This window comes from Pleurodeles waltl, chromosome 11 (genome assembly GCF_031143425.1).
Source record: "Pleurodeles waltl isolate 20211129_DDA chromosome 11, aPleWal1.hap1.20221129, whole genome shotgun sequence".
In the NCBI taxonomy this organism is placed as follows: domain Eukaryota; kingdom Metazoa; phylum Chordata; class Amphibia; order Caudata; family Salamandridae; genus Pleurodeles; species Pleurodeles waltl.
The window spans coordinates 321208999-321353177 of NC_090450.1; positions in this window are offsets into that span (position 1 = coordinate 321208999).

A 144179-nucleotide genomic window follows, 5' to 3' on the forward strand; every position below is an offset into this window, starting at 1 on the left:
AGTGCATACATTATAACATAATGCCAGTTTAATCTTTCAAACATTTATTAAACTTCAATTCCACCTGTGTCTCTAAGTCTAAACAAATGCACATTTAAAAATGGCTTCTCCATGCATCACTCTGCAGTCAAACTATTAGTACTTTAATCAACATAATGCATGGATTGTCATGTATAGATGATCACTGTGACATGAGGGACAGTACTAAAGTTTCTATTGCATCAACTGTTTTCTTACCATTCAAAGGTGGCCAGCACACTGGATCTAAACATATGAACATGTTGGAACTTCAAAACAATGAAACACAATTAACTGTACCATTTCAAGCTGGCCACCTGCTGCTACAGTTAATTTTATTTATTACTCTAAGTATATTCCTGCAATGTTTAGGCAGCAGCATATTTTCTTAATATATTTTTATTTTTTGTTTGAATTTTTCTTGTATATTTAGCCGAGTCTAAACGCTTATTGTGGTTGAGTCAGTAGATCAATGCAAGAATGAGTCAGTGAGTGAATGAATGAATGAATGGATGCATGCATGAATGACAGACTGGTTGTATGAGGACTTACTTAATGGCTCATACCATAATTGACAGAGGAGGCGCCTTGGCATTGGCAATGCTTGTTGAAGGAAGATAGCAGTGTTGGAGGTTCTGTTGGTTGCTCACCTAGTTAATAGAATCCGTCTCTAAAGCCAAAACTGATATATTCTTTTGTGGTGGAAAGGCACAAGTTGCACCAGTAATCCCTGGCACTAAAGAAACGACGTATTGCATGGATGTGCACATTGTCTGAGAGCAGAATGCTCCCACTTTGAACTAGGTACTCCATTGGCTGAAGTTGGCTCACTCTGTGCCCCAGAAAAGCACAGAAAAACTAAATCAAACCCCCACCTCCAAACAAGGTTCTATATAAAGAATCCAAAACACAATCATAAATCTTTAACAACAAAATTGATACAATTTTACTAAGCAAAATGATTTATCACAAAATATACCTATATAATGTCCTGATATATTAAAGCCTCGCTCCTAATATTAAAACAAGCTACATTCACACTTACTCATTCACTCCAATTACATCATACCATATCTTCATACCATTCTTACCTCATGTGACTAAATCAATCATCAGACTAAAAATATCTGTTCGATTTCATAGCCCTCTGTCCTAATCGAGCAAAAATTATACAAAAACGGCAACAAAATCCTCCCAATAACATGATGATATCGCAATTGTATGTCATGTGGTTGTCAATATTTATCACACATGATTTTTGTGAAAAGCTTTAAAATACAATGTATACAGCAATTTCCCAAATTCACTAATAAGAGTCCATTAAACTATGCACACAAACTGTTGAGAAATAATCAAGGGCCTCTCGGCCACTGGGCGGTGTCCAGAATGTGGACAGGGGCCTAAACTGGTAACTGCTGTTACAATGTCCAGAAACGTGTTGGTACAGTGTCGACACACGTTTTGGTGCCTAGTGGCTCTGCGGCCACGCACCTTCTTCAGGACACAGTTGCCAGAATCTTAAAATTCAACAAGAACTGGGGAGGCCACTCTTTTGTTCAGTACTCTACCAAAATAAAGAGATAACTATGAGGGGCAATAACCACCATAGAAATGCTATAAACTAGTGGCCGTACCTCATGCTGGCCCATTGTGCACATCAGACTCAGGATGGAATGTGAAGAGAACCAAAGGATACTAGATAAGCACAAAGAAACCTCCTAAAGAAGCCAATACGTAATTGTAACTACCGTGGGGGAGAATAGATCAAATTCTAACCTGCAACTTCTTCTCAGATGCTTTGTTTTCTCAATCTCTATGTCGTATTTCTCTGCAAGGTCTGCTAATCTCTGGTGTACCGATCCTGCTTTGTTGGTAATTATTTTGCACAAGAAGTGCAATTCATCTTCACTATAGGAGTCAATTCTGTTTAATTCAAGTGTTCCCTCAATTAATTCCTCTACTTCTAATTTAAGCCTGGTCAAATTTAAGGGACTTCCTCCATGTGAATCTCCTGGTGTGCTATTCAGCTTTTCCAGCCATTCGATTAGTTGCTGGGCAGTCAAACCTTGCAATGAGATATTATTATTACTTACAGTGGGCACTTGTTGTAACGTTAGACATGGAGTCTCCGGAGTCATCAAAAATGGGTTGGGACCTATGTCTGATCTCCCTGGATCACTCGGTGGAGTTCAGGAATAAATCAAATCAATTAATAGACCTGTCACATTAAACGTTTGCTACATTGAGGTCATGATTCCTGTATTTGCGTTGAATCTCTATATCTCTACACTTGAATTCACAATTTTCTGCTCATTGCTCTTATTATTTCCCTGAGCAAACAATGGTATAACAGGACCAAAAGTAACAGGTACTAACACAGTGTCTGGGCTAGGTTGGAGGTGTAGATCTCTAGAGTACATTGCTTCTGTATTCTGGCTTGTCAATGCAGATGTACTTGTCTGTGATATTGCAAAGGGGGTGTAACTCAGGATAGTCTGAGCTTGCATTTGGGATATTAATTTAGGAGTAGATTCCATTTGAATCAATGTCAGCTTCTGATAAACCTGTCTTATTTGGGAAACTTGTCCTGTTGGCACTACTATACTTGGGGTGGAATTTACAATAGGGACTTCTGGATAAATCCTATGTATTTCCACCTGTGGCATAGGTGTCTGAATTGTGGAGGTGGGACAGTATGGCTAATCTGTGCTTGTCTTTGCATAGCTTCAATGGGTACTGAAGCTGTCGGATCAGGACTAGTATTTGGACCTGTCTCATGTGCGGCATATGGGGGGGGACAACTTCTCAATGATTGCAAAATAAACTCATCATCATCTGAGTCTTCCTCATAGGGCAAAGACTTTCTAGATTCTGTTGATTTCTGCTCTCTTTCCTCAGAAGGATATGAACCCTTCTTCTTGGTATTCTGTTTGGCATCGCCCCCGTTCTCTCGTGTAATTGCAGCAAACATCTTAATTCCCTCTAAAGCAGTGGTCTTCAAACTATTTAATGCTGTGCCCCCCCGTGGAATGAAAAATTCCCCGGACCCCCCCTCAAAAATTTTCACAATTATTTTATTAAACTGGCAGTGTTTAAATAGGTCTAGACTTATTTAAACATTGCTGTTGAGTTCTGTTACCAATTTAAAGTTGCAATGAAATACATGATTGCCAAACACATTTTTCTGGTCAGGTAGGCTTTAGTAATGCGTAAAGGTATCCAAAGTGTGATTATTAGAAATGGGGGGGAGGGGGGCTGAGGGATTTGAAGAATATTTCAAATCCCTTCCATTATGACACCTTCTCCCAGACAGAATTTAAATGACAAAAGAGGTTATTGATGGCCCATTACAGAGCGTCTTGCTGCCGCTGTCTAACACAATACACTGCTATCAGTTTAATACTTCCTTTGGCAAGAGCCAGGTGCCCCCCTGAGATCACTTGAGGCCCGCCTAGGTGGGCCCAGCCCCAGTTTGAAGACCACTGCTGTAAAGTCTCAGTTCTCCAAAATTTCTCCTCATTATCCCATCTTGCCTCAGCTAAAGTTTTCTCAGATTTTCTCACTCTCCTCTCAAATTTCTGCTGCAGTTGTTGTCTGGCCACTAATTCCCAAACAGCTAATGCTTCAAATTGTGCAGGTCTTGGAGGAGGTTTTTAATCGTACAGTACTCTCCTCAAGTTCTCTAAGAACCTCAAATTAAAAGTTCCATGGACAGGAAAAGCTAAGCGCCCTTCCTTTTCTGTATCTTTGCACCATTATTTTAACCAAAGACATGGCGCAGCACCTTGTTCTTCAAATACGATATATGCAGGTGTAGTTCTTGGTGGTGCAACTTCTTCTACTCTAACTGGAATGAACGCATTCCTCTTAGGGCACTCTTTAATGCTGTGAAAAATTTCCTTTTCGTATTTATGCTACACTTCCATCAAATCAGGAAGTAAATGTCAATCCCCAAATCCTTTTCGCTTGCCTTTCTTGACCAATAACTCTTCACGGTTGTCCACCAATCAGTTTGCGGCTTTTCTCACTAACCAACCTATCCCAGCTTGGGACCCAGTGATGTCACACTCACATGTGCAGTGGCTGACAAAGCCCTCCGGCTTGTCTTCCTCGCATCAGATGCACACCAAACTCAATGCAAATATTGCGAGCACTAAAGAAAAATCAATACACCAACTTGTCTGTTTACTATGGGTAGGACACACAATCGCTTTGGAAACCTTACTGAATTTGCAACTGCAGTTTTTGGCTCTAACAAATACTCCTTCGATCTCGGTTTCCCTGACTCACAAGCAAAATTCGACCTGCAAATTTTAGTCTCAACTGATTTTCAGATCCTCCTGGTGCACTTAGGAATCACCAAATCTCCACTGAAACTAACACTGCCTTTCAACACACACTCTATGAGTTTGTCATCCATGCCCAATTGACCTATTAAACAGACAAATTACAAGATAAACCAATACCAACAATCAATACTCCAGAGTCTTAGACCACGTATACCAACAACCACGTGGACACTTTTGAGCACAAAGCGCCACACACATGTGAAGTTCGAAAACTAAATACACACTTTGGAGTGCGCGCACTCCCTAAACAACTTCATTTGGAGTACCCACACTCCCTATTACTCACAAACATCACAATTCACCTGCGATTTGCTTAAGCAGTGCAAGCGCAAAACCTATTTCATTCATAAATCACACTAGGAGAGCTGAGAACATCTTTAAACAAACATTGGGAAAACCCAAGGTTTCGGGAATGTCATGGTAGCCCTTTAAAGAGACATAACCTACCAAATTAAGATCAACTGAGAAACCATGGTTGCCTCTCAAAGAGACAAACCATTTGACTCTGCTACCATAAACTGTGACTGCGTCTGGCCTTATTTGTTCTTTATTAATTTTTATCTATAAGTGGACGCCTTAGAGGCTCAATGGAACTTTGGACTCAGTTAAGAGTGTTCTACCATGGATACAATATCTGCTCATGACCCAAATAACAATAGCACAATTAAATACAGTAAAACATTTCTTAAATGTTTTGAGTTGGTAACCTTTACACACCATGGCCCATGCGACCATGAATAACCATGCCTTTTAGTAAAAGTTAGAATGGTTATTGCCCTAGATCAACAATGCAAAGGTCACGTATAGCAATCTCAACACCAAATGATAAACATAGATAAACAACATGGGTTGCCAAAAATCATGGCAAAACCTCAACTTAACTAAAGCATCTAGCATTAAACATTCAAGAGATGCCTTACAAATTAATATCAACAATACCTGAACTATAGAAATGGCATACATTTAGACATTTACATGTGAATAAAATCAATCCTTTGTTAATAACATTTGTGGAATATGGACACACTAACTAACCCTCTAATTCTAATGGCATGATTGGCTTTCATATGAAAAGAGAAACAGAAAAAAGTATCTTTGAAAAACATTTAGCTCTAATAAAAATATAGCGTTTTGTACCTAGAAAAGAAAGGACAAAAATCTATGACACACATTTCATCTCATTATACCTCTCTTGAACAGATCAGCAAGCAGATACTTCTTCGTCAGCAGGACATCCATCTGCTCAGCATTCACAGTGGGGACCGTTAAGGGGATTGGCTCAGCCACGGCTGGGCTCTAAGTCAACTGAACCAACATAAAGGGCATCAAACTAAGGAGACAGCATTAATGGTATTTGGAACTACTAACTGTTTCTACTCCTCATACCTAACTCTCCTGGTCTGCATCTAACTCCTGTAAGTATCTAACTCTTCTGCTAAGTGTAGTCAGGATAGGTTTAATAAAGTAATTTCTCACGTTGTCATTGGTCAGAATATTGTATGTTCAGAACAGAACCAATAATCATTAAGTCCCAAATCTGTGATATAGTTAGACAGTCGTTCACACTTCTATGATTGGCTCCTCTTCTCTCATTCCTGCCACCGGTTTCCATCAGGTAACTTTAGTTGCAATTCATAACTCCCATCAGTGAAGCCATTGCCAGGTCCTAGGAACTTCAGTTTTTCACGTACCAAAGATACAGATGTATCGGCAGCTAGCACATTGCATTACAGCAGACAGTTCTCATGAGAAAGTTAAGACATCCACTAGTTTACCGTTGCAACATTACAAATCTATTTGGTCAACACTATGTGAACAAAGAACAAGTGTGGAAAACATTTATAAACATTTATTTCATGCCATGAAGCTTAACATGAGGCTTTGTCAACTAGGCCCTTAATTGTCATAACTACTCTATGCCTAGTAAATTAGGCAAATTAATTTCATGAATACGTTAGTATGATCCACTAATACATTTAGGTGGTCATTACAACCCTGGCGGTCGGTGATAAAGCGGCGGTAAGACCGCCAACAGGCCGTCGGTAAAAAAATTCGAATTACCACTGTGGGGGAAACCGCCAACAAAGACAGACACTTTAACACTCAGACCGCCACGGCGGTACAGACAAACAGCTTGGCGGTCACCGCCAACAGACAGGCGGAAGTCAATGTACCGACCACAGTATCACAACCTACCAACCCGCCACCTTTTCCGGGGCGGATTCACTGCAGACAAAACCACGGCGGAAACAGGACTTCGAAGGGAAAACGCTCACCTCTACACACCCCACGAGGAATCTGGACGCCATGGAACCAGAGCTGCACATTTTTCCAGTCCTCATCTTCTTGCTCCTCTACCAGGAGCACGAACGCCAGCGGCGAAGACCACGGTGAGTACTGCACCTACGAAACAGGGGAGGGAAAAAACAGGGACACACACACGCAACACCCCCACCCTCACCCACTACAACACACACACAAATACATATTTATACATTATAGTTACACCCCCCAACCCCCCCGGAAGAATGCAAAGACAAAAGGAAATTAGTGTAACCATTGTAATATATTAAAATCAAGTACGAAAAAATATATATACACACCATAAACAAAATATACACCAATCTTAGTATTCCAGGTAGTGCTCCAATGAAGTCCGTGGAACACTGGGCCCACACGGTATGGGCGAGGCCCACACAAAATCCCCGACCATGAAGGAGAGAACACTGCAGGGGCATCAGAGAGCAAGAAAACAGGCACCTCAGGGGAAGGGAAGGGGGGGCACCTCAGCCGGTTGAGTGCACAACGCCAAATCCACGAGGGGGCCACATGCTCACTTTTCAATCCTGGGGAGTGCAAAGCCACAGTCTCTCAAGTCTCTAGATTGGGTGGGTTGCCCACTGTTCCATCCTGGGGAGTGCAAAGACACAGTCTCTCAAGGCTCTAGAGTGGGTGGGTTGCCCACTGTTCCATCCTGGGGAGTGCAAAGCCACAGTCTCTACAGTGGGTGGGTTGCCCACTGTTCCATCCGTGGGAGTGCAAAGCCACAGTCTCTCAAGTCTCTACAGTGGGTGGGTTGCCCACTGTGCAATCCTGGGGAGTACAAAGCCACAGTCTCTCAAGTCTCTACAGTGGGTGGGTCACTCAAGTGGATAACAGTCTCCACTGGTTCTGGAGGGGGCCTGGTGCCCAGAGTGCTTCATCCTGATGAGGACAGAGGTAGTGGATGACAGTCTCCACTGGTTCTGGAGGGGGCCTGGTGCCCGGAGTGCTTCTTCCTGCTCGTGACTGACTCAGTAGCGTCAGTGCCCTTGGTGCTCATGGGCCAGCGGTGCATAAGGCGGCGGTGCCCTGTTCAGCGGTGCTTGGAGTGGCAGTGCCCTGTTCAGCGGTGCTTGAGGCAGCCGTGCCCTGTTCAGCGGTGCTTGGAGCGGTGGTACCCTGTTCAGCTGTGCATGAGGCGGCGGTGCCCTGTTCAGCGGTGCTTGGAGCAGTGGTGACCTGTTCTGCGGTGTATGAGGCGGCGGTGCCCTGTTCAGAGGTGCTTGAGGCGGCGGTGCCCTGTTCAGCAGTGCTTGGAGTGGCGGTGCCCTGTTCAGCGGTGCTTGGAGCGGCGGTGCCTTGTTCAGCAGTGCATGAGGTGGCGGTGCCCTGTTCAGTGGTGCTTGAGGCGGCGAGCTCCTTTGCAGCGACTCAGCTGCTGGCGGTCCTCTCTGCCCCAGCGGGCTTGTGCTGGCGGTCCTCTCTAGCCCAGCGGGGCTTGTGCTGGCGGTCCTCTCTGTGGCCCAGCGGGGCATGTGCTGGCGGGGCTCTCTAGCCCAGCGGGGATGATGGCGGTGGCCTCCTGGGCAGCGGGGATGATGGTGGTCTCCTCCGCCGTGCTGCTCTTCCCAGACTTGCCGGGTTTCTTGTGGCCCTTCCCCACCTTTGAAGGTGTCGCAGCTGACTCCACTCTCCCAGCGGGAACCCTGGGAGCGGGTTTGGTGGCTGGAATCTTCCCCCTCTCCCGTCTGGCACTGGCCAACTTCTGATGCTTGGTGGGGGACTGTCCGTGATGTGGCTCCGTGCCACACTGGCTGCCCTGGTGACCGGGGGCCCTCCAGATTCCGGTGACTAAAGGCACCACTGGTCCCGGAGATCTTGTGGCTGAGGTGCTAGGTTGGGACCTGGAGAGTCGAGACCTAGGAGACGGACGGGGTGGAGGAGGTGTGGGAAAGAGGTCAAGGTTGGACAGGAAAAGTTTTTGGGAGACACTGGGACGGGTAGCTGGAGGGGGTTTGGGAGTGGAGGAAGAGGTTGTGGTTGTAGGAGGTGTTCAGTTGGTGACTTTGGGTGAAGTTGCATGTGCTGGAGGCTGTCGTGAGGTGGATGGCTGTTGGATGGGTGTGTGCCTGCGTTTGTGTATCTTGGGAGGTGGCGTCACAGACACACTGGGAGAGGACACAGGGAACGTGTGGGTGGTAGTGGGGGTGGTGACTGCACGTGAGCGGGGTGTGGTTGTGTGTGTGCTGGTGATGGCAGTAGTGGCTGTAGATGTAGTGCATGCCGATGTGAGTGTAGATGAGACTGGGAGGGAGGAAGGAGACGAGGAGGAGGGGGACACAGTGGAGGCAGTGGATGTTGGTGTGTCTGCATGTGTCTGATGCTTGCGTGAGTGCCTGTGGGATGTGTGGTGCTTATGTTTGCCTGAGCGTCCCTTGTGTGTTGACGTGTGTGCATGCTGGTCTGAAGGTGTGCTTGGGATAGGCTGGGGTACAGGGGATTGGGTCTGGGTGGAGGAAGTTGGAGGGGGGAGGCTAAAGACGGGGACAATGGCTGCCATCAGTGCTGAGGCCAGGGTCTGAAAAGCTCGCTGAAGGGCCGCCTGACCAGAATGAATGCCCTCCAGGAATGCATTTGTTTGTTGCAACTGTCTTTCTACACCCTGGATGGCATTCAAAATGGTAGACTGCCGAACAGTGAGGGACCTGAGAAGGTCAATGGCCTCCTCACCGAGGGCAGCAGGGGTGACTGGGGCAGGGCCTGAGGAGCCTGGGGCGAAGGTGATGCCCACCCTCCAGGGTGAGCGGGCACAGGGCAAAGGATGAGGGGCTGCTGGGAGGGCGGTGCTGGTAGGGGGGGTGGCGGCTATACCTGTAGATGCTGGGGGCACAGATGTTGCCGCCACCACAAGGGAGCTCCCATCAGAGGACGAGTCCGTGTCGCTGGTGTCAGCTCCTGTCCCTGCCGTGGAGCTCCCCTCGCCCTCTGTCCCACTGGTGAACTCCGAGTCCATAGTTTCGCCTTCCATGGACATGTGGGATGCAGCTCCCTCGTGCTCCGGTGCCACTGCTCCTCCGCCTGATGATGCTAATGCACACAAGAACAGGGAGACCACAAAAAGGTGGGGGGGGACAGAAGAAAGACATGTTGAGTGTATGCATTACCGCTACCGCTGGCGGACACGACAGACACAGAAGCCCCCTGCACTATGCCGCGCTCTTGGGCTCCACTGTTCAATCCCTGGGACATGGCCTACTAGGCTATGGACGACACCTGCACACATGGATGACACAGGGGCATGACTAGGTGTATTTGGCACACTACAGAGGTGGGGTGGGGTGCCACATGGCCTGCCTTACGGAGGGACCTTGCCTACTAAACTTGCCCTGGCCTAGGGAAACCCACAGCCCACCTCCTCCACCCAGACACCTCCACTGCGCGCTAAATCAGCAGGATGAGAGTGTACTCACACCCTTGTGGCTGCTGTGATGCCCTCAAGTGCCCATCCAACTCCGGGTACGCCACCGCCACCGCCAGGATCCTGAACATCAGGGGGTCATGGTGCGACGGGAACCCCTTCCACGTTGGGAGGCCATCCCCAGCTGAGCCTCTGCCGTCTTCTTGCTCCAGCGGCGAATGTCCTCCCATCTTTTCCGGAACAGGGAGACCACAAAAAGGTGGGGGGGGACAGAAGAAAGACATGTTGAGTGCATGCATTACCGCTACCGTTGGCGGACACGACAGACACAGAAGCCCCCTGCACTACGCCGCGCTCTTGGGCTCCACTGTTCAATCCCTGGGACATGGCCTACTAGGCTATGGACGACATCTGCACACATGGATGACACAGGGGCATGACTAGGTGTACTTGGCACACTACAGAGGTGGGGTGGGGTGCCACATGGCCTGCCTTACGGAGGGACCTTGCCTACTAAACTTGCCCTGGCCTAGGGAAACCCACAGCCCACCTCCTCCACCCAGACACCTCCACTGCACGCTAAATCAGCAGGATGAGAGTGTACTCACACCCTTGTGGCTGCTGTGATGCCCTCAAGTGCCCATCCAACTCCGGGTACACCTCCGCCACCGCCAGGATCCTGAACATCAGGGGGTCATGGTGCGACGGGAACCCCTTCCACGTTGGGAGGCCATCCCCAGCTGAGCCTCTGCCGTCTTCTTGCTCCAGCGGCGAATGTCCTCCCATCTTTTCCGGCAGTTGGTGCTCCATCTGTGGTAGACCCCCAGGGTCCGGACGTCCTTGGCGATGGCACGCCAAATATCTTTTTTCTGGTGGGCGCTGACCTACATGATTTGTACAGGGGGAAGAGAAACTTATTACCAACTGCACCGTCACAGTCATTGGCCCCCATCCCAACCCTTGGCATGTGGCACATGCACTCACCATTATTTCATGCACGCCGCACTCTCACATCCACCCCTCTCCACACAGGCATAGCCCATACAGCATGCTCCCAGTGTACTTACCTGTTTGTCTGGAGGACCGTAGAGTAGCGTGTACTGGGGGAGGACCCCATCCACGAGTTTCTCCAACTCCTCCGATGTGAAGGCAGGGGCCCTTTCCCCAGACACTCGAGCCATTTTCTCTTCCAGACTGAGGTCACAGCAGCACTTGCAGTGTAGGTCCTCTCCTGTCGAAGATCAGCTATCGAGTGATGGAACAGATAGAAAATGGAGGTCACGTCCGCGGCGGTGCGTACCGTCACTGCCGGCGTACATCGTCATTGGCTCCTGGGACCCATAGGGTCCAATGTTAACCAATGCAGCATTGCACTGCGGTCTTCGACCGCCTACCGCAACAGTGTACAACGCCAGTGCAGTTACCTCACATCCCATTGTCCCACTTTAGAGGGCAGGTAGCCGCCATTTCAGGGGCCCACATGGCTTTATTTGTAACTGCATCACACATACCTAGGCCTAGACTCAACACACATACAGGCCACTTTTCGGATTATGATTTGTGTTCTGTGTAAGCTGTGGATACGTACCTCTGAGTTGGTTGACTCTGTGCTCGCTGTTGTCCTTCATAGGCACCGTCTGCTGGGACATGTGAGGAAATGGCGGTATCCTCCAGTGTACAGACCGCTGGTGGACCTATTGACAATGGAGGAAAGACATGTGATCATCACATACAGGCTTGACCGTGCCACAATCCATGAACTGTGTACCCAGCTGGAGCCAGACCTGATGTCAGCAATCCGTAATCCCACAGGAATCCCCCCTCAAGTGCAGGTGCTGTCAGTGCTCCATTTCCTTGCAAGTGGGTAATTTCAAACAACAGTGGCCATAGCATCAGGGATGTCCCAGCCTATGTTTTCCAACGTGTTGTCCAGAGTGTTGTCTGCCCTGCTGAAACACATGCGGAGCTACATCATTTTCCCTCAAGTGGAGGATTTGCCTACAGTGAAAGGTGATTTCTATGCCCTGAGACATATCCCCAACATCATAGGTGCCATTGATGGGACACATGTGGCTTTGGTCCCCCCGCAGGAGTGAGCAGGTGTACAGAAACCGGAAGAGTTATCATTCCGTGAATGTACAGATGGTATGTTTGGCCGACCAGTACATCTCCCATGTTAATGCCAAGTTCCCTGGCTCAGTGCATGACGCCTACATCCTGTGGAATAGCAGCATCCCTTATGTGATAGGTCAACTCCAGAGGCACCGTGTGTGGCTATTAGGTGAGCACCTGGAAGCAAGTCAGTGGGAATGGCTGTCTGGGTCTGGGGATATCCCTACAGGTTAGTGTGTGTCTAACAGTTGTCCCTCGCCATTTACAGGTGACTCTGGTTACCCCAACCTGTCATAGCTACTGACCCCAGTGAGGAATCCCAGAACAAGGGCAAAGGAACGCTACAATGAGGCCCATTGGCGAACACGGTGGATAATCGAGCAGACCTTCGGCCTCCTGAAGGCTAGGTTCAGGTGCCTCCATATGACAGGTGGATCCCTATTCTACTCACCAAAGAAGGTGTGCCAGATCATCATGGCCTGCTTTATGCTTCACAACTTAGCTTTGCGACCACAGCTGCCTTTTCTGCAGGAGTATTGTCCAGATGGCGGTGTTGTTACAGCTGTGGAGCCTGTGGACAGTGCAGACGAGGAAGCAGAAGAAGAGGACATCGACAACAGGGACTCAGTGATCCTGCAATATTTCCAGTGAGACACAGGTAAGAATACAAACCTGCCTACTACATGTACTTTAGCATTACTACCTCTCTACTGTCTGTCGTTTTCACCCAGTGTATGGTCACTGAGTTGTCACTTTCCCTTACGATTTCACGGATGTGGGTCCCACTGTGTGACATCTGCTTTGATTCCTCATGGACTAGAGCTGTGTGACATAGGTATGTAGACATTACAATTGTAAGAGCTTTTTGCCACAGTAATTGATAATACACTAATTCGAAATCAAAGACTGACTTCAGATTGTTTTGTGCTTCAAGGGTGTATATTTCAGTGCTCAATATTGGAGGGGGTTGCAAAATGGGGAGGGGTGATGGTGGAGGTATGTCCATGGCAGAGTCCAGTCTATTGGTCTCACAGGTGCATTGCCCAAATGGGCATAGGAAGTGGAACTGGGGCAGTTTGGGGATGGACAGGGTGACAAAGTGGGACAGAAAGATGACATTCAGGGTGGTCTCATTTCTTGGCGGGGTCTTGGCATTGTTCTCTGTCTTTGTCCTGGATCTCAGGGACCATTTGCGGGGTGGTTCTCCCTCTGCAGGGGGTGGGGTGCTGGTGTGGTAGTCCTGTGGCGGTGCCTCCTGTCCACTAGCGCTGGCGGAGGTGGTGGGCAGTTTATCGTCCAGGCTAGTGTCAGGGGCCCCTTGTTGTTCCACAGTGTCCCTCCTGGTGTTGAGTACTTCCTTCAGCACCTCTACGATGGTGCCCAGGGTGGAATTGATGGCTCAGATTTCCTCCCTGAAGCCCATATACTGTTCCTCCTGCAGCCGCTGGGTCTCCTGAAACTTGGCCAGTACCGTTGCCATCGTCTCCTGGGAGTGGTGGTAGGCTCCCATGATGTTGGAGAGGGCCTCGTGGAGAGTGGGTACCCTTGGCCTGTCCTCCCCCTGTTGCACAGCAGCCCTCCCAGTTCCCCTGTTAACCTGGGCTGTGTGCCCACTACCACTGCCCCCAGGTCCCTGTTGTTGTTGGGGTGGTGGGTTAGCCTGGGTTCCCTCTAGTGGTGGACACACTGCTGATTGATGTGTCCTGGTGACAGAGGTATGGGCCCGCTGGATGGGTGCTGTGCCGGTGTTTCCAGAGGGGGGAAGCTCTGTAGTGGCCTGTGACTGTGTGATGGGAACCGACTGTCCCGAGGTCCCCGATGGGCCAGGCTGGTCATCTAGATCCAGTTGGAACGAGCTGCTGTCATCACTGTGGGCCTCTTCTGTTGGTGCTGTGGACATGTCTGGACCCTCCTGTGCGGTGACGTTGGGTGAGGGTCCTGCAGGGGTGTAAAAGCATGATTATTGCATCTGTGTGTGCCATGGTGTGCAATGGGTGGTTGACCGTGTCCCCCAGTGCTTGCATTCATGAGTGGGACCTTGTGTGAGGATGGTTTAGGGGGGTGTATGGGTTTGTGCAGTGGGCATGCTTTGGTGTTGGTTGTCCATGCTTTGTTGTTGCATGCAGTCCTTGGTGTTGGGATGTGTGGTTTGTGATATTGGGACATTTGTGAGGAGTTGGAGTGATGGGGGTGAGGGTGAGGGTGGGGGCATGCAGTTTGGGTGGGGGATGAAATAGTGAGAGATTTGACTTACAGAGTCCATTCCGCCATCTACTCCTGCGAGGCCCTCAGGATGCAGAATCGCCAAGACCTGCTCCTCCCATGTTGTTAGTTGTGGGGGAGGAGGTGGGGGTCTGCCGCCAGTCCGCTGAACCGCAAGGTGGTGTCTTGAGACCACGGAATGCACCTTCCCCCGTATGTCGTTCCACCTCTTCCTGATGTCATCCCTATTTCTTGGGTGCTGTTCCACTGCATTGACCCTGTCCACTATTCTTCGCCATAGCTCCATCTTCCTAGCAATGGAGGTGTGCTGCACCTGTGATCCGAATAGTTGTGGCTCTACCCAGACGATTTCCTCCACCATGACCCTGAGCTCGTCCTCCGAGAACCTGGGGTGTCTTTGCCGTGTCATGCGGTGGTGTGTGTGGTGATAAGTGTGCTGATATGTAGTGGTGTGTAGTGTGATGTGCGTGGAAGTTATGTGGGTGATGGTGTTGTGTGCCTGTGGATGCTAATTTGTTGATGGTGGTGTCTCTCTCTGGCCTTCTCTCAGTGATTTTGGTCGTTGGGGTTTGTGGGTGATGTGGGTGTGTGTTTTATATAGTATTGGGTGTGTGGGAATGGTGTGTGTATGTGTCTCAGATGTGTGTATTTCGATTTGTCCAACGTGGCTGTGTTTTGTAAATGTGTGTGTATTTTGAGCGCGGTGGTGTGTACCGCCAATGGAATAGCGCGGTTGAAAGACCGCTGCGTGGATTCGTGGGTCGTGATAGTGTGGGCGTATTTCTGTTGGCGTGGCGGTAGAGGTTTTGTTTTTGCCAGTTTATCACTGACCTTTGGTGTGGCGGACTTGTGTGGGTGTCTGAATTTTGGCGGATTCCGTGCTGTGGGTCATAATAGCTGTGGCGGATTTTCGCGGCCGCGGCGGTGTGTTGGCGGTCTTCTGCACGGTGGTAAGCGGCTTTTACTGCCAATGTTGTAATGACTGCCTTAATTCTATATTGTGCATATTATTACAAACAGTTAATGTTGTTTCTTTAATAATGTCGTACACATGTGGCAGCCGCTCAGTTGGGCCCATTCTCCAGACACCCAATTTATCTGTATTAGCATAATTCATGTCATTTCTTAGTTATTAACTAATGCAAAATTATTATTAATTCATTCAGATCTCACAGTTTCTGTTCCCTGATCAAAGACCATCAAAGAGCTATATTGCCTATATTCATCCTTGGTGCAGTCTGAAGGCTTTCATCAGGTTGCTTTTTTTCAAATCAATAGACAACAACATAACTTTCCTGCCTGTGTTTATGCCAACTAATCATTTCAAGGACAGGTTACAAGACCAACAAAAATTGGAAGGCACAAAGTGGAAATGTCAACATTTGCTTTTAAGAGAGTAAAGGAAAGCACAGGATTGTGTGAATAGTATTCTTAAGAAAGCTGCACATCGTGTTGCTGCATGAAAGCTGCCGTGGGCGGCACATAGGTAAGAACCGAATTCTAGAATAAACACCCTTTAAAAAAACGCATTAATGGAGATGTTTAGTGGAGACAATTAAGATGTTTGCTACGTTAAATACTGGATCTGCGGGAGAGCAGAAAAGCAAGAGAAAAAGAGATTAACACAACAAGAATGCAGTTAGGAAGGCGATGTCCACTGAAAGTATTAGGATAACAAACACTGCCTTATTGCAGTAAACCCTCTAAGCTAAGGCCCCCAAGTGCTTAATTGAGCTTTGAGAAAGGGCGAATCGCATTTCGTTCACTCACTACTAGACAATGAACGGGTGGTGATGGATGAAGGCAGGCTATCACACCACATCTCTTCGAAGGATTCATTAGAGCTTTGCATCCGTTTCAGTTCATTTGGGTCTTACAGAGGAGCGGAGGGTAGTTCAATCACAGAAGGGTTACTTCATGGTTATGAACCTCACAAATAAGTACTTGACTTTCAAGAGAAGTGAGCTAGAAGGGGGAGTTTATATTTTTACAGACTATGCTCCTACCTCAGAAGGAGCAAGAGTTTACTTCCACACTACAACAGAATCTGAGTAAACAAAAAAGTCGTCAGTGATCAATATCAAAGGTGGTCAGAGCTACTCTGCGGATCAAACAGAGAGCAACGTCACAAACATACCTCGAAATGATGGCAACAACCCCCAGAAAATTAGCCTTGTTATTGAAAACAGAAGTAGCACGATTACTTGCTGTACCTACAGCACAGGCTCTACACTACCAATTTTTCAGGGTTTGGCAAGAACAGCAGAAATGCAAAATAAACTCTTAAATATGAACCAGAACTGGCACAACAATTGGGCAATGCACAAAAAGAGTAACGAATGGTTTCTAAAAAAAAGAATGACAGAAAGTCGCGGAGTAGTATAGCAGCAATCAGTTGAAGCTGACACGTCCACAACACGCTAACCACGCTAACAAATGAATCGCCAAGCATTTCAACAAAATATTAGCTCCTCATTACTTCCTCGTCTTCCTGTTTTAAGCACCAGTCTCCCTCATCGGATTGTTGGGAACTTTGTGGTAGTGGTTCTTGTGTTTGCACCTCCTTTTCTGTAGCTCCCCGATCCGCTTGGAACTGGCCATGCCTACTTGTGAATGGAACTGGAGTTCCTTTCACAGGCAATCCCGTGCTGAACTTGGTGCTAGTGTAATGTGGCCCTGGCTGTCTTGTGACCTCTGGGCCCCTGCCTGCCCTCTAGGCGTCTTGAGGTCAGTAAGGTGCTGATTCCCATGTATGACCTCTCTTTCAGTGACTGCCTTTTTGGCTTGTACCGATGTTAGGATTTCTGTCTGTGGCAGATCATTGGATACTACTTCCATCTGTACACCTCAGGCTTGCTCGCTATGGGTCTCTTCCCTTCACCCCAAAGTCTGTGCTAACAGAGGGCATATGCTAGATGCTGACTTTGTTTCTGGCAACACTTCTGCCCTCAGAATTGGGTCTGAACCTAAGACCACAGTCAGGCATGGACTGAAATCCTGGATCTTGACCCAGGCACCAATATGGTGACATTGGAGTGCAGAAACACTATCTAAGATACCATGCACCATGACAGTAGTTAGGAAACTAGCACCAACATTTTTTATGCTAGTTTGGAACTTTGCAGGATTAGCGGCAAACATTTTGATGCTAATCCTGCAAAGCCCATCGAGGCCCATTGTGAACAATGGTGTATCTCCTTGAAATGCCTGCTCTGAGCAGGCGTTAAAGGTGCTGAGAAAAATGACGCAAAGAAATCTCTTAGATTTCTTAGTGCCATTTTTTCAGTCCCTGTATGGGAGAAAACCCCCTTTGCATACATTATGCCTGTCACAGGCAAAATGTAGTGCAAAGGGTTACAAAGTGGCGTAATGCATGCATTGCGCATCATTTTGGGCCACATAACATTAAAAAAAAAGATTACGCTAATGTGGTGCAAGGAGACGTTCTTAAATCTGCCCCCTTATGTCTTCCAGGAGAGTGCATGTAAATTACCCTCTTGGGATCTTATAGTGAGGCTGACTCTGAATGTTTTCCCAACAACTAAACCACTACCATGGTCAATGAAATTGGACATCAATAGCAACGTCCACCTAAGAAACAGAAATGGATGCAGCCTATCCACATTTATCACTAAATTACCTCACTTATCAATGAGTCAGCCTGGATTTCCCTGGATAACTCCTTGTTTCCCTCATTCCCAACATCTTGGGTGTTAGATAAAGCGGATGAGGGCAACTGACGACTAAATGGTTAGGGGTGATTACTGCTTAACGAAGAGGCAGACCCCTTCAATTTACAGTATCCTGGTCTGCTTGTTGGCTAAGAAATTATGACACAAACATCCATTCTTTCTTTATTGTAACTTTTTTCTCTGAAACCCACCTGTAGTACAACATAACAGACAAACTTTACGTGCTTATTACCATAATTGCTCTTATGCATGGTAACTGTTAGTATGTAGAACACTTGGCATCCTTTTGAGTCGCATTCACACCATATAAAACCCGCAAATAAATAGATAAAGCAGAAGATCAGGACGTTCCGGGTTTTCAGGCTCGGTCTTCTGCTATTATAGATGGAAAATCTTAGACAGGTACTCGGTGTACTGCTATGAACTCTTTTTTGTGCCAGGTGCAGTATTAAATTGTGATCTGTCGTACACTGGAAGCCAGTGTAATCTCATCAGGACAAGTGTGGATGACCTTGCCGTTTTAAACCAAGTAATGATGTGGCGCACGATTCTTTTATATGTGTGATCTGGAAATATCCCTTTTAGCAGCGCCACTCACTTGCCGAAGCTGCATCTTTTAGGGAAGGCTCAGTTTTGTTTCTGGACAACCAAAGCCTGGAGTGTGCTTGTGATTCTGTGCATCTGACGTCCATCCATCACCTGGTACATGTGCTCTGCCATAGCTTCGGAGGGGGTGGGTGTGTCGGGGAGGGGGGAGCGATTAGGGTGGTGAGGCTCATTCAGAGTATCCTGTCCTGCCCACAAAACATCAAAAAGGAAATAACTAAATTCCAGTGAAGCCAAACATCTGGCCAATCTTTGTACTCCGAGAGCAGAATTTCCACAGTCAGACCCCTCTCCTTTTACAAGTAACTGTCAGAATCAGGTGAAGCATCTTCTGTTAGGCCTATGTTTAGCTGTGACTAAAGGTGAAACTCATTTCCTTGGAGCATGAACCATGCAAATGGTGGCCATCGCACTCACCCGTGTTCCAGCAGTAATGGTTAGTGACTCTAGTCAGTGTGATTTTTCACTCGCGAGGTGGGCATCACCATCACTACACACCATTGTATAATTGGGCTGCAGAAACGCCCTTCAGTAACTTTTGACTACCACCCAGTGATGTAAGTTAATACATTTGACTTTGGCATCACGAGCGTAACATGGTCAGTAAGATGCTGGCATTGTACGACAAGCAGGGCGCAGAACAGGGGCTTAAGGAGCAGCGTTCACTGGTAGGAGGACTAAGAGATAGAAAGCACATTATTTTGTGATATAACCAACATTTTTGTAATTCTTTCCAAACAGAGAGGGAGAGAGTGTGCGTTTTTTTTATCTGTGTGTGTAAAAAATCCTGGTGCAATCTGACCTCACATACCCGACTGAAAGTAGCTGTATCCATCAATTTATCACAAATGCATTTATTGGGGGGTATAACACCCAAAACTTCCCCCGGAAGCTACACCCCTGCTTGGCATTTAACTGACTCAATACTTCACTATGACTAAGCAGTACAGCCCTGAGTGATCCCCTTAAACTGGAAGCCAAGGGCCTGATTACAAGGCCCATGGTGCAGGGCAGCAAGTGCCTTGCTGCGCAGCCCTGCACCACCGGGAAAGAACAGAAAAATTACATTTAAAACAAAAACAATAAACACTTACCTTGCTCGCTGCCACACTGCTCCATGCGCTCCTCCATCCTTGAGTGCAGGTACAGGCTCCCAGCCTGCCCTGTGGCCAATTTGGCTGGGAGCACCCAGCCAGGGCGTTCCCAGGCAGACTGGGAGCCTGTGCAGGCTCTCTCCAGTTGCCGGGCTGCAGAGAGCCTACTGCGCATGTGTGTTTGGCCAGCCAAGGAAAGACGGCCAAACACACTTGCGCACTCAGGGGGGAGTGCTCTGTGCACTCCCCTCACTGCTCGTCACCCCCGTGGCCCCACCCCTTTACTAAGAAACAATCATAAACTTGGGGCCTGATTTATGAAAAGCCAGCACCACATTTGCATTATTTTTTGACTCAAAGGCAGTGCTAACTTTTCATAACTCAGGCCCTTGGTTTATTATTGTTTCCTTGTGAAGGTTTTGCAGCTGCCGCTGCTGGCCAACAAGCAACGCTCATTTGCCCTAATGGAGGAACCGCCCCTGGATTACATGGTGGTAGCTCTTGCACTTAGCTTTCTCAGTACTTTCACTCACTGATTAGATTACCTTTGGAAACTATTTCCAGAACAGTTTACAATGACAGGGGTAGATATGCGTATTTGGCCAACATAAGCTGCCACATTTTTCTTGGAAGGCCTTGGAATTTATGTGTTTATGAATTATGGAGTTAGCTTACCAGACATGAATGTTAGTGACTCAGTCTTTCAAAAATATACATCATTACATTGTTTATGAAGAAGTAAGTTGGCTGCACCTGCTGGAATAAACAAAAAAAAAACATATACACCAGCAGGCTCACCATGGTTGTATTTGAATGACATTTAGCGAGTTTTATTTCGCTTCACCATGACTTTCAATCTTCTGTTGACAGACATGTTTATTCGCCATGAGTTATTTCATGCTTCTTTGTATGAGGATTACTGTACATCTGAAGGCAGCTCTAGGGTGTTTGTTACTTGGTATTAGAGTCGAGGAACGTAATAGAAAGTGTTCAACAAAAGTTCAGTCTTTACAGTTTCTGATTCATAATGTGGCAGTGTAATAGCTGCAATGTGCGGCTATAATTGTATTATATCATAGCATTTATACAGCGCTTCATATGTCTGATGAGGTCTCAAAGTACTCTGATCATTAGTTTTCATTTCGCTCTTTTCAAAGTGTATAATTATAAATTCTGTGCTTGATTTAAGAAAAGTGGCGCTGAACCCAGTACAGCGCTACTTTTCTTGTGCCCAATTAGCACACCCCCTAACGTCAACATGTATGAGCAGTATCTAAGATACGGCGCACCATGGCGGTAGTTACGGGAACTAGCTTCAAAGGTTTTGATGCTAGTTCAGACCTTTGCAGGGTAAGCGTAAAAAATGTTGATGCTAATCCTTCAAAGCCCATTGAGGCCCATTGCAAACAATGGTGTGCCTCCTTTTAACGCATGCTCTGAGCAAGTGTTAAAAGTGCAGAAAAAAATGACGCAAAGAAATCTCTTAGATTTCTGTGTGTCATATTTTTGCCTTCCCCCCTAACAGGGGAGCACCCCCTTTGCATAGATTATGCCTGGTGCAGGCACAATGTAGCGCAAAGGGTTACAAAGTGTCGCAATGCCTGCATTGCGCCACTTTGTGAATTTGGTACTGCGATTTAGGCCTTGTTGGGCCACATTAGCGTAAAAAATAATTACACTAATATGGCGCAAGGAGGAGTTAGGGGCTCTTAACTCTGCCCCTATATTAGTTGTAGATTATATTATATAGAGCCATTGGGTGAGGTTTAAAGAAATGCTCTGAAGATGGTGCTGTGGCATCGATGTGCTTAATTAAACACGAAGAGTTGTTGGGGAGTGTGAGGATAGGTACAGTCACACAGGAAAATTCTTAACATTTTTTACTGTGGCTTGAGTCATAAAATAGAAGGCACCGTTAATGAAGATCATAAAGGGTGCAAATATGTGGCTACCTTGGAATGACAGAGGACCCACACTGGAGGAACGGTAAACAAGTAGAGAATGCTATAAGGAGTCCACACAATCACAATACAGGCCCGAACCTCTGGAAACATGGATGAGCGACCATAGAATACTATTCTGGCTACAGCATGAGCAACAACAGAGAAACCATTATACAGCCAGTAACATTAGTGCTCAGCGCAGTCTGTCAATGGACGGCAGGTGGAAATCAGAGGATGACAGTATGCACTCAATCATATTAAATAGGATGGAAGGTGCACCAAGGAACGATTCACAGGCTCTGAATTTGCTGAATTTTCTGACCACAAAATTTTCTCTCTGCTCTAGAAAGTCCGCTATATTGGCAGAATTGTCTTCAGTTGCAACAGTGGAAAGAATAGTGAACAAGCATTTGCAATGCAACGGGTCTCACGTTTGCTCGTGTTAGAGCTAATATCGTTGTAAACTCCTAACCGGACTTTTCTTGCGACATAAACCATGTACGTAACCGGAAAAAGTGCAATTAACTGTGTAACAGGGTCAACATTATGCAAAGCGCTCAACTTCTGCCAAGCGAGATCGTGTAGAGAAAATAGAGCAACAGTAGTCCACAAACCGAATGGAAAACAGCGAGCCTCGCGTGTTTTCTGTACTTGGTCGATGCTAACCACAGGAAACGGCATGACGTTTACATTCCTTCCACTAATGAAATCAAGCAGATTCTAACAGGCAAGCCCACGAACCAATGAAAGACACTGATGTCACGTGGACGGGGCTTCGAGCCCTTATTAATCCCTAAAGCATCTCGCTAGCGAAACGCATGCGCAAGCTGATGCAACGCAGGCTCGACCCTAAAAACCAGTTTACATTGAGATTGTTGAGAAAACTAAGGGACAGATTTAAGAGCCCTTGCAACCCTGGAGCATAATTTTCTGTGACGCTTCGGTTGTGCTAACCACCTCCATATTTACAAAGGAAGATTAACGTCTCTTTTAGTGGCGTTACAACTCCTTGCAAAAAAGGGCCCCTCCGATGCAGTTTTCTGTGTCAGAGGGGCGTGCAATGGGTGTTGCAGTCAGTGTTTCACAGCAACAACCATTGCTTTTGAAGCTGCCCCAGATTTACGAGAAATCATAAATCTGTGGCAGCGCCAAAAACTATTGCCACCCCAGGGGTGGTGTTAGAATGGCAAAACGAGGAGGAATGCTTTTATCCTCCTCATTTTTTGCTTTTTCAATTTGTGCTGCATTCTGCCGCACACATAGATAAAGCAAAATGCCATGGATGATTGTTTTTGTGTAGGAAGGTGTCCCTGCACATAAACAATCTATCCCCTAAACGCAGACACCTTGGCACTTTCGTGCAAGGATGCCCTCGTTGGCTCAGGCAGCTTAATTCAGCGCCGGCGCAGGGAGAAACACAGGGTTGCACCGTATGCCTGTAAATGTGCGCATCCCTGCATTTCAAAAATGGCACAGGGCGGCACTGCTACATTTTTGGCATAAATCAGGTCCTAAATGTGTGGGAATTCACAACATTTCCAACAGCATTTCCCACCCTTGTTGCACACATAATAATAATACTGTAGAAATGTGAGGTAAATGCACCAATAGGATGAGAAAGTGTGCTAAATGCTCTCATTTTTTAAGGGTGTCTTGAATAACGCTTTTGTCCACATTGAGGAGAAAAAATAACTAGCATTTGCAATACAGGAGGTCTTGCATTTGCTTGAGTTAGAGCTATTGGTGCTGTAAGTGCACAATTAGACTTTTCTTGCCACATAAATTCAAATCAAATCAAATCAAATCATAAATATTTATAAAGCGCACTACTCACCCGTGCGGGTCTCAAGGCGCTAGGGGGAAGGGGTTACTGCTGCTCGAAGAGCCAGGTCTTGAGTAGTCTCTGGAAAGCGGAGTGGTCCTGGGTGGTCCTGAGGATGGTGGAGAGGGAGTTCCATGTCTTGGCCGGCAGGTAGGAGAAGGACCTCCCACCCGCCTTGGTGCGGCGGATGCGAGGGACGGCGGTGAGAGCGAGGTTGGCGGAGCGAAGAGGACGGGTGGGTGTGTAGAAGCTGAGGCGGCGGTTGAGGTATTCGGGTCCCTTGTTGTGGAGGGCTTTGTGTGCGTAGGTGAGGAGTCGGAAGGTGATCCTTTTGTTGACGGGAAGCCAGTGCAGGTGTCTCAGGAGGGCGGAGATGTGGCTGTTGCGGGGTATGTTGAGGATGAGGCGGCGGAGGCGTTTTGAATTTGTTGCAGACGTTTCTGGAGTTTAGCGGTGGTTCCTGCGTATAGGGTGTTGCCGTAGTCCAGGCGGCTCGTGACGAGGGCGTGGGTCACGGTCTTTCTGGTGTCGGCGGGGATCCAACGGAAGATTTTTCGGAGCATGCGGAGGGTGAGGAAGTAGGAGGATGATACGGCGTTGACTTGTTTGGTCATGGTGAGAAGTGGGTCCAAGATGAAACCGAGGTTGCGTGCGTGGTCTGAGGGGGTCGGTGCGGTGCCAAGGGCCGTGGGCCACCAGGAGTCGTCCCAGGTGGTCGGGGTGTTTCCGAGGATGAGGACTTCCCTTTTGTCTGAGTTCAGTTTCAGACGGCTGAGTTTCATCCAATCTGCGACGTCTTTCATTCCATCTTGGAGGTTGGTCTTGGCGCTGGTGGGGTCCTTGGTGAGAGAAAGTATCAGTTGAGTGTCGTCGGCGTAGGAGGTGATGATGATGCTGTGTTTGCGTACGATGTCGGCGAGGGGGCTCATGTAGACATTGAAGAGAGTCGGGCTGAGCGAGGAGCCTTGTGGGACGCCGCAGATGATCTCGGTGGGGTCTGAGTGAAAAGGTGGGAGGTAGACTCTTTGGGAGCGGTTGGAGAGGAAGGAGGTGATCCAGTCCAGGGCCTGTCCTTGGATCCCGGTGGAGCGGAGGTGGGTTATTAGGGTGCGGTGACAGACGGTGTTGAAGGCAGCCGAGAGGTCGAGGAGGATGAGGGCGACTGTTTCTCCGTTATCCATCAGGGTTCTGATGTTGTCTGTGACTGAGATGAGGGCGGTTTCTGTGCTGTGATTGGCTCGGAATCCGGACTGAGAGGGGTCGAGTAGGCTGTTGTCTTCAAGGAAGTTGGTAAGTTGCTTGTTGACGGTCTTCTCTATGACTTTGGCAGGGAATGGGAGGAGCGAGATGGGGCGGAAGTTATTCAGGTCGCTTGGGTCCGCCGTAGGTTTTTTCAGTAGGGCGTTGACTTCAGCGTGTTTCCAGCTCTCGGGGAAGGTAGCAGACGAAAACGAGCTGTTGGTGATGGTCTGGAGGTGCGGGGCGATGATGTAGTCGGCTTTGTTGAAAATGAAGTGTGGGCTGGGGTCCGAGGGGGCACCGGAGTGGATGGAGTTCATGGTGGCTTTGGTCTCTTCCGTGTTGACGTGAGTCCAGGCGTTGAGGGTGATGGCTGGGGTTGTAGGTTCTGTGGTGGTTGGCTGGGTCTGGTGTCCGAAGCTGTCATGTAGGTCGGTGATCTTACGATGGAAGAAGGTGGCGAGGGAGTTGCAGAGGTCTTGTGAGGGCGTGATGGCGTTGGCGTTGGCGTTAGGGTTGGAGAGCTCTTTGACGATGTTGAAGAGTTCTCTGCTGTTGTGGCTGTTTTTGTCCAGTCTGTCTGTGAAGAAATGTCTTTTGGCGGCGCAGATCAGTTGGTGGTGTTCGCGTGTAGAGTGCTTGAGGGCAGTCATGTTATCTGCGGTGTGGTCCTTGCGCCAGGCTTTCTCGAGGGTGCAGCAGGTTTTCTTTGATTCCTTAAGGGTGTCGGTGAACCAGAGAGGTTTTTTGGTGTTGGTCTGTCTTGGGAGGCGTCTGAGGGGAGTGAGGTTGTCAGCGCAGTTGATGATCCAATTCGTGAGGCTGAGGGCTGCGTCGTTGGAGTCGGAGGAGAAAGTGGGTTGGTTGTCGTTGAGAGTGGAGAGAAGCTGTTCCTCTGGGATTTTGTTCCACTGTCGACCTGGGATGGGTTGTGTGCGGAGGTGGCGAGTCTCGCGTCGGAAGGTGAAGTGGACACATCTGTGGTCGGTCCAGTGTATAACGGAAGAGTGGCTGAAGGATACGTGGTTGCTGACGGAGAAGATGTGGTCTAGCGTGTGTCCGGCGATGTGGGTGGGGGTGCTCACCAGTTGCTTAGTCGACCCTGCCACATAATTTGATCCTTTCTGCCACATAATTCCAATGCACCTGCATATAACTAAAGTGTAGGAAAGTCCTCCTTTATGCCCTGGTTACCACCAAACATTTTGGTCATACTGGTGGTCACTGACTCTCGGCTGTGCCCTGGGTACTGCTTACCAGTCCCAGGGCCAGTGCTCTGTGTAAAGTGGATATGCAAATTAGGCTAATTATAATTGGCAGTATCAACCTACCTATAAGTCCCTAGTATATGGTAGGGCATGTAGGTTTAGGTAGCCCAGCATAGGTGGTGCACCCATAGGTGCATGCTGAGGTGCCTAGTGTTATTTTAAAGGCAGGCCTGCCTTGCTGGCTGGTTTTAAACTAAAGATATATGCAAATTCGACTTTGGACTTAAAAGTACTTCCAAAGTCTTAAAGTACCTTATTTGTACATATAAGTCACCCCTAAGGTGTGCCCTATGTGCCCCTAGGGTTGGGTGCCATGTAACTATAAGCAGGGACTTTATAAAAAATGTTTTTTAAGCCCTGGTGAGGTACAATAGACAAATGTGTTTTTCCCTCAATGCAGTGAATGGCTTCCATAGCTAAAATGGGGATACTTTATTTTAATTAACAAAGTCCCCACAAGAGACATATCTTGAGTTTGGTATCAAATTAATTGTTATAATAATAAATCCCACAATATACCGTTGTTGGACTTAATATAACTAGTTCAGGTAAAGAGTTTTAAATCTCTACCTGAAAGTTGCCAACTTCAGCTCTGTAGCGCCCTTTTCTGTTTGGCCAGCCTCTGGCAGCCTGGCCAGGCTACCTTGATGAGGTATGAAGTGGCCTGGGCTGAACACAAAGGATGTGTCTAGGGGAGGAGATCGGCCTCAGCAGATGGTGAAACAGGGTGAGGGGAGAGCAACCAAACTAGTTTTCAAAGGAAGGGAAGGACATTTGGAGCAGCTGAGGACCTCCCCCATTTCCTACAACCCCAGACAATTAGGTGCTGTAGGAAGTTGTCTCTGTATATGCTATTTCAAAGTTAGAAATAGTGTGCACAGAGTCAAAGGGTTCACCTTAGAGGTAAGATAGTGGCAAAATTCGATAATTCTAATGCTCTATTTTGTGGTAGTGTGGTCGAGCAGTAGGCTTATCAGAGGGTAATGTTAAGCATTTGTTGTACGCACACAGGCAATAAATGAGGAACACACACTCAAATACTTACTCCAGGCCAATAGGTTTTTCTATAGAAAATTATATTTTCTTAGTTTATTTTAAGAACCACAGGTTCAAGATTGGAAGTAAACACATAAAATGCAAAGTACTTCACACAGGTAAGTTAGGAACTTTGAATAAAAGAAATATCATATACAGTCTTTGGTAAAATGGCAATAAGCTATTTTAAAAGGGGACACAGTGCAAAAATCAACAGTTCCTGGAGGAGGTAAGTAAAGACTAGTTGTGAGGTAAGTAAGACACTTACAAGTCTCAGTTCCTGGGCATAGGAAGCCCACCGTTGGGTGTTCAAGGCAACCCCAAAGTTCCCACATCAGCAGCTCAGGGCCGGTCAGGAGCAGAGGTCAAAGAGGTGCCCAAAACACATAAGCGCCTATGGAGCACAGGGGTGCTCCGGTTCCATTCTGCCAGCAGGTAAGTACCCGCGTCCTCGGGGGACAGACCAGGGGGGTTTTGTAGAGCACTGGGGGGGACACAAGTAGGCACACAAAACACACCCTTAGCGGTACAGGGGCGGCCGGGTGCAGTGTGCAAAGCAGGCGTCAGGTTTCAGATAGGAATCAATGGAGGGACCCGGGGGTCACTCTAGCAGTGCAGGCAGGCACAGGGGTGGCTTCTCGGGACAGCCACCACCTGGGCTAGGCAGAGGGTGGCCTGGGGGTCACTCCTGCGCTGACGTTCTGTTCCTTCAGGTCCTGGGGGCTGCGGGTTCAGTGCTGGTTCCAGGAGTCGGGTCCCTTGTTACAGGCAGTCGCGGTCAGGGGGAGACTCTGGTTTCTATCTGCAGGCGTCTCTGTGGGGCTCAGTGGGGTGGTTTAAGGCAACTCATGGGCCCACAGTCGCAGGGGAGTCCTCCCTGTGGTGTTTGTTCTCTGGATCTCGAGCCAGGGGTGTCGGGTGCAGAGTGGGAATTCTCCCGCTTCGGGCGGGAAATGTGAAGTCTTTAAAAAAGTTGCTTCTTTGTTACAAAGAAGTTGCTGGTGTTGAGCAGAGCCGCTGCTCACAGGAGTTTATTGGTCTTTTAGTCCAGCGCAGTCCTCTGAGGCTTCAGAGGTCGCTGGTCCCTGTCGGCTGCGTTGTTGTTTGCAGGTTTTCGAATCAGGAGATAGGCCGGTAGGGCTGGGGCCAAAGCAGTTGTCGTCTTCCGTCTTCTCTGCAGGCTTGTAGGTCAGCAGTCCTTCTTGTTTCTTCAGGTTGCAGGAATCTGATTTCCTAGGTTCTGGGGTGCCACTAAATACTAGATTTAGGGGTGTGTTTAGGTCTGGGAGGGCAGTAGCCAATGGCTACTGTCCTTGAGGGTGGCTACACCCTCTTTGTGCCTCCTCCCTGTGGGGAGAGGGGCATATCCCTAATCCTATTGGGGGAATCCTCCAAACTCAAGATGGAGGATTTCTAAAGGCAGGGGTCACCTCAGCTCAGGACACCTTAGGGGCTGTCCTGACTGGTGGGTGACTCCTCCTTGTTTTTCTCATTATCTCCTCCAGCCTTGCCGCCAAAAGTGGGGGGAGTGGCCGGAGGGGTGGGCATCTCCACTCGCTGGGATGCCCTGGGACGCTGTAACAAAAGGGGTGAGCCTTTGAGGCTCACCGCCAGGTGTTACAGTTCCTGCAGGGGGAGGTGAGAAGCACCTCCACCCAGTTCAGGCTTTGTTCCTGGCCACAGAGTGACAAAGGCACTCTCCCCATGTGGCCAGCCACATGTCTGGTGTGTGGCAGGCTGGCAGAAACTAGTCAGCCTACACTAGAAGTCGGGTTGGTATTCAGGGTGCATCTCTAAGATGCCCTCTGGGTGTATGTTACAATAAATTGCACACTGACATCAGTGTGCATTTATTGTGCTGAGAAGTTTGATACCAAACTTCCCAGTTTTCAGTGTAGCCATTATGGAACTGTGGAGTTCGTATTTCACAAACTCCCAGACCATATACTCTTATGGCTACTCTGCACTTACAATGTCCAAGGTTTTGCTTAGACACTGTAGGGGCATAGTGCTCATGCATATATGCCCTCACCTGTGGTATATTGCACCCTGCCTTTGGTCTGTAAGACCTGCTAGAGGGGTGACTTACCTATGCCACAGGCAGTGTGAGGTTGGTATGGCACTCTGAGGGGAGTGCCATGTCGACTTAGTGTTTTTCTCCCCACCAGCACAAAGAAGCTGTGAGGAGGGGTGCATGTGCTGAGTGAGGGGTCCCCATGGTGGCATAAGACATGCTGCAGCCGTTACAGACCTTCCCTGGCATCAGGGCCCTTGGTACCAGGGGTACCAGTTACAAGGGACTTATCTGAGTCCCAGGGCTGTGCCAACTGTGGAAGCAAAGGTACAGTTTAGAGAAGGAACACTGGTGCTGGGGCCTGGTTAGCAGGGTCCCGGCACACTTTCAATCAAAACTTAGCATCAGCAAAGGCAAAAAGTTAGAGGGTAACCATGCCAAGGAGGCATTTCCTTACAGGTGCCCTCTTGATTAGATTAGGAGAGGGCAGGAGAGGGGTGTTTTTAGGATTTTAAGGCACACCAGTGGGTGGGCTCAGCCAGATTTAACCTCCAAAGATCAGTTATAGCCATGTTGGATTTCTGAAGAATGTTGCTCCCTGGGATTGAATTTTGCTACACTTACCAGGAAGTGGTCATCAAAGGGGGAAGGAGCCTGCCTAATTGGACAATCAGGTCCCCCTGCTTTCCACACAAGGAGCAAGGATAAATATGGCAGAGCTACGCCCACACCTCAGATCCCTACAGGGAATAACATCAGAAGAAGAAAGACTGCCCTGCTGGACCCCTGACCTGGACACTACACTATGAAGGACTGCACCAGCTGCCCACTTGGACTTCACCACAAAAAGGACATTGCCTGGCTTCAACTTGTTCAAGAAGGGACTCGGTGCTTGCTACAGGTGAAAAATTGTTAACCAGAAGCTCCTGCATCAGAGCCTAAAGAAATGGACCAGCTGACCACTGTCCAGTGGTCATTTTGGAGTTTGAGTAAGGTGCATTCTGGGAAATTGGAGTCCTTACCCTCAAGGAGCAACGCAGAGCTTCTGGAATACTGAGGTGAGCTGTGGACTTCTAAAGGACCATCAAAGACCTTCTGTAAGAAGATCCAGAAATTTGGAAAACTTTTGGAAAAAAGCTCCATAAAGGGACTGACCCACCGTCGAGAGTCAAGCCAGCTTACGTTGACTGCAACCCGGCCTGACTTGCAGGTCCGTCCTGCTAAATAGCTCTGGAGCCCCAGACTTCCAGGATTTCACCGGGGTCTCCTGGAAAGGGAATCCGATGATGTTGGCTCAAAATTAGCTTGCTGTGGAGGGTCGTCCGAACGTAGAACTCTTCATCGAGGTCTCCTGCGAGGCATATCTGAGGAGGGCTTCAGGGAGATCGGATCGAATTGGTGACTCGCTGAAGAAAATCTTCAAGAAAATGACTAAGTCCGAAGGTAAACTGTTGACCGAGGTCTCCCGTTTGCTGTAGCCTCGCAGGTCTCCATCGCGGTCGACCTAACACCGTGACTTTCCCCGGTCGAGGTGCTAGCAGATGACCAGATTGGCGCTTTTTGTTTCTATGCACTAGAAAACATTAATTCTTTAAAAATTCATATCTCTGGTTCCCCTTATTCGATTTTCTTAGTTTTGGTGTAAAATTAATGATAACAAATATTTCCTATTTCTATAAATTGGTTTTGGTGTTTTATTTTATTACTGTTTTGTGATACTTTAATGCTTTACACACTTTGGGACAGATTTATACTATACAGCGCAAACGCAATATTGCGTCAAAAAGTATAGCGCCGGAATGCGTCATTCCACAACGCCAATAGGCCACCATATTAAAGGAATTGTGCAAGCTGATGCTAAACTTGGGCTAGCATCTTTAAAAAAGTTGCTAGCTGGGTGGGGGTGGCAGTAGGGAAAGAGGGGTTTGGGTGTCAAAAAATGACGCTAGCCTGGTTAGAGGCAAAAAAAATCCTCTAACCGGACTAACTCCATTTCCTGGCACACAATCACCAAAAACATGACTCCTATCTTAGGAAAGACAGGAGTCATGCCCACCACCCCAATGACCAGCACAGGAGACAAGTGTCCCCTGGGCCATTGCACCCTGTGCCATGCAGAGTGCCCCACGTTTGCCCCCCAGTGGAAAAAATAAATAAATAAATACTTAACCTACTTACCTGGGATGGGGTCCCCCATCCTCTGGTGTCCTTCTGGTGGGGTAGGGGTGTTACTTGGGGTGGGCATCTGTGGTCCTGTTCCATGGCGTTTACCCATGTGTTAGAAATGGGGTCTTTGGTTGGCAGTCAGGTTACCCCCTGTCCAAGCAAGGACCCTCACTCTAGTCAGGGTAAAAGAGAATCACCCTCAGCTAACCCCTGCTTACCCCCTTGGTAGCTTGGCACGAGCAGCAGGCTTAACTTCAGAGTGCTAGGTGTAAAGTATGTGTACCAACACACATATTAACTTAATGAAAACACTACAAAATGACACAACACAGGTTTAGAAAAATAGAGAATATTTATCTAAACAAAAAAAGACCAAAATGACAAAAATCCACAACACACAAGTTAAGTTATCAATTAAAAAGCAAAAAGAGTCTTCATGTAGTTTTATACACACACTAAGACTGTTAGCGTGAAAATGTACCTTGGGTGTGTCAAAAATAACCCTGCACGGGTGAGTGTGCATCAAAAAGGGCTTACGATGCGTTGATTTCACTCACTAGCGAGACCTTGCATCGTTTCTTCTTTCGTCGGGTCGGGCACATTGTTCTTCTCTCCGCAGGAGAGCGATGCGTCGATCCGGTCAGCACTCTCGGGTTCGGGAAGGCCTTGCGTTGTTTTTACACGCCCAGCAGTGCTTGCGTCGGAAATCCAGCCACACGATGATCCGAAAACCACGCAGCGCGAGTTGCGATATCACCAGCCTCAGTAATCAATGCTGTGCGTCGTTTCTCCAGCTCCGTGCATCGATTCTTTGGTCGCGTTGCAGACGAGAGGCGATTTTCAGCTGCGAAGCCTGCGGTGCGTTGATTTTTCAGCCACAGATCGGAGTCGCGTCGATCTTTTCCCCACACTGCGTTCTGTGCGTGGATTTCTTCCTCTGAGGCTGCCAGCTTATCCTTTCAGGATCCCAGGAAATGGATAGGCACCACAGGGCAGAGTAGGAGTCTCTCCAGAGACTCCAGGTGCTGGCAGAGAGAAGTCTTTGCTGTCCCTGAGACTTTAAACAACAGGAGGCAAGCTCTAAATCACGCCCTTGGAGATCTTCACATGATGGAAGGCACACAAAGTCCAGTCTTCGCTCTCTTACTCTGGCAGAAGCAGCAACTGCAGAATAGCTCCCCAAAGCACAGTCACAGGCAGGGCAGCTCTTCTTCCTCAGCACTTCAGCTCTTCTCCAGGCAGAGGTTCCTCTTGGTTTCCAGAAGTGTTCTAAAGTCTGTGGTTTTGGGTGCCCTTCTTATACCCATTTTCTCCTTTGAAGTAGGCCTACTTCAAAGCAAAGTCTCTCTTGAATGTGAAATCCTGCCTTGCCCAGGCCAGGCCCCAGACACTCACCAGGGGGTTGGAGAATGCATTGTGTGAGGACAGGCACAGCCCTTTAAGGTTTGAGTGACCACTCCTCTCCTCCCTCCTAGCACAGACGGATCATCAGGAAATGCAGACTACACCCCAGCTCCCTTTGTGTCAATGTCTAGTGTGAGGTGCAACCAGCCCAACTGTCAATCTGACCCAGACAGGGAATCCACAAACAGGCAGAGTCACAGAAATGGTATAAGTAAGAAAATGCTCACTTTCTGTTAAAATCAACTTTACTAAAAGATGTATTTTTAAATTGTGAGCGCAGACACCCCAAACTCCACATGTCCATCCGCTCCCAAAGGGAATCCACACTTTAATCAGATTTAAAGGTAGCCCCATATTAACCTATGAGAGAGACAGGCCTTGCAACAGTGAAAAACGAATTTAGCAATATTTCACTGTCAGGACATATACAACACGTTACTATATGTCCTACCTTAACCACACACTGCACCCTACCCTTGGGGCTACCTAGGGCCTACCTTAGGGGTGTCTGACGTGTAAGAAAAGGGAAGGTTTAGGCCTGGCAAGTGGGTACACTTGCCAAGTTGAATTTACAGTTAAAACTGCACACACAGACACTGCAGTGGCAGTTCTGAGACATGATTACAGAGCTACTTATGTGGGTGGCACAACCAGTGTTGCCGGTCCACTAGTAGCATTTGGTTTACAGACCCTGGTCACCTCTAGTGCACTTTACTAGGTACTTACTAGTAAATCAAATCTGCTAATCATGGATAATCCAATTACATACACATTTTGTAAAGGAACACTTGCACTTTAGCACTGGGTAGCAGTGGTAAAGTGCCCAGAGTAACAAAAACAGCAAAATCTGAGTCCAGCACACATCACAACCTGGGAAACAGAGGCAAAAGGTTAAGGGAGACCACGCCAAGGATGAAAAGTCTAACACGTGTTCCCCCCAGCTGAAAGTGGGGAGCATCTAACTAACCTCATGGGAGTTCTCATCACTAAGGCGGACGAATCTGGACAGACCATCAGCATTGGCGTGTTCTGTACCAGGACGATTATCCACCGTAAAGTCTGTCCCCTGTAGAGAACTGCACTACCTCAACAGTTTTGGATTCTCACCCCTCATCTGCATTAACCATCCGAGGGGTCTGTGGTTGGACTCAACTCGGAAGTAAGTCCCAAACAAGTAGGGTCTTAGCTTCTCCAGTGTTCAGACCACAGCAAACGCTTCATGTTCTATGGCACTCCACCTACGTTCCCTGGGTAGTAACCTCCTGCTAATGAAGGCTATGGGTTGATCTAGGCCCTCTTCATTAACTGTGAGAGTACTGCTCCAATACCATGCTCTGAGGTGTCTGTTTGTACAACAAACTCCTTGGAGTATTGAGGTGCCTTCAGCACAGGAGCTGTGCACATGGCAGCCTTCAAGGCATCAAAAGCGTTCTGGCAAGCCTCTGTTCAGATAACTTTCCTGGGTTGGTTCTTCAAAGTCAACTCAGTTAAGGGGGTAACAATGGTACCATGTCCCTTTGTCAAACCTCCTGTAGTATCCTGTAGGACCTAAGAAAGCTCTCACTTCAGTCTGGGTCTTGGGAGGCTCCCAAGCCAGAATTGTGACAATCTTAGGCTGTAGGGGTGCCACCTGGCCACTCCCCACCTGATGTCCTAAGTACACCACAGAACCCTGCCCTATTTGGCACTTGCTCGCCTTAATAGTGAGACCTGCCTTCTGTAGGGCCTCTAACACTCTCCAGAGGTGTTGCAGGTGTTTCTCCCATGTGGAACTGAAAACAGCAATGTCATCCAGGTAGGCGGCACTGAACTCATCCATCCCAGCCAACACCTGGTTGACCAACCTCTGAAAGGTGGCAGGGGCATTCTTCATCCCAAATGGTATGACTTTAAATTGAAAGTGTCCATCTGGGGTAGAAAATGCTGACCTCTCCTTGGCCCCCTCAGTTAAGGCAATCTGCCAGTACCCAGATGTTAAATTAAATGTACTGAGGTACTTGGCTGCTCCCAAATGGTCAATAAGCTCATCAGCTCAGGGGATGGGGTGTGCGTCAGTCTTACTGACCGCATTGAGCCCCTGTAGTCCACACAGAACCTAAGTTCTGGAGTGCCACCAGATGCAGCAGGCTTTGGGACCAATACCACTGGGCTGGCCCAAGGACTGCTGGAGTGCTCAATAACCCCTTGGGTATGCATTTTGGATACTTCATCCTTAATGCATGCCCTGACCCTGTCAGTCATCCTGTAAACATTTTGTTTAATAGGTGTACTGTCCCCAGTGTCCACATCATGAGTGCACAAGTGTGTGATTCCTCAGATCAGGGAAAACAGTGAGGCAAACTGTCCCAACACATGGCAACAGTCACCTTCCTGCTCCTCAGTCAGGGAGGGGGAGAGGATCACTACCTCCACTGGCCCATCTTTTTCTCCTGCAGACAGGAGGTCAGGAAGAGGCTCACTCTCCTCCACCCCATCATCTGTCGCAAGGAGCATGGACAGTTCAGTCTGCTCAAAGTGAGGTTTGAGGCGGTTGACATTCAGGACCCTTAAAGGGTTCCTTGGAGACTGTAAGTCTACCAGGTAGGTGTCTTCACTCTTGTGCTCCACCACCTCAAATGGCCCAGTCCACTTATCTTGGAACGCCCTAGGCTTCATTGATGCCATCACCCACACTTTTTGTCCAGATTGAAACTCGACCAGAGTGGCATTCTGGTCATATCACCGTTTCATATCCTCCTGGCTTGCTTCTAGGTTCTCCTGAGCGAGACTCCTGAAGCGGGCAGTCTGGTTTCTCAAATCTAGCATGTAGCTAAATACATCCTGGAGGAGTTTGCTAGGAGCTTTCTCCAAAGCTTTCTTCACCAGACTCAAAGGTCCCCTCAAAGGGTGGCCATAAATCAGCTCAAAGGGACTAAACCCAAGTGCCTTTTGAGGCACCTCCCTGAAGGCGAACAGGAGGCATGGCAAGAGGACGTCCCACTTCCGCCTCAAGGGCTCTGACAGGCCCATGATCACGCCTTTCAAGGTGCGGTTGAATCTCTCAACCAGACCATTACTTTGGGGGTGGTAAGGTGTGGTGAACTTGTAGGTTACCCCACACACTTTCCACAGAGACTTCATATAAATGGATATGAAGTTGGTATCCCTATCAGATATCACTTCCTTTGGGAACCCCATGTGGGTAAAAACCCCCATCAGTGCACTACCCACCACAGGGGAAGTGACTGACCTCACAGGAATTGCTTCTGGGTACCGGGTGGCATGGTCCACCAAAACCAGGATGAACCTGTTGCCCAAGCCTGTCTTGGGATCCAGAGGCCCCACAATGTTAATACCTACCCTCTCACAGGGAGTACTAACCACAGGTAAAGTTTGGAGCCTTTCATTTCCCCCCACTCTTGCCGCTTGACTGGCAAGTTGGGCAAGACCTGCAGTGTGCAGCAGAATGCTTGCTCATCTGGGGCCAATAGAAGTGGGAGACAAGCCTCTTATAGGTCTTGTCCTTCCCCAGATGTCCTGCCAAATGTACATCATGAGCCATCCCCAGTAGGAAGGCTCTGAAGCACTTGGGTACCACCAGCAAACAAGGTGACCCAGGCTCAAGAACCTTAGGCTCACTATACAGGAGGCCATCCTCCCAATAGATCAGGTGAGTGCTGGGCTCCTTGCCAGCCACCTGGGCCGCAGCCTGCTGCTGCACTCCCTCAAGAGTAGGGCAATTCTTCTGTGCTTCACAGAATGCCTCCCTGGTGGGTCCCCCTTCCTGCTGCCACTGCGACAGCTCAGGGACCTCCCCCAGTTCAGCTACCTGTTCCCCTGTAGGCTCTGGGGCATCACCCTCAGGCTCCGCCTCCTCCCAGAACGTGGGAACTTCTGGGGCCGGTTTCCCGCGCCCCCTGCCTTTCCTCTTCTTGGCAGTCCCCTGGGTCACTGTTTCAGGCTCCAGGGACACTTGACCACCCTCATGGGCTGCCATTGACTGGGTGAATACGCATACCCACCCAGGCAAACCCAACAACTCCAAGTAAGACCTGGGTTCCACATCCTTCCAATGGGAATCCTCCAGGTTATTGCCTAGCAAACAATCAACAGGCATGGTTAGACTCACGGCTACCTTCCAGGAACCTGAGACCCCCCCATTCAAAGGGAACCTGCACCACTCTCCACAGGTGCTCTGAGTTGTCCACTGCAACTACTTGGTGAAGTACTCGGAGATCTATCTGCTCTTCAGATACCAGGTGACTCCTCACTGTAATTACACTGGCTCCTGTGTCTCTCAGAGCCTCCACCCTCTGTCCATTAATGGTCACCCACAGCCTGTACTTCTTAGTGTTCTCAGGCGCGAGGGTTCTCTGGACCATCTCACTGTCCTCTAGTGAGACAAGGGTCATTTCAGCTGGCTCCCACCCACATGGAACCAACTCCTCCCCAAGCGCTACACTGGCCAAACCCTGGGACGACGCACCAGTGGCTGCCGGTGTATTTTTGGGGCATTTGGGGTCCCCCCTCACATGACCCACCTGGTCACATGCATAGCATTTATGTGGGGGATCATCTGCCACTGGATTCCCTTTGGAGAACCATGGCTTCTTCTCACTGGGTGGTTGGGAATCCTTACCCTGGGAATCAATTTGGGATGAAATGTCTAACACCATGGAAATGGGTCCACAGGTCCCCTAATGCCTGGTCTGACCCAGGCGTTAAATAATGGTGCAAAGCAAGCTTTGCACCATTATTTAGCCTCTCATCCTACCCGTGTGTCATTTTAGCACGGGATGAATAGATATGAGGCTATGGGATATCACCATTTTTTAGATGGGAACGCCTATCTTGCATCTCATTGACGCAAGGTAGGTTCACACATCCAAAAAATTGTGCAAACCCCAATATTTTGATGCTAGACATGTCTAGCATCAAAATATAAATATGGAGTGAAGTTTGCACAGGATTTGCGTCAAGAAAGTTACGAAATTCGGCACAGAGTATAAATATGCCCCTCTGTCTCCTAAATTAAGTCTTGTTGCTTGATGCAAACTACCGAGAGTTGAGTTGTGGTTAATTTATTGAGACCTAACTGAACCTATCGGGGTTAGTGGCCTATTGCTAAGTGTGGGCACTTACTTGCCCTTACCAACAATCCACTTTCCAACATAAAGAACTTACATTTACCTTCTTCCTCTATTGGCAACAAAAAAGAAATGAGAGCATTGCTATTATGTATTTTATTTATTTATTTTATTGCTTTGAGCCCCCCCTCAACCCAGAGTAGGGACCCAGAGGTGACCTAGACAGAAAGAGCAGATTGTGCTGGTCATTTTGATAGTGGTCCCATTGTCCTAGGATCAACAGTGGCCCCATTGTCCTAGGACCACCACATGGTGAGTTATGGGCAAAAATGTTTTGTAAAAGGAATGCCCCACAAAGCATTATAGATCAAGTTTCCAAGTGCAGCAAATATTGCAGTATCTTGACTATAATGCTCAGAACAGCACCTAGGGAAAACTACAATAAAAATAACATTTGCTAGAAACATGGTCATGTAACCATATAGACAGCCCCTAGAGAACATAAGCACATGAAAAACAGAATAGCAGAACGTAATGCAGTGTAACCCTATATATAGCCCCAAGAGAGCATAGTATCATGCAAGTTTTCAACCTATTACAACGATATTACAAACAAGGCCCTTAGAAATACAAGTACCCTCAGCTCTAAACCAAATGTTCCAGCCATGAGAGCTTAAAAAGACACTGAATGATGGAAGATAATACTATTTTGGGGTCTCCACTAACCTAGTGTGGGGAACCAGAGATGCCAGAGACAGAAAAAGTGCATCATGCTGAACTTTTTGATGGTGATCTCATTGTCATAGGACCACCAAAGACTGAGTTATGGGCTGAAATATTTTGTAAAAGCAATGCCCAGCAAAGCATTATTGGTGAGTTTCCCGAGTGCAGTGAATATTGTAGTATTAGCTCTCTTGCTGTGTCGGAAGTGCAGCATTGAGGACTTCTGTATTTTTTCTGTTAAAATGTGCCAGTTTGTATATTTTTCAACTGCTAAACCTGTACGTAAAGAACTCCTCTGATCGAGTTTGCGCTATATAAAACGTCACCTACGTAATTGGTACTCTCCTCCGATCATGTTTGTGCTATCTGAAACTTCAAAAAAAAAAACAATAAATAATTGAAAAAGAAACCCTTTGGGTGCAGACACCACAAAGAAACAGCGGCATACCCAAAAACAAAGAAGAGGAAGAAACAACATACGGACACGGAGCGCTAAGGGCAGAGGCAACAGAAAAAAGAAAAAAATAGTGCGCCACACTAAGGTATATGGCAGATTGTGCAATAATCCATGTAATAGGGTCAGTCTCCAAGGTGGTAACAAAAAAGCCTCAAGGCGGGTCGATCTAAAAACTACCACTATTTGAAGTGGTGGCCAGTGTAAGTCTGGAATAGTTAGGTCAATTGCAGATTTTCAGGATATCCATATAACAAAAGTCTACAGACAGGGACTCTAACTAGATATGGTTTGTGTACTCAGAGGTTATCCTGCCTTGGTTCTGGTTCTCTTACTAAGGCCTTGGATCACAAATGCTGAGTTTAGAAATGTATATACGTCAACTCCTGCACAATAAACTTTGTGACGGTCCACTAGGTGGCAGTGCTTCATGGGCCTTTTCATGGGCCTTACTGGGATTGTGAACTAGGAGGCACTACTCCATGGTCCTTACTGTGATTACCTACCAGGTGACACTGTTTCATGAGCCTTACTGTGATTGCCTACTATGTGGAAGTGCTTTATAGGCCTTACTGTGATTGTCCACTAGGTAACCATGCTTCCTGGGACTTACTCTGATTGTCCACTAGGTGTCACTGCTCCACAGGCCTTACTGTGATTGCCCAGTAGGTGGTACTGCTTGATGTGCCTTTCTGTGATGGTCCATTAGGTGGCACTGCTTCATGAGCCTTACTGTGATTATCTGTTAAGGTGGCAGTGCTTCATGTCCCTTACTGTGATTGTCCAGTAGGTAGCACTGCTTTAATGGCCTTACTGTGATTGCCCTTGAGGTGTCACTTCTGCACATAGAACTCAGCTACTTGCCAGATTGTGTTACTGCTGTATATGTCATACGTAGTCTTACTACTGGGAGTCAGTGCTGCACGTGTTACATTCTGAGAGCATTGGGTGTCTCTTTTTCATGTGCCATTATGTGACTGATGTCAATGCACATGCCACAGATCTTCCACTAGCTGTTTCTTCCACACCTGCCATGTACATACCTGTCTCTCTTTATTCCACTGGTGATCATTCAGTGTTCAGACTCAGTAAACAAACACAAATAATGGACGGAATGCCAAACCAATCAAACATTCATCCCAGTCACAGATCTGGGTTTAATCCATCAATTCTTTTGCTCACCATGCCACCCCAGTTTGGACTCAGTGATATGCAAAGCAGTATTGACCCTGTTCCACCTGGGAACAGTCCAGCACAGGAGGCCAGGTTCTCCCTGGACTGGAAACAACCACCCTGGGATTGGTTTCAGGGTAATACCCTCCATCAGCCAGGCTAGCTTGAATCCAGTGGCATAGTGAGCCCGGGACCCACGTCTGGGCATGCCTGATGTCCTTAGGGCGACAAAAACAAACACAAATGATGGTCGGAATGCACAACCAATCCAATATTCACCCCCCAGTCACAGATCTGGGTTTAATCCATCAATTCTTTTGCTCACCATGCCACCCCAGTTTGGACCCAGCCATCTGCAAATCAGTCTTGACCCTGTACCCCCTGGGAACTGCCAGGCTAGGTCCTCTCTGGACTGGAAACCAGCATCCTGGGACCAATTTCAGGGTATCACATTCATCAGCCAGGCTAGCTTGAAGCCAGTGGCATAGCGAACCCAGGACCCATGTCTGGGCATACCTGGCTCACTTAGGCCCAGATTTATACTTTTTGCCACAAAACTGCGCAAATGCAGTTTTGCGGAACAAAGTATAGCGTCGGCTTGTGCCATTCCACAGCCCCAACCGGCCAAGGAATGGCGCAAGCTGGTGCTAAACCTGGGCTAGCGTCTTAAAAAAAGACGCTAGCCGGGTGGGGGTGGTGGTAGGGAAGGAGGGGCTTGTGCATCAAAAAATGACGCTAGCCTGGGTAGAGGCAAAAAAATGCCTCTAACCACAATAGCGCCATTTCCTAGAGCACAACCACAAAAAACATGACTCCTGTCTTAGGGAAGACAGGAGTCATGCCCACCACCCCAATGACCAGCACAGGGGACAAGTGTCCCCAAGGCTTGGCCATTTCACCCTGTGCCATGCAGGTGGCCCCAAGTTAGGGCCCCTGATGGCAAAAAAATACAATACTTACCTGGACTTACATGGGACGGGCTCCCCCATCCGCCAATGTCCCTCTGGTGGTGCTGGGGGTGTTCCTGGGGCTTCATTAGCCAGGCTAGCTTGAACCCAGTGGCATAGTGAGCCAGGGACCCATGTCTGGGCACATTCAGCACACTTAGGAAGACAAAAGCGAAAAAGCACAAATTATAGATGTAATGCTGAGCCAATCAAATATTCACCCCCATTCACAGATCTGGGTTTAATCCATCAATTCTTTTGCTCATCATGCCACCCCAGTTTGAAGGCAGCCCTATGCAAATCAGTCAGTCTTGACAATGTTCCCCATGGGAAATGTCCAGCCCAAACGGCCAGGCTATACCCTCCCTGGACCAGAAACAAACATCCTGAAACCACTTTCAGGATATCATCCAGGCTAGTTTGAATCCAAAGGCATAGTGAGCCCCGGACCCACTTCTGGGCATACCCGATGTACTTAGGGCAACAAAAGCAAACCAACACAAATGATGGATGGAATGTAGAACCAATCCAATATTCAACCCCAGTCACAGATCTGGGTTTAATCCATCAAATATTCTGTTCACCATGCCACCACAGTTTGGACCCAGCAATATGCAAGTCAGTCTTGACCCTGTTCCCCATTGAAACAGTACAGCTGGAACTGCCAGGCCAGGCCCTCCCCGGCCCGGAAACAAGCATCTTGGGACCGGTTTCACGGTATCACCCTTCATTAGTCAGGCCTGCTTGAATCCAGTGGCATAGTCAGCCCAGGCTCTACGTCTGGGCATACTTAGGCCCTGATTTATACTTTTTTGGTGCAAAACTGCACTAATGCAAATCTTCCTCAGCACTGATAGCTTTTACTTGAGCAGTTCTGTCAGGTGTGCTGTTAATGACAATCCTGAGGTTATTGGCATGGGGTTTGGGGTTGGGAGGGTGTTTGTGCTAGCTCTGTTGGTCACCATGTGGATTCCCAGGGTGAAGTGCTCTTCCCAAATGTGAGAAAACAGGGCTGATTGCAGAGGCCCCCTAACTTTTTGCCCCCATTTTCCACTTTTTGCTGGTGTTTTCCTGACTCTGATGGTGCCCTGGGTACTGCTAACCAGTCCCAGGGCCTGTGCTCTGTGTAAAATGGATATGCAAATTAGGCTAATTATAATTGGCTAAGTGAACCTACCTATAAGTCCCTAGTATATGGTAGGGCATGTAGGTTTAGGGACCACAGCATAGGTAGTGCACCCATAGGTGCACTGCTGAAGTGCCCAGTGTCATTTTAAAGGCAGGCCTGCCTTGCTTGCTGCTTTTAAATTAAAGTTATATGCAAATTCGACTTTGGAATTAAAAGTAGTTCTAAACTCTTAAACTACCGTATTTTTACATATAAGTCACCCCTAAGGTGTACCATATGTGCCCCTAGGGCTGGGTGCCATGTAACTATAAGCAGGGACCTTATAAAAATAGTTTTATAAGCCCTGGTGAGGTAAAAACTGCCACATTTTCCCCTCATAGTAGTAAATGGCCTTCATAGGCTAGAATGGGGAGACTTTATTTTAAATGTTAAAGTCTCTTTAAATGATGCATACCAAGAGTTTGGTATCAAATTAATTGTTGTAATAAATCCCACAACTTCCAGTTGTGGGATTTAATATAACTTGTTCAGGTAAAGAGTTTTAAACTTTACCTGAAAAGTTGCCAATTTCAGCCCTGCATTGTTTTTGCTGCTGTGCTCTGATTGGCCAGCCTCCAGCAGCCTGGCCAGGCTACCTTGATGAGGCATGAAGTGACCTGGCTTCACACAAAGGAATGTGCCTGTGGGAGGGAATCTCCCCTCAGCAGATGGTGAGGCAGGAAGGGGGAGGGCTGCCAAACTGGTCTTCAAGGGCAGAGAAGGACATTTGGAGCAAACAGCAACACCCCCACATCATGCAACCCCAGAACCCCAGACAACTAGGTGCCCCCTTGATTAGATTAGGAGAGGGCAGGAGAGGGGTGTGTTTATGATTTTTAGCCACACCAGTGGGTGGGCTCAGCCAGATGTAACCTCCAAGAATTAGATTCAGCCATGATGGATTTTTGGAGGATGTTGCCTCCTGGGATTGATTTTTGCCACTCTTTCCAGGAAGTGGTCATCACGGGGGAAGGACCCTGTACCTGACTGGAGAACCAGGACCCCCATGCTTTTCACCCAGGAGCAAGGATAAAACTGGCAGACCTGCACCCACACCTCAGTTCCCTACCGCATCCAACAAGGAAGAACTACAGAGGAAGAAGGACTGCCCTGCTGGACCCCTGGCCTGCATCTGGAACCTGCACTCAGAAGGACTGCACCAGCTGCACACTTGGGCTTCACCACAAGAAGGACTTTGCCTGGCTTCAACTGGTTCAAGGAGGGACTCCCTGTTTGCTACAGGTGAAAAATTGCTAACCAGAGTCCCCTGCACCAACTCCTGAAGAAAGTGACCAGCTGACCACTGTCCAGTGGCCAAAAAAGGAGTTTGCGCCAGGTGCATTCTGGGAGTTGGAGTCCGCACCCCCAAGGACCATCTCAGAACTTCTGGACCCTTGGGGTGAGCTGTGGACCTCAAAAGAACTTTAAAAGGACATCTGGGAGAAGCCCCAGAAGTTTGGAGAAGTTTGGAGAACTTTTGTAAAAAAGCTCCATAGAGGGACCGACCCGCCGCGGCAACTCTAGCCGGCTTGCCTCAACCGCGACCCGGCCTGATTTGCTGGTTCGTCCCGGTAAAGAAAATCTCCGAAAAAGAGACTAAGTCCGAAGGTAAAAAGTTGACCAGGACCTTCCAGCCAGCGTTTCCGAGGAGGGCTCCCGGGACCTTAGTGGAGGTTAGTGGCCTATTGCTAAGTGTAGGTACCTACCTGCCCTTACCATTAACCCATTTTCCAACACCAAAGATCATGATTCTGGTCAGCCTCGTTCTTCAAACCGACAGGAGACACACATGCGGGCTCACAGACTTACCAGGGTCCTACCTACCTTCGTTATTCCGGCACACTTATCTTTTAGCTTGGATGACACTACTACAGAGCCGTCGTCTTACAACTGACGGTTCTTCATTCGGATTCGGACTCCCTTTCTACACCTGTTCATGCGCAGGTGTCTCCTTTACATGCTTCGTTAAGGTATTCCTTCCCATTACTGACAAAATAACCTTGAGGAAGTCACATTTGTGACGAAACACGTGTTGGCTGTGCCTGTTTGACTGTACTTCGCAACTATTATTCTGAATTAAAAGACCTACTGGAACATCAAGAAGAACTTTGAATGATTTATTTACTTACCTGCTACATATCAGATTGTACCTATACGCTTACAATTTGTACACTGTTTGAGTGCTGTGGTCATTTTCTGTCCATTATATGATTCTGGTCATGTTGGTGTTCAGCTCTAGGTAGTTGGTCTTCAACCAGTGGGAAATGTCAGTCATGCAAGCAATGGTTACATCCTTTTAGTCCACCAGGGTGGCACGTTTGGTGGCCCAGACCATTTGCTGGTAGCATCTCAGGATGAATTTGAATGTGGTCCTCTTTGTATTGTCCTGGCTCATTCTCCTTTTGTGCTTCAGTTGTTTGCTATGGTGTTTCAGGAGTCTGAGTTCCATCATGCCTGGGATCTAGATCTGCTTATATTGCTGTGTTCGGGCAGGGGGAGTCGGTGCAGGAGGTGGGACAATTGTTGAAATTCTTGATGGCTTTGGGAAGGCTATTGCAGTGTTCAGATCAGTGAGTGCAGACAGCAGTGTTTTAATCCTTGCCAGTGAGACTTTTCCAGTTTTGGGCTGGCCTGGCAATGGTGCATGTGCATTGGACTGGGATAGAGATGCTGAACTTGACACAGGCATGGCCTATCCAGGAGTATTGCATGCTCCCAGCACTCTGATGCAGTTGAAGGTGGTGAAGGAGGTGTTCTGTGATGTCAGTAGGTCCCTTTACTCACTTTTGAGTTGTGAGTTAGTGTGATCTTCCTGATAGATGTTCAGGTCTCCAAGGAGCTAATTGCTAGTGTCAAGGGCAAGGGAAGCAATAAAGTCTGTGATGGTGTTGATGAAGCTAGTTCGCAGTCCTGGTGGTCTGCAGATGAGAGTGCCACTTAAGGTGAGCTGGAATGACTAATTCGAGCAAGTCATGACTAGTGTTAGAGGATGACGTGTCTATGAAGGTGGTGCAGCTGATGGTGTTCTTATGAATGATGGTGATTCTTCCTCCCAGCTTGAGAACTCAGTCGTGCCTGGCAATCTTGTAGCCTTAGGAGTAGTGACAGTAGTGATGTCAAGTGCTGAAGCAAGGTTCAGCCAGGTTAAAGTAGGTCTGAGGTGTTGTTGTTAAGCAGGTCCTAGATCTCTGTGATTTGTTTGGTGAGAGAACTGATGTTTAGGAGCATGCATGAAAGTGTGACATGTTGCATGGGTGGTTGCAGGACTGTTTCAGAGAATGAGTTGTTGGGTGCTGTTGGTACAGGTGTGGTGAGGGTTGTGTGTGGGTAAGTGCATGAAAACTGGTAGGAAGCACATGCAAACACTCTCTTGGTGTTGTATGGTGTGCGGTGGCAGCAGCGTGTGGAGTAGTGATTGGGGTTGAGGGCACAGAGGGTCGCAGCATGGTATGGGGGAGGACCATGGTGCAGGGCACTGAGCATGGTTCAGGCACAGGTGGTCGCAAACTGGCTTGCCTTCAGTGTGACTGGGGCACACTCACTGCACGTGTCTCCGGCACATCTGTGGGGCAACTGCCTTTAAGTAGGTCTTAGGAGGGGGGAGAAGTGAAGTCACTTCCTGTATAGAGCTATGGTTTCTGAGTATCACTAGTGCCACATCCCTGTACGGAAAAATGGAAAGGTGCAAAATCTTGTGAGGTGCTTAATGAATTTGCAACACATAAAGCACTTTGGAGGAGGGCATATGTCAGCACTCTGTCTGGATCTTTTGTTAGAAATAGTCAAGCAGACAAGTCCAGATATTTTAACCCTGTTGATGGCAGGGCATTTCACTGTTAAAAATGTAAGGATAATGAAGTAATCCTGGTTTTGCTTGTGTCTGAAAAGAAAATCGGTTTTAATGTGAATACGAAATATTGGCATCCCTAAGATGGATATGCTAACAATTAGGAGCAATCAATTACTTGGAATTGACCACGTTGGGAATTTTGTGTTGACAGATTTCGCATTGACAAATTAAATACACTGCTGACTTATGTCTTATGACATTTGGCCCCCACGAGATTTCTTACCAAGCTGGAACTTTGAATACTGGCCATGTATAAGCTGGTGTAAAGGTCAGCCAAACTTGAACTACATTTTATCCTGTTGTATGGACTGGCCAAAAGATAGCTGTAGCTCGGTCACCAACCTCATATTTACTCACACACACTGTCGCCAGTAGGTAGTTATAGTTAGGACCATGTTTCCATAGGAAAAGCACTTTTTTACTTGCCTATATCTTTGGCACCATTAGACGAATCTTTATGAAATGTTCCCCAAAAAGGGCTGCTGTAATTCTTGTTACACAGCAAAAGTTTTCGGATGATCTGTCAAGCGGGGGCAGAGAAAAAGGGGAGGGGCAAAAAGGTTCAATTTCCATGTTAATTCCCATATGATCTTTGAACATGATTACAGTCCTAACCACTAGATGGAATTACACCAAATTGAGCAGAAAGCTACCTTTGGGTACACAGATTGTGATTTTGTTTATTTGGTGTAAATCAGTTTAGTACGTTTTGAGAAATTAAAGGGAAAATACATTTTGATCTCTATGGTTGCGAATTTGTCGCAATGTTTTCATGACAATCACGACGTATTCGCGAATTCGTGCGTCAACAGGAATGCTGTGATTGACTGTCTGCAACCTGACTAGAAAGTTCCAGCCACCATTTTAGGGAACGGGCCACAGTCCCCTGGGATGATAACTAACATGAAAAGTGGCATAAGGGGTCAGGGTGGAGTTACCCTAACCCTAGGGCTGTAATATAGGAGTCTTAGTAGGTCAAATTATGACCTTGCCATTATTTGTTTCCACAGCTTATGATATCGGGGTGTAATGTCACAACATAGCAAATATTGGCAACAAGAAAATAAAAACATTGAGAGAGTTAGTTATACATTATTCATTCAGTCATAGTAGCACTGAGAAACGCATTCACCAAGTCACAGACCCACTCAGTCACTGATGAACTCACTCACAAAGCCCACTCACACCCTCATGCACTCATTCACAGATCCACTTCCTACTTTACGTTAGAAACCCATAGAAATTTACTGTAAAAACACCAAAGTTTATAGGGACGTCAGAGTTAAGCCCACATTTTAAACATACAAAACCTTAGAAATTTGCCTGTTGTTGTTAGAGTTATCTATATATACAGTATAGTTAAGAAACTGTGGGGGTGATTCTAACATCGGCGGGCGGCGGAGGCCGACCGCCGATGTTCCCCCACCAAAATACCGCTCCGCGGTCTAAAGACCGCTGAGGGTATTTTGGGATTTGCCCTGGGCTGGCGGGCGGCCGCCAAAAGGCCGCCCGCCAGCCCAGGGCAAATCAACCTTCCCACGAGGACGCCGGCTCAGAATTGAGCCGGCGTAGTGGGAAGGTGCGACGGGTGCAGTGGCACCCGTCGCGTATTTCAGTGTCTGCATAGCAGACACTGAAATACTTTGTGGGGCCCTCTTACGGGGGCCCCTGCAGTGCCCATGCCATGGGCATGGGCACTGCAGGGGCCCCCAGGGGCCCCGCGGCACCCCCTACCGCCATCCTGTTCCTGGCGGGAGACCCGCCAGGAACAGGATGGCGGGAGGGGGTGTCAGAATCCCCATGGCTGCGGAGCGTGCTCCGCAGCCATGGAGGATTCTGTAGGGCAGCGGAAAACCGGCGGGAGACCGCCGGTTTTCCTTGTCTGACCGCGGCCGAACCACCACGGTCAGAATGCCCTGCGGGGCACCGCCGGTCTGTCGGCGGTGCTCCCGCCGACCCTGGCCCCGGCGGTCTGAGACCGCCGGGGTCAGAATGACCCCCTATAACTCGTGGCCTAAAGTTACTTTCTGGCACAAGTTATAGTTTCTTCAGATAAGTGTAACTATAACTATAACTACTGAATTTCTACAGTTTTGTATGAGTAATGCATCAACCTAACTATATTGTCACGGTAACCTCTGTTTTTATCAGTGAATTTTTATGTTTTTTAAAGCACAAGTTAGTATTTGTGTCAGGTTGTGGCAAGTCAATGAGGGCCTTGCTTTTCTCCAGGATCAGAGGAGGCTCATCAAATCCACTGATTGGCCGAAAAAAGGGACATTTTTTGCCCATGAGGGCTCGCCAAGGGACACCTTCATGTGTCCTATGGGGTCAGGACACCTGTATCCTGACCCCCTTATATGTTTTTGCACTGCCACCCCCCAGCAATTTGAAAAACAAAATGGAGGCTACAACTTTTCTGTCAGGTTGTGGCTAGCCAATCAGGGCCTTCCTTTTCCTCCAAATCCACAAAGTATCCGAGGAGGATCCAAGGAGGATCCGCATCCCTATACATACAAACCCTATACATACAAATTTGGTTTTCATTTAATAACTAGAAACTACTGAACAGATTTACCAAATAACAAAAAAGCCTCTTTCTGGACCAAGAGCTACCTTTCTGCGAACTTTTGTGTAATTCTGTCCAGTGGTTTTAGCTATATCACTGTTCAAAATCCCTATGTAAAAATAAATGGGGAAAATGCATTTTGTGACCCCCCCTTTTTCTCAGCCCCCACTTAACAGATCACCCTGAAACTTTCCAGCTGCAGTGACTATCGTTGTTTTTTTGTTTTGCCAACAACTTTGGTGCCATTTGACAAATTTTCATAAAATGTATACAGCTGGTTCACCACTCACTTCAGCTGCTGTCTTGAAACTTGAAAGTTTGTGGTGATTGTGGGGCCCGAAACTCTTTTTTCCCCCCATGCAATTTCCAATACTGATTTTAAACTCGGCAACATCCCAAACTTCTGCACGGCATTACACTAAGGCCCTCATTACGACCCTGACGGTAGGCGGAGATGTGGCGGTAACATCGCCAACAGGCTGGCGGAAAAAACAATTGAACTAAACGCCATGGTCATCCGCCACTTCTCCGATCCGACCACCAGGGCGGAGACGACCGCTGGGCTGGAGACTGTCACAAGACCGCCGGCGGTATTACGACCCTGCTGACCGCCATGGATTTCATGGGGTTGGGAACCGCCATGAAATCCATGGTGGTAAGCACTATCAGTGCCAGGGAATTCCTTCCCTGGCACTGATAGGGGTCTCCCCCACGCCCACCCCGGGTCGTCCCACCACTTCCCCCACCCTCCGGCCACCCCCCAAAGGTGGCAGGACCCCCCCTCCCCACCTCCACCCTCCACATAGAAACACACCCCCACCCTACACGCATGCAGACAGCACCAACACACATACCCACACATACACTAACAAACATGCCAACAGACACACACACAATCACGCACACCCACATACAGACATACACGCACACATTCATACAGACATACATACAGACAGACATGCACACAATTCCAGACACGCAACACCCCCGCATGCATACACGCACTCACACACCCCCTCAACATACTCACACGCAAACCCCCATGCAAGCACACAACACCCCCCTCCCCTAACGGACGATCAACTTACCTTGTCCGTTGATCTTCTGGGAGGGGACGGGATCCATGGGGGCTGCTCAGCCGCCAGCACCCCGTCACCAGAACACTGCCACGCTGAATCACGGAACAGGATTCGGTGGGCAGTGTTCTGATGATGGGGCGGTGGAGGTGGAGCAACCTCCACTTCCCCAGCAACCACCAGTATGGCTGCTGGCGGCTCTCCATCCCAAAAAGGACGGAGAGCTACCAGCAGTCATAATTCGCCGAGCGGAAAACCGCCTGCACTGGCGGTCTTCAGCACGGCGGTTCCTCGGGGGTCTTACAAAAAGACCGCTGCGGTTGTAATGACCACCTACGTTTGGCAGAAAAGGTAGTTCCTGGCCCAGAAAGAGCCCTTTTTGGTATTTGGTGTATATCTGGTCAGTAGTTTTAAAGAAATTACGGAAAAAAAACAAATTGTATATCTAGGGATGGGGAGCCTCCGGAGATCCCAGGCATCTCATTCTGAGATCTGATTGGTTGCCAACACTTCGGCTAAGAAGTGTTGGCAGCAATTTTGGGACTCAAACTCAGCTGAGTCCCCAGAACAAACATAAAGTGGGCAGGGTGGTGCTGGGGTCCTCCTGGCACCCTGCCGGGATCAAAGATGTTTTCTTTCAAATCACAGAGGATCCACAAATCCTCAGCAAAATTGAAAAAAAACAAGAACCGCCTCCCGCGCTTGTTTACTGTTTAGCCTCTGGGTCGGCCAGGTTTCAGGGACATGCGGGAACCAAAAAAAAGGAGGGTCGCAGGTGGCCCTCCTCCTAAGAGCCCTTTGAGCCCTGGGGACGACCACCTCCACAGGGCTTTTTTACATACTAGAAGGGGGCCGTACTGATCCCCAATCATAGGCTCTTTTGAGCCCTGGGGACCAGCACTGCTGCGAGGCTTGATTGACACTATGGAGGGGGACCATGCAGATCTCCCTCCTGTGGCTCTTTAGAGCTACAGAGGCCATCACCTCCATGCCACTTGCTTTAACTAATTGGAGGTCCGCCATGCAGACCCTCCACCTTAGCCCTGTTGTGCCCCTAGGCCACCACTTCCTTGGCCTTGTAATGAAGAGAAAGGGTGAGGAGGCCATGTGATCCCCTGCCCAGGCCATATACAGCCAAGGAACCACCACCTCCCTAGGGCCGGCCCAAGCAAACTAAACGAGTGGGCCACGTGACCCCTTCCTGGTGCCATTAAAGGCCCTGCCCCCTCCCCCCCCCCCAGGGCCAGCTCCCTATCTCCCGAAGTGCTTACCCTCGAGAGATACAGTTTGCTTTCACTAGGAGGGAGCTATACTAGCTCCGGCCAAGTGAGAGTAAAGTGTAAATCTACCCTCAGTGGGCAGGAGCAGGAAAATTGTTCATGCTTGCTGGGAACAACCTTTTCATCTGTATAGGAGGCAGGAAAACAGATGAAAGGATTTCTCCCTCACACAAGGAGCAGCATTAATAGCTGCTTCCTAGTCCTGGCCCCTTGACATACCTCTGTAAAAAATTGTTGTCCAGAGATTTGCATTTTTGGTTTGTGTTTTTGTATCACTAGAGGAGTAATTTAGTTTGGGTAGACATTGCTAACCAGGCTGTTTTTTTCTGGCATCATATTTAAAAATGGTGGCTGTGTTTCAGTGATGATGTAATATTTCAGAAAGCATAAGACCTATATACTTCATTTTTTAGTCAAATAATAGGTTTTGGGGTCAAGTAGTCTTATAGAGACAGAAAATATTTCTTCAGAGCAACCTTATCTGCCATTTTCCAAAATAGTGGCTCTATATTGATGTGTTTTAGACACCCTATTGGTAATTTATTTTAATCTTGTTTTTTTTTCAGGTTTTCCGTTGATTCAAATTTGTAAACATGAGCAAAGCAGGTGGAAAGAGAGGATCTTTGCTTCCTGACAGAGTGTTGCTAGCTACAAAATCTGAAGACTCCTTCAACAAAGAAAAATGTGTCATATGCCAAACTAGTCCAAAAGAAAAGCTAACATCAACTGCAGCCGAACAGAAGAGAGTTTGAGATGCTGAAGAAATACAGAAAGACGAGGGCTAGATTTACAAGGAACTGAAGCAGCGTGGTGCTGAGCCAAAATTGGCAGCACCACACTGCTTCAGTTCTGATACGCAGGGATGTGCCCTATTTACAAAATTACAGTGCACCCCTGTATTTCCCCTAGCGCTGGCACTAAATTTAGCTGCCAGGTCCAACACAGGCATCCTTGCACCAAAGTCTGCATTGAAGTGTCTGATTGTTTATGTGCAGGCATGTGTCACTTCCTGCACATTAATAATTTTCAGTTGCGATTTGGCACTTCTATGTATGCTGCAAATATTTGTAAATCTGGGGCAGAGTCAAAAGCAATGGGTGTTGCGGTGGAACGCCCACAGCAACACCCATTGCCCACCCCTCTGTTGCAGAAAACAGGCCCATATTTACAATGCAGTGCTAAGCCACCAGAAGTGCTTATTGCTGCCTTGTAAAAAAGGTGCAGTGCGCAGCGCCACAGGAGTGTCACAAAAAGTGATGCTTTGGTGGCGCTAGGGGCTTGTAAACATGCTCCGAAGTTCACAAAAGATTGAAACTGATGGATGAAGAGGATCAAATATTTAATCATTGTAACAACAAGTGCTACAAATCGTATACAATGAAAAAAACCTGGAAAACATTGTCTAAAAATAGCAGAAACCAGTGAATCACAACAAGAATCAGAGTTTCTGAGAAAGCGACAACAACCAAACTCAATGCCCACCCACTTAGCAAATGAATGGCTACCCCTCATCCACCTCCAATAACTGATCAGAAAGCAGAGGCTCGTCAATGTGTTATCTGTGGTTTAGCCAGAACAAGGGCCAAAGGAATTGAGGAGAGAACAAAGTACAGAGTGTGTGAGTCTCAAAGGGCAAACGTTTATGTCTACAGCTAGTTTCTTCGGATATGAAGCTTTCAGCCGAGTAGGTGATCTAGACACTGAGTTGAATGTATTTGCAGATTTGAATGCCCACCCGAACTGCATGCGTGCATACATTTGAAAAAATTAATGTGCAATGAGCTCCCAGATGCAGCGTAACCGCCAGCCTTCAGTTACATTTGCACTCTTTGAAAAAGCAAATTAAGTTTTAAAGCCACTCTTGAGTCCTGGCTACGGGTTCGTACACAGTGAGATCAGAGAAATAATGGTCAGCATTCATAAAACTGCATTGATCCATAATAATGAAATTAAGATTTTTCTGGTGAGAATGTACAATGTCAGAATGAGTTTTTGTCAGTCTAACAAAAAGAATGAGCCACTTATGGTGTTCTCAGCTGAATTGAGCCCTGAAGGTCTTGCTGCCAAAATAAGATCACAGGATGCAGTAAAACCAGCAGGAACAATTTTAAGAAACATCCTGAAAGATTTAAGGCCGGATTTATGCTGGCCGTGCGCCATTCCAGCGCCACATTAGCATCATATGTTTTACTCTAATGTGGCGTTCGAAGGGGAAAAACATACTCCATATTTACAAAGTGGCGAAATGCTTGCATTGCGCCACATTGTAACCCATTGCACCACATTATGCGTGCGGCAGGCAGAGTGTATGCAAGGGTGGCATTCCGACACTAGGGGGGATGTAAAAATAGTGCAGAGGAATCTATGAGATTCCTTTGTGCCATTTGTATCTGCGTTTTTTAAAGTCTTCTAAGTGCAGGCGTTAAATAAAACAGAGGCCCCCATTGATTACAATGGGACTCTGGGTGCTTTGCAGAATTAGCGTCCTGATTTTGTGACGCTAATCCTGCAAAGTGCCGGTCTAGCGTAAAAAATGATTATGATAGTTACCCTAACTACCAACATGGTGCGCTGTATTTTAAATATGGAGCTACCATGATGGCATTAGGGGGGCGCTAAGGGGTGCAAGAAAAGTGGTGCTGCACTATTTGCAGGCCACTTTTCATAAATCTGCCCCCTAGATTTTGGACTTAATGACAAATTTTATGATTTCCCAGAGCTCCGCAAATCATGGGAGTCAACAAGAATGCCTGATGTTGTCTTAACATTTTTTACATCATTGTTTAATATCGGCAAGGCAAAACTGTTATAAACTAAAGTTCTTGAGTTCAGAAGAGTAGCCGACAAAATTGATGATGGCTTTGAAGACGTAATCTAAGAAGTGAAAGACAATCCAATGAACCAGCAGGCTTATGCTATGCAAATGCATTGTCTTTTCCAAATCATGTTTTATGAATTACATCATGGCAAAAAGAAAACTCCGCTAAACATGATGACTGCCCACAAAATCTATGACAAGTGCAAACATATAGAGCTAATCACTTCAATGAATAGGACTGGTGTATTAGCAAGTTATAATGACATAGTACACAGTAGGGACCTGTTAGCAGACCATGATGTAAAAATCTTGTGAATCTGAAAACACACCACTTCCAAGTCACTTTACCGTTTTACTGTTTACCGTTTTACCGAAAGGTTTTACAATTGCTGCTCTTGATAATTTTAATTTTGAAGACAGCTCTTCTTTGTCTGGAACATTCAGAACACATGAAACTATCATGGTGCTTTTTCAAGACTGTACCAATAAAGTAGCTGCTGGAAAACAGACTGTGTCAGCTGTAGGCATTAAAAACAAAGCTGCAAACTTATAACCCAACTGCCTTGGCAACATGTGCAAAGTCACTACAAGCCATCAACACATTCCAGTCTACCAGAGAGTTTAAAAGTGGCTGAGGATGTAGATCTTCTTCTACCTGATGCTGTGGTCCCCAAAGCTGATTTAACTGAATTTATCATATTGCTTATTTGGTGCAGAATGAAGGATAAAGAAAGCCAGTTCCCCCGTGGGCTAGAATTCATGCTCTGATCTCCAAGAGTACTGTCCCACTGAAGAAGGCTACGTTTTTACCAGTAATACCATCTCCAGTCAAAAACTATGCAACAGTATACACAACTCTAAAACATTTCCAAAATGTGCATACTCAGCTTGAAGACCAGCCTATCCTGCCAATTTGCTGTGATGACTATGAGCAATCCAGTAGAATTTGATGATCTTTAACAATTGATGGGCGTTTTCTAGATAATAAAAGTTGTGTTGCATTGTGCAGGAAGTTATCTCTGTGGATATGGCATAGACAATGTACTTATACAAGCTGAAATCTTTAGAAGTAAAACTGTCAAGTCAGTATTGAGCAGAACTCATTATGTTTGTTCGTTAGAAGGTATTCTCATCATATCTGAGGCTATAGAAACATCATGTTTGAATGCTTTCTGGAAGAAGAATGACAAATTAGGATTTGCATCTATGATCTCAGAAGTGAACAAGGCACAGGGTGTTTTTCAGTCAAGAGACATAATGCAAAGCCAGGCAATGTTCAATACACTCAGTTCAAAATCAGAAAATATGAAAACTAAGTTCATAGAGTTTGTCAAAGAATGTGAAGAAAAATCTGAATTTTGCAAGTACTAGGGAAATGTTTTACACAATAGCTCTAGTGAAAAACTTGGTAGATGCTGATCGGAAGGTGATTGGGAGCCGCATGTGAAGACTGTGGACTCCCTGATTAATGTGTTTTGCAAATTTGTTCACATAAACTACCTGAGATATGGGTTCTGGTACTTGGAAAGAGTGAAGAAGCTAGAGGTGGTAAAAACATATCTCTACAGAAAATTAATCCAAAGACATTTTGTGGTGAAAGACAGAGAGGGAAGGTTCAATGCTGTTCAATGCTGTGGCTCGAGATATGAAGCTGGAACAAATGATCCAGAGATCACAGGAAAGCTCCAAGGAAATTGTTAGTCAGACACGTAAAAGTGAATATGTTGCTCAATGGCAGGTAGTTTACCATGAAATCCATTCTATTTGCAATGTTTTCAGAGAGATAATAAATTCAAAATTAATGGACCATTGTGAAACTGTTCCTCACCGTGAACTTGTGGGAAAGAGAGGGGAATGTTTACATCCTTCTTAATTGTATGTAGCTGTAAGGAAACCCCTTTGAAATGACAGACCCTGTGTGACTACACAACTTTGTGATCGAACAATATGTGGATAATGATATAAAGACACGTCTACTAGATGTCCTGGAACATGGATCAAAACTATATTCAGAATTGAAGAAGCAGAGATTTATGTTGGCAGAGAAAAAGCTGTTTGACATAATCACTAAAGATAAACTTCCACGCTTTAATTGCCATAGTAAGAGTTCCATCCAACCTGTCACTACAAAACAGGTTACAAACAACAACTTTGGCAAGCACCTAAAAAGCAAAAGAAAGGGGTGAATTACTAAAAGGGCATTCTGTTGCATGATCTTCTTCCAATAAACAAATTATTTGATGGAGATTCTAAAACCAAATCAGTGAAGCAGAAAGTTGTCAAGAGCTCAAATAAACCTTTCACCTGAAGAATTTCAATGAAAAAAAGGTGTCTACCTTGAAAACTGCTGTTGTTGTGGACTATGTGTCACAATAGCGAATGGTCAAGATTTCATCCAAGCAAAACTTCGGAGAGCTCGTTCAGACTGTTCTATAGATATCAAAGCCAGTGTGCACTTTGCAAGAACTGCACATTATCTTTGACAGTTATCTTGAACTATCTGTCAAATAATGTGAGTGAATCAGATACATGTCTACAAGTGGAACAATTGACCTTGCCTGCATCAAAAATGCGACACCTATACCTGTGCAACTTGAGAAATCCTGGTCATCAACATCGAACAAGATGAACTTGGAGATGTTAACTTGCCAAAACATTGCCTTGCACAGTTGTTTTGTCCAAGATTTTACTGCAAATATTACATTGATATTATTAATGATGTTATCAAAGATGTCATGAGTGCCATAATTTGTGGGGTAATTAGCAGTGCATGGCAAGTAAGCGAGTTATAGTTAACCTAGGGCATGAGCTATAGTTACTTGAGATAACGAACTATAACAGGTGAATTTCAATGGTTTCATACACTTAAAATGTGGGCCTAACTATAACGTCCCTGTAACCTTTAGTTTTTTTTGTGAATTTCTATGTTTTTTTAAATTCTATTTCCTAACTAGAACGTCCCTGTAACCTTTGTTTTTCTCAGTGAATATCTATCTATCTATCTATCTATCTATCTATCTATCTATCTATCTATCTATCTATCTATCTATCTATGTAAGTGGGGGCCAAGAAAAAGGAAGGGTGTCCCAAAACTTGTTTTCCCCATGTAATTTCCTATTGGGATTTTAGACACAAGTACAGCCCGAACTGCTAAATAGTATTGCACCAAATTTAGCAGAAAGCTAGATCTTGGCACAGAAAGACCTTTTCTGAAGTTTGATATAAATTTGTTCAGTAGTTTTGGAGTTATTAAAGTAAAAAGATTTATGTATATCTGGAGACGCGGATCTTTCACAGTTCCTCCGTCGATCTGGGTCGATTCTCTGATCCATGCGCCAACAGCAATGCCATGATTGACTGTCTACAATCTGACAGGAAGGTTGGGGCCAGTGCTTAATTTGTGCTTCTTGTTGTTTCCGGGGCTGAGCACCAGCACTTATTACTGAGGGCCGGGGCTTATTCTTCTGCCTCAAGCATTTGCTGCGAGCAAAAGACACAAATGGGAAAGATGGAAGAAGGGAAAACCAAAAAAAGCATCACAAAGGGAGAAAGTAGAACGTTGCAAGAGTGAGCTGAAGGGGCAGGAAGTGGCTTTATATGGATTGAAGAAGCCCGAGATGGCTCCAGAACTGGGCCTCCTCAGTATTACGAGTTCTGAAATTTAATTGTAGCAGCCGCCTGTTTAAGAGGAGTTCGTTGGGCACCGGCACGTTTTTATTTACAAATTAAGCACTGGTTGGGGCTGGCATTTTGTTCATTGGGACTCAGTTCCCGACGGGGAAAATAAAATTGAAAATTGATAGGTTGTGTCGGAGTAGAGGTACCCTGACCCCATAGGACAAATGGAGGGGTCTGTGAGGCACCACTCATAGGCAAGAAATTGTCCAAAAATGTTTCTTTTTTACCATGAGGATCAGCTGATCCACCAGGATACTCTTAGATCCTCATGGATTCAGGTGGATTCGGATGGACACATACATAAACTCACAGACCCACACACCTACTCACACACACACTCACACACCCACTTACACATCCACACAACCACCCACACACCCACTTACACACCCATACAGCTACTCACACACCCACTCACAAACCCACGCAAGCATTTGCAAGGCAATAGGTCTCGCATATTTCAAACAAGTTAAAAGCAATCTTTTGATGACAGCGCCCACAAGCAAAAGCAAAAAAAAATAAAAAAACATGAATGGAAACTGAGAAAAGATGACTTAAAATAAAATTAAGTTAGCTTTAAAAAATACAACTTTGCAATTTTGTTTGTCCTGCTGGGAAAGTTTTTGCCAGCCACAAGCCTTCTGTTTGCGGGGCACTGGAAGTTAGAACAAAATACTACCACAATCACATCGGAAGCAGTGGACGGACACTAATTAAGTTGAAATCAATTGATGCTTGATCCCTGCTCCACACAGAGGAACGAAAATGTATGGCAGACATGCCTTGATGAATTACAAAGCTGTAAAGAAGAGTGCCATGCAAACCAATAAATGGTGAGCGACAGGCGGGCTCCAAGCCCTTTAAAGAACACAGAGTGTCTTGCATGTGAATTACATACGCAAGCACATACACTCGCAGGCTTGACCCTAAAAACCACTCATACCCACTCACAGACCCACACACCCACTCACACAGCCAGTCACATGCCCATAAAGCCAGTAACACACCCATGCACAGACCCTTTAACGCCAACACCCACTCGTAGACCCACAAAACCACTACCACACACACTTACACACCTACACAGACGCTCACACTCCCACAGAGCTACTTACACACTGACTCACACATTGTAGTACAATTTATAATAAACAGACTGGTGAAATTCTCTAAAAAACCAAGGGGCATATTTAGAGGCCCCTAGCGCAAACTTGCACCACATTAACGTCATTTATTTTGACAGTAATGTGGCCCATACGCCTACACCGTATTTACAGAGTGGCGCAATTAATGTATTGCGCCACTCTGTAACCCTTTGCGCTACATTATGCCGGCCCCAGGCATAATGTATTGAAAGGGGACTTTTCCCCGTTAGGGGAGCTGGAAAAATGGCGTAAGGAAATCTATGAGATTTCCTTGCACCATTTTTTATGGCACTTTTAACGCCTGATCAAGAGCATGCATTAAAAGGGGGCTTCCATTCTTTAGAATGGGCCCGTATGTACTTTGCAGGAGTAGCGCTAAGGTTTTGGTGCTACTCCTGCAGAGTACATCAATTGCGTCATAAAATTGACACTATTGCTTCCTACCCCGAGCCATGGTGCGCCGTATTGTAAATACGGCGCACACATGGTGGCCCGGGGTGGGTACTAAGGGGTGCAGGGAAAGTGGCGCTGCACTCTGTACAGCGCCACTTTCCATAAATCTGGCCCCAAAGGTTACAGGGACATTGTAGTCAGAAAATAGCATTAAAAACTGTAGAGATTCACTGAACAAAACACAGATGTTAGAATGATGTAGTAGTTAGGTTCAGATATTACACATACACAAAAACACAGAAATTAACCAGTTCTAATTATCTCATGTAACTGTAACTCGTGCCCTAAGGTAACTATTACTCGTGCCCTTGCCATACACTGCTAATTACCTCAAATATTACATCACTCATGACATCATTGATAATATTACGGTAACATTTGCAGTAAAATTATTGATGAGAAAACTGCATGGCAGGGAGTGAGCTATGGTTAACTTGGGCCCAGAGTTATAGTCACCTGAAATAACTGTAAAAGCTGAATTTCTATGGTTTTGTGCCTGTAAAATCTGAACATAACTATAACATCCCAGTAACCTTTGTTTTTTTTAGTGAATCTCTCTCTCTCTCTCCCTCTCCCTCTCTCTCTCTCTATATATATATATATATATATATGTACAACATACACCTCTGTAGCCGAAGCTTGCTGCAGCTTAACTTTTAAGGCACTTTAAATGTAATGTGCTGTTGTCAAACGCGCTTCGGCAACATCCGTGACCTTGATCACTGACAAAAAAAGGCACCATTTCTTGCTTGAATTTACAAACTGATGGTGTGTGATGTCATAAACACAGAAAACAGACTGAAAATTCCTCCATAGTGCGTTTACCCAAACTAAGCCATACCGCGGGAAATGTTCATATTAATCCAAAATAATTGATTTTCTACGTTGTTAACACGTGTGTAATGTACGGCGATAATTATTTTGCTCTGGGAACTAAAGTCTATTCTTTAGCTTATAGCTTGTTGACAACAATTAAACTTATATAAATTATAATATCAGTTTCATATTGAAAAAACCTACTGGCATTACCTGCTATCAAATGTCATCATTACAAATACCCACACAGTATTGATTAACATACGGATATAGTCAACATTCCTATAACGCTTTACAGCTCATTTTTTTAGCACTTAGAAGCTTGCTAACATGTTTGATCTGGGAAAACGGACGTCCTAGGATTTGCTGTGTTGTCTAAGTGCTCCTTTATGAACTCGGCGGGCTAGGTGTTCAGCATTTTCAATTATATTGCCTGGTTGCGCAAAGTCGCTTTGTGTCATTGGTACCCCCAGAAACACTTTTATAATATGACTACTCTAAGGGTATCCCTTGGATTCCTACGACACACAAACAATTTCGACCACATGCTGGGCCTGGCCCAAGCTGGTCCAGGTGATTAATGCGGAAAGCCTCTACTCCCCAGCACTGCCACTACCTTACAATCCATTACAAGAGAAAAACTGGTCCAACGCACCTTACCCAACATGTCTCTATGCACATTCAGAGACCTGTTCCCGGAGGGGCATCTCTTCTCAGGAACAGAGGATGTTTGCTTTACCTCGGTTGCTTACATGGACCACTTTGTCCTCTGGTGCCTCAAAAACGCCTTGAGAGCTCCGATTCCCTCTTACCCAGTGGCGCCGGACGACTTCAAGCACCTTACTCTTCTTATCACTGACTCTGAAGGGGGTAGGCTACTAAAAAGTGGTTTATAGTTCTAAAACTTTTGGGAATCTCTGTGCTAGAGGAAGATAGTACGTCAGGCTGAGCGCAATTGCTACAATATTCACTGGTTTGGTTTCAAAACTTTGCTGCATAAAAGTGTTCAACTCACACAGTTGTGTTTAGGAGAATACAAGCTATTCTTTGCTTTAGCAGTACCTAAAAGTTGGAAAGACAGTAATGAGCGATCAGTCTAAAATGAGAGTACTCTTTGTCAAGGATTTGGCTTGCCTTGCGTGGGCAAAAGGAAAAGACACATCACATTCATAATGGAGAGATTTTAGAGCAATTTTCAGAAGCGTGCGCATGCCAGACATTTAAACATGTAAAGTCACTGGAACAATGACATGGGTGTAGTCCAATAGCAGCATACCCAGGAGCCCTGTACGATTTTCTGAAAATGAACCAACCAAACCTGGGGGAAGTGCACCAGGACAAAGGTATTTCAATATGTGGGACAGAGAGTGCACTTCACAAGCAAAGTAGGCTCAGAGAATTATGAATCGTTTTGCAGGCAAAATCTCTTAGCTAAAAAAAGCTTTCTCCACTCTGCTTGGTGTTCTGATTGCTTTTGATGAATTAATAGCCTGTCAGCAGTATTGGTAATTGGTAGGTTAGCCTTCTCAGTCGAGGTGTTCTGAACTGTTGCTTTCTCCAGAGAACCAATTGTTTCTGGTGTTGACAATGTATTATTTCCAATGCATTTCCGTTGCAGAGATTCAGCTTGAAGAGTGATAAAGGAAAAAACATGTCTCCGTGTAGCTGTGTCATTCCCTTTGACCCTGTCTATGTCACTGTTTTATTCAAAGACCTCTTTGTTTTCCAGCCCTTGATGTCAATGCCTCAGAGCAATACCTAATATGTGACATATTTCGAAATTGTTGGCTTCATTTCTTTTTTTTGTAATAAGGCCTTAAAATGTATGGCGGTAAATCACCTGAAACATTCAGGGGCACCTGCCTCCAGTTGCATATAATTGTATTTCAGAATATCTTGCTCAGAAATAGCGTTTGACATGAATATTGTGTCCTAAATATTGATTACACAATAACAACCTATTGGATGTAAATTCCCTAATATTTGGCCTCATTATGGGCCTCATTATGACCCTGGCGGGCGGCAGAGGCCGCCCGCCAGGATCCCGCCCTCCAAATTACCACGCCGCGGTCAAAAGACCGCGGCGGGTATTACGAGTTTTCCCCTGGGCTGGCGGGCGGTTCCAGTTAAACCGCCCGCCAGCCCAGGGGAAAACGACCTTCCCACGAGGATGCCGGCTCGTAATCGAGCCGGCGGAGTGGGAAGGTGCGACGGGTGCTACTGCACCCGTCGCGTATTTCACTGTCTGCAAGGCAGACAGTGAAATACATTTTGGGGCCCTCTTACGGGGGCCCCTGCCGTGCCCATGCCATTGGCATGGGCACGGCAGGGGCCCCCAGGGGCCCCGTGACCCCCCCTACCGCCATCCTGTTCATGGCGGCTTTCCCGCCATGAACTGGATGGCGGTAGGGGGGGTCAGAATCCTCATGGCTGCGGAGCGCGCTCCGCAGCCATGGAGGATTCCAATGAGCAGCGGAAAGTCAGCGGGAGACCGCTGACTTTCCGCTTCTGACCGCGGCTGAACCGCCGCGGTCAGAATGCTCATTGGAGCACCGCCAGCCTGTCGGCGGTGCTCCCGTGGTCGGTGGCCCTGGCGGCCACCGGCCGCCAGGGTCAGAATGACCCTCTATGTGTTTGGTGGTCCGGCCGCCAGGCCGCCATCTTGGTGGTCTCCTAGACCACCCTATTACGAGTTACAGAGGCAGGACCGCCGACCACCAACCAAAAATGTCCGTCAGTAGTGCGGTGGTCAGGAAAAAGGCAGTCTGTCCTCCTTCCATGCCAGTCCTGCGACCAACCACTGAGTATAGTACTAGAACACAGCCATTGTGGTGGTCCATCAACAGCGGTCAGCAAATGGCGGTCTGCAAAGCAAAATGCAACTGCACATTGGATGCATTTGGAAACAACACATCTGACACACATTGCCACACTGGACACACCTGCAAAAGACACTCTAAAGCACACCTTTCCACTGGCCACAATCTACATTGCAACACACTGAAGCCAAAGCACCTATTTCTTGATAGCACATAGATCAGACACCCCTATTATTTCCACATCCCATGGAACACCCTGCAACCACCCTTGACCCCCCCCCCCCCCTATTACACCTCCCCTATTAAGCAAGTCCCTGTCACCCCAATTCTTTTTTTTACCGTCATGTTTTAAAAAATCCCCATATCGCAGATGAAGAGTTAAGAGTCATGGTGGGTGAAATCATAACAGCAGAACCACAGTTGTTTGGAGCACAAATCCTGCATACTCCTCTCAATAGGAAAATCGAAATGTGGGGCAGGATAGTCAACAGAGTCAATGCTGTAGGCCCCACCCTGCAAACAAGGGAGGACATCAGGAAGAGGTGAAACATCCTCAGGGGAAAGGTACGTTCCCTGGTCTCCAGGCACCAGATGCAGGCCAAGAAGACTGGTGGTGGCCCTCCCGGTGTCCCATTAAAGCTACTACCCTGGGATGAGAAGGTCTTGGCCCTCCTGCATCCTGATGGCTTAACAGGAACACCTGCGGGAGCGGAGTCTAGTAAATCACTACACTAAAAAGGTCACCACAGTGCCATGTCATGCATGAACATATGTCACCGTTTGCCTCATTTACTGTCGCTCCACTTACCAGCCCAGTGTCCATTTCTTCAAAGACTACCTTTTATCAAATCACAACTGAAGTGAGGGAGATGACATCTGAACAGTGTGTGTAGTACAGGGACTGATAATACTAAAACTCCTAGGAGCCACTGTTCCTGTAACTACAAACACTACCACAGTGGTATCATGATACTAGACTTCTGTATTAACAAAGATCAATTGAAGTGGACTCACCTGGGGGATGACATTTGTACAGTGTATGTAGCACAAAGGTTGACATGTCTGCAAATACCAGCAGGCCTTGGGTCTGTGACAACAGCTCAGGCTTCACCAGCCCAAATACACCTGTCTGTAATCACCCCAGTACTCTACAGTCGCCTATTAGGATAGTATTTATCAAGTGTCAGGAAGTGGAGGGACTGACATGACTGCCAAGGCCAGGAGGCACTGTTTCTTTCACTACAAACACAAGCCCAGTGGTCACTTGCCAAAATACCCCTGTTTGTCAACTCCAAATTGAAGTCCACTTACCTGGGAGGATACCATTGGTAGAGGGTGTATAGTAGAGGCACAGGCCTGACTACAGCTCACAATAGGCCCTGTTTCTGTCACTACAACCACCAGACCAGTGTTCACATGCCCAAATACACCTGTGTGTCGATTCTCACCTGAAGGGATAACATTTGTATACTGTGTGAAGTAGAGGGAGTGAAGAAACTGCAACTCCTAGGAGACACCGTTCTTCGAACTCCTAACACCAGCCCAGTTTACCTCAGGCCAGATACACCTGTCTGACAAATCCAAAATGCAGCTTTACTCACTTCAGGGTATAGCAACTGTTTAGTGTGCAAAGTACAGAGACTGGGCTAACTACAGCTAACAATAGGCCCTGTTTTTGTCACTCCAACCACCAGACCAGTGTACTCCTTCCCATATACACCTGTTTGTCGAATCCAAAATGCAGTTTACTCACCTGGGGGTGGGGGGGTTACCAACTGTTTAGTGTGTGAAGTACAGGGACTGGGCTGACCACAGCTCACAAAAGGCCCCGTTTCTGTCACTACAACCACCAGACCAGTGCTCTTGGTTCCAAATATTGTCATTAGGTTACCCACAAATGAAGTGTACCCACCAGGGAGAACAACATGTGCCAACTGGGGGAAATAGAGGGAGTGACATGAATTGGAAGGCCAGGATGCACTGTTTTAAAACTACAAACACAAACCCAGTGGTCACTTGCCAAGATACCCCTATTTGTTAAATCCCATTTTAAGTTCAGACACCTGGGAGGAAAACCTATTTCAAGACTCTGATAGTATAGGGGGTGACCTGACTGCAACTATCAGCAGGCCCTGTAACTGTCCCTCCAAACACCAGACCAATGGTCACTTGCTAGCTCTCAATTGAAAGTAACTCACCTTGGAAGGACCAAGATACAGATCATGCTCAACTTGGAGATGTGTCTGCCTATCTAGCTCCATCTTGACATGCTAACCCAAAATGAAACTATCTGAGGACAGGAAGGACACCTTACTCAGTGTGCAAAAAATGAGCCTCAAGACGCATCACCAAAATAGTACTGGCAGAAAACACATTCTCACTACACTCACAAAATGATCACTCCAGTCACATACACAACAAACTCCTGCCTCTGCCTGCATCTCAGTCACCTACGCCACAAAATGGCCAAAGCCATATCCTGCACAGACACCATTTTGCCTGCACTGGTGGCAAGATGGCCTTTCGAGACCATCCTCCGAAGTGCAAATGGTCTGCACATCAAATCAGCTCCTTGGTTCAAAATGAATTGGCAAACTTCACACATGTTAAGTCAAAACACCCAATACTATGGTCACTTGGCACAATTGGATCAAGTGCAACTTAACTTTGAACAAGGTCTCTGCTTACTGTATCACTAAACTGTTGCAGGTAGATGTCACAATACAACAAGTATAATTTTATGTTTCACATCAACAGGTCGACATGCCACTGAGCACACATAGGTCACAGAGAAGACTGCCGCCCCCAGACAAAGCCCTCAGTGAGAACAGCACTCCTGTACTGAAGGAAGTGGAGGACACCTCTGGCCCATCTGGGCAACCACATCAACACCTACCAGCCCAATTGCTACAACATCTCAGGCAGCCATTCATCCCCCAACCTGTTTACCAAGCACAGTGTCAACAATCTCATGCCCCCAGTCCTGGATCCTGAGCTGCGGCGCAACACTTTGGACAATGAGGGTCTAGGAACAAGTGGGACTGGGCAACCTGTTGCACAGGCTAAGGTCGGTGAGGGTGGTGTGCATGGGAGAAATGCTGTGGGCCTGTGGGATGAGGCCAGACAGGACATCATCAGCCATTTCTTGGGGGGTCTATCACCAGTCCCTATCCGTGATGGGCCACTTACTGAATAAACTCCAGGAAATCAAGCAATTACAGAGGGACATCCTTTTTTTTTTTTTTTTAATACAGAAAGGGGAAGCACAAAGGAGACAATACATGAAAAGGAAATGTCCATCGCATGCATGAATTAAGCAAACCTCAGCAGCAGTAAATGAATATTAGGTCAGCGGAATGGGCAAAGAGAGAGAAAACATGATAACTAATATCCATATCCATACGAACATCACCACCACAAACACAGGGAAGCCCAAGCTCCATGTCAGCTTCCCATTCTACAATCCAGCACCCAGGGTTTTCCAAACATATCAAAAGCTCCCCAATTATTAGGATGGAGCTAACCAGTCAGAGCAGCCTACGGGGCTGGTCAACCATTTGATCATGTGAGACCAGATCTCCCAATCCTTGGCCCTCCCGCCCTTGCAATTATATAGTGCTCCTTCAACATGGTATATTCCCATAAGTTTCCCTATCCAAGCTGCATAAGTAGAAGGTTCGGGACTTTTCCAAGCCATGGAGCTTAGCAATTGGGTGATAGAGATATATAGAAAATAGGTCTGGGACAGGCTGTGAGTATTACGGTCATCATAGCTAAACTGCATTATCAATGGGCTAATATGAATACCTCCCCCAACCAACTTATCCCAAAAAGTCTTGATGCCCTCCTCCAGTAGGGATAACTTCTCACATCTATAAAACATATGTAACTTGTCCGCTGGACCCTCACCACACCAGCAGCACCTGTCATCTACTCTTTTATTCCGGCCAAATAGCTTTGCTGGGCTGTAATATAAATTGAAGATTGTTTTATAGTGCTGAGCCTTCAGGCTAACTGAGAGAAAAACCTTCATTCCTAGCTCAATTGACATATATCCATCCACATCCCCCTCCCCTAATCATCTGACCCACATGGCTTCCATTTTTTCCAAATAATTGGGCACTGTATCTCTGAAAAGCTTGTAGATGTGCCCGATCCTACAGTCTGGCTGATTTATTGCCTCTAAAAGCTCTATTCTGCCCATGGAAATTTTACTAGGACTGACCTGCCTCATAAAAACTCGAGCCTGATGATAATTAAAGAAGGACATGGAATCAATCCCAAACTCTGATTGTAGATCCGTAAAAAACATATATGTGTTGAAGAGGTCCCCTAACTTAAGGATTCCAGATCGTTCTCAACATCTCCCCATAATATCATAAGAAATCATTGGGAAGAGTGCTGTGTTCCACAAAGTGGCATATTTGTTATATTGCTTGATCTTCATTAATTATTTTAACCCCATTCCAAACCTTCAAAGCCGATCTCACGCTCTTAAACTGAACTTTCTTATGATGGCTCGGCTCTATCTGTCGGAGGAGGCACCTGTGGGCCGCCTTTCCATGAGCAAGCTCGTAGATGGTTAGGAGGGGGGCTCCATTCATAGACCTTTTTGCTTCACTGATTCCTGCTGACAGCAATATCCCCATTTGTTGCAGGAGGGCAGCCCATTGATAGAGTAAAAAACTGGGTGCAGTCAAGCCCTCACTTTAGTGTGGGAGGATTAAGTATTTAAGGGATCACCTGACCCTCTCATATTTCCATATAAAGTTTGTACATATGGCATCTAACTTCCTAAGTAAAGATCCTTCAACCACTAGAGGAATACCACGAAACAGATAAAGTACTCGAGGTAAGATTAGTATTTTAAGAACATTATATCTACCAATAATTGACAAAAGCAACCCATAAGACATCTTAAATCTGTATTCATTTTACTACTCAATGGTTCCATATTCCTCTTTTATAGAGTAGAGACCTTAGAATTAATCTAGATCCCAAGATAAATAGTGATTTTTTCACTCACCGAACATCTGTGAATACAATCAATATTCTCGGTACAGACAAACTCTATTTTTTTCCTGTTAGAAATGTGGTCTTTGGTTGGCAGTCAGGGTAAAGGAGAATTACCCTCAGCTAACCCCCGCTCACCCCCTTGGTAGCTTGGCACGAGCAGGCACGCTTAACTTCAGAGTGCTAAGTGCAAAGTATTTGTAACAACACACACAGTAACTCAATGAAAACACTGCAAAATGACACAACACAGGTTTAGAAAAATAGAAAATATTTATCTAAACAAAACAAGACCAACATGACAAAAATCCAACAAACACAAGTCAAGTTATTAATTAAAAAGCAAAAAGAGTCTTAAATCCTTGAGAAAACAGGTAAAACACTTTTAGCGTTGAAAAGTACCCGGATAGCGTCAAAATAACACGCATAGGTGAGTGTGCGTCGTAAAAGGTAAGCGGTGTGTCGATTTCTCACCCGTTAGTGAGCGCGTGCGTCGTTTCTCTTTCTACAGTCGGGTCGGTGTGCCTCGTTTTTCCTCCCCACAGGGGAGCAATGTATCGATCCAGGCAGCACTCAGGTCTGGGCAGGCTTTGCATTGTTTCTCTGCGCCCAGCAAGGTTTGCGTTGAAAATCCTGCTGCACTGTGTCAACAAAACCACGCAATATGGGTTGCGATGTTAACAGCCTCCGTCAGCGGGTGTGAGCATCCTTCTTCCTGCTCCGTGTGTCGATTTTCCTGCCGGTGGAGCATCGATTTCTGCTGCGAAGCCGGCGGCGTGTCGTTTTTCAGCCACGTCTCGGAAGGTGCGTCAAATTTTCCCCGCACAGCGGTCTGTGTGTGGATTTTCAGTCTTGGCCTGCCAGCTTCATCTTCCAAGGCCCCAGGAACTGGATAGGGTACCACTTGGCAGGGCAGAAGTCTCAGCAAAGGGTCCAGGTGCTGGCAGGAGAAGTCTTTGATCTCCCTGAGACTTCAACAACAGGAGGCAAGCTCAGGGCAAGTCCTTGGAGATTTCTTCACAAGCAGGAAGACACACAAAGTCCAGTCTTTGTCCTCTTTCACAGGCAGAAGCAGCAACTGCAGGATAGTTCCACAAAGTACAGTCTCACGCAAGGGGGGCAGCACTTCTCCTCAGCTCTTCTCCAGGCAGTGGTTCCTCTTGATGTCCAGAAGTGATCTAAAGACTGTGGTTTTGGGTGCCCATCTTATACCCATTTTGCTTGTTGAAGTAGGCTTACTTTAAAGGAAAGTCTCTCTTGTATGTGAAATCCTGCCTTGCCCAGGCCAGGCCCTAGACACCCACCAGGGGGTTGGAGACTGCATTGTGTGAGGGCAGGCACAGCCCTTTAAGGTGTAAGTGACCACTCCTCCCCTCCCTCCTAGCACAGATGGCTTATCAGGAAATGCAGACTACACCCCAGCTTCCTTTGTGTCACTGTCTAGAGAGAGGTGCAAAGAGACCAACTGTCAAACTGACCCAGACAGGGAATCCACAAACAGGCAGAGTCACAGAAATGGGTTAAGCAAGAAAATGCCCCCTTTCTAAAAGTGGCATTTTCAAACAAACAATCTTAAAACTAACTTTAATAAAAGATGTATTCTAAAATTGTGAGCTCAGGGACCGCAAACTCCATGTGCCTATCTGCTCCCAAAAGGAATCTATGCTTTAATCATTTTTAAAGACAGCCCCAATGTTAACCTGTGAGAGAGATAGGTCTTGCAACAGTGAAAACTGAATTTGGCAGTATTTCACTGTCAGGACATATAAAACACATTAATATACGTCCTACCTTAAACATACACTGCACCCTGCCTCAGGGGCTAACTAGGGCCTACCTTAGGGGTGTCTCACATGCAAGAAAAGGGAAGGTTTAGGCCTGGCAAGTGAGTACACTTCCCAAATTGAATTGGCAGTTTAAAACTGTACACACAGACACTGCAGTGGCAGGTCTGAGCCATGTTTACAGGGCTACTAATGTGGGTGGCACCGCCGGTGCTGCAGGCCCACTAGTAGCACTTGATTTGCAGGCCCTGGGCACCTCTAGTGCACTGTACTAGGGACTTACCAGTAAATCAAATGTGCCAATCATGGAAAGCCAATTACATACACATTTTGCAAAGGAGCATTTGCACTTCAGCACTGGATAGCAGTGGTAAAGTGCCCAGAGTAACAAAAACAGCAAAAACAGATTCCAGCGCACATCAACAACCTGGGAAACAGAGGCAAAAAGTTAGAGGAAACCATGCCAAGGGTGAAAAGTCTAACATTTACGTTTCAATAAGCAACCCGAGACGTTCCCATATTCCACTGCCAAATGCTCAACCTCACCAATTAACTTCACCGGGTCCGATGTTATCACTGTGACGTCATCTGCATATGATAGCACCTTTGTGTCAAATCTGTTTATTCAAACAGGTTTAATATCCTCATCATAATATTCTCGCACAGTTAACGCTGTGAATGGGTCGATACAGATAGCAAATAAGATTGGGGAGCAAGGGCACCTGTGTCTTGTACCCCTGGTTATCGCTATCTTCCCAGATTCTGGTCCCATAATCTGCACTGTGACAAGTGTAGTAATATACATTGTCCTCACGGCCACGATAAAGTGTACCCGAGTTCCTTTTGTTTCCTGACATGCCATAAATACTTCTACAACACTCTGTAGAAGCCTTTTTCTGCGTCAAGGAGGAGCAAGGCCATTTGCCTATCGGTACTCTCCACTATGTTGGAAAGAGTAATGACACATCTGATATGGTTGGTGGTACCCCAGCGGGGAATAAACCCTTGTTGCCAGGACGTCACCAACTGGTCGATTACCCTGCCAGTATTTTAGAATACAATTTTACATTGGTGTAATCAGATAAATGGGCCTATACAAAGCCAGATTATTCAGGGGATTGCCTTTTTTGGAAAAATAACTACGTCAGTGCCCTGCCATGATGGAAGGAGTTTCTCATTCTGCTGTACATCCAAAAATAGGCCTATAAGACACAGGTCTACTCCATGCAGAAAGCCTTATATAAATCTAAGGGGATTCTGTCAGGTCTTGCCTCTTTGCCAGATACCAGGGAAGCCAAAGCATCCAAGACTTCTTCCACAGTAAAGTCACCCTCTAGATCTCTATTTATCTCAGGTGTTACTGTCCCCACATACAAGTTCTGCCCTTCCACTATTCTGCCCAAATCAGAATATGAAACATCTTTGTGATACAATGCGTGATAAAAACCGTCAAAAATCTTAATAATCTCCTAGGCATCTGTTGCATATGACCCTTCCATCTTTCTAATTTTCTCGATGCCCTTCCTTATTTCCTTTTGTCCTGTCCATAGTGCATGCTGTCTGCCTACTGAATCCCCATACTCATAACTTCATGTGGTAGCTATTAATCTTGCTTTAACTGCCATAATTTGAACTGGAATCTGCCCTCCACCCGACCACTCACAATCATCTTCATGTGGCTCTCTTCCAGTCTTGCAAGTTTTTCATACAATCCCCTTATTTCTCCTGCCACCTATTTCCTTTTTAATTTTCTGTACTTTGAGTTGTGTATGCCCCTAGAATATAACCCTGAATAATAAAAAGGTCACTCTTACCCCATGTAATTTGCATTTCCTGCTGACATATTTACATTATTTCCAAGGGATCCCATGATTGTGGCCACCTTCAGGCATTTCACTTTATTGTTTAGGCTCCCTGCATTAACAGAGCAAATCACCAGTCTACCCATTTTGGATCCGATGCACCAACCTTGGTCTTATGCTCATGTCTTGCAGTTTGGATGCCATGAAACCCACAACCCTATCTCCTTCACAACTTGTTCCCTTATTCCCCTTTAAGGTATTTTTTTATGCCCCTCCTGCTCCGCTACCCCATTGCCCCTCACCTCCAATCCCAACCTCCCCCGAATCCCCTTGAACCCTTGAACCCTGAGAAGCAATCAGACCACCCATTGGTCTGAGGTGATGTAAGCATACCCTCTAACCTGCACCTATAAACCAAAAATAAAATAACCCAAAAAAAAACCAGAAAACCAAGATCATGAACCAAGGTGGGGGGGCAACACCCTCCCAAGAAATTAGAAATAGAAATAAAAATAGAAAACCTCCCTGGATTAACACAACAAAACCCTTGACTACCCAAAAAGAGACCCCATGGACTACAAAAAATAAGATGAGACAAGTTGGAAAACAGTCTAGAATGGTGTGGTGACTCCTTAATTTGGGGAACGGACTTAACCAAGCCCAAGATTCTGTATTACACCAGTTTCCAGTGCCTTTACATACTCCCTCCCACCTTGGGTTAAACACATATTTTTCCATTATTTCCTTTGCATTGATCTTGGAAATAGGAAATTAGTATCCTCCCCTCATACCACTTTCGGCCGACCAAGGTTCAGTAGGAAAGCCAGGGACCTTTCTCCTGAAAAGGTTTAATAAGCTGCCACAGCCGCCAGCATCTTTTGACTGTTACGTGGTAGAAGTCCAACCTAGCAAAGAAGGCGCAGTCCCCCACAGTACATTTCAACTCCGGCCTGGCAGTTTCGAACATTGCCTGTCTCAGGAGAAAACTCCCCATGTAGACCAGAATGGCCTGAGGTTTAACATTGTCCCTGGCCAGCTGCTCCCATCCCATTGGTACTCGATGTGCTCTTTGAACTTCCTGAGCCCAGTTTCAATCTTCCAAATCCGGGAATGCCTGGCGAAATAGCTCCACCAGATAGGACCACACATCTGTCCCTTCTTTTCCTTCTGGAATCCTGAGCACCCAAAGACTGTTGCGCCTTTGCCGGTTTTCCTGATCCTTCAACTTCCACTGTATGTCAACTAGTTGAGCTTCCTGGGCTTTTAGTTGGTCCATAGCCCCTGCGGTGTCCATTTCGAGGACAGCAGTTTGTATCTCCAGATCAGTGATGCATTCCACGATGGCATTACAAGACAGCGATCTTGTGGACAACCGCCTGCAATTTGCGGATTGCTGCCTGTGATGAGCGGCCGTCTTCTCGGGTCTCCATGATACTTTGAACAATGGTCTCCAACATTAGGGAGCATGGAATGGAAGTTTTGGGAGGTCCATCTGACCTGCCTTCTATTCTGCCACCCACTGGTTGCTCAGTGGGAGAATAGTCACACTTTAAGTCTTTACCACCTGTAGTTTGCAGCCCTGCCCGTTTAACCACCTTCCTTGCAGTAGAGAAGGATGATGCACCAGTTTGATCCTCTGCAATACTGTCACTGGACTCATTAGGAGATTCTGACTCCCTCGGCTGACCATTGTCAAGGAGAAGAAATGATTGTTCCAATTGGGGGCAGAGATAGCTAGGATGACATGCTTATGAGCTTTCTTATCCTGCTGAGACAGTCTGCCGGATCTACTAGTGATAACCCCAGGGGGGAGGGGATCCCTTTAAGTGGAGTGCCTGCTTTGCCGAGGCATTCTCGTGCCCTTGTTTACCCATCCTTCTGTGTGGGCTTCCATCTCAATCCTTAGTCATCCCTTCCAGCCTTTCTCCAAAAGCAGCATGCTCTTTCCTATTGCCCCCTTCTTCCTTGGTGGGGCACATGAGATTTTGATCAAGCAATCCGATAAACCAGGGGCCACAGTTTGCACAGCCCTCTCCTGGCTCTTGTGGGGAGCAGAGGTAACTACCACCACCAGGTTCCCAACCTCTAACTGACCATCTCCTGAGGGCCTTTCAGTATTAGTGTTTTCCTGAGACACCGCTTCATCCATCAAATCAAAGGAGTTTACGTTCATAGTGTCCATGGCCTCCAGGACCTTAAATGTCTTGTCCAGCAGTGGACCCCCCTCAGGTCCAGATGTGGGTAGAGAGCCTCTTGCAATGGTCACAGTGCCTTGGAGGGGCGCCAGGGCGTTGGGGCTGTGCAGCTCCACCTTACCCTTCTTCTCACCGTCTGCTGGAAGACACTTCCCACCGTGCCGTGACGCAATGCTGGAGGCTGGGCTGGTCCCGGCACCTGCTAGGATCGACTGGGAGGAGGCCACCAGGGTGACTTTCAACTTCAGAGATCCCAGTTCCCCACTAGATGTTTAGGGCCCATTCTCCTTCTTCTAATCTTGTGTGTGCCTCAGAAGCACTGGTTATGTGAAGCTGCTGCCTTTCTGACAGCCAGTTGCTGAGTAACAGGAAATTATTGTGGAACAATGTTTCACCGTGCGGCCTGCCCTGTAGTAGCAGTAACACTGTTGCAGCCTGAAGGAACTCTGCCGCGGTTGCCGTGGCTTCTGCGAGCATAATACTCTGAGTCGTTTCCCTCACCACCAACAACATTTGATCTGGACAGAGGGATGGTAACGGGCCACGTCAGGTGGCTTTCATCTTGCTTCTACATCCCACTAAAAGTATATTTTGCACAGAGGGACATTCATCGGAACATGGGGGTGCAATGGGAGGCCCAGAACACTAATATGGCCTCCCTAACAGGGGTGTTGAGTGACAGCAACACCACCGTGGACAGGGATATTCAATATCACTACACCCCTTCCTTTGGTGCAACATCACCAAGACCCTTGACATCAGGGGACATCCAGCAAAGAATCCAGGAGTTGCAGATGGCTAGACACCCACCACTGCCAGCAAGTGACCTCTTCTTAAGGAACCTCCTTTGTGTGTCACACATTCACTCCGTTGACCTACCTGTTCAAATGGGAGGAGTACTCTGGACTTTGGACTCCGAATGGTGTGGCATCTAGTCAGTTGATTTCATCCAACAAGACTGGCCCCGTCACTCTACGTTTAAGTTCATGTCTGTCCATAATTTATATTTTGCACCAGCATTGTAATAAATTCACTCATCACAAAAGTGTTGTCTGCTTGCTTTTTTTCCACTAATTGCTATGCAAGAATGGATATGTCACAGCTATACTGGGTCCATCTCAGGACCATAATCATTACACACCAACACATTATATAAGTGTCTGGTTACACAAATAAATTTAACCCCAGAGTGAAGCACATAGGCTGTTCATATGCCTGGACTACTACACACAAGAATGTGTAACTCATACTGAATCATAGTACATTTCCCAAGGTACAGCCCCCCATAGACCACAGAGTAAAGAGATTTTCCAGACATTGACCTATAGAATAGGCAAACATGGAGGTGGATGATGTCACCAGCTTGAGCCTTTTCATATACCATCCCAAAGTTTTCCAACACCACATAATCCAAGATGCAGACAGATAACAGTGCAACAATCCCTGATCACAGGCCCATCATATTCCAATTACCATTCATCTGGTGGTATGATACACACATATGTCAGTGTTGTGACACAGGCACAGTAACCTGCAATGTTAAAACACATCAACAGTCACATATCTGCCACGCAAGTAGTGTTTACTCAATATAAAAATAAATGATCTGTTTGCAATCTATGACTACGCGTTTTATGATGACACACATGATACGAGTGGCCCATCCACAGCACATACACCAAGTCTATTGGGCACTTCTCCCCTCCCACCAAGATACTGTGCAAGCTGTCTTGGTGCAGCTTTCCAACTCCCAAACTCTGTGGCCAACATTACCTGGAACAATCCCTGTCCACTTCATCTGTCCTAACAGCATTACAAACCTGCCAGTGTCACAGCTCTGAAATGCCCACATGAGGATGTCATGGTGAAGGCACCTGTACAAAGACAAAACAAGGATTATAGACTTGAAAGAATAACAATGACACAAATCACATTTCAAGCAACTTCAAAACCACTTACATTACAGGGACACTAACACAAACAAAGGAACATCTTCAAGGTGGGGATGTGTCAAATGCAAATGAATCTAACTGCCTTTGGCTGGTTATTGCAGAGTGTCAGCTCCTTAGCTGTTTTGTATGAAACACACTTCACACATTCTCACAACTACAGCCTATTGTACCAACACAGTCGCATCATCACAGGACATACTTACACTCATGAAAAGTATCTGTTGATATCTTCCCGCAAGTCAGCTCCTTCCTCTTCATCACTCTTATCCTCACTTGGCATTTCAAGAGTCTCACCCGGTGGCACTGAAGGCTCCCTCTCCTCTGGGATGTATATGATGTCCCTACGCAGGGCGAGGTTGTGTAACATGCAGCATGCCACAGTGATCTGACACACTTTCCCGGGCGAGTAAAGGAGGGCTCCACATGTCCGATCATAGCACCTAAATGTGGCCTTCAGGAGCCCATAAGCCTGCTCCAAGACCCACGTTGTTCTTACATGGGCCTTATTGAAGCAGACTTCCCCTGGCATAGTTGGATTCCTTAGTGGTGTCAACAACCAAGGATGGATAGGATATGCAGAGTCTCCTGCCAAGGAATGAGACATATTTGCATCAATGAGTCCCACACTTCATGATTGTAGCACCTGACATTGCACACACAGAATCAGTACAGACATGACTTACTAACCAGTCAGGCCTTCTCTGGCCACAGTTGTGACATTAGCTGGGGTATTGTGCTGTTCTGCATAGTGAAGGAATCAGGGATTGAACCCAGATAACGGGCACAGACATGTGAAATGTAGAGATCCTCCAAGCAGATTACTTGCACATTGATGGAATGGAAGTTCTTCCTGCTCCGATAGACTTGTTCATTGGCATGCGGTGGCACCAAGCCAAAATGTGTGCCGTCAATGGCTCCCACCGCATGTGGTAGGTGGCCAAAACCATAAAAGTCAGCCTTCACATGGGCTAAATCCTCACATGGGGGAAACTGAAAATAGGTGTCGCAGAGAGGACATCCTCAACATCAGACTGAACATATGCTGGGACATAACAGCTGACAGGCCACTGTAGGTTGGAAGGCCCCTGTGGCCAGGAAATGCAACAATGACATAACGTGCACAATGGGTAGTATGCTGGTTGGATAACTAATAGCTGTCATCAGACCTTGCTCCACCTGACGACACAAGTCAACTATTGTTTTCCTATTCAGGTGGCAGTATATTATGGTGTTGTGATGCTCCATGGTCTGCAGGTCTAGCAGTAGATGGTAGACAGTTTGTTGATGCTTCCTCCCTCTCCCTCGGTACCTATGCATGAGAAGACAAGATATCTAACAAAAATCAGTGTGTTCACAGCAAAATGCATGATGCATGCCAACAATATCATGTGACATAGCATTTCAGACTGCACAAAGATGGCACCCATTACACATCCCAGCTGGCAAGTACACAAGTGTCACATGTGACCCACATGTTTCCACACACATGTCCACTACATGGTATTGGACCAAATTAGGATGTTTTGTGACACAATTGCTCCTTAAAATGTGACTGCTACCCCCAAATGCAAAAAATACCATTGGCGGTGGTGAAACACGCACTGCTGTTAAATGCCATTGGTTCCCTGCAACATGCTAATATGTTGTTTGAGGAGAAGGACCTACTTGACAATACAACATAAAGATGTATGTGAGCTTACAGCACATGTTTTTTTGGGTATGATGCAGTGCAAATGGTCCAGTACAGCATTTCACTGAGCCAAAATGGCACCTACCTGACCTACTCCACTGGACTTTAGGAACCACTCAAGACCACCAGTGGAAGTTGTCATGGTGGTAGATGGTTGCAACTGCTGTGGACACTGCCATAGAATACCGTTGTTGCCTTTGGCGGTTACAGGCCAATGGCTGTGTCTGCCGGCAGTGACAACAGCGTACGTGGAGGATGTGACTGCCATGTTCTGCAGATTCACTCACTTGACGCCTAACACTGCTGCAAGCAAGACCTCCACTACCTGATCTGCTTTGTACCGCCTCTGGGAGCAATCATGCCATGTCCAGCAGGTGATAGGGCCCCTGCCTTCTCTCCATAGGAGCAAAGAATCTATTGGACAAGGTCCTCCTCCTATATGGACAGCTCTATGGTGCACCAGAGAAGCAGGCAAGCACCTCATATGCACAGTTTTCTCTGGACATTCCCATCCTTTCCCTCCTCACAGGCTAGAATGTGGCCACGTGTGCCAGGTTAACTACTAATGGTCCTGTTGGTGCAGTCTGTGTTACATCGATAGGAGGCAAAATGTGCAGGTATGGGTGACCAGTGCCATACATAAAGTTAATTCACATTGTGCTGTGTGTTTTTTTTTGGTTCCTAGATCATCCTTGTTTTGGATGCACATAACTAGGTGAGGAAACATTACTGCCATTCACTGACATGTATTTCCTCATAATTGTTGTAAATGTCAGACAACATGTATGTGCATTATAGCATGAGCGGAGTATTCATGTTGTATGAGTCAGTTGTGAGTAATGTGAACAATGTGTTTGGTGCCACAGAGATTTCTTTACACATCTGCCCTTGCTTAACTGTTGTTTGGAAGGCATATCGTGACTCACTCTGCCCTTCAGGTTGCCACGTACACCACAAGACAATTTGCTGTTGGCTACATGATGTACTGTCATGCATGGAAGTGATGGGAATTTAGTGTCATGTAGGTTCTGTCTGCTTAGCCTGCCATATGTATTCCCCAGTGGGTTTTAATCTAGGCTGGGGTGGAGTCTCTGTGGCTATACAACTGTGGCACTGTGCCCACTGCCTGTACCCCAGCAGATCTTGTCATATAGGCAATACGAGCCTCAATGGTAAATGCCTGCCCAGAATGCCTCATTCCTTTGATTATATTAGGAATGGGCACAGAGGTAAGTTACTAATCTAGTCCACCTGTGCACTTAACATTATTGTCAATGTGTCTTTGACTCATCACAAATCCCTTACTTCCACAGCCTTGTTGTCACCTTCCGACAGGTCAAATGTGTGCTGTGTAGGCTTATTGCATAAATGACAGTCCCACAGTGCAGACAGTATGTTGAATCCTGGGAGGCCATAATGTGTGACTCAGTAGATTGGTCACATAACAGAACCTGTACAATGTATGCCTTTGTTTGTTGGATGCCATCTGGGCATGAGTCTGCATTTGTTAGTCCACATGTCCACACAGACAGGGTAGACACTTTCTGAACCCACCATGCCAGTCCCAGCATTGTTACTCGTGGTAATGTAGTAGATTACACTCTGGCAGCTGCCTATAGGGACTGTATGAAGAGAGTCATTCTCTCATAGTGTGAACGTATTGGTCCATTCATGCTTACAGAGTTTACCTTTCAGAAGACACAGAGGTGTGATGTGTCTCATACTGGCTCACATCTCAGTCAGGCTGCTAGAGCATGGACTACATGTCAATAAGCTTGCTCAGTCATTGTAGGGCCTGAGCAGGGTAGTGGATTAGTCTGCAGATGGAGGAAATGTATGTCTTTAGTCATGTCCCTCTTCTTGTTGGCTTGTATGTGACACACTTGGGGAGTATTGACAAATAGGAACGTTCTAGCTTGATTTTACTGACATGTATGTGACTCAACCATTTGTGATGAGACTTGTGAACATGATCTTTTGATTTGTCTTTTGCATCCATGCAGGTCAACACCCATCAAAAGAAGGGAATATGGAGAGCCATTGCCAAGAAGGTGAAGACCATGGGGGGTCCACAGCCGGCGGAGAGCCCACTGCAGGAAAAGGTGGAAGGAACTGACACTCTGCCCATGGAAGACTGCAGAGGCCCAGCTGGGTCTGTCCTTCCCAACGAGGGTGGGGTGCCCGTCGGACCATGACCCCCCTAATGGCCCTCATTCTGGCGGTGGCCTAAGAGGGGCTTGAAGTACAGCAGCCACAAAGGGGTGAGTTCAGGGCATAATCCTGCCTGTCCTATTTTTAAGTGATTGAGGTAAGTGCTGACAGCTTCCCCGGTGGATTAGGGATGAGCTATGTGCCACAGTAGATGAGTGATTGTTTGTGTAGACATGACATGTATTGTATACTAATGTGCCTTGCCTATTGGCCTAGGGATGTAGGACAAATTTGTGTGCAATCCACAAACCACTTGTTCTGGCTGGACAACACATGGTTGTGTACATTGATTAATCAAGTACTGTTTGTTGATGCAGGGGGTGCAATTTCTATGCAACAGACCAATACTCCTAAATCTTCAAAGCCAAAGGTAAGTAGGTGATGGACCACTGTCCTCTGCCATGTGTCTGGGTAAATGTGTATATAGGCATCTGCCACCCAGAAGCTAGTCGAATCAGTGTATGATGGGCGCTGGTGCCTCACTGCAGTCTGTAATGTGAAGATGTCCAACATACATGTGACAGGGCTTACATTGTTCTTTGGATGAAGCTATAGAACACTACTTTCCCTTGGTACGTAGGGAATGTCATTGACATAATTTATGTGACATCACTGTTGCCAACATTCCTTCTGCCTACATGCCAGCATGTCTCCCTTTCTCTTTAGAAAACATTTGTAAGCTGTAGTTTTATGCATGGTATACCTATGTTGACGGGATGATTTCTGTATTCCCTCAGAAATGTGCATGGCAAACTCTGGAATGGTACATTTACATTGGGAATACATTTCATGTTGTGCTACATATAGGAGTTTGTCACCATTGTTTATTGGCTGACACATACCCTCACCCATCATAGCATGTCATTTGGCATGTACAAGTTCAATAGCAATGAGGGACACGACAGGTAAGCCTAAAGTTTAGAGCCACAATGTGAATATCTATGCCCTCAATGTGGAAAAGTGCACTGCACATGTGTAATGGGCAAGGTTTGTGCCCTGACGGCATGCATCATGGAGTGACTTGATATTTTGTTGAAATCACATGTGTTTGGGTACATGCATTCATCCGCAGACAGGCATCTGGGTTTGCATGACCAAAATTGTGGCAGTGATGTAGCTTCCCATTGGGCAACATAGTTTGGGACAATTACTTGCAAATATCCGTGTCTCTTCAACATACAAAGGACTAATATCTTCTACTGATGCACGCAGAGTATGTTATTGTAAGGGGTGATAGACAGTAGTGGTGATTACCCTGGGGCCTGCTACTTGTGTGTTTTGGGGACATCTCTCCCTTCCATATTGCACATAATGTCTACAGTTTCCATTTCATGTCACACGTGTGGCCTGTCTGAGCAACATTAATGCTACCTCCATTACTATTGGAACAAATATCACTTAGGAAAGTGTGCATTGTTGATACGTTTCCAGTGAGACATGGGCATTTCCATGTCACCTTTTCTAGGACATTGTACTATTGTCATCTACATTGCATGATTCTGTATTATCATTTATTGTTGGGTCATCATGTATGTGACAAATAGATGCATGCATGACCTTGTGTGGGATCTGTGAAAATGTATTTTGAATTAGCCTACTATTGCATGCCAACAGGTGACTGAGGACTGCTCCATGGGCAAAGCTTTCAGGGTGATGTTGTCTCCTAATGGTTATTGTGATTGCACAACTTCAGCAATGCAATTGCAGTTGTCTGAGATCCTGGTTTTTCTGTTGTCAACTGTTGACAGTTCAGATGGCATGCACGCATGCATATGGTATGGCACATGTATGGGCCACTTAGGTAGAGTTTGTTGCTGTGGCCTTCTTGACATCATGGTAATGTATGCTAAACAGAGCTGTTTAAGGGTGATCATGGACTTGTGATACGCTATTTCTCTTTGTACGTGCAGCATCAGCACCGGCAAGCAAAGTAGACAGGGCACAGCCGAGTGGGAAGCATCTGGCCACAGGACCTCAGGACAAGATACGACCAACACAGAGGGACCCAGTGGCCTTTAAGGCAAGTTAAGTGCCATGGGGGAGACTGCGACATCCTCATTGGATTCTTCCTCCAGTGGACACTCACTAGTGGTGGCAGACCCATCGAGGCATCCCCCTGTCCCATCCTTGTCTGCCACACCCCCATTCTATCGCCACCCTCCCTGCTGCTTCCCATCAAGTTGGCCGTGCCCAACCAACCAGGAGGGTGGGTATCTGCTTTGCCACAGGCACCTCTGCCCCAGCCTCTGTTACCTCCACTGCCCTCAGTGATGAGGCTATTGATCTCCTGAGAAGTATCTGTGGGTCAGACAGCCATTGTGAATGCCATCCAGGGATTAGCAAGTAACCGACAACAGACCAATGCATTCCTGGAAGCCATTCATGGTGCAATGTCTGACCTACAGAGATCTTTTCAGGCTCTGGCCTCCACACTGTTAGCAGTCAGTCATCCCCACCTCCTATCCCCCTTCCACCTCCCTCTTCCCACTCTAAATCTACCTACCTAGCCAAAGCACACAGACACATTTGCCCGCATCCACATCATCACACTAGAGTAGCACACACAAACACAAGCACTGCAAAGATATCGGCATGTAAACAGACAGACACAACAACAGTCACCACATCCCCAAACATTCCCAGCATTACATACCACATCCAGCATACCCACAGGCACTACATCAACAGTCAGTGACACACCCATCATACTGGCAGACACCACCCCAGCAGACCCCCAGACATCCACCACAAGCATCATACCCACAGATACCACAACACATCTTCCACATCCAGCATACCTGCAGGTCACCACCCCAATCACACACATCCACCACTCCACCCCCAATACCTCGGCCACCTCCCAGTCCACCAAGAAAAACAAATGCACTCACCCACCCAACAGACACCCACCAAACACAAGCATACCTCCCAGAAGCATGCACTCACAAAGTGATGTTTGAATTAGGTGCACAGCTACACAGCAGACAATCACTCCCTCGACTTCCAAGATCCTGATGCCCTTCTGATGACTGTCCCATTGTCCTTAAGAAATTTTCTATTTTTGGCAACTTTTCCCCTGTTCCCTCCACCCCGTCCAAAACTAAAGGCCACCACCAACCTCCCACCCCATCCCTGCCTCCTCCACAGCCTCCTCTGCAAGCACCCTTACCTCTTACCGCTAAGAAGCCCACGCCTCCCAAAAAGCCCCACCCCTCCCAAACCCAAAACAGAACGCCCCTCACTCCCAAATCTAACCCCCTGGGACGATCCCTGAGGTGCCTGCCTGCCCACTTGATGCCCCTTCCTGTGGAGGTTCTATGGCACTTAGGAGCCAAAAGTTGCACAATACTGTTCTATTATAGACCAAAAAATGGACCGGCCAATAGCCTTTATTCCAATTCAGCTGGATATAATAAACCCCAAAAGTTGTTTTATTTAGTACACCTTTGTCCTGCAATTCCTTTTCTACTGTTATGTTGTTCCTGAGTGACTTGTGTTGTGTGCCTACTGTTGTGTGTGTTTCAGGCTGCTTGCTGTTCCTTTTGCTGTTTGCAGTATGTGACTTTGTGGGCAGTGTTGCTGTCCCCCAAGACAAGGATATATGTTGAGTGTATGGATATGTGGGTGTTCATGCAATGGTGGCGTCATGGAATTGAGCATTGTTTGTTGTGGCAAGTATTTTATCTTGTGCTGACCAATGTGAGCATGTATGGTGTTAGAATTGTCCCCCTGATATGGATCATGCAGTCATCTGATGTGTTACAAAATTTGGGCACAGGTAGAAATTGCTCTGTGCAAGCTGTCCTACTTAACTGGCACCCACCCAGTTGATATATAAAACTTTAACCATAATTATAGTTGGGAGCATAGACCATCAGAATTTTACACTTGTTCCATGATTACAAAAGCTCAATGCATTCTCTATTGAACAGCTTTTTTATTCTAAATGTTCAGAAACACTAATAAAAAATTCCTTCAAATAGGTTGCAGTTACACTTGAAAACTTCTCTTCGATTCTCATTTTCCACAGTTATAACTAAGTACAAAGACAACATCCAGCCTGCTGGCCTTTCGTGAAAAACAATAGTTGTTACAAATGTATTCAACCACGAACTTCCAGCTAACACATGTTTCATGACATTGGGTGCTGCTTCTTCAAGGCTGAAAACTAATTCAAATAAACAAAGATCACATTTATGAGCATATGTTCTATTACTCTCTCCCCAAATTGCCCAACGGCAAACAATAACTAATTCCAACATCAGTTTCATTTGTAACCCACCACTGCTTGGTACAAATGTACCCTATGTAGTACATTACCTAATAGGCTTCCAAAGATATCTCTGTTCTCTCCTCAAGCCTCGAATGAAAAATCATCTGTTAAAATAGTATCAGGTTCTACCTTGTTTCATTCTCTCAAGTAAAAGGATCCCCCTTAGTTAATACTGCATCTTATTCCACTGTTGATCACCATATGCTGGAGTCCCATGGCATCTACATCCCCTTTAAATGTAATTCTCTTCTTACTTCAAAATAACATCCTCCACAAAAATCAACCTTCATAGGTTCTCTCCTAAACTCATGCTTCTTGCGAAGAGAAAAAAAAAAACACTAAAAGCAAAAGAAATAATATTGATTTCCAAATCATCCTTCCTATACCATCATGCACAATATCCCATGTCTTCATAGCTAGTTCAAGAACCCTAAAATGACCATTCCCTGCACCACATATTAACAGCTAAGCACTTCCTTTTCACAAACTACCACCTGCATCTTATCATAAGTATTTGAATTCTGACACAGTCAATGTTGAATGTCTATGGAATATAGTCAGAGTAAAATTACATTTTGTATATTTATGTGTTTGTGTATTGTGTTTGCCACTGTCTTTCCATTGTGCTGTAATGTGTTTGATGTGTGTGTCTTTTGCAGGGCTGTTACATGGGAGTGTTGTTTGTGCTGAATACCATATCCATAAATATGTGTGTTGAATATGACGAGAGTCCATGGCATGTGTGCAATGTGAGTGTGTGAGTTGTTTTTCTATATGTGATTTGGTGTGTTGTTGGTGTTGTGTGAGAGAAGGTTGTGTATCCTTCACTGTCCCTGTGCCTGAGATGGTCAGATGTGTGTTTTTGTAGTGTTGCCGTGCAATGTGTATGACCTGCCCAAAGGGGACCTATTGTGACCGTGAATGTGTTTGTCTTTATGTTTGTTTCTGACTGTGTACACAATGAGACATGCACTTGGAGCCTGTAGAGTGAGCCCCGTACCATATGGACGATGGAGCAACAATCTGTTGTAACTGTTGATGAGACAGGTGTATGTGTACTTGCGGTCAGTAGAGCCCACGGTGGTGTGGATTTTGGTCTCCCTCAAGGTTCAGCAGCAGCGGCCGGACATGTGTGATGGGCTCCATAGTGGCACCGGACGTGTAAGGCTGCCTGCAGGTGAGTGTCTCCCTTTATATTCCCCGCCAACCCACCGGTGGTCGGGCCGCCAGTGCCGCCATGGTGGTTGACGGACTGCCAGACCGCCATGTTGGCGGTCCTGAAAAGACCCCCACGTTTGCTGTCTCTTAGAGCATTATTATGAGTTACATAGACAGGACCGCCAACCAAAAATGCCCAACCGCCAGCGGCACAGAGGTCGGGAAAAAGGTGGTCCGTCCTCCCTCCCCACCAGCCCTGCAAACAACCACTGATCATATTACAAGCACACAGCCACTGTGGTGGTCCATGAACAGTGGCCAGCCAATGGCAGTCCGAACCACAGTGGTCTGCAAAGAAAGACTCAAAGAAAGACATAAATAAACATTGGATGCATTTCAAAACAACACACCTGATGCACATTGCCACACTGGAAACACCTACAAAAGACACAACAAAACACACCCCTTCACAGACCACAATCCTTTGCATCTACACTGCAACACATTGAATCCAAAGCACCTATATAGATTAGACACCCCCATTTATTTCTCCAGCTCATAGAACACCATGAACACCCGTGACAATTCATCCCCTATTGCACCCCCCTGTTAAGCAAGTCCCAGTCACCCCAATTTTGTTTTACCACAATGTCATGTTTAAAGCAATCCTCATTTCACAATGGAAGAGTTAAGAGTCACAGTAGATGAAATCATAAGAGTAGACACACAATTGTTTGGAGCACACATCTAGCATACTCCTCTCAATAGGAAAATTGAAATGTGGGGCAGGATAGTCGACAGAGTCAATGTTGTAGGCACCACCCTGCGCATAAGGGAGGATATCTGGAAGAGGTGGAAAGACCTCAGGGACAAGGTCCACTCCATGGTCTCCAAGTACTAGCTGCAGGCCAAGAAGACTGGCAGTTGCTCTCCCACTGCCCTATTACAGCTACTACCTGGGAGAAGAATGTCTTGGAGATCCTGCACCCTGACGGCAGGACAGGAATACCTGGCGGAGTGGAGTCAAGTAAGTCACAACACTAAAAAGGTCACCAAAGTCCCATGTGTCGCATGAATATGTCACCTTTTGCCTCATTACTGTCACTCCACTCATCAACTCAGTGCCCACTTGTCTAAAGACTACCTGTTGGCAAATCACAATTGAAGTGTAGTCACCTGGTGAGATGACATCTGTATAGTGTGTGTAATACAGGGACTGACATGACTACAACTCCCAAAAGCCATTGTTCCTGTAAGTACAAACACTACCACAGTGGTATCATGATGATAGACATCTGTATTAATAAAGATCAATTAAGGTTGACTCACCTGCGGGATGACATTTGTACAGTGTGTGTAGCATAGAGTGATACTTCTGCAACTACCAGCAGCCTTGGGTCTGTGACTTCAAACAACAACACAGCCTTCACAGGCCCAAATATACCTGTCTGTAATCACTTCAATGCTCTACACTCACTTGGGATGATAATATTTGTCAGGTGTTGGGAAGTGGAGTTACTGATGTAACTGCCAAGCTAAGGAGGCACTGTTTCTGTGACTTCTAACAGAAGCCCAGTGGTCACTTTCCAAAATACCCATGTTTGTCAACTTCCATTTAAAGTCTTCTTACCTGGGAGGATACCATTGGTAGAGGGTGTGTAGTAGAGGCACTGACCTGACTACAGCTAACAATAAGCCCTGTTTCTGTCACTCCAGTCACCAGGCCAGTGTACTCCTGCCCAAATAAACCTGTTTGTCAAATCCAAAATGCAGTTTACTCACCTGGGGGGATACCAACTGTTTATTGTGTGACGTACAGTGACTGGGCTGACTACAGCTCACAATAGGCCCTGTTTATGTCTCTCCAACCACCAGACAACTATACTCCTGACCAAAGTCACATGTTTGTCAAATCCAAAATGCTGTTAATTCTGGGGGGATACCAACTGTTTAGTATGTGAAGTACAGTGACTGGGCTGACTGCAGCTCACAATAGGCCCTGATTCTGTCACCACAACCACCAGACCAGTGTTCACATGCCCATTAAGTTTACTCATCCGGAGGGATATCATTTGTATACTATGTGAAGCAGAGTTAGTGATCAGACTGCAACTCCCAGAAAACACCGTTCTTCAAACTCCTAACACCATCCCAGTTTACCGCAGGCCAAATACATGTCTGTCAAATCCCAAAATTCAGTTTCCTCAGCTGGGGGGATACCAACTGTTTATTGTGTGAAGTACAGGGACCGGGCTGACTACAGCTTACAATAGGCCATATGTCAAGTCTCTGGCAGTATAGGGAGTGACCTGACTGCAACTCCCAGCAGGCTCTGTAACTGTTACTCCAAACACCAGACCAGCGGTCATTTGTTAAAATACACTTGCTTGCTAACTCTCAATTGAAGTTTACTCACCTGGTAGGGACCAAGATACATATCATGCTCAACTCAGAGATGTGTCTGCCTACCTAGCTCCATCTTGACATGCTAACCCAAGATGAAACTAGTGAGGACAAGAAGGACACCTTACCCAGTGTGCAAAACATGAGCCCCAAGGCCTCAAGATGCATCACCAGAAAGGTAATAGCAGCAGACACAGTCACACTACACTCACAACATAGTCACTCCGGTCACATAGACAACAAACACCTGCCTCTGCCTGCATTTCAATCAACTAGGCCACAAAATGGCCAACGCCATATGTTGCACGGACACTGTTTTGCCTGCACTGGTGGCAGGATGGCATTTCCAGGCCATCCTCTAAAGTGCAAATGATCTGCACATCACATCAGCTGCCTGTACAAAAATCCGAAAGGATGTGTTAATAGGAATGGCGCTCACAACTCTCCCACCCCAAAATTTCACAATTTAAAAAAGTCTCTGCGGTGCTCCTGGAAGGAGGACCCACCCCACCCCACGCTCCCACAAAACTTCTATCAATTAAAAACCAATGCACAGTCCAAGGCACTCGTGGCAAATAAATATGACCATTGTCCGTATCTCTATTTTCAGCAGATCCACTTGTTTTTATTGGATGTGTTCTTCAATTCCAACCAGTCCAGCCAATACGTGTTTCGTCATGCGAACAATACTCGCTTTGACTTCATCAAGGCTTATTAGAATTCTCTAGGAATCAATATTTTCATAATTTTCCACAGCCTCCTCATAGTCTTCCGATAATAAGTTGTGTCCTTATGTAAAACTATTCCGAGCACTCCTCAAATATGTTCCCATCTTTCATCTCGTTCTGTTATCGGTATCTCACTAAATTATCATATCGGTCAGCGTTCTGAAAGGTGTGTACGAGTGCGATCAACCTTCACACATGTTAGGTCAAAGCACCCAATACTATGGTCACTTGGCACAATTGGATCAAGTGCAACTTAACTTTGAACAAGGTCTCTGCTTACTGTAACACCAAACTGTTGCAGGTGGATGTCACAATACAACAAGTAACATTGTACATTTCACGTCAACAGATTAACATGCCACTGGGCATACATAGACCACAGAGGAGACTGCCACCCCTGGATGAAGCCCTTAGTGGGAACAGCACTGGTGGTCTGCTGTACATGGAGAACGCCCCTGTCCCATCTGGCAAACCTAGTCATATGGCTACAGTGAGCCTCATTATTCCCACATCAACACCTCCCAGTCCAGTTGCCACAAAATCTCAGGCAGCTATTTGCCCCCCAACCAGTGAACCAAGGATGGTGTTGTCAATGCCGCACCCCCCAGTCCTGGATCCTGAGTTCCAGTGCAATACTTCGGACAATAAGGGTCCAGGAACAAGGAGGAATGGGCAACCTGTTGGAAGGGCCCAGGTCTGTGGGGGTGGTGTGCGTTAGAGGGATGTTATGGACCCGCGAGGTGAGGCAAATGGATCTGCTGTCAGACAGAATACCATCCGCCCCGTCTTGGGGACCTATTTTGAGTCCCAAATCGTGATTTGCCAGGTACTGAATGAACTCCAGGTAATCAAGCAGCTACAGAGGGATATCCGTCAGGACATGCAGGAGCCATGGGTTGCCCAAAACAAAACACCAACATGGCCTCCCTAACAGGGGTGTTGAGGGACATCAACACCACCCTGGTCAGGGCTATTCAACATCACTCCACCCGTTCCTTTGGTGCAGAAACACCAGGCCCATTGACAGCGGTACCAGCCACTGGAAGGGACGCCATGCCAGGGATACCACCAGACCCAGACAACTCTGCCTCTGAAGCAGCAGATCTCCCCACCCCCTGCAATCAGGGACATCCAGCCCAGAATCCAGGAGTTGCAGATGGCTAGACACCCACCACTGCCAGCAAGTGACCTCTTCCTAAGTGACCTCCTTTGTGTGCCACACATTGACCCTGTTGACTGATCCTGAACCACCAACGTGTTCAAATGGGAGGAGTACTTTGGACTCCCAATGGTGTGGCATCTACTCAGTTGATTTCATTCACCATGACTGACCCCTTCACTTTACTTTTAAGTTCATGTCTGTCCTCAATGCATGTTTAGCACCAGCATTGTAATACATTCACCCATCACAAACTTGTTGTCTGCTTGCTTCATTTCCACTAATTGCTATTTAGAGATTTAAGACTATGTGGATCATATGATGAGGACACAAGCTACTTGTGGAAGGGGGGATATGTCACGGGTACACAGTGTCCGACACAGGACCATAATCATTACACACCAACACATTAGCACAAGTGTCTGGTCACACATATACATCTAATTCCAGAGTAAAGCACACAGGCTATCCATACGTCTGTACTTCTACAAAGAAGAGTGTGTAACTCATACAGAGTCATAGTACATATCCCAACGTCAAGCCCCCCAGACCACAGAGGAAAGGGATTTGGCAGACATTGACCCATAGAAGAGACAAACATGGAACTGGATGATGTCACCAGCTTGAGCCTTATCACATACCACACCAAAGTTTTCCAACACCACCTAATCCAAGATATAGACAGATGACAGTGCAACAGTCCCTGATCACAGGCACATCATAATCTAGTTATAATTCATCTGGTGGTATGACACACATGTCAATGTTGTGATACAGGCACTGTGGCCTGCAATGTTGACACATTTCAACAGACACATTTCGGCCATGCAAAAAATGTCTAGTCAATGCAAAGATAAAATTATCTGTTTGCAATCTATGACTGTGTGTGTCATGATGACACACGTGATGCAAGTGGCCCATCCACAGCACATACAGAAAGTCTAATGGGCACTTCTGACCTGCCACCTAGACACTGTGCAAGCTGTCTTGGCACAGTTCTCCAACACCCAGACTCTCTTACCAACATTACCTGGAACAATCCATGTTCACTTTGTCTGTCCTAAGAGCATCACAAACCTGCAAATGTCACAACTCTGAAATGGCCACATGAGGATGTCATGGTGAAGCTACCTTTAGAAAGACAAAACAAGGAGTATAGGCTTGGAATCCTAACCATGACACAAATCACATTTGGAGCAACTTGAAAATAACTTACATTGCAGGGAAACTAACATTAGCAAAGCATTATCCTCAAGGTGGGGATGTGTCAAATGCAAATTTATCTAACTCTCTTTGGCTGGTCATTACAGAGAGTCAGCTCCTTAGCTGTTTAGTATGAAACAAACTTCACACATTCTCATAACTACAGTCCATTTTATAGTCACAGTCATATCATCACAGGACATAATGACACTCAGAAAAAGGAGCTGTTGGTGAAATCTTCCTGCAAGTCAGCTCCTTCCTCTTCACCACTCTCATCCTCACTTGACATTTTAGGAGTCTTACCCGGGGGCACTGCTTGCTCACCCTCCTGTGGGATGCATGGGATGTCACTCTCCAGGGCGAGGTTGTAGAGCATGCAGCATGTCACAGTGATCTGACTCACTTTCCTGGGTGAGTAGAGAAGGGCTCCACCTGTCCGATCAAGGCACCAAAATCTGGTTTCAGAAGCTCAAAAGCCAGCTCCACGACCTGCCTTATTCTTCTATGGGCCTCATTGAAGCGGACGTCCCCTGCTGTAGTTGGATTCCTTAGTGGTATCAACAACCAAGGACAGTTGGGATGTGTGGAATCTTCTGCCAAGAAATGGGACATATTTGAATCAATGATTCCCACACTTCACAATTGTAGTACCTGACATAGCGCACACATAACCAGTACAGACATGGCTTACCAACCAGCCAAGCCCTCTCTGGTCGCAGTTGTGACATCAGCTGGAATATGGTGCTGTTCTACAGATTGAAGGAATCATGGACTGAACCCGGACAATGGGAACAGACATGTGAAATGTAGAGAGCCACCAAACAGACTACTTGCACGTTGATGGAATGGAAGTTCTTCCTGTTCCAAATAGACTTATTCTTTGGCATACGGTGTCACCAAGCCAACATGTGTACTATCAATGGCTCCCACCACATGTGGTAGTCGGCCAAAGCCATAAAAGTCAGCCTTCACATTGGCTAAATCCTCACTTTGGGGAAACTGGATATAGGTGTTGAGGTGTTTCAACATTGCAGAGAGGACATCCCTCAACACCAGACTGAACATAGGCTGGGACATAACAGCTGACAGGAACCCTGAATGTTGGAAGGACCTTGTGGCCAGGAAATGCACTGACATGACTTCTACAATGGGCGGTATGCTGGTTGGATAACTAATAGCTGACTTCACATTTGGCTCCAACTAATGACACATGTCCATTATTGTTTGCCTATTCAGGTAGTAATACATTATGATGTTGCAATGCTCCACGGTTTGCAGGTCTGGCAGTGGATGGTAGACAGGAGGTCGATGCCTCCTCCCTCTCCATTGGTATCTATGTGTGACAAGACATGATTTCTAACATTAGTTAGTGTGTCCACAGCAACATACATGAAGCATGCCAGCAATATCATGTAACATAGCATTTCAAACTGCATAGATATGGCATCCAGTGCACAGCCCAGCTGGAAACTACACAAAAGTCACATGTGACCCACATGTTTTTACACATGTGTCCTCTACATGGTATTAGACCAAACTAGGCTGTTGTGCTGCACAATTACCCCTTGAAATGTGACTGCCACTCCCAAGCGCTGAAGAGACTGCCAGCGGGGGTGTATTCTGCACTACTGTTAAGTGCCGTCAGTATCCTGCAACATGCTAATATGTTGTTTGAGGAGAAGGAGCTACTTGACAATACAACACAAGGATGTATGTGAGCTGATACCACATTTTTTGTGGGTGTGACCCGGTGCAAATAGTCCAGCACAGCAATTCAGGGCGCCAAAATGGCAGCTGCCTGACCTATTCCACTGGAAAGTAGAAATCACCCGCCATTGCTGACAGAAGTAATCATGGTAGCAGGTGGCTGCAACCGCAGTGGACACTACCATAGGCTAACTTTGTTGCCTGTGGCGGTCACAGGCCAGTGGCTGTGTCCGCCTGCGGTAACGACCGAATACATGGAGGACGTGACCGACATGTTCTGCAGATTCACTCACTTGACTGCTGCTAGCAAGACCTCCTCTACATGAGCTGTTGTGCACCACCTCTGGGAGCAAACATGCCACATCCAGCAGGTGACAGGGCCACTGACTTCTCTCCAGGGAGCTGGAGAGGCTGGTGGACGAGGCCCTACCTCTGTATGTACAGCTCGATGGTGCACCAGAGGAGCAGGTAAGTACTTCATGTGCACAGGTTTCTCTATACTTCCCCATCCTTTCCCTCATCCCAGGCTAGAATGTGACCATGTATGCCAGGTTGACTACTCATGTTCCTGTTTGTACAGTCTGTGTGGCATCAATAGGAGGGACAATATGCAGCTATTGGTGGCCAGTGCCACATGTAAAGTTCATTCACATTGTGTTGTGTGGGTTTTTTGGGTTCCTAGATCATCCTTGTTTTTAATGCACATAACTTGGGGAGGAGACATTACTGCCACCCACTGACATGCCTTTCCTCATGATTATTGTAAATGTCAAACAATATGTATTTGCATGATAGAATGAGCTGAGTATTCATGTTGCATGAGTCAGTTGGGAGTAATGTGAGCAATGCGTATGGTGCCACAGAGATTTCTTTGCACATCTGCCCTTGCTAAACTGTTGTTTGGAAGGCATGTTGTGATTCACACTGTCCCGTCACACACCAATCTGCTGTTGGCTGCATGATGTAATGCCATGCATGGAAGTGCTGGGAATGTAGTGTCATGTAGGTTCTGTCAGCTCAACCTTCAGAGACCAGGGCCTGTCACATGTATCTCCCACTATGGACCAGAGTCTAGGCTTGAGTGGAGTCACTGTGCTATACAGCTGTGACACTGTGCCCACTCCCTGTCCTCCCACAAATCCTACCATGTGGACAATATGAGGCTCTGGTATAAAATCCTGCCCAGAATGCCTCATTTCATTGATTAGATTAGGAATGAGTACAGAGGTAAGTGACTAATCTAAACCACTTAGGAACTTAGCATCATTGTCAATGTGTGTCTGTTAGATATTGAGGTCTCTAGCTGGCAGACATATGCACCCTGTCTAAGTAGGGAACACAATCCTAGTCAGGGTAAGTCAAAACACAATCCAAATTAACCTGTGGCTACCCTCTAGTCGCTTGGCAGAGAGAAGGCAGGCTTAACTTAGAAGGCAATGTATTTGTGCAATAACTCATACAGTAGCACACTGAAGACACCACAAAAAGTACTACACACCAGTTTAGAAAAATAGATAATATTTATCTGAATAAAATAAGATCAAAATAACAAAAATCCAATATGCAGAAGTCAACATTTTTTAAAGGTTTAAATGAGTCTCAAACCTGAAGAATCAGTGGTTATAATCCTCTAACACACAGTACCTGGGATGCATAAAAAATAACGACGCATGGGGGTGGCAGAGAAGGAGACGCATTAAAAAAGAAGGCACTGCATCGGATTTTCTGTGGCGGCACAGACGATACATTGTTTCTTTCAGAGCTGCATGGTGATACATTGATTTTCAAGAGTGCAGCCTTGGTTCCTCACTGCGATGCGTTGATATTTTAGCGCCCAGGGACGATGCGTTGAAAATCCTTGATACACTGGTAGAAGGAGCAGACAATGCATTGATCCGGGTAGGCGATGTGGCGATTTTTTCACCACAAGGCAGGAGCTGCATTAATTTCTGAAGGCGTTGCATCTCTGTACCGAGGAACAGGGATTTTATTCTCTGGAGTGAAGTCTTTGTGGCCCTGAGCCTTCAGAACAGGAGACAAGCTCAGTCCAAGGCCTTGGAAAGCACTTGTGGGGAAGGCAGAGTCCTTCCAGCAGAGACAGAGGCCAGCAGGCAGCGGGGAAACAAGCAGGGAAGTAGTCTTTCTCAGCAAAGCAGTCCAGATGAGCCCTTTCGGCAGCCAGGCAGTCCCTCTGACAGAGTCCAGGTGTAGATCCAAAAATGTCTGATTTGGTAGGACCAGAGACCCAGTATATATATACATACCCAAAAATGCTTTTGAAGTGGGGGAAGCTTCAAAGAGTGGTTTTGAAGTGCACAAGTTCCCCTTTTAACCCAGTCCTGTCAGCCAGGATCCCTGTGGGGTATAATCAGTCCATTGTGTAAGGGCAGGCCGCTGATTTTGAAGTGTAAGAGAGAGCCCCACCACCCTTCCTGCCCAAGGAGACCCATTCTGTATGCAGATTAATGAAGATGTGACTGAGTGTCTTGTGTTTATGGCTGTGTGGAATGCACAAGGGGAGCTGTCAACCAGCACAGACCAGACATGGATTGGAGACAGGCTGTAAGGTACAGATGGCAGTAAGTGCAGAGAAAGGCCAACTTTCTAAAAGTGTCATTTCTAAAATTGTCATATTAAATCTAACTTCACCATTAAGTAGGATTTTCTATTTCTATTCTGGCCATACAAAACATGACAGGGCTACTCCTTTCAGATCTGAATCTGCCACTTAAAAGCATATGAGGACAGTTCTATTGCTAGTCAATGATAGGAGCAGGCCTTAAAGTAGTGGAAAACAAATTTGTGGGTTTTTCACGATCTGAACATGTAAAACACCTAAGGACATGTTGTGCCTTTTACTTACATAGCACCCTGCTCTATGGGTTACCTAGGACCTACCTTAGGGGTGACATATATGAGGAAAAAGGGGAGTTTTAGGCTTAGCAAGTAGTTTTAAATGCCAAGTCAAAGTGGCAGTGAAACTGCACACACATACCTTGCAATGGCAGGCCTGGGACATGGTTAAGGAGCTACTTATGTGGGTGGCACAGCCTATGCTATGGGCCCCCTAACAGCATTTAAGTGACATGCCCTGGGCACCTCTAGTGCACACATATTTCCAAAGGAGTGTTCTATGGGACAGGTACATAACACAGACCCCACCACCTGAAGTGGCATAAGTCTGCATTTGTTAGTTCACATGCCCACACATAGACAGGTTAGAAACTTTCTGTACCCACCATGCCAGTCCCTTCATTGTTACCCATGTGTAATGTAGGAGTTTGTATTCTGTCAGTTGCTGTATGGTCTGTATGCAGAGAGTCATTCTCACATAGTGTGAATGTGTTGGTCCATTCATGCCTAAGGAGTTTACCCTTCAGAAGCCACGACGTGTGATTTGTCTCATACTGGCTCACATCAGGTTGCTAGACCATGTCCTACATGATGTCAGTAAGCTTGCATAGTCATTGTAGGATTTGAGCAGGATAGTGGGTTAGTCTGCAGATGTATAAATGTGTGTCTGTAGTCATATCCCTGTACTTATTGTCTTGTATGTGTCACACTTGGAGAGTATTGGCAAATAGGAAAGTTCTAGCTTGATGTTACTGGCATGTATGTGACCCAACCATTTGTGAAGAGACTTGTAAACATGATCTCTTGATTCGTCTTTTGCATCCATGTAGGTCAATACCTATCAAAATGAAGGAATATGGAGGGCCATCGCTAAGAGGGTTTGGACCCTGGGGGTCCACAGCCGGCGGAGCGCACACTGCAGAAAAAGGTGGGAGGACTGAAACGCTGGGCACAGAAGATCTCGGGCCAAGCTGTCCTCCCAAAGTGGGCGGAGTACCCCCCTAATGGCCCACATTCTGGTTGTGGCGTATCAGGAGCTTGATGGGCATTTGAGGGCAGCACAGTAGAAACAAGGGGATGAGTACAGGGCATATTCCTGCCTGTCCCATTGCCCAGTTATTGAGTTAGATTCGTACAGCTCCCTCTCACAATTAGGGATGAGCCAAGTGTCACACAGTAAATGAGTGATTGTGTGTGTAGGCATGTCATGTGTTGTATACAAATGTGCCTTGCCTATTGGCCCAGGAACCTAGGACACAACTGGGTGGAATCCACAAACCAGTTACCCTGAAGGGACGACATATGGCTGTGTACATTCATCAATCAAGTACAGTTTATTGTTGTAGTGGGTGTAATTTCTATGCAGCAGTCCACTACTCCTAAATCTTCCAGGCTAAAGGTAAGTAGATGATGGCCTACTGTCCTCTGCCATGTGTCCGGTACATGTGTATGTAGGCATCTGCCACCCAGAAGCAAGTTGTCTTCAGGGTATGATGGGTGCTGGTACCTCACTGCAGTCTGTAATGTGAAGATGTCCAACATATATGTGACATAGATTACATTGTTTTCGGATGCAGCCATAGATCACTACTTTCCCTTGGTAAGTGGGAAATGTCAATTGACATGATTTATGTGCCACCACTCTTACCAACGTTCTTTGTGTCTACATGTTAGCATGTGTCTACCTCTGTTGATGGGATGATGTCTGTATTCCCTCACATTTATGTGCATGGCAAACTGTTTGTGGAATGGTACATTTACAATGGGGATTCATTTCAAGTTGTGCCACAAAGAGGAGAGTGTCACCTTTGTTTATTGGCTGACGCATACCTTCACTTGTCATAGTATGTAATTTGGTATGTACAACTGCAGTAGCTGTGAGGGACATGACAGGTCGGCCTAGAGTTTAGAGCCACAATGTGAATATCTATGCCCTTGATGTGGCATCATGTGGAAAAGTACACTGCACATGTGTAATGGGTAAGGTTTGTGCCCTGACTGTTAGCATGCATCAAGGAGTGATTTACAGTTATGTTGAAATCACATGTTTGGGTACAGGCATTCATCCGCAGACAGACATCTGGGTTTGTATGACCAAAATTGGAACAGTGATGTAGCTTCCCATTGGGCAACATGTTGAGGGCCTTCTATAAGTACTTGCACATCTTTGTCTCTCCAACCTGTAAAGGACTAATAGCTTCTACTGATGCACACAGAGTATGTCTTCGTAAGGGGTGTTGGATATCAGTGGTGATTACCTGGGACTTGCTGATTCATTTTGTTGTCTATTTTGGGGACATCTCTCCCTGACATATTGGACATGATTTCTGCATGCGTCAGTATCCATGCCACATGTGTTGCCTATCTGAGCAACATTAATACTACTTCCATGACTGTACTGGGACAAATATCACTTGGGGCCAGATGTAGGTAAGTACATGTTTGCGACTCGCAAACCCATATGCAGGATGGTGTCCCTGACACAATCTGCAAATCGCAAAGGGGTCGCAAAGACCCACCTCATTAGGGTCGCAATTTGCGACCCCCTTGCGATTCCCTGCACTCACAGGGATGGTGGCCTGCTGGAGACAGCAGACCACCATGTCTGTGACTGTTTTTTAATAAAGCAGTTTTCTTTTTTTTTGTATTGCAGCCCGTTTTCCTTAAAGGAAAACGAGTTGCAATGCACCCGAGAAAATGAAACTATTTTGTTTCATTTTTTCAGAGCCATCCACAAAGGGGAAGGGGTCCCACGGGGACCCCTTCCCTTTTGCAAATGGGTTAGCACCCACTTCACATGGGTGCTAACTGCGAATTGCTTTGCGACCGCGTTCGCGGTCACAAAGCAATTCTGCATTGCGATGCAAATCACAAATAGGAAGGGGAACACCCCTTCCTATTTGCGAGTCGCATTCCCATTTTGTGAGTTGGTAACCAAGTTACTGACTCGCAAAATGGGAATAAGCATTGCGATGTGCGTTTTGCATGGCGCAAACAGCGAAATTCGCTGTTTGCACCATGCAAAACGTTTTGTACATCTGGCCCTTGGTGACGTGTGCATTGCTTATGTTTCCAATGTGACATGGGTATTTTCATATATATAGGACGCGCTAAAGACACCGGCTGGGGGCGGAAGCAGTTTGTCTCGGGCAGGAGCCCTTTAAATCTTCGGAAGCGCTCCCGCCTCGCGGGACGCGCTAAAGACACCGGCTGGGGGCGGAAGCAGTTTGTCTCGGGCAGGAGCCCTTTAAATCTTCGGAAGCGCTCCCGCCTCGCGGGACGCGCTAAAGACACCGGCTGGGGGCGGAAGCAGTTTGTCTCGGGCAGGAGCCCTTTAAATCTTCGGAAGCGCTCCCGCCTCGCGGGACACGCTAAAGACACCGGCTGGGGGCGGAAGCAGTTTGTCTCGGGCAGGAGCCCTTTAAATCTTCGGAAGCGCTCCCGCCTTGCGGGACGCGCGCGGGCGGCGCCCGGGCAAAGCCCGGGCCAAGGACGGGCCCATCCTGCAACCGTCAGCGACCGGAGGAGGCCGGGCTGGGCCATACCATTTTCATCCTGAATCCCGAGGTTGGTGACCAGCGGACGAACATACTTTACCCACCCGGACACCTTCCTAATATAGGTGAGCAGTACTTTAGGCCCTCCTGGCGTCTCAGCTTTTCTTAATAAAGCCCCAGTAGAGCAAAATAGGGTGGGAAAAGGAGAGGAAGAGCACCTACGGAAATAGACTGTCAAACTTTGGGGCTGGACCTAAGTGTCTTACCAAAACAAGATGGGTAGACGGAAGGGGGGGATGCCTTTGGAAAAAGCCGGCAACAACAAGACTCTAGATGGCTTCCTCCAAAAAGTGGTAGGGGCATTAGAAAAAGAAATTGAATTGGTGGAGCGCCGTCTGACTGCTCCCCCACCAACGGATGCTCCATCGAAAACCCCACCACAACCTTTTTACCCACCAGCTTTCCAGCCTGCCCCGGCAACTCCACCACCAACTACCCAAACTACCCGAATGTCCGTCACAGAGCCCCTGGACAAAGCCATATATTCTTCAGAAACTACACAGCCTATGCCAGATAGGCCTGTACCCTCCCCAAAGCATAGCTCAAAGGGCAAAAGGAAACGAGGGGAGGTGAACTTAAAGAATAAACGGCCCCGTGTTTTGAACTCCCCCAATCATGCCGTGCCTACTCGGACCAAGGACTGCACACCTGCCCAAGCTACCAACAACGGCAGCTTAGACATAGCTTTTATAATAGATTTTATAAAAGACAAGCTCTCCAAAAAACTACACCCTATAACAACTCGCCTATCAGCTAGTGAGGAGAAACTCAACGTTCTCATCAAACTTAACCAGCCAACCACCTCTTCCTCATCGGATGTACAATATTCGCAACAACATTTTCTCTCTTCCCAAGGCGGACTGATGAAATTGCTCCTTCCATAAACATGGGCACAAAACTGCACAAGGATCATACCAACCCTCCAGCAGACCGGATGCATAGGGATCTAGGTACCAATATGAGAACTTTACACCTACCACCGGAAGCTTGCCCCTATGTGCTTGTTATCATGAATGTTCCTAAGCTTAAGCCTAATATTCCCGAACCATTTACAGAACTGAAAAATAAGGTCATCCACTGGCTACATAGATACGCTAGATTTGCTTTCTATATGATACCCTCAATATTAATGGTGAGGAGGGTGGGTTGGGTGGGTCCACTCAAAAATCCCGGTACAGGGGACTGTATTGTTATTAACTTCGATGCGCCTTCCCTTGTCCAACAGCTTTCCTTGAATGTGTGTCAATCTAACCCTCTAGGGGGAGTAATCTCACTTTGTAGGCTCCAGGCTTTTTACCCTCACAAAGCTGTAGTAACTATTAAGGGGGTAACAATGTCACCCAGAGGTCCCACCAGGGTACAGATGCTGCCTGACTCTCAGCCGAGATGTAACCCTTTTTCGCTCTCGCTTTCTGAAAATGATTGACTAAAAGCCAGCACTGAGTACAGTTCACTTCAGCTTCAAGGTTCAAACAATTGGGATAAAAAGTACCCTATAGTCGGAAATAATGAAACTCACGAAATAGGGCAAGACAACCCTGAGGTCGAACAAACCCCTACTGTAGACACGAGAGACCCTACGCCAATTTCCGCACTTGCTCAGTCAGATCCTTCTAAGTGTTCTGAAATCTGTATTGGGGGTGCAAATAAGGAGCGCAAGGTGATTGAGATCAATTTAGCTACAGATTTATTAGATCTCAGTAAACTTGGAGATTCACCAACATTTCAGACACTCGAACTGCTCACGCCACCCCCGATCTAGACGGGGCAAGAAATATTTTGGGCAATACTGTAGTGGGAAACCCAAACATGGCTGGTATAGATACGATTGAAAAAGGTATAAAACTTCCCCACGGCACCCCATTTGCAAGAGAGAACCCTGTGGCCGAAGCTCCCCATGACAAAACAGATGGCCTAGATACCATCCTTAGTTGGAATATTGCAGGGTTGGAGAATAAAATGAACAACCCTGAATGAGGCAAATTTATAGACGAACATAAAATATGTCTTTTCCAAGAAACATGGGCATTGGAGCCCAAATACAGAATTGGTTACAAAAGTTACTGGGTCCCAGCAACTAAGGTGAATTCAGGGAGACCTTCAGGTGGCCTGCTTATATGGCTCAGCTGTTCCTTTAAATGTCGGATTGAAACAATTGACTTGGGCTGCCCTGATTTAATGGGTTTATCAATACCATCCCTTAGTGAGAAACCACTTTTAATAATCAATATTTATAATAGGAGCCTGGGTAGCAAATACGAGTCCGACACATTGACTATTTCGGACAGCTTTCTTTCTTGTAAATCACCTTCCCACTTTATTCTTATTGCTGGAGATTTTAATGTTACTTTTGAACCCTACTCGCTGGCCCAGGAACTATACAAAGATGAAGACGCCTACTGGGGTATCCCTCAACTGGTATCAAGCAAAAGACCAAAAATAAATAGATTAACACATCAGGTTGTGGATATTACACTGGCACATGGCCTGCGGGCTTGCAATGGTCGTTCCCGCTCGGACCCTAATCTTCACCCTACATTCAGGCGCGGGGCACAGAAGAGCCAGATAGACTATATTTTGCTTGATATCCGCCTGTGGGGCTATATGGCTGACATGAACATTGTAGAACATGAGGAAAGTGACCACAAACCATTGATTTTATCTCTTAGGAACCTATTACCCCTACTTGAAGTCTCCTGTTCCAAGACCCACGAACAACAGCTCGCACTGACCAACAATAGACGAAATGTTAGATGGGAATCCCTGAACACCGACACAGCCACCTTGGCATCTGCGTACAGGCAGTTGGCTGATCACATGGATCGTATATCTCAGTCTTTAGAAGATAGTGGTGGGCTTATAGCAGCCCACACACAATTTTTTAATTCTCTAAAAAATCTTTTTACTAAAGAGTCTGCAAAAGAAGTTAAAAAGAAGTGTAACGCAAGGTGGTTCAACGCCGCATGCAGGGAAGCACAGCACAAACTGCTGAGAGCTTTAAGAGGAGGCCAGTCAGATCATATAAGGGAAGCCAGGAAAGATTATAAACAGGAACAAGGTAGAGCCCGTAGGACATGGGATGAATCTAGATGGGTCTCCCTCCTGGAGTCTGCTAAAATAAATGACACCTCAAAATTTTGGAAATTGGTGGCTGATGCCAGCGAAGAACCTAATTGTTCGCCTGGTGCCTCAATACTCCCTGTAGAGTGGACAGATCATTTTTCCCGATTATATTCTGGGATCATTGGTGTTACTTCCAGGGAATTGACCCATACCATGATTACTGAGACCCCCAAAATTGAATTTACCCTGGCAGAAACTAAGGCTGCGATCGCTTCATTGAAATGGGGAAAGGCCCCCGGCCTTGATAAAATACCAGGCGATTTATACAAGACAAACCCAGATATATGGGCCCCATATCTGAACCTCATTTCCAATGCAGTAACTGCAGGAGCACCTGTCCCGAGCTCCTGGATGGGAGCAGAGATAGTTCCCATCTTTAAGAAAGGTAACCCCTCTAACCCTGTTAACTACCGCCCAATCTCCTTACTCGACAACTTCCAAAAACTTTTTGCAAAGCAAATTTTGTCCCGTCTAGTAGAATGGATTCTGGAAACCAATGCCATTTCTGATTTGCAAGCAGGGTTCAGGCCAGCAGTTAGTACCATAGATCAGGTGCTAAGATTTTTAACAATAAAATGGAAGACTGTGGAAGTAGGAGGGGGCAACCTTTTTGTAGTTTTTATTGATCTTAGAGCCGCGTTTGATTTGGTCCCTAGAAACCAGTTATGGCTGACACTAGCCAATATGGGTGTCCCACATGGCCTTTTGAAACTTATCACCCGACTACACGAGAATACTTATGCTCAAATTAGGAGCGGCAAGAATGGTGATCTAACAGAATCAGTGGCTATTGAGAGGGGAGTCAGACAGGGGTGTGTTTTGGCCCCAACCCTTTTTCTTTTATACATAAATAATTGTATCAAGTATTTAGCAAATTGCACTAATGATTCCCCAAAGCTGGCCGGGACCAAAGTTCCATGCTTACTTTATGCAGATGACACTATTCTCCTGTCTAAATCACCCATGGGAATCCAGAATCTGGTTAACCAGTTCGGTGTATTCTGCAGAGACTACGGGTTAGACATAAATCTTAAGAAAACTAAACTCATGATATACATTGCCCCGAACAAGAAGCTTAGAGCAAATATAAAGATGGATTCAATTCTTTTGGAGAGGGTAATGGAATACGATTATTTGGGCATCAGACTATCTGATAAGGGCAGCTGGGATCCAGCTATAAGGAAAGGGGCATTAACAATCAGCCAAAGATGTGGAGTGATAGGACGTAAAGCTAGCACTGCAACAAGCCCCCCTCTGACCCTCATCTCTGAAATATACAAAGCCCAAATCCGTGCCGCGGCCCTATATGGAGCGGAACTTTGGGGATCTCACAGACAAATGGAGACTCTTCAAATCAAAGAAAATAATTTCCTTAGACACATATCCAGACTAGGGAAGGGCACGCCGATGCTCCCCCTAAGACTGGACCTGGGTCTAAATAGTATTAAAGATACAGCATACTTAAGACCACTTCTGTACTGGGTCAGACTATGGAAAACGGATGAACTCGAACCCTTCAGGTCAGCAGTTAAAGAACTATTGCCACCTTGCTATGGATGGGAAAAAGTACAGTGGCTAAGAGAGATGAAAGCGGCTTGGGTTAAACTGAATTTATCCCATTATTGGGAGAATCCCGAGATGATTCCTGGTAACGCTAAACGCCTGATCAAATACCGTTATTGGGAAAAGATCTATGAGGAATCCCTCGGCTCAAATGGGTTAAGCCGGCTGACAGCAGAGTTTCTGCTGGTTAAGCACGAACCTCTGCCTGAAAGCTTCCTGGATCTCCCTATACCAGCCCGTGCTCGTTCTTTATTACTTCAGTTCAGATATGGAACATTGGCAGTCAACAGCTTCACGGCTTGCTGGTCGACTAATAGTTCCTTATCTGACAAGTGCATAAACTGCCATCTATGCAAGGAAACTTCTGAGCATGTCCTATTTTTCTGTCCTCTGTACAAATGCCCTCGAGGGAAGTGGATTACCCCTCTGTGCAAAACACTGTTATCACAAAACCGTAACAGTGTATATAGAATATGCAAATATGATACTTCCATGCTGATAGTGAGTTCTGTTTCTAAATATCTGGCAGCAGCATGGAAAATCCGCAGTAGGGTCACTATAGATCTTAATCCACCGGTTGAAGAACGGTCTAGAAGTTAGCGAACTAGTTATATTAGTCTGGGATTTTAAATAAAACTATTAGTGCGACCTATCGAGGATAAAAGACTGTATCCCCGAGCATGCTGTCTAGTGGGTTACCCCAACTGAAGCGACCTATAGCTCCTCACCATATATAATTTTATAAATGGCAAGATGCAATTTATTTGATCAACTTATTCAATAGAACTGATTAACTTAGGGCATCATTTTCCACTGGTTGACTTCTAACTTTTGCTAACAGGAGCTATTGTATGTAGTTTTTATGTCCTTTTTTATGTATAAACCCGTTTTAGAACTTTTTTTTTTTTTCTGTATTAATTGCCAATGTCTTTTTTATTTTTTTATTATGCAATGGTTTATGGCTTCTATCTTTTTGTATGTATGATTACTTTTAACTTCTCAAATGGTCCAAATCTGGACCGAATAAACTATTGATTGATTGATCATGCCAACTTCTCTAGGATATTGTATCATTGTCATCAACATGTCATGATTCTGTATCATCATTTCTTGTTGTTGGGTCATCGTGTATGTGACAAATAGATGTGTGCATTAACTTGTGTGGGATCTACGGAAATGCATTTTGCATTGGCCTACTATTGTATGCCAACAGGTGACTGAGGTCTGCTCCATTCGGCAAAGCTTTGAGGGTGATTGTGTATCCTAATGGTTGAATGGTTATTTTGTTTGCACAACATCAGCCACAAAATTATAGTTATCTGAGATTGTGGTTTTTCTGTGGTCAACTTCTTACAGTTCAGATGGGATGCATGCATATGGTATGGCACATGCATGGACAACTTAGGTGGAGTTTGTTGCTGGGACCTACTTGACATCATGGTAATGCATGGTAATCAGAACTGTTGTTCAAGTGTGGCGATGGCCATGTGATGACCCATTTCTCTTTGCATTTGTAAGGTCCGCACCGGCAAGTGAAGTAGACGGGGCACAGATGAGTCGGGAAGCATCTGGCCACGGGACCTCAGGTCAAGATACCTCCAACACAGAGGGATGCAGTGGCCTTGAGGGTGAGGGGAGTGCCACAGGTTTGACCAAGACATCTTAATCATCATAAGATTCCTCTTCCAGTGGGCACTCCTTAGTGGTGATGGACCCATAGGGGCATCCACCTGTACCATCCTTGTCCGCCTCCCCCGTTCTACTACCACCCGCCTTGTTGCTCCCCACCAAGTTGGGCATGCCCGCTCACCCAAGAGGGTGGTTGTCTCCTTTGTGGCAGACACCTCCGCCCCAGCCCCTGTTACCCCTACTGCCTTCAGTGAGAAGGCTATTGACTTCCTGATAAGTATCTCTGTGGGTAAGACATCCACTGTGAATGCCATTCAGGGATTGGCAAGTCAGCTACAAAAGACCAGTGCATTCCAAGAGCAATGTCCGGCCTACAAAGATCTTTTTAGGCTCTGGCCTCCACAATGGCAACCATTCACCCCCGCCTTCTGTCCCCACTCCACCTCCCTCTTCCCACTCCACATGCCCCTTCATCTACCTAGCCAAAGCACACAGACACATTCAAACGCATCCACATTAACACACAGGAGCAGCACACACAAACAGAAGCACCACAAAAAACATTGACATACACTCAAACAACAGACACTCCCCAACACAACAACAGTCACCACTTCCACAGACACTCCCACCACCGTTAGCATTACACACACCACATCCAGCATACCCCAGACATCCACCACAAGCACCGTATCCACACACACTACAACAGCAGACACACAGATATCTACCACATCTAACATTTCCTGCAGTCACCTCTCCAACAGTCACACCCACAACCACCTCTCCAACCCCCAGCACCTCCACCTCCCAGTCCCCCAAGGCACACAAATATACTCACTCACCCACCGAAACAAACATCCACCAAACACAAGCATACCTCCCAGAAGCACACTCCCACATCATCCAAACCTACACAGCAGACAACCACTCTCCTAGCCTCCAAATCCCAGCCCCCTTCTGATGACCGTACCCGTGTCCCTAAAACACTTTTTATATCTGACCTTAACCTTTCCCCTGTTCTCTCCACCCTGTATTAAACCCAAGAGGTCACTACCCACCTCCCAACCCCTCCCTTCCACCTCAACAGCCTCCCCTGTCCCCCTACACCCATACCTCTCCCCCATCAAGAAGCCCACACCTGCCAAAATGCAGACCACCCCTCCCAAACCCAAGAGCACATCCCCCTCCCAAATCCAACTCCCATCTAGGATTATCCCTGAGGTACCTGCCTGCTCACTTGATGCCCCTTCTTGTGGAGGTTCCATGGCAGTTAGGCATCACGTTTTGCCCCAATGCTGTGCTATTATGGACCACAAAATTGACTGACCAATGGCATTTATTCTAATTCATTTGGTTATTATAAACCCAAACAGTTGTTGTTTTATTCTGTACACCTTTGTCCTGCAATTCCTTTTCTACCGTTATGTTGTTCCTGAGTGACTTGTTTGTATGCCTACTGTTGTGTATGTTTCAGCCTACTTGCTGTTCTTTTTGTTGTTTTTTGAAGTATGTGGCTTTGTGAGCAGTGCTGTTGTCCCCCAAGACTAGGGTATATGGTCAGTGTATGGATGTGTGGGTGTTCAGGCAATGGTGAGTCCATGCCATTGTGTACTGTTTGTTGTGGTAAGTATTTTATCGTGTATTGTCCAATATGAGCACGTATGGTGTTAGACTTGTCCCCCTGTTATGAATCATGTATTAATCTGATGTTTTAAGTTTCTTATGAATTTTATGCATATGTATTTATTATCTTGCAATTGCTTTATGGCTTTTAGCTGAAATAAAGTTTATTGTTATTATTATTATTCATCTGATGTGTGTCCGCTTGAGTTTTGTTTGTGCAGACATGGAGTGTGTTCATTTGTGCTAGCTTTAGTTTGCATTTGACTGTGCATGTGTTCATTTAGCTGTGTGTACTTTGCAGCTAGTTTCTGTAGATGTATGTCCCATGCATTTGGAGTTGTATGTGCTTTGTTGACTTGCACTTCCACATTGTGCAGATAGGCATGCCATTTGGGATTAGTATTGTTTGTCCCTGAGATAGATGTAGGGCCATTTCCCATGCAAATGTTGTTTTATGGGTTATGCAAAGTGATATGTGTCCCAGTACAGCCTCCTTCCCTGAGTGCCCCCGATGGCCCCATCCCAGTTGTGCAGGTATTGTTTGCATAGTGGTCTTTGTATGTTTGTCTCTGTGTATTGTGCATACAATTGGCCTCCCATTGTGCTGTAATGTGTGTGATGTGTGTGTTCATTGCAGAGCTGTTTCATTGGAGTGTTGCTTGTGTTCCTATCCCCATCCATACATATGTGTGTTGAATGTGATGAGAGTACATGGCTTGTGTGCAATGTGAGAGTGTGAATTGTTTCTGTATATGTGATGTTGGTGTTGTGTGAAAGAATGTTGTGTATCCTTCACTGTCCCTGTACCTGAGATGGTCAGACGTGTGTTTTAAAATTTACTCTATTTTACTAAATTGGTTTGGGATTTTTATAGTGTTGTACTTCAACTGTATTTCGGTCAAGAGCTCTCTCCCCCACGTCCGCAGCACCACTTTGCTGTGTCCGTGTCCCTGACCCCCGCCCACGCTGATGCTAGCGTGTTCGAGGCCCTCCTCCACCCGCAGGCATCCACCTGCGCCTCATCCCTGGTGTCTAGTGGGCTTCTGGTAAGCGTCGCTAGACTCGTGTGCATTGTGCCATTTTTACCGTATTTGTGACTGTATTCTGTGCCTTGCTTTATTGTGCCTTTTTGCTCCATTTGCTTCCATTTGTGCTTTTTTGACTTTTTTGTGACTGCTTTTGCCCCTTGTGCGCTCCCCTTAGCCGCGTTTCCCTCCCGCCTCCCAGCTACTCCTCCGTCCCCCCTCCCTTCTTAATGGCTGGCGCTGTGCATCCGCGCCGCTGGCGTGCCGGAGGCGCTCCAGAGGCAAGCCTGTCTGCGCCCGTCCGTGCCTGGACCGCGCACAGCGCCACCCCCCCTGGTCTGCGCGACCCCCGCACCACCAGACGCCGCTGCTCGGCCAACCAGCTCACCGCCCTCAACCCCGGCTGCTCAACTACATGCTTCCAGGCCAAAGGACCCTTCTCCTGCTGCGCCTGCAATTTCACCTGCGACAGAACAAGAAAACCTGCAACAACCGGCACAAACCACCTCCACTGCATACTACTCAACACACAATCCGCACGCAATGACGCCATCGAGCTCTGGGACCTGCTCGACACCACCGCCCCAGACGTAGCCTTCCTGACCGAAACCTGGTGGAACGACTCCTCAGCACCTGACATCGCCATAGCCATCCCGGACGGCTACAAGATCACCAGAAGGGATCACCCCAACGGAATCGGAGGAGGAATAGCCATCGCCCACAAATCCACCCTCAAAATCCACACCCACAGGGACGACACCCTCAAGACTGCCGAACACCTACACTTCCGGATCCACACTGACCCCAACACCACTCTCAGGGGAATGCTCATCTACAGACCCCCAGGACCACAAGCACCCTTCAGCGACTCCATTGCTGACCTCACGAGCACCCACGCGCTCCCTTCTACGGACTACATCCTCCTTGGAGACCTCAATTTCCACTCGGAGAACAACAACAACGCCAACACCGCATCTCTGATTGACAACCTCTCCAACCTCGGCCTCAGACAACTGGTCAACACACCCACCCACATCGCCGGCCACACGCTTGACCCGATCTTCTCCGCAAGCAACCACGTCACCTTTAACCACACCATTGAACTTCACTGGACCGACCACCACTGCATCCACTTCACATTCAAGAAGCACATCGAGCACCACCGCACCCAACAACCACCACACCGCCGCTGGAGCAAAGTCACCGATGACCAGCTGACCAGCACCCTCACCCAGAACCCACCCACCGACTACACCGACCCAGACACCGCCGCACTCAACCTACGACGGTGGATCAACGACTGCGCCATCACCCTCGCACCACTCAAGAGGTCTAGCGCCAACCAAGAAAGAAAAAAAGCCACCTGGTTCACTGACAAACTCCTAACCTCCAAACGCGTCTGCCAGAAACTAAAGAAGAAATGGCTCCTCGAACACACACCCGACAGCCAAGGAGGCCACCCGCAAGCACCACCAGCTAATCAGACTCGCCAAACGATCCCACCTCACAGAACGCCTGAACAACAATGCACACGACAGCAAAGAACTCTTCTGCATCGTGAAAGAGCTCTCCAACCCCAGCGCCAACGTCAACGACATCCCACCATCCCAAGAACTCTGCGACGCCCTGTCCACCTTTTTCTATCAGAAGATCGCCGACATCCACGACAGACTCAACACCACGCCTCTGTCAGACCCCACCCCCGAAAACTCCACCTGCACCAACCACTTGACCGCCTGGACCCACGTAGATGACACTGAAACACGCAAGATCATGAACTCCATCCACTCAGGATCCCCTTCAGACCCATGCCCCCACCACGTTTACAACAAAGCCAACTCTACCATCGCCCCCCAACTTCGAAAGGTCATCAACTTATCCTTCGAAACCGCAACTTTCCCCGGAAAGCTGGAAGCACGCCGAAATCCACGCCCTCCTTAAGAAGCCCAAGGCAGACCCCAACGACCTCAAAAACTTCCGACCGATCTCCCTGCTCCCCTTCCCGGCAAGGTCACTGAGAAGATCGTCAACGCTCAGCTTACCCACCACCTCGAGGACAACTCCATCCTGGACCCCTCCCAGTCCGGTTTCAGACGCAACCACAGCACCGAGACAGCACTCCTCGCCGCCACAGATGACATCAGACAGCAAATGGACAACGGCGAAACATCAGCCCTCATCCTCCTGGACCTATCCGCAGCCTTCGACACAGTCTGCCATCGCACCCTGTTAACACGCCTCCACAAAGCCGGAATACAAGAAAAAGCCCTCAACTGGATGTCCTCTTTCCTCTCTGGCAGAACTCAGAGAGTCCGCCTCCCACCCTTCAGCTCCGAAGCCACCAACATCATCTGCGGCGTACCCTAAGGCTCCTCACTGAGCCCGACGCTGTTCAACATCTACATGGCCCCCCTCGCACAACTGGCCCGCCAGCACAACCTCAACATTCTCTCTTATGCCGACGACACCCAGGTCATCCTCTCCCTCACCAAAGACCCGCACACCGCCAAAGCCAACCTCCACGAGGGAATGAAGTCCATCGCCGAGTGGATGAGATCCAGCCGTCTGAAGTTGAACTCTGACAAGACGGAGGTCCTCATCCTCGGACGCACCCCCTCCACCTGGGACGACTCCTGGTGGCCCACCTCGCTGGGACCCCCGCAAACGCCAGCCAACCACGCACGCAACCTGGGTTTCGTCCTCGACTCCGCCCTCACCATTTCCAAGCAGGTCAACGCAGTTTCCTCCTCCTGCTACAACACCCTCCGCATGCTCTGTAGAATCTACAAATGGATCCCGACGGAAACCAGAAGAACGGTGACCCAGGCCCTCGTCAGCAGCAGACTAGACTACGGCAACGCACTCTACACAGGCGTACCAGCAAAAGACATCCGACGTGTCCAACGCATCCAAAACGCCTCCGCCCGGCTGGTCCTCGACGTACCCCGCGGCTGCCACATCTCCCACCACCTGAGAGACTTCTACTGGCTCCCCGTGGACAAGAGGATCACCTTCAAGCTCCTTACCCACGCTCACAAGGCCCTCCACAACGCCGGACCAGCCTACCTGAACAACAGACTCAACTTCTACACCCCCACTGCCAACTCCGCTCTGCCAACCTCGCCATCTTTCCCCGCATCCAGCGCAAGACCTCCGGTGGCAGATCCTTCTCCTACCTTGCTGCCAAGACCTGGAACTCCCTCCCGACCTCCCTGCGACAGACCCAGGACCTTCTCACCTTCAAGAGACTTCTTAAGACCTGGCTCTTCGACCAGTAGCAGAACCCCCCCCCCTTTTCCAGCGCCTTGAAACCCTAACGGGTACGTAGTGCGCTCTACAAATGTTGTGATTGATTGATTGATTGATTGTATTGTTGTGCATGTGCTGAATAAATACTTAACACATTGTCTCTAAATTTAGCCTGACTGCTTTTTGTGCCAAACTACCCAGGGTAAGCACAAGTAAAATTATTGACTTTTTGTGGTTCACCATGCAAGGGATTGTGGCTGTTGATTGACCAGGGCTCACACCTCAGTTAACCAACAACCTAATTTCTCACAACACTTGTGGAGGAAATTTGGAAAAAAAGAGTATGAAATCAATACCGGAACAGGACAAATCCATCAGAATTTTATCACCACATCCCTCAGACCCCAGCATTCTAAGGTGAGAACAAACCATTAAGGAAGTGGTAAGATGGGGAGAATAAGAGGAAGGGCAAAAGTGCTTGAATGTGCGAAGGATGAAAAAAGAACATAACAGAAGTTACAGTCTAATGGGTTGGTCAGCCTAAAGTACAGTTCGGAGAGGAGTGTCAGTGTCCTAGGATGCAGCGTTGAGAGGTACTGTGTCCAAAATGTTTACTTTTCCTGGAATGCAGGACAATGGGGTGGGTTAATATCCAAAGGCAATTCAGCGTGGTAGCGTATACAGAAAAAAGCTATGCAATATCATGGGTTAGTGTCCTTATGTGCAATGTAATGCGATAGATGTGAGAAGTTAGTGTTTCTAGGACTCAATGCAGTGTGGTTGGGTAGTGGCCCTAGAATGCATGTGATTTGGTGATTATATAGGTAGACCTATGGAACTCTATACTGGAATGACTGTGAATAACATAGGACAACTTATATTTCAGTAAATGATTAAAAGTGAAATTTAACTTCCTTGATGTCATTCTAACTAGTCCAATGGCCAACACTGCTCACATCTTTGTGATTGTTTTGTATTGCTTAAAATTTTGACAATTTACACTACTCCAGACACCCACAACTGTGAGAATGGTGTTGGGCGGCAGGTATCAGTCATTTTCAGTGCATTTTGCATTAATAAACAACTGTTATTGTGCTTATCTTTAAATTAGACAAACAGTGCCACCATGTCGCAGACAGTCATAAGTGCCGGTCTTGACAATTAAGTGTCAGTGCCGAGCACCAGAAACTACTAGTTCAAATTAAGCACTGATTATGATGTTTCCAATTGTTTATTGTCTGTTTGGGTTTTGGAGTCTATGATTATGCAGCTGGGGATTGACACTTCTAAATGAGTTTGCGTTAGGGAATAATTAGAATTATGCTGCCTGAGATTGTTTCTGGAGGGTGCATTAAAGAGAGGACATAGGATACGGAGTAAATAGGAAAACAATGTGCAACTATGAAAAGAGTTCTGCAATTTTTACACATAGGATATTGATGATTTCACATTTAAGAAATAATTGCTTACAATATCCTAGCTTATATAAAAATGAATTCCACATCATCCTGCTGCCTGACCACATCCCATTTCCTCCTGCTTCTCATTGGTTGGTTCAGTTATTTATTGCTAAGGCATGGCTATCCTGCACCTACTATCCATGTTGGAAAGCAGTCAACATAATACAATAATACTACAACCTTAATGGGTTCATACAAATATGTCCCACCTGTTCTGTGTATAATGGCTACACAAGAAGCACAGACAAGAAGGTGCCCACCAGAGTGGTTAGCAGGCCAGGGCTGGGAACAGGAAATGCTTAGGTGTTGGATATAGGTGGAGACAGGATAGAGGTTTCCATCTGGTGGACATGAGAGCTGAAGCTGACAATTCATCAGGGTGTGCGTTGTGATGCTGGAAAATAGTCAAGCATCGAAAATTACCCATTTGTATGTTCCTGTGTCACCTCCCGACTTGACAACTGGGGACAAAGGCCGTGTGCATAAACATGGCTCACTGGCTTGCTTCAACTTCAGGAAAACATCTGAAAATAGGTAAGATAGACACAAGCCAATCCAGCTCCCTGTGCCTCCTTCAGGAACAAGTTAAATGCCCAACAACCAGGGACAAGAAGGGCCGACTGGGGTAATTGTAGCTTTTGGAAGCACATTCAACAAAGCTTTTGAATCTCCACACAGGATTCTGACACAGTAGCACAGTCACAGAGAGAATCTCTCCTTTGATTTTCGTTGTGCTGCAAGACACTGGAAAAGGTGTAAAGACGCAAAAGAGACCTCTTCATCCTCAGCACAAGGGCAATGCAGCCACTATTAGAGTGCAGACAATACAAAGATGGCAAGCCAGCAAAATATCAAAGTGTAAAGACTTGCAAATGTGAGGCAGGCGTCTTGAAGTCAGGCTCCTCTAAGGCCTTTTTATAGTCTTAGAGTCAGTACTTAGACTGTAGAGGAACATACAGGACCATTTTAAAGGTGAATCAAACATAAAAAAGGGACATTACAAAATTATTCAACAATTAAACAATATAATTGACCTGCAACAGGGTCAAACAAATTAGGATAAATGTCAAAGAAAACACAAGCAACTGTCAATCCCACACACTAGAGTCCACCCTGGAAGAACATATGGCACCGTTTAAAATGCACAGAAGCCAAGGGACACTTCTAACAAAGTGAACCAAATTCAATCTGAGCAAAGGGTTAGCATCTCACACATACGAGTGCCATACCAACTCAAAATAACACATAGCACTGGCAATGGGCCCCAAATGGCCTAAATGTCTGGATGTCTTTGATGATTCGATTGAAGGGACGGAGCAGAAAGATGTAAAACAGATACTACTGGTGCTAAACAACCTAGTAGGCAAATACATTTGTCTGATAATCAAGGGACGACCTGCAACTTAAGATGCAACCCAGAAAGATGTATAAAGATCCTCAATGCAAAATTTCTACCAAAGCAATAATTGACTGTGAGTGAAAAACCTTCAACCTGGTGTCATAAAAGAAAGGACAAAGAGTGAACAACTTAATCACACCCTTTTGTGTTGGACTTGACCCTCTATGCAGGGACCAAGCTGTAGCACAAAGTGCAGATGTCATGTTGGCAGTCATATCTAGGGGTCGCTGTAGGATAAAGAATTGAGCTTCACGTGGTCAGTCAGTGCTGGCAACAACCTTTTGGCATGAGCGGGTCCGTTCATGGTCATGAGAAGCACAAAACTTCAGGTTTTCTCCTTTTCTTCAAGGAGGAGCTTAACTGATGTCCCATCAAGGATCTGGGAAGCACCTTTTGGGGATCAGGGCCTCCTTCTAGCAGAGTCCAACAGTGCACAGGCAGGTCCAGTTGTATGTCTGGGCATGTCCAGTTGCAGCAGGTCTACTGGGCGGTTACAGAAGGGCCTCTGGAGCTTGTTGTGACCCTGTAGCTCAGAACAGTAGGTCAGTCACATGACCCTTGAAGTCACTTCAGCCTGGGATGAAGGGTAGAGGTCCAGCCTTCTTAGCAAGCAGGGTAGTCATCAAGCTGCAGGAGAGCAGGCAATCCTTCTTCTGTAGTATCCACAGGTCCAGGAGTGTTCTGAAATGTGTGTCTGAGGGTTCCTTTTTTATACCCAGGGGAAGTTTTCTTCCCATCTCTGAGGAAGTAGCTTTGGGGCTCCTCAGCAAATTAAAATCAGGCTCTCCACTTGAATCCCACACCTCCCCATATTATTATGCAGGGTAGAGTAGTGCTAAATCCGGTAATTACCGAGCTGTTAAACATCTCACTACAAAGTGGGATGGTGCCTGACTCCTGGAAACATGCAGTGGTCAAGCCCCTTCTAAAGAAACCTAATCTAAATGGAGCGGTCTTTAAAAACTACAGGCCTATCTCGCTTCTTCCCATGATGGCAAAACTGATTGATAAGCACATAAATATACAACTATCGGGCTTTTTGGAGGAACATAAGATTTTGCATATAACTCAAATGGGCTTTAGACCGGGCCACAGCACTGAATCTGCCATGATTGCGATTACGGAAGAAGCGAGAAAACGAATGGACCAAGGTCAGACAACTGTAATAATAATGCTAGATTTGAGCGTGGCATTTGATACGGTCAATCATGATCTACTCATTCAAAGAATGGAAAATAGTGGGATTAAAGGAAGGGCGCTTAAATGGTTAAGCTCGTTCTTACAAAATAGAACCTATCAAGTCTTGGATCGCTCTTTTTTCTCAGCCGAGTTGAAACTTTTATGCGGAGTTCCGCAGGGCTCATCTTTGAGTCCCACTCTGTTCAACATTTACATGTCCCCCCTAGCAGAAGTCATAGAACCCTTTGGGGTATCCCTGGTGTTATATGCGGACGACACACAGCTGGTGGTTTCCTTCTCCCCCAATAAGGAGGCGGATAACTTGGCCTTGCCTGCCTGTCTCCAAGCGATTGCTGCCTGGATGACAGAAAGCAGGCTGCAACTCAATGAAGGAAAGACAGAAATTATGTTTCTAGGAAAACTGGCCAACCCTGCTAAAAATATAGGACCAGTAATACATTTAGATTACTTACCACCCCCCAAAACTCAGATTAAAGCCTTGGGAGTTTGGTTGGATCCCAAACTCACCATGGAACATCAAGCCAAGAGAACGTCAGCCACCTGATTTGGGATTCTTAAGCTACTAAGGAAGATTATTGGTCTGCTTCCGCCATTGGCCAAAAGATTGGCCGTACAATCCCTGATTTTATCCAGATTAGATTATGGAAACAGCCTCTTTTTGGGATCTCCAGGTTATGTGGTTAACAAACTACATGTGGTACAAAATGCTGCAGCACGTTTGCTCTTTCATCTGCCTAGGACAACATCAGCTAAAAAAGCTTTGATTGAACTGCACTGGCTTCCAGTGGCAAAAAGGATAAAGTTTAAGGCTCTTTGCTTCTTCCACAGAGCTTATATAAAAAGGATCCTCATTATCTAAAATCATTAATTTCACTATACACACCCACAAGAGTTTTGAGATCGGCCTCTAAAGACCTGGTAGTGGTACCCAAAGTAAAGAGAACATCATGGGGAGGAAGATCCCTGAAGTACCAGGGAGCCAGACTTAGGAACTCTCTACCCACGAATATTCGCATGATGAATCAGGAGACTGAATTTAGGAAAGCCATTAAAACCTGGCTATTCTAAATTCTTCTAAGTTCCCCTTCTCCAGTGAAGTTTGAGATTCCTCCAGTATGTTCTAAACTTTTTAAACTGATCAGCGTTACGAGGCCACCGGGTAGCTGGCGCTATATAAGTCGCAATAACATAACATAACATACCTGGTGCCAACTTGAATGAATCAATCAAACTGTATTTATTTAGCGTGGCTTATCCACCTTAGGGGGATCCAGGCACTGCAGCCCAGTGGGACGTAGTCGAACAGCCAGGTTTTGAGCCCCTTCCTGAAGTCAGTAAGAGAAGGTGAGGTTTGAAGGTGGAGAGGGAGGTCATTCTAGGACTTGGCGGTGAGATAGGAAAAGGCTCTGCTGTGGCTCCAGTGGATGCGAGCTATGTGTGCGGGTGTGAGGGAGGCAGCGGGGAGTTGTCTGGTGGGTTGGTGGAAGGTCAGGCGGTGTTTGATGTAGGTATCATGTGGGGGGCCTTGTAGGCGTGGGCTAGCAGCTTGAACTGGCGTCTCTTCTGAATAGGGAGGCAGTGGAGGCTTCTGAGGTGGGGGGGTGATGCTGGTCCACTTGGGGAGCTTGAGGATGAGTCTAACTGTGATATTCTGTACGGTCAGGAGTGGCTTGAGGAGTTGGTTGGTGGTTCTGGCGTATAGTGCATTTCTGTAGTCAAGTCGGCCGGTTACGAGGGCTTGAGTGCCTGTTTTCCTGGTGTTGACGGAGTTCCATCTGAAGATCTTTTGAAGCATGTGGAGGGTGTGGAAGCAAGAGGAGGATACTGTGTTGGCCTGGCACTTCATGGTGAGTTTGCTGTCCAGGATTATGCTGACGTTGTGGGTGCTGTTGGTGGGGTTTGGCAAGGGTTCGAGTGTGGTGGGCCACCATGTGTTGTCCCAAGGTGAGGCATTCCTCTTGAAATAAGCACTTCCATCTTGTCCTTGTTCAGCTTCAGGCAGTTGGACCTCATCCAGTCTTACGATGTTGGTCATGGCGATTTGGAAGTTGGATCTGGTGGTGGCGGGGTCATCAGAGAGAGAGAGGATGAGTTGGGTGTCATTAACGTATGAGATGATATTAAGTCAGTGAGTGTGGACGATGTTGGCCATTGAAGAGGATGGGACTGAGGGAGGAGCCTTGGGGGATGTTGCAGATAATGCTCTTGGGCTCAGAGGTGAAGGGCAGAAGGTGCATTCTCTGTGTGCGTCCTGTGAGGGAGGAGGTGATCCACTTAAGGGCCTTTCCTGGGACTCCTGGTGGAGTCTGATGGCCTGGTGGGGTGAGAAATGGTGAGGAAGGCTGCTGAGATCAGGGGTGCTGTCTCACCTCGGTTGAGGAGGGATCTGATGTTGTCAGTTGGGGCAAAGGAGGCAAATTGGTCCTGTGATTGGAGTGGAAGCCAGATTGGGAGGTGTCAAACAGGTTGTTTTCCTCCAGGTGTTTGGTGAGCTGGAGGTTGATGGCTTTCTCGAGGCCCTTGGGTGGGAAAGTATTAGCGAGATGGAGCTGTAATTCTTTAGTTTGCTGGGGCCAGAGGAGGGCTTCCTATGCAGGGGCTTAACCTCTGCATGTTTCCATGCGTTGGAATGGTGGTCATGGTGATGGATGAGTTGAGGATATTGGTGAGTGCACTACTGATTTCCTTCTGTCCCAGGTTGAAGATGTGGTGGCGACAAGGGTCTGTTGGTGCTTCAGTGTGAGTTGAGATCATGATGGCTGTGGTGCTCAGTGTGGTGAGCAGTTTCCAGTCAGTGAGCAGGTGGTGGTGGGCACCATCAGTAGGTGTCAGGAGGTGGCCGAAGTTGGTTGTTTGTGGGTCAAAGTTACTGTAGATATCAGATATATTGTTGCAGACGTAGTCTGCCACTATGTCACAGAAGGCTTGGGATGGGCAGATCGTAATCTCGGTGGCAGATGGGCAGGAGAACTCTCTGACGATGCTGAGCAGTTCCATCATGTGATTGAGGCTTACCTGGATGCAGTTTATTGGGGCTTCCTACTTGGCTTCTTTGAGGTGGTAGTGGAATTTGCTGAGGGCTGATTTGAAGGTGATGAGGTCTGTGGGGTTCCTGCTGGAGCTCCATTGTCCCTCCAGTTGCTTGTATTTGCGGTCTGGACAGCCAGCTCAAGGTCACTGGTGGTGTCGAACCTTGTGGTGTTGAGGGCAGTCATCCATTGGGTCTTGTTGATTTTGTTCCCTCTGTGGTGTGAAGGGATGGGGGTTTGGTGGTTATGGTGAAGTAGACAGTGCTGTGGTCGGTCTAAGTTAGCTCGATGATATGGCTGAACTTGATTCTGTCACTTGCTGTGAAGACGGTGCCCAGTGTTTGTCCTGTGGTGTGTGTGGGGCTGGTGACCAGCTTCATGAGGCCAATGTTGCTCATGCTCTCCAGGAGGTTGGCGGAGTTGATGTTTTTGGGGTCATCGAGGTGGAAGTTGAGGTCTTGGAGGAAGATGTAGTGCTCAGAGTCGATTGACAGGGGGGAGATTAATTTTGAGATGGTGTTGCAGAAGCCAAGGTGGGGAACTGGGCTCCCAGTTCCTGGATGCTCTAGAAGTAAGAACCTGCATTCTGGCTCCAAAATCAAATTGCAAAGAGACAACATGCTACTGACAGAAGTCACTCATGGTCAAAACCAGCCAAACACATTGGGGCATGAAACACCCTTTGGAAATGAAAATCATTTTAAGAAGATGTGCAAAACAGCCAAGAAATGAGAAAACCAGAAATTAAGAGATAACAAGCCTCTCCACCATGCACATGCAGTAAGAAACAAGAGCATTAGTTAGTCAAAATTCAGCGAGACATCCCATTGCCGACCGAAGGTCACACCAGTTCATCATCCTCGTATTAAAAAAAAGTAAAAAATCCCAATTCATGGTGCTAGATGAACAACACAGCAGAAGGAAATACTCTGAACTGGACCTATTGATGGGAAACCACCAGAAATTATTAATGCTGGACCGTGAAACATTGTTAAACTACATCTGCACTTTAGATTACAGGCAAATAAAACTCAAACCAATTCTAGAGAAGGCAGATGTAAGATTCTACTATTTGATGGCAAACAAATTTCTGAAGTGGTGGAGATATTCAAACAACACAGATATAAAGATAGCATTCGTTTTAAGCCATAATACATTTCATGGACAAAGCAGAAAATGTAGACTGTCTCCTCAGACCTGCTACAGGAGAACACCTCAAACAAGTCACCATTTTGTAAGACAATATCCCAAGCAGGGTATATGTTTAGGAAAATAGAAAGACTTTCAAGCTTGCATGCACATTATGAGGCAGTGAAACGGACAGTCAAAAATGAAAGGAAACCCCCTTTTCATTTGCAAAAGGCAGTAGAGATTAAACTACAGGAAATGCTTGAAGCTGACATCATAAAAGAATCCCAAACCTTGTTCATAGTTGTCCCAAAGAGAAATACTGAAAGTAAAGTGCAATTGCGTGTCAGCATGTGGATTCCAAAGAAAGACATCAAAAAGGAAAGGCAACCAGGGCCACACATAAGCAACATTATTATACTTCTGAATGGTGCCATAATATTTTCGAAACTCGGTCTGATCATGGGATACCACAGTATAAGTGCACAAAAACTCGAGAGACATTACAACTTTCAACACTCACCTCAGACTTTTCAGATACAAAAGACTGATCTTCAGCATATGCCCATCTCCTAAGATATTTTATAAAGCCCTGAGGAGTCATTAGACCTATTGTCAATGCACTAAACTGCATCAATGGCATTCTTGTATTCAGAGCATCAAGAGAAGAATGTGTCAGAGTCCCACATAATGTGAAGGAAGCACAACAAAAAAGAAAATCTGACTTTAAACGCTGAGAAGTGTGAATTCCATAGAAACCAACTCAAATGGTTTGGACATTTCTTCTCTGACAAAGGCATGCACCATGACCCTGACAAAGTCTTGGCACTCAGTGAAACACCAGCACCCATTGACGTTAGAAGCGTACAGGAATTTCTAGGAATGGTCAGGTAGAGTTTGAGATACATCAGAACCTTTGCCTTATCACCCACTCTCTTGGAACTCACAAAGCAGGGGAGTCCATCTGGGTGAAGTATGAGAAAAAGCTTTCCAGAACATCATAAATAGGGCAGCTGTGCTTCCAACATGTTGTACCTTGATCCCACACCATGCACAAAGGTCACACTGAGCACTAGTCTAAAAGTGTTAGGAGTAATCTTGACAGAATAAAGAGAAGGTGACCACCAACACATTGTGCTTCATGTCTGCAGAAGCTTGTCAGACATGGAACAAGCATATTTGCAGTGTATTCGGAAGTGAACATTATCACCTTTTTTACAGGCACTTTTAAAAAAAATTGGAAACATGATCTCCAAGGGGCCATTTCGTATTAAAAGATGTGGATGTTTCATGCAGGAATACAACATACTCCATAGGGCACAATACATGCAAAGATAGCAGTCCAACTGATTACATTTCCAGACATTGCTACCACAAAACAAATCAGATTCATGGTAGAGGAAGATATTAACTCCTCTCCATCAGGACAGAAAGGTACACATAATGATTCAACCCTTAAGCAGGTAAAGAGAATAACAGAAAATAACACTTGGTGACGTCATGGTGACATGCATTTGAGGCTGACACACAAAACAGTGGGTGTATTGCAACATGTGAAAGATGAACTCTCCATTACAGGGTGGAGCCCTCTACTCAGAGAAAAGTGACCCATAATTAGGGTAGCACTAACCCCTTGGGTGCTGATGATGGAACGGTTCCGTTATCAGCCACGGTGGGCGTGTGCTGAGGGCGGAACTGTTCCATCCTCTCACCCGACCATGAGGGAAGCACTGGTGCTCCCACCATGGTTCGCCTATTTAAGGGCAGTGGAAGCACTTCAGCTGCCACCAGACACCCTGGGTGCCCACTCGCAACAGGGATTTTTTTTGTGTGGATGTAAGTGAACGAACCCTCAGGCAAGAGTCACTTCCAATAATGATGGCATAGTTTCAGCCATTGTCTGCCCCCTGGAGGCATATCAGCTGTATTTAGGTTCCCAAATGCCTGGGGGAGGGGAGCTGAAAATCATCTAGCACCAGGGACAAATATATATTTATTTTTGGGGATGGCCCCTTGGGCCACGGTCGCCCCGATCGGGGGGATATTTTTAATTTACTTTTGCCCATTTTCTGCCCCCCCTCTCAGGGCAGATCGGCCATATTTATAGGCCCAGCTGCCCCCAGGGGGAGCACAAAACCCACTAGCACCAGGGAGAAATGAATATTTATGTTTGGAGGTGGCCTCATGGGCAAGGGACGACCTAATTGGGGGGTATGTTTTATTTTTACTTTAGGCCATTTTCTGCCCCCCCCCCGGGGGTAGATCAGCCATATTTAGAGTCCCATCTATCCTCAGGTGGGGGCAGAAAACTCACTAGCACACAGAACAAATATATATACCCCTTGGGCAAGAGTCGCTTTCAATAACATGGGCATACCACCCGGGGGGGACCGAAAACCCACTAGCGCCAGGGAGTAACATATATTCATGTTTGGGAGAGGCGCATCAGGCAAGGATCACCCCAATCAGGGGATATGTGTTTTTATTTACTTTTGGCCATTTTTTTGGCCCCCTTGATGGCTGATTGGCCAAATTGTTAGGCCCATCAACCCCCATGGGGGGCAGAAAACCACTAGACACCAGGGAAAGCTTTTGTGTGTGTGTGTGAACTGGAGTTGGGCTGGCGGCGTACATGGACTGACAGTGTGTGTGTTTGGGCTAGCGCTTGACTGGCAGGGTGTGTGGAATGGCATTTGGGTGGTGACATAGCATTTTATAATGTCAACTGTTTTATTTCCTGTCACCATTAGCAGTGATTGTAATGTTTTATTTCTCTTTTTTATTTTAGTGCAAAACTTTTGATTTCCTTTGCTCTGATATCTGCTTGCGGTTTCGGCACTGGTAGATCTGCAGTTGGTATAGTTGCATGTGTTTGGTAAGAAAAGGTTTTTGTACTATTTCCTTTAAATGAATATCATTCCCACTCATGAATGTGTTTTTTGTGAATGGTGTAGTAATAGCAGCATATTTAACTTCTGTTTTATTTTGTATGAAATTCTCCTTTGATGTGTGAACAATGTGTATTGTGTTCCCTTGTGGGGAACTTTCAATTGTTCTTCCTTTCTAGTGGGATATTGTGCTGCCTGCTGTGTCAGTGCAGAGCAGGTGCTGGTAAGACTAGCTGTCTCTGACATGTGAATGGTATAGTTTTTGTGTATATAAGTGTTTTTGTGCTTTGTGTTGATTGACTTTTTCTTTCAGGTCACCAGCAGTTTTACTTTCTATTTGGTAAAGCCACACTTTCTTTGTTACTTAATTTACACTGTGGTGGTTATTGTTGACTTATTTGGCAGTTTACGTTTATTAGTAAGGATTATGGCTAGCTGTAGGATTACCCCTTAGCAGGTTGTTTGTATACTTTTCGAATCTTCCTTTGACCATGATTATGAAACTGACTCTGCATCTCGGGCAGAGGAGGAAGTGCAGGATTTTGGCAGTGAATTTTCTTTCTGAGAGGAATAATCTGATGATGAAACCACTCTCTGAGAGGTTGTCACTGATGCCCCAATATTGCAGCAAGAAACATCTGGAGTGTAGCCTGTGGCTGCAAGGCTTCTCATTGGAAGAGCTGAATTCTGGGTTGCCCCGAACATGGTGCATCTGGCGTTGCCTCCCTTTACTCTTGTTGGAGGCTGTAGAGTGAATGCTGCAAAATTTTTGCATATACATTTCTTTCAGTTTTTTTATGGATGATGTATTTTTGGGTGAGATTTTTGAGGCGACTAATTTGTACGCTGAACAGTATTTCAGGGACAACAGTGCCATACTTACGCCCCACTCTATAGCTACCTGGTGAACTCCCACAAATCTAGATGAGTTGAAGAAGTTCTTGAGTTTACCTTTTCTGATAGACTTGATAAGGAAGCAGTTGCTGTCTTCAGATTGGTCTAGTAGTTCCTTTATGGCAGCAGCTATATTTCCTGCAACCATGAGTCATGATCGGTATTTGCTACTGCTTCTGATGCTGCATTTTGTTGATAATACTTTAGCGTTGCCATGAGATCACCCTGATTGTGAACATCTTTTTAAGATTTGGCCTGTCCTTGATCATTTTGTAGATTGGTTTTCAGAGATCTATGTTCCAAGGAAAGAAATAGCTGTGGATGATTCTTTGGTCCTGTTCAAGGGCTGTTTGGTTTTTAGGCAGTCCATTCTTAGCAAGAGGGCACATTATGTAATTAAGATCTATATGCTATCTGAGTGTAGGACTGGATTTGTCTATAATTTCAGGGTGTACACAGGTAGGGATTTCAGTATTGACCGCCCCTGGTTGTCTGTCCACTTTTCGAGTTAGTGAGAAAATTGTGTGGTAACTTGGTAGATTACTTTTTAACAAAGTTCACCATTTATACGTAGATAACATTTATACTGGTGTGCGGTTGTTCAGGTAATTGGTCAAAGTGGATACTGTTGTTTGTAGCACAATCCGCTCTAAATGTAAAGATTACCCATAAGAGCTTGTTTGTAAAAATACTTGAGAGGGGACAGTGCAGTGCCTTGCATAGTGATGAACTTCTAGCTGTGAAATTGGCAGACAGAAAAGATGTCTACATGCTGACTACCATCCATGATGAAAGTACTTCACCTGTGACTGTTTGGGGTCAGGTTGCTGAAGTGTGCAAACCATTTTAGACTATATTAAGCACATGAGTGGTGTTGATAGAGTGGACTAGAGGTTAGAACCTTACACTGCTGTTTGTAAGGCTTATATTTGGTATAAGAAGTTTGCCACCCATGAACAACAACAACACGGCTTTATTCAGTTACTAGACCATCAAAGCATAAATACAATCCAAATATAGTAAGAGCATAAAAAAGGAATAATATAAAAGACAAGATTATAAGCATGTAAATAAAAAATGGAATACTATACACATAATACTAATTCATGAAAAGCTACCATTTAAAAAACTTTTCTTGTGTGCCATACGTTCACAAGGATTTGATAATACAAATATAAAATATAATATGTTAGTAGAAAGTTAAAATACTATACAAAAGGTAGAAATTCATACAGCTACTGTTTAAGAAAACTCTTTCTTATATGCCATGCGGCCACAAGGAATTTGCTAACTGCAACAAACAAGGGTTTCGATGTATTACTCCTTAAAATTCTCATTGCCACCCTATATTGGGTCACCGCTAGAGCACGACAAGTGGTGCAAATCCATTTGGATCGAGGAGCAGAATAGACTGGACAAAAAAACAAAAAGTGCTCCTCGGTTTCTGGACTACCAGAACAAATGGGGCATAGATCAGACAAGGGAACAGACCCCCATTTGCTGGTCAGGCATAACAATGGGAGACTCCCAAATCGGAAACGAGCATACAACCTCTTCCCCCGCAAGTCAGAAATAAGGTCCAAATAAGGTTCAAAGTGAGGGATCGATTTAAAGTCCAAGAATGAGACAGCTAAACGGCCATCTACTATGGGTTAATTCATTCCTTACATAGGACCAATAAGATGTTTTCACAATGGAACTGTGTGACTTCTCCAGACCCTGGGGATTTTCCCAAAAACTTTTCAATCCCAAAATGTGAAACCATTTGGACACGTGTTTGACCCATGGAATGGAAGTCACATTTGGTCTCTTCAGAAGGTCACAGAAGGAATCTCTATATATGACAAGTTCTGGTACCGTCCAAAGTCTCACCCAATATAGTTGCGGTTTTAGAATAATCAGATCCATTATACGTTTAAAACCCAAACCCAAACCCATGTGTTCCACTTAGAAAGCTTGAAGGCCTTTGTTGTGTTCAAGGATTGCTGTTCAGAATCAAATATGACCTTTGTTCAGTTTCAGGAGTCTGTGATAGGCAGCCTTGTTGTAGTGAAACAGGCAAGTGTTCCTAGAGATGGAGTGATGAAGGATGTGGCAAGATTGAAAGATCGCCACTTTGCTGATCACATTCCTCCCACACCCAAAAAAGACTTCCCCAGTAGAGATGTACTCGGTATGTAAAAAGAGGTGTGTGGAAGGAAAGTAGTATGTTCTTCCCTAACTGTCCTTCTAAACCTGGGCTGTGCGTGCACGCATGTTTCTGTCTGTAGTACACAAAAAGAGTTTTTGGAAGCAACCGTGAGCGTAAAAGTGAAGTGTCTGTATTGTTTTCTATTTTTAGTACAGTTTCACGGATGGCATTGTGTGATGTATTTAGTTAGAGCTGATGTGTTTGTAGTTTAGTATTTACTTAAAATTGGTTTGTGTTTTTTTTGTTAAAAAAATGTGATGGCTGTGCGCGTGGACCGGCACTTGGCTGGCAGTGTGTGCGGAGTGATGCTTGGCTGTTGGTGTGCGTGGACTAGCCCTTGGCTGGCAGTGTGCATGGACTGGTGCTTGGAAGGGGGGGGTTGGATTTGCTCTTGGCTGGCGGTGTGTGTGAGCTGACTCTTGGCTGGTGGTGTGTGAGTAGTGATTTGCTGCTTGTCAATACACAAACTGCTAGGCAAACACCAGTCTACACACTAGGTCAGCTGGTGTGATTGCTGTGTCAGCAGGTGGGCACATGAAAGTCATGGGCCCTTGAGTGGCGCTGTCTGTCGATGTGAGTGTTGTAACGTACTGGGCCCGCAGCTGGTGGTATGAATGGTCTTGAGTGTGTCATGTATGAAAGAAGTATGAATGGACTGTAAAGCGGTTGGTGCCTTGACACGGCTTTACAGCCCACAAGCTGTGAGTCATTGGTTCAGTTTTTTTAAATATCAATTATTAACAGTGCATTTATTTTTTTCGAAATCTCTTATAAATAACATTTTATATATTGAACCCTCATGCCAAACCCCACTAGTATGTATGTGTACCAAAAAAGAGAGTGAGAAGAGATAGCTCTCTCACCTTCCCAAATTACACCATAAGAAGGGAGCACGCTACCAAGTCTCTTACTTCTGTGATCTCCCTCACACTGAAATTATGAAAATCAATGTTTTTAACCTTTGTCTAAGGCTACCACGATTAAAAACATGTTGTATTGGTAGGTAACCACAAGACAATTTTATTGCACTTCTCCTCTCAGTTGGGAATTCAACCCACAAAAGAACCCCAGCTGTGCTGTAATCACTCATTGGAGCACACCCCTGACACTCTAGGTGTCTCTGGTGGTACACCAGTTATGAAGCATGCCACCAGCTAGGTTGGTGGTTGAGGGGTCTTTTTAACAGAACCTAAGGGCTTTTTTTCACAATTTGAGTGTTTGGCATATCACAGAAGTAAGAGACTTGGAAGCGTGCTTGCTACTTGCCTAAGGAAAATCTACCAACTCTAGATATGTTCGAAAACTAGACACCCAGGAGAGTACAGGGTGGTGTGTCTCTTGTGGATCCCAACACGTTTTCTTACCCATAATGCCCTGCAAACCTCAAAATGTGACTAAAATTACAAATGTTCCTTGCATTCCTGTGCCATATTCTTCCAGTTACAGAAATAAACCACAAATTTTCTGCCACCCAGTATTCACCTTGGTTTCCTGAAAAAAATGAAATCACACTTGTGTGGGTGCCCAAAGCAGAGTCAGCCTAAAAGCGTATTTTAAAAAACTGCCCTTTTGGACCAGCTTTGGTTCGCTCTCGACTCTACACGTTTTTGGCCCTTCCAGGTCTCAGGCTCTTGGCCCATACACACAAATGAGGTATCATTTTTATCGGAAGACCGAGGGGAATGCTGGGTGGTAGGACATTTGTGGCTCCCCTCAAATTCCAGATTTTAAAAACGGGCCAGTTTTCGGTGGAAAAATGTGATGAGTCCACGTTAAGTTTTGGGCCATTTCCTGTTGCGGGCACTAGGCCTACCCAAACAAGTGAGGTGTCATTTTTATTGGGAGACTTGGGGGAACAAAGATTGGTAGAACAAGTGTTATTACCAATTGTCTTTGTCCACATTTGCCCCTTCCAAATGTAAGACAGTGTATAAGAAAGAAGTCATTTTGAGAAATGTCCGCTAATTCCCATGCTACAAGTTCAGAGATATACAAATAACCATTGCTCCTAAACTCCATATCTTGTGCCATTTCAGAAATACATAGGTTTCCTTCATACCTATTTTTCACTCTTTATATTTTACCAAATGAATTGCTCCACACAATTAAAAACCATTGGAAGGTGCTGCTGAGTTATTGGCTCTGGGTACCTTGGGTTTGTGGTGAACCTACAAACCCTATATATCCTCCCAAACAGAAAGGTCAAGGGGACGTAATGGTATCTTGCTTTTGAAAATCATCCATAGTTAGAAAACATTGCATAACAAAACACAGACACAAATAGCTGCTTTTTCAACTCAATTCCAACATTTTTTTTTATTTCAACTGTTACTTTCTATAGGAGAACTTTGAAAGATCTACACAAATGACTCCGTGTTGAATTCAACATTTTTTCTACTTGTCAGAAATGTATAGCTTACTGGGATCCACCATTGGTTTCACACCCATTTCTACTACTAACTGGAAGGAAGTTGAAAGCACAAAAAAAGGGAAAAATTGAGTATCTCTCGGTAAAATGTCAAAACTGTGTTGTCTAATGGAAGTCTGCCTGCTCCTGAAAGTTGGGAAGGTGGTGATTTTAGCACTGCAAACCCTTTGTTGATGCCATTTACAGGCCAAAACACAGACACTTTCTTCTGCAGGACTTTTTTCCCAAAAAAACAAAATGTAGCTTTATTTTGGCTAAATTCTTGGTCCTCGAATAGGGGAATCCACAAACCCTGGGTACCTTAAGAATCCACAGGATGTTGGAAAAAATGACACAAATTTGGCATGGATAGCTTATATGGGAAAAAAGTTATGTGGGCCTAAGTGCAAACTACCAAAAATAGTAACAAAATAAAAAAGGCTTAGCACAGGGGGTTGCGGGAAGAGGGGTAGTTAGGCCTAGCAGTGAAGGGGACAAGGAAGCATGTCATTGCTTTTGCCTCTAGAGTGTTGTAGAAAATCTGACAAAGTTGTTGCAAACCATCAGAAGCTAACCAAACACCACACCGCCTGGCAGAAAGCATATAGTGGGAAGCAAATACCCTATATTGATCCTGATATATAAACCTTCTGATAAGGTCCTAAGCACAATCTGGAAACCCAAATTCGAGTACGGCTTGTGGCACGGTGATACCTGCCATGATATTGGCTGAAACTGGGGAGCTTAGAGGACCATGTGTCAATCAAAGTTATGGACACCTACAAACCTCTCAAGATAGTAAGAAGAAATACACTTATGACATTGATATGCTGTTAAGCCTGAGACAGATTACCAAACCAAAGACTCAGGTTTAGAGATGTTCCCTGTACTGCGCTACAGGATTGCTCATGCTGCCCTGAGCCACAGTGAAAACTATGGCCTGTGGGCTGGCTGGCCCCGGGGGTGCCACAATGGAGATCATATGCCTGAAGGAAGAGGAAATCCTAGAATATTAACCACTGAGATTGATTCCTCTAGAGAGCACAATTTAAGTCAGTTCAAATATGATTAAAGATAAACTACCTCAGACCACCTGCCAGAACGCTTTTGACAGGCCACCTCCTCCCAGCCAGTTTCACAAGCAGACACCCAACATGATGGATCAACAGATATAAAAAAATGGATCATCCCATGACCCACATTGAGGGATCTCATATTGCAAACCATGGAATCCCCTAGAGAAGCACTTCAAACCAAGATCGGAGAAGTGGATCGGATGTGCGCTTGGAAAAGACATAACAGGGAAGAACACAGATTGGGAATGCAGTGGTGCATCATGCAATAGCCTAACTACTTCCTTAAAGGGAATCATCTCTCATGTTCCCCCACCATATTAGACATCACATATCAGGGTTACAGCAAGAGAGACAGCTAGGCCTTTCAGAAATGCTATTGCTCTAGAGCCTAACCTCCCACAGTAGGCTGTTACCAATCTTCTGTCTTCTGTTGTTTTTATGTACAATTTTGTGCTTTTTGTTGAGGGATTGGGGTTTTTTGAGTGAGGAAACATTTTTACCCCTTTTTCCCCAACCCATTGAGTTCGGCTATAGGCTGATGTCAATGACAGATGCTTCATGCATACTTATAGGTACAAACAGCTGACACCTTAAATATTTAGTGAAGAACAATGCTGGTACTGACAGGCACCTGAAACCATTTACATTCAAGGGTGGATTATTCTTTTAATGCACAACCTATGAACAGAGTGCAGTGTGTCTTGCGGAAGGTTAATAGACTTCTCAATAAAGGCAAAAAGGGAGAAGTACTAAGCACTGATAAACAATATGGGACGGTTAAACTTTTATTGCAGGAGATGCATTTGATGGGAGACCTCTGGCCATACCTTAACAGATAGGCTTTAGCCCAACGGCCCACTCAGGGTTTGAGAGGGGAAAGTGAGGGGTAGCAATATTCATACTTAAACTTCTATCAGCAGTGTTAACATGCAGATGGAAAGATGTGGGTGGGAGAGATGTCATGGTGACAGGCATATATGACTAACCCATCATGGTATGCTCAGTTTTTCAGAGAGCTTGTGACTAAAACTGTCTTACAAGAGGCTTGTTTAACCGTTGTAGTAGATGATTTTATTGGGCTGATAGACTTTACACAAGACTTGTCAGTCCTACGCCTGCCAAATGAGCACTCAGCCCTCCCCACTTGCAGACTTCACAAGGTTTATGGGGCTCATCCATGTGTGGTACCAGCAGCATTCCCAGAACGGGGTGGTTTCACATATTTTTCTGGATCAAATTCTCTAGGATAGATTACTTCCTCAAACCAGTCTCAAGCACTGACTTAATCAAATCCATCTATATACATGCCACAGGTCTCTCTGACAATGCACCCAAATAGCTTTTAGTTTATGGTAAACCACTGAATGCATCATTTAGATGGTGGTTGAGTCCTTGGTTACTCAGAAACTGAGAGGTTGGGGACTCGCTCATAAAAGGGACGACACAACACTTCAAAATTAACCAGGGAGGAGTGGATTTATCTGTAGTGCTATGAGAAACCTATAAACCGGTAATCAGGAGAAGGGCACCAGTTACATTTCACATCACAAAAAAAGAAAAACAATGCTTACTAAACAAATTTGAAGAGCATGACCTCCTGGTGGAAAGGGAATACAGATCCACTATTGGATGCTAATGTAAAAAGATTTATGTGAGCAAAACTCCATTGTGAACAGATTTGACAGAATATGACCGATAAGGCTTGGCTGCTCAGAATAGATTATACGATCAACGATACAAAAAGGACCAAATTAAATACTGGCTTGCATGCCATGCAAAGTGTTCTACATATATATATATAAAAGACTTTGTCACCATCTAGCTCGGCGAGGATAGCACTGTGCTGATCCTATGCTGAAAAACTTTGCTAGATAAGCAGACATATGAGGTGAGCAAATCTAGAGTGTCGCTGGTGTTGCAGGGTGCTCCTTACTAGAGCAGCTCTCAACCTAAAATTGGGAACTTCCCAGAGTTCTCCTTTGTTTTTAGCATAATTTATGCGTCACTCTAACCCTGAAAGGGCTTTGGTTTGACTTATACTGGGTGCTCCCTTGTGTCTGGACAAAGCTATACCCCTCTGAAGAGCTCTAATGAGAGCAAAACACGTGTCAGGGGTTGCTTTACTAATTCCAGGTTGGCTTGGACGGTATTTGACCAGTCCAAAGCTGTAATACTGTGCCTGGAGTGGTAAATGGCTTTTGTCATTTTACAGCTCGGCAAGGATGACACTGTGTCAATTCTATGCTTAAAGATTTTGCTGTACAAATGGCAAAAGACTTTGTCACCATCTAGCTCGGCGAGGATAGCACTGTGCTGATCCTATGCTTAAAAACTTTGCTAGATAAGCAGACATTTGAGGTGAGCAAATCTAGAGTGTCGCTGGTGTTGCAGGGTGCTCCTTACTAGAGCAGCTCTCCACCTAAAATTGGGAACTTCCCAGAGTTCTCCTTTGTTTTTTGCATAATTTATGCGTCACTCTAACCCTGAAAGGGCTTTGGTTTTACTTATACTGGGTGCTCCCTTGTGTCTGGACAAAGCTATACCCCTCTGAAGAGCTCTAATGAGAGCGAAACACGTGTCAGTGGTTGCTTTACTCAGTCCAGGTTGGCTTGGACGGTATTTGACCAGTCCAAAGCTGTAATACTGTGCCTGGAGTGGTAAATGGCTTTTGTCATTTTACAGCTCGGCAAGGATGACACTGTGTCAATTCTATGCTTAAAGATTTTGCTGTACAAATGGCAAAAGACTTTGGCCCATATTTATACTTTTTGACGCACAACTGCACCAACGCAGTTGTGCGTCAAACATTTTAACGCCGGCTAACGCCATTCCAAAGCACCATGCAGGCGCCTTATTTATTGAATGACGTTAGCCGGTGCAGCTGACTGGTGTGCGTCAAAAAAAATAACTCACACCAGGCAGCGCCAGCGTAGGGGAAAATGGAGCTTGGGCATCAAAAAATGGGGCAAGTCAGGTCTGAGGCAAAATTTTGGCCTCAACCCGATTTGCGCCATTTGTTTTGACGCCCAACCCCCATTGAAATGACTCCTGTCTTAGCAAAGACAGGAGTCATGCCCCCTTGCCCAATGGCCATGCCCAGGGGACTTATGTGGCATGTAGGGGGGGCACAAATCAGGCCCCCCTATGCCACAAAAAAATAACGAAAAAAATACTTACCTGAACTTACCTTTCCTTCCCAGGGATGGGTCCCTCCATCCTTGGGTGTCCTCCTGGGGTGGGCAAGGGTGGCAGGGGGTGTCCCTGGGGGCATGGGAGGGCACCTCTGGGCTCCTTCTGAGCCCACAGGTCCCTTAACGCCTGCCCTAACCCAGGCGTTAAAAAACGGCGCCCATCAGGCTGGGCGCCGTTTTTTTAAGGCCTGCCCCCTCCTGTGCGTCAAAATGACGTCACAGTATAAATAAGGCGCACAGGCCTTAAAGTCATTTTTTGGAAGGGAACGCCTACCTTGCATATAATTAACGCAAGGCTGGTTCCCCCTTCTAAAAAATGACGCACATGGTGGAACTTTGACGCCCGCGGGGTCGGACGTCAAAGTATAAATATGGGGCAGTGTTTGCGCCGATTGTGCGTCAAAAATTTTGACGCACATTCGGCGCAAAGAGAGTATAAATATGCCCCTTTGTCACCATCTAGCTCGGCGAGGATAGTACTGTGCTGATCCTATGCTTAAAAACTTTGCTAGATAAGCAGACATTTGAGGTGAGCAAATCTAGAGTGTCGCTGGTGTTCCAGGGTGCTCCTTACTAGAGCAGCTCTCCACCTAAAATTGGGAACTTCCCAGAGTTCTCCTTTGTTTTTTGCATAATTTATGCGTCACTCTAACCCTGAAAGGGCTTTGGTTTGATATATATATATATATATATATATATATATATATATATATATATATATATATATATATAGATCTCAGATTTGAGATGAGGAGAGAAATCTCCAGACCAGTTCTCCAGTTCTGATTAAATAGCCACCATTTGTGCACAACATTATAAGCACATACCAGTGGGCAGCTCTGAACCCAACAGATCAGTTGTGAGAGCACCTCTTGTCCTTCCTCATATCTAGACTCTTTCAACAGACATAACACAACTTGATGAATCCATAAGTGTGGCTGAAATTTCAGCTATCATCTATCAAATAATAAATCCCCGAGTCCTAATAGTTTCCTCGCAAAGTTTTTTTAAATGCCTCACCATTCCGCTGTTTCAGCCACTTTACATGTATGTGAGTTGGTTAGCAAACATGGGAACCTTCCTTTGGATGTCAAAATGCACATATTTTGAGTGTCCTCCAGCCAGACTGACCTTCAGGTAGGTCAGCTTCATATTGTCTGCTATCTTTAATTGGTATAGAAGTCAAAAGTCCGGCCAAAGTAATGCCTCCGAGATAGGCTACAGTAATAGCTAACCTGATCCATCCCCATCAAAGTGGCTTTATGTCACATAGAGCAACCAGTCATAATATCCGACGAGCATTTAACACGTTGGCAAAAATTACATTTTTAAGTGAGCATGTAGCCTTACTATTTGTAGATATAGAGAAGGCTCTGGACAGCTGAGAGTATCTTTCAAACTAATGAAGCAAGTGGACTGACCTTGGTCTCAGAGCTAATACTCAATCACTCTAAAAGAACAGGGGACCCAGGTCAGGGTGGGAAACTCCTTGTCAGATCGAATCGTGTTGGAGATAGGTGTGAGACAGGGGTGCCCTCTTTGACCTTTACTATTCACTATTGCATTAGAACCACTGGGCCACACAATTCGGCAGCCTGAGTGAGTTATTAGATTTAGGCCCGTGTTTATACTTTTTTAGCCCCGCATTTGCTTCATTTTGTTGACGCAAAAGCGGCGCAAACTCACAAAATACAATTGTATTTTGTGAGTTTGCGCCGTTCTGCGTCAAAAAGCAGCGCAAATGCGACACTAAAAAAGTATAAATATGGGCCTTAGATTGTTGGAGAGCCTCGAAGACAAAATATTGCTTTATGCTGATGATCTTCTTATGTATCTAGGTAACCCAAAAGCATCTGGCCTGACAGTGATACTACTATTCGATCACTTCGGTCACTACTTAGGGATAATTAGACAACAATTCCGTCATTGTTTTCCTGTCTGCAAAGAAGTGCTGTAATTGGTTGCTCAACTAAGGAGCAGCTCTGGGATTAGTGAGATGTTAGCATAAAGCTGTACTCTGCTTGGTTGGTTGCTGGCACAGTTGCACTGTGATGGGATGATCTTTGACAGAGCTATTCTGTTATTGGCTGTTGTTTGCTAATTTTGTTTTTAGTGATTTATTGTGATTGTGAGTTTGTTATAGATTTATTTAGGTATAAATCATGGGTGGTGTATTTACAAAACACAAATCAAATGAAGATATATCTAGGTAGGGCCAAAAAATTCAGAGTGAAGGAATGTCAGCATAAGAAATGATGGTAGAGGTTGGGTATTATACATGCACCTGAATCTCTGAGTGGAATACACATACAGCACACAATGAGATTTCACAATTGCCAATGGAGGCCACCTTTAATATTCATGCATAGATTTTATAAGACCATGTACAACATGAAGCCAGTGTCTACAACTACATAGTTTGTAGCGCTTAATAAAAGGGATTGCATGGCAACTGAAAAAGAGAGGGAAAAGAAAGAGAAAACCATAAGGAAGATATGACGGAATGTGCAAAAGCGTTTCCTGCTATAATTACTGAAGAGGAGCAGGATAAAGAGAAAAAAATGACAAGTCAGATGACGATGACCAAATCGTAAGTGAGCTTTTAAGTTCTATACTGCCTCCATAGACGCATAGATCAGTGGCAGCCCAGACTGTTGTAGGGGTTGGTAAGGATGCTGGGGAAGAAAGAGGAATCGTACAAGCCCCTACTGGAACTATACCGAGTGCCCCAACAAAAGTTACAGCCACAAGGGCAATGCCAGGTACAAGTGGAAGCGGGGTACTAGAGGATCAGATACGGGGACCTACTATGAGAACAGTGGTGATTGAGCCACCACCTAAATAAATTAGTATTGGGTTCTAAAAATAGAATTTTGGTGAAATGTGACAAGGGAATGTGGATTTAAACAGATTATTGATTTATAATGCTGATGAAATTAGGTATTTTTTAAAAGAAGCAGCTAGATGTGCCTAAGGAGCACATGATAAAGTAGAAAAATTACATGATGAGCTAGAAGTTATTAGCAAAAAGAACAAGCATTTTCAATCCAACTGGTCTCGCATTTGCTCGAGTTAGAGCTATTAGCGGTGTAAACTCCTAACCAGACTTTTCTTGCCACACAAATGAAAAGAAGAAAAAACGCAGCGCGATCGCACTGTGTAAAATGCAGCGCGATCGTGCTGAAATTGAAAACTGAAAAACCGAGGCCCATATTTATACTTTTTGACGCTAAACTGCGCTAACGCAGTTTAGCGTCAAAAAATTTTGCGCCGTCTAACGCCATTCTGAAGCGCCATGCGGGCGCCGTATTTATGGAATGGCGTTAGACGGCGCAATCAGACCGGCGCTGCCTGGTTTGCGTGGGAAAAAACCACGTAGACCAGACAGCGCCGGCGTAGGGGGAAAATGGCGTATGGGCGTCTTAAAATGGGGCAAGTCAGGTTACGTCGAAAAAATCGTCGTAACCCGACTTGCGCCATTTTTTTTCGACGCCCATCCCCCATCAACATGACTCCTATCATTGTAAAGATAGGAGTCATGCCCCCTTGCCCAATGGCCATGCCCAGGGGACTTCTGTCCCCTGGGCATGTTCATTGGGCATAGTGGCATGTAGGGGGGCACAAATCAGGCCCCCCTATGCCACAAAAAATTTAAAAAAAAATACTTACCTGAACTTACCTTAATGTCCATGGGATGGGTCCCTCCGTCCTTGGGTGTCCTCCTGGGGTGGGCAAGGGTGGCAGGGGGGGTCCCTGGGGGCAGGGGAGGGCACTCTGGGCTCATTTTGAGCCCACTTGTCCCTTAACGCCATGCCTGACCCAGGCGTTAAAAAGCGGCGCAAATGCGCCGTTTTTAGCCACGCCCACTCCCGGGCGTCTCTTTTGCCCGGGAGTATAAATACCACGTAAAGGCCTGGGAGTCATTTTTTAAGACGGGAACGCCTCCCTTGCATATCATTAACGCAAGGAAGGGGTTCACGCTAAAAAATGACGCACATTCCGGGAACTTTGGCGCTAGACGCCTCTAACGCCATAGTATAAATATGGCGTTAGTTGGCGTTAGTTTAGCGTCGAATTTGCGTCGAAAAAAACGACGCAAATTCGGCGCAAACGGAGTATAAATATGGCCCCGAGTTTACAACGCTCATTGCTCTAACTCGAGCAAATGCGAGACTAGTTACATTGAAAATGCTTGTTGTTTTTTATCGCTGGTATGGGCTTCTAAAGTGCACGGTCATTTAAAAGCTAGAAACAGGTACCTGGACATATGAAAGATGCTATAAGGGCACCTAACAAGCAAAAGGTAGCATATCCTGATGGCCACCTAATATATAGTTTCCCTACACATTATTTCACATATCACGTAAGTGCATTCTGGGAGATGTAGTTTTTTTTCTTCAACCGAACCTACTGGAAAACAATAAGTTGCACTGGTTAACACAGACCAAAAATGCGTGAGGCTGAGGTGTGAGAGTCATTGCATGGTAAGATAAATGAAAAAGAGGAATGCATTTTATACATACGGTGGCTGATTCAGTCCTTAAGAAAAGACGAGGGAGTCAACATCACCCTACCTACAATGAAAATATCAGCACGTCCTCCTAGCACTCATAAGCAAAGTTGCACGTTGTATTTGCGTTCAGATGCACATTATTTTACTTGGAAAACCCAAATGTTATTATACATCACTTGCCGTACATTTCACACTTGTGGCACTAAAGCGTTGCTACATTAAAGAATAACAAGAACCGATAAAGCTGACCGGTCTAGACTAGTTTGGACATGGAGATTTGAGTGCCAAGGCTTTGCTTGATGATGAAGCATTTAGGGACCTATGCTTGTTGGCACGGTTATAATAGAAACACAGCGAGTGTTTACATATAAATGAAATAAAGTAAGCAAAAATATTTAAATAGGTAATCATTACGTAGGTACTGTATTCATTTTGTTTTGTTTATGGAGTGCTGCGCGCCATCTTGGCCGCGGTCTACTGTCACGCCAGTGTTGTGGTCGTGACCGGCGACCCGTATGCAGGTGAACCACTGCCTCTGGCCCCCTGGCTAGAGGCTTATAAATAAACAGGGCAAAGGGAACGTAGGGTCTCTTCCTACTTTAAACAGCATGAGATTGGGACCGGAGCATTTATTGCTAAGATCGTGCCGGCATTGTTAGGCACCCTGCACTGCTCTGTTAAACTGGCAACGAGGGTGGTTTCCTCTCCAACGGGGCCCAGTCGCTGAGTTGGAAGCCGCTTGCACCGGCTGATGGCTGCCCAAACCCCCGAGGTGCGCCACACGGCCAACCAAAGGAAAAAAAAAGACTGGAAATCATCTGCTTCTAGAGACGGTCGGGTGACTGCACGTCGTTGCCCCACCGACCAGGGAACCACTCCTGCCGGCAGACACACCAAAAGATCCCCCCAAGGCCTGCGCCAGTGCACACAGAGGTGTCGATTGGAGGCCCCGCCCACCGCCCTCACAAAGAAAGCCCACTGCGGCCTGCCTAGCCGTATGCTCAAATGGAAGGAAAACAAGCATTTGGAATGCAATAGTCTTGTGTTTGCTCGAGTTAGAGCTCATAGCGTTGTAAATTACTGACTGGAATTTTATTGCCACACAGACTGAAAATAACAAAAGGAAGAGAGCAAGGGTCAGCTGGCCATGGTAAAGGCCCCCCTCTGTTGTTGGTTTATATTGATGACGCGGAAACGAAGGTTTTACATTTATTAGCGCATAAACGTAGTGCCGCAATAATCAAGTGTGACTTTAACCGAACTAATAAAGATTGTACGGGGACAAAATGTGCCCTCAGAGTAGTTCGCCAACATTTGTAAGCGTGCTTTATATAACGTGATGTATTAGAATTGTACTAATCTGACATAACCGTAAACGTGTGCCATGATTTGCTTGTTTTAAATGTTTTAACTTAGCATAACTTTAGTGGAGGCTTCGGCCTAGTTGCCTTGTCTCACGATTTAGATGCTCGTGTTTTTCTAATGTGCTAATAAAACGTGTATTTCTGCTTGAAGCTGTACTTTTCCAGTGGGATCGGTTCACATGCTTATCTTTAAGGTTTCGTGCCAGCCTGGCATCTTCTTCTTTGCTCCAAGGTCAATCTGCAGGTGCGGACAATGGAAGCTCTGAAAGTGAGTTAATTGGTAAAATATGTTGCAACTTACGTATCCGACTCCAAGGATAATGTATGCCTAGGTAGAAGCTTGAGAACTGTTGTTTTTGATTGGACAATTTGAAGCCAACCTATGAACCCTCCAATGGAAGACCCTACTAGATTTGAACTGTTGTTTATAAAAACCTGGTGCACAAGAAGAAAGCAGCCATTACCAGCTATTTTTAGCGATTAGCTATTGGACATTATTGCCCATTGCAGCCATTATGGCCCATCTTGCTGACTTCGTCATTTAGCCATCTTCTACGATGCCAATTGATGTTCGACGCCATTTTGAATGAGACTTTGATGCTTTCTCTAATCGAGAGAAAGAGACTTTAAATAATTCTCGCCTTAGAGACTTTAACTTTGATTCGTCCCTTTGCATGAAGTAGTCGTCCTTTATCTTGCCGCTGTGAGGCAATTGCCCCGTCCACCCTACCCCTTTGCCCCGTCCCATGCTGATCGAGAAACGGTACCTGTGAGACGAAGACTTCCTTGAATGCTGATTGAATTTGGTAAATATGAAAGGAAAAATGTACAATTGCATTGTGTTTCTTTTTAGGTAACCAACTGCTGATTTTGATAAGAGCCCTAGTTAGGAGTTTTCCAAATCAATGTTACTAAATTGTTTTTGCATGAAGTCCCACATGCCGATGCTAATTTGAGGTTAGATGAGGATTCCTTTTGTTGCACGATGCAATTTGAGACCTTGTTATGCTGACTAATGTATGCAATTAGCTCATTACAGATTATAGTTTTAGTGATTTGCGTTGCTATTATCAAATGCATTGTTATTCAAATGCTGCATAGATTGCATCTTTTCCGCCTTTATGGACAGCTATTAATGTTCATTTACATATATCATTTGGTGTTGAGACACATTTATATTGTGCTAGCTTTGTTAATATAGGGAAATAAATTCATTAACTTTGAATAAACTGGTGTGGTTATTCATGGCCGAAAGGTCATGGTTCGCCGAAATGTTTTCTGGATTAATTGTTAAGTGTTATGTTGATCAGGGCATTGCTTATGTTCGTTATTGATTAGATTAAATTGATTGATCTCGGGTGAAGAGAGTCCCACTTGGTCAAAAGATTCATCGACCCAAGAGCGTCCAAATACAGGTAATTTCTTAGGCTGGAACGCTCTATCAGTAGATGGTAGCAGAGGACGGTTAGGCCTTTTGGGACCCCGCTCGAGAGGTATATGGTGTTGAATTAGATTTTCTTGGGTAAAACAGATTGAGAAAATGATGATGGGCTAAGTCCCCCGCGACTTTCCCGGGATCTCGGAGCTTGCGAATGGAAAGAATGGAGGTGTGAAATCGGCGTTGCCGGTACTAGTGACGGTATGAGTGAAGTCAGGATTTTGCGCTTGCACAGCTTATTGCCGCAGATTGTTTGAAAAGGTTGCGAGGATTTTAGAGAATAGCGGAGGTGCGACTCCGAGTGTGAGAGTAGGGAAGTCGTCGAACTTCATGTGCATGTGGCGCTTTGTGCAGAAAAAGGTCCACGTGGTTGTTGTTGTTGAGACGGGCCCTGCGAGGTCAAGAGACTCCGGAGTATGTTGAAAAGTGTATGAGACACTTGTTTTATGTTGTGGTCTGGTCGGTTTAATAGGTTGACCGGGCGTGGTCAACGAGTCGGTACGTGTGTTAAGGGAGTGAAAGAAAACTTCGACTTCGGGCTTTGACAAATTCTAAGTGCACTAGAATAGATCATTGACAAGTTGAGAGCAGAGTCTGCGGGTCAGATTTGCTTGCGAAAGTGGGGACCGAGAAAGATGGAATAACTGCTGAGGCTAGTGAAAAATCCCTAAGGTCCTGAAGCGATTGTGTTACCCTTCCTGTAGTAAACCGACAGATCTGTTTTATTATTATTTGGTTGCTCGCGATACATGCTAGAAGTTGTTACGAGAGAAGCTGAGTGAAGGAGGACAAGCCGCGAGGCTTTGTCAGCCGCAGTGTGTGTGAGAGTGACGTCACTAGGAGCCGCGCTGGGATAGGTTGGTTGTAGAGAAGGGTCGCGCACGGATTGGACGCAGTCCGTGGGGCTCGATTGGAAGGGGAAAGGCAAGCGAAGAGTATTCCGGGAATTAAAGTCACTTATTGATTACAAACTTTGTGAAATAAAAAGACGAGAAAATGAAATTTTTTAAAGCATTAAAGAGTGCGATGAAGGGGGAGTCTTACATTAAAGCGAGCGTAGGAGAGGAGACGCCACCCGAAGGTACACCAGCTTACATTGTAATGGAGGAAAGGGGGGTAGCTCCGTGCCTTTGGCTAAAGCAATGGCACAAGCTGACAGAGAAACATGGGAGCATAGCGTTCCCGATCCATGGGACATTCAATATAAGGATCCTAGAGAATTTGAGATTCGCGATGTACGACATGAAGGTACCTCCAAGGCCAGCACAGTTTGAGGCTCTAGCGATTTGGGAACTAATGGCTAGACAGCAACAACAAAAGAAGTTCGAGACCAGGATAAGAAAGGCAGAAAAGACACTAGCGGATGCTAGGTGGGATAATACACAGAAGGTGTGGAGGTCAGATATATTGCAGGGGATAAAATTGTTTCCCGCAATTACTAAGGAAGAAGAGGCGACAGGCAAGAAAGCTACCTGTAAGACAAACAGGAGGTGTTCCAAAGATAGAGAGGATGAGGAAAAGTTAAGGAGAGAAGAGGAGTTAGAGGATGAGGAGTTAATCATGCAATTGCTGAACAACCGTCCACCACCTTATGCAGAGAGTGGACAAGGTCCAAGTACCAGTTCTGCCCCTCCGGCACCGGTACAGAATAATGAAACTCCGAGTTCAGGAACGCCATCGGGATCTAAGGACCCGAGTTTACTGTTCACCCCGCAGATACCGCAGGTTAGGAGAATATATCCAGATGTGCCTATATTGAAAACAGCAGAAAATTATCAGCCGCAGGTCCCAAGGTACTACAGCAGTGACAACAGTACGGGAATGATTCTAGATCCAACCGTAATGGGAGTACAGAATGGTCGCAACTCAACATTGGCACAAGCTGAATCAACCCAGTTTTTGATGCCTCAAAAGCAGATGCAGGGGGGAACCGCACATGCTCAGATGACGGGGAGTCAGATGGGCATGCCGGCAATGATGACCCATAGTGTGGGAATGAACATGCCTCAGAACATGGGGAATGGACAGAACCCAGATGCGATATCCCTACCCATTACTGTAGGTCCACCGGTACCTTTGTACATTCAGCCTAACTCAGGTATGAGCGGTCAAGGATCAGTGGTGCAGAATGGGACGGAAAGGAGGTGCATAGAAAACACTCCAGAGACAACTCCGATAGGGGCTCTGCCAACTGGATCTGGGTCCTTGATGGAGTTTAGTCCCATATGTGCTCAGTCAACAGTGGTGAGGTTGAGTCCCCCACTGATGATACCGCTATCATCGAACACTGAAAAGTTGCCGCAACCATCAATGGCAGTCGATGTGAATGCTACACTGATGGGGTTGAATGCGCAACAGCTGACACAGTGGTTCAACAGTCTGAATTCCACACAAAGCTCAGCCAGTGGGAAGGGAGAAGACTATCTGAATAGGGTCAGGTTGAACATGGAAGCACAAGAACTGGTGGAAGGGACTATGGGGGTGAATAGGTTAGAGTCCTACTCGGAAGAAGAGCTGAGGTATCTATGTCCCAGGATTACGAGAGAAGTGAACAAGGTACATAGAAGGTTGCAAGAAATAGCTGACAAAAATGGGGTTGAGATAGACAAGACAAAACACTTGAGCAGGAGCTATAGATTGGATTTCGGGACCATAGACTTTGAACACATGAGGTCAGCAGGCATGAAAACGCACCTTAGAGAATTGCTGCAGAGTGCACAAGTGTGGAGGTGCTTAGACAAATGGGAAAGCAGATGGGTAAAGAAAAAGGAAAAGAGGAAAGACAGTGTCCCAGAGCACAACGAGAAAAGACCACAGAGTAGTGATGCAATAACCATGTTACCAATGAGGGAGACAGCAGGGGGAAAATTAATACATGTACCGTGGCACAGAAGCGACATTCAGTCTTTTACGGATGATTTTCCCAAACTGAGAGAGAGACCGATTGAATGGTATCAACAGACTGATAGGTTTGTGAAGCTTGCAAAATGTCTTTGGGAAGACCTGAACACCCTCTTTGAGATTGTGGTTCCGGCAGATTTGTGGGAAGACTGCAAAAGGGCTGTAGGTTGGCCGACAAGTGAACCAGAGAGAGACAGGGATACGGGTGCACCATCACCTATGGTGATGAGCTTGTACTATAAGGTGATTGAGCATTTGAAGACGAAGGTTGCCGCGAAAAATGTGGATTGGCAGAAGATTGATCGAACTGCCCAAGAGGCTAAAGAGTCGATTCATGGTTACTATGAGAGGTTGTTGAAGGCGTTCAAGAACTACAGTGGCACGGAAACAATAGAGGCGAAGGACATGCTTCATTTTGTGTTTAGATTTGTGGAAGGGCTGAGACCAGAGATAAGTCAGATGATAAAGACGCATTTGATTTGTTGGCAGTCGAAACCGATTGATGAGGTGTTGAATTATGCGAAATACTGTAGCGACGAAATTGAAGTGAAGCAGAAAAGGTTGAAAGAGAAAGTGATGGTGATGCAACTTAAAGCAGCTCAGACAGGTCTGCAAGGGTTGCAAGGGTTCCAACAGCAGATACCGCAACCGCAGCCGCAGCCGCAGGGAAATATGGTGTTTCAGCCACAGGCGAGAGGCAGAGGCAGAGGAGGCTTTGGGAGTAATGGTCCGGATTTGAACACTGTTGCAATTCCGAATGGTGTGCAGGCAATGAAAAGGGTGATGCCGTGTCACGTGTGCGGAATCGTCGGGCATTGGAAACGCGAGTGCCCGATGGTGATGCAGGAAGGTGCAGGTGTTGGTCAGCAAAACAATGATGTCAATGCATTCCAGACAATGAGGGGACCGAAAATGAGAGGTCCAAACCCAAATTTTCAGACCATAAATCAGCTGCAGGGATTACAGCCCATGCAGCCGCAGCAGATGCAGATGCCCCGTATGCAGATGACGCAAATGCAGCCAATGCAACAGCAGTTTCCCATGGTACCTAATCAGCAAATGCAAATACCTTTGGCACCAATGAGTCAGCAGCAAGTGATGGTTCCTCCACAGGTCTCGGGTCAGGTGATGAATACAAATGGCACAGTACAACAGTTCCCATTACACAGTGAGAATGGAATAAACAATGTATGGGAGAGTGAAAGTTCAGATGAGGAGGGAAATTGTGTGCTTGCAGCATCCTTGGAAGTTGATCAAAAGGGTCCATATGTGGAGGGAAGAGTTATGGGTCATCGTGTTTCATTCTTGGTTGACACAGGAGCCACACGTTCAACTGTTAGGAGCATTGAAGTACCAAATTTGCCACTCTCAGAGAGAACAGTTCAAGTAGTGGGAGTAGCAAACAGGCACCTGACGAACCCAATCACAGATCCAGTACAAGTCAGAATTGGTAACTATCAAGGGTCACATAATTTTGTGGTATGTGACTCAAGCCCGATAGCACTGTTAGGGAGAGACCTATTGTGCAAATTGGGATGTTCGATTATGTGTTCGAACGATGGAATTAGAATTCAGACGAGCAGTGATGGGGAAGAAGAGGACAGTGTAGAAGGGGAGGAGATGGAAACTGTCGATGAAGAATATCCTCTGATTAACCTTTTTCCGATGATAACTGAAGAAGATATTCCAGCTGAATTACGAGAAACAGTCGGAAAGGAAGTGTGGAATATGACAGGAAAGGAGGTGGGATTGATGAAAGGAGTGGAACCAGTGAAAGTGACCGTAAAACCCAATGTAACCTTTCCCCAGACCCCACAATACCACATGGCACAAGACACCCTCATGAAAGTCGCCCAACTCATTGACGAGTTTGTAAAACAGGGAGTACTGAAAGAAGTGTTAAGCAGTCCATGTAAATCACCAATCATGGGACTAATAAAGCCGAGTGGAAAGGTTCGAATTGTGCAGGACTTGAGGAAAATAAATGACATTATAGTTAAATGCTGCCCTGTAGTACCGAATCCAGCTGTGATAATGTTTCAAGTCCCTTGCGATGCCGAGTGGTTCTCAGTCATCGACTTGTCACAAGCATTCTTTTCGGTGCCTCTTCATGAGGACAGCCAATTTCTCTTTTGTTTCAAATTCTTAGACAGAGTTTACAGTTGGTGTCGAATTCCTCAAGGGTTTTCGGAGTCACCGTCAATTTTCAATCAGATTCTAAAGAAAGACTTGGAAGCGTTAGAATTGCCATTCGAGTCAACCCTAGTACAGTACATCGATGACTTACTGATTGCATCTAAGACAGAAAGTGGCTGCACAGCCGACACCATTGCTCTACTGAACCATTTGGGAAGGAATGGACACAAGGTGTCTCCTTCCAAGTTGCAGTTCTGTCAGAAGAAAGTAAAATACTTGGGTCATCAAATAGAGAAAGGGTCACGGAGAATAATGAAGGAAAGAATAACAAGTGTACTTCAAATGAGTCCACCAAAGACAA